A 144,179-nucleotide genomic window follows, 5' to 3' on the forward strand; every position below is an offset into this window, starting at 1 on the left:
CCTTTTACAGTTTATCACTACTAGTAGGATCAAGTTTATGGTTAAAATCTCCCAATATTAATATAGGGAGTTCTGCTTTGCTGGTGCAAATCGCTTCCAGATCTTCCTTTAATAGCCCCCATTGAACATCATAATCTAATGCCATCCCTGGCTGAGTATATACTTTAATTATAAACCCGCCAATGGTATTGTATAGGTCAATATGTCCCGCCAGAATCCAATAACATTTTGTTTTTACTTCTAGAAATCTATTGGCTATTCTATTTGAGGTCAGGGTAATTAGGTCCCCTGAGGGGCAGCCTTGGCCCTGGCAGGTAGCTCCATCGGCTTTTTTTCATTGTGAATGATGGCATTTTCTGATTATATGTGTGCATTCACCTGACAATGAGTTTTCTTCAGTATAAGCAGTTGTTTGCCAGTCTTTTAGTTTTTACTTGTTCCTTTTCTAGCTTCCATTTCACTTCTTTGTTTCCCATCTGTTTATTTTCATATTTCTTAAGAAGATACAACAGCTCCCAAGGCAATGCTAGTAGATTATGTGATTGCCACTCATTTAATCTTCAATGAGCAGTATTCCATGTGGCCACTTCGTCCAAGCCACCAGATCATTATGGAATGCTGTGGTCTATAGAGTATCAATGTTTTACCATTCCAAGATGGCCAACACTTTGGTGAACTGGCACCCATGCTTGAACTTAAACAATGATGGACTATTTACAATACCTTTAAAAGCCAGACAACATCTACTGTGTTGAGTTTTGTTATTGCAAACATATGCCTGCTGTGTTTAGAAAGCAGCATGTTTTCTTTTTACTACTTGTTTTCTTTTACTGTATCTTGCATATGTTGTTGAGTTTGTGCTATTGTGTCAGAAGGTGAATGGAAGGATGATTCTGTGGATTGATGAAGGGAGGCATGCATGCAAAGGTGAGTGACAGTGTGTGTGTGTGTTAGATGACATACTTATCCTTTACACCCATCTGTATCACAAAAGGCACTTTTATTCACATGTCAGACCTATTTTCATTCTCAATGTCTTTTACTGTTGATTTCCCTCATAGAGAAACAAACATTGCCTGCAAAAAAGTTCAAACCCATGCAATTTTCCAAAGTTTTCAAAACACTTATTTGGGTTGTCTTTAAAAGTTCAAAAATGCCTTAAATTACAAAATGGGCTCTATTTTAGTGTTCCAATTCACTAACGGTTCAACTTTTATTTTATTGCCTGGGACTATTTTATATCTTACTCTGGCCCTTTATAGAATATAACACAGTGTATTTTCTATTGCAGGAATACTATTTGATTACCCACGTGTATTGTTGTTTTCTTGATTCTTATACTAATCATCTGTTGCATTATGGGCTGAAACTAGTTCTGCAAAACAATATGGGTGTTCAAACCGTGTCACATAGAACCAAAACTCAAGTGTATAGTTTGAAAAGCAGTCCCTCCTTTTTCACTTCATTTTTTTTTTCTTTTTTTATGGTCCTCACATCTCAAAAGGTGCTCCCAGCACCCTTGTGTATGGCACATACCACCCAGGCTTTCAGGAGGATTTCAAATCCCAGATGTCACTTCACCTGCAACACAACTGATATTCTTATGCTGCCCAGATTGTCACATGATAGGGACGAGATGAAGTCATTGGACCTTGTTAGCTGTTTCTCCTCCATGTAACCAGTTCTCAAACACTGTCCAGATCTCAAAAGACAGACGTATGCTCACAGCCTTTTCCCTCATTTTGTTTTGAGCTACTGATCTGAGCCAGTCCTCCACTACTGGGGGTTCCACTTGTAACCACCTTTTGTATATTTCCCTCCTGGCCAATAGCTCCATGTTAAAAACCGCTTACACCAACCAACCTTTCTGGCAAAGTCTTTGCTTTCACTAGATTCCACACCAAAAAAGACCAAAGATGGGTTTATTTGAATATCAAGCCCCAACTCTGCTGATAATTCATTACCCACTTCTTGCCAAAAGGGACCCAATGCAGGGCAATTCCAGAAAATATGTATGCCATTGGCATCCTGCAGTCCATGCCTTTTACAGCTGATATTTTCATTTCTTGTGATACTCGCCATATTTGAAGGGGTCCAATAACGCAGATATAGAGTGAAGAAGTGATGTTGTTTAAGAACAGCAGATTTAACTGTGGTATATAGCAAGTTTAAGTATACTTGCCATAATTTCTCGATCTGTCTGTGTGACAAAACTACTGCCCAAGAGGTATATGGCGGCTTAACGTCTTGATTCAATGCTTTAACCATGTAGATACTGCCTTCATTCTAGGGCCAAGGTTCTAGAAGTCCTTTTCCACACAGTTGGACACCGCATTCTGCCCCTCCCGCTGCCTTAACCATGAGGTGCAAGCACTTGAAGATGAGATTGAGCCCTCTGTTCGTTCCTCCCAAAGTCCCCAAGTTATTAGTCTACCATCACTCCACAAATCCCCCCTCTCATGACTCATTCCTTCTTAATGGATTTACATTGCACATTTTAAAAACATACTGGGAACCCTGGAGTTTCCCAGATTAGCGTCCACATACTGAAGTACGGGACCTTTAGCACCTTCCTTATCTCAAACTGTATCTTGGATGCGACTTGTAGAATTTTCAATCTAACTTTTTTTTAAAACCTATGTGACCCAAACGTATACAAAAAAACCAATGACTTTACCATACATTGCTGTGGTTTCCCAGTTGTACTAGAATCTGGTGTCCATAACATCCTGCAGTTTGTTTTGATGGAATGCTCAACGGTAAAGTTTGATATCTGGTAAGCCCAGGCCTCCCTTAGACAAACTCCTCCTAAGCTTCTTCCATGGCCTCTTGATTCTTCTTGAGGCCCAGATAAAACTGCTTATATCCCCTTGTATCATCCCTGGGACATTTCTATCAATTGTCAAATGTATATCATCAAATAAGAACATTTAGAAAGTTAACTTTGGCATAACTGCCATCTTGACAAAATATACACTCTCAAAGGAAAATTAGCCCATTTTCTAAAAAGCATTTTGATCTCTATCACTACCCTGTTTTGAACTCCCCTATAGGATCCTCTGCAGATTCTCAACTACTGATACCCCTAAGTATTTAGTAACCTTCTTTCTCTCTACCCTTTCCCAAACATGATTACATGACAATATTTTCATGTTATCTTTGTTAACATGATGCCCAGAGTATTCACCAAATAAGGTTAAAATCTCCTGCTGCTGGTGGAGCAAGGTTTTACGTACATCTGCAGTGTAGATGATAAGGTCATCTGCATAGATGGCTTACTTCCTCCAAAAGCTCTTGCATACACATGGTACTATCAATCAATTCAAGTTGAGGCTTTGTGCAAAGGGTTCCATATACAATTCAAATAGCAGGGGAGAGAGAAGGCAACCTTGTGTTGCCTCCCTTCTTATTCTAACCTGTCCTGTAAGATTATCATTCACCAGAATTCTTACAGTTGGGGCTTGTTAGACATTGGGTTTCTGGTTGACAGAGATATGTACCCTGATCAAGCAGGAACCAACATCCTATTCAGGGTAAGTAAAAAACACACTCTAAATTAACCTGTCCTCACCCTCTGATAGTAACTGCAAAAAGAAGAGATGATGGACAGAATGCAGAACAAATCAATTCAATCACAGATCTAGGTTTAATCCATCTTTTTCTTTGCTTGCCATGACATTCCACTTTGGACCCAGCCCTATGCATATCAGTCTTGACCCTTCTTCCCTTGGAAACAGGATTAAACCCAGATCTTGGGTGAATGTTTAATTTGTTCTGCATTCTCGCCGGACTTACAAGGCCCTAGTGCCTCCTTGTGCCACATAAGTATAATTTTTTTCAATGCTAATGTGAATCAACAAGACAAAATTGCATGCCCATATTTACAAAGTGGTGCACTGTATGCCTTGCGCCACTTTCCAAACCATTGTGCCACAATATGCCTGCGCTAGGCAGGATGTAAGCAAGGGGGGTCTTCTGGCATTAGGAGGACTGCCAAAATGGTGAAATGAAATCTACAAGATTTCATTGCACGATTTTTGGCTTCATTTTTAAAGCCAGCTCAAAGCGGCATTTAAAGGACGCATTCATTTAAATCAATGGGTCTCCCTGCACTTTGCTCCACTAGTGCCAATTTTCTTTTTTTACGCTAGCAAAGCGGCACAATAGCATCAAAGGTTTTGACACTATTGGCCTAACGTGCACTCCTAGTGTCTTTAGGTGCTGGCGGGGGGGCGTGCAAGAAATGTGGCGCATCAGTACTGATGCCGCCGATTCTTGTAAATCTAGGCCTCCGTCCATCATCTTTTCTTTGCTTTTATCACCCTAAGTGGAAAGGGTATGCCCAGACGTTCAGATTCAGTGCTCACTATGCTACTGGATTCCAGCTAGCCTGGCTGATGAAGGGTGAACCCTTGAAACTGGTCCCAAGATGCTTGTTTCCAGTCCAAGAAGGACCTGACCTGGCAGTGCGCGCTAAACTGTTCTAATGGGGAACAGTGTCAAGACTGATTTTCATATGGTTGAGTCCAAACTGGGGTAACATGGTGAGCAAAAAAACACCAAAATGGATTAAACCCAGATCTGTGACTGATGGTGAATGTTGGATTTATTCCACATTCCGTCCATCATCTTTTTTTTGTTGCTTTTGTCACCCTAAGTGGAAAGGGTATGCCCAGATGTGGGCTCTCTGCTGAATGTGCCACTGGATTCCAGCTAGCATGGCTGATGAGGGGTGATACGACAAAACTGGTCCTAGAATGCTTTTTTCTGGTCCAGGGAGGACATGGCCTGGCAGTTCGGGTTGGACTGTTTCCATAAGGAACAGGGACAAGACTGATTTTCATATGGCTGGGTCCAAACTGGGGTTGCATGGTGAGCATAAGAACAATGGATTAAACCCAGATCTGTGACGGGGGTGAGTGTTTGAAAAGTTTCAGCACTCCATCTAGCATCCTTTTGTGTTGCTAAAGTTGCCGTAAGTTGGAAGGGTATGCTCAGATGTGAGTCCTGTGCTGACTGTGCCATTGGATTCAGGCTGGCCTGGCTGATGAAGGGTGATACCCTGAAACCGGTCCCAGTATGCTTGTTTCTCTTCCAGTGAGGATCTGGCCTGGTAGTTCGAGCTGGACTGTTCCCATGAGGCGCAGGGTCAAGGCTGATTTGCATATGGTTAGGTCCAAACTGGGGTAGCAGGTGAGCAAATAAATGATAGATTAAACCCAGATCTGTGACTGGGAATGAATGTTTGATTTGTTCCTCATTCCATCTATCATTTTATATTTTTACCCTCTGATAGCGTGGCACATAGCAGTCAGGCTTATCTCATGAGGCAATGTTTAAAATATTTTTGCAACACTTCAAACAGTGGAAACACCACACAAAAATGTATACAACTGGTTAGAAGCATAGAACTTATTAATAAATTAAACAAGAGCAAAACAACAAAAATCCTATCAGTAAACCTTGAGTTATGAATTTTTAAATATGAAACTGTAAAATAGTGCTTGGAAGCAATAAGCACCAATCAGGGATATCTGGCCATGCTGGACCTAGACAAAATCAAAAGTTCAGGATGACCGCTATGGACTGCGGGCTGTATACAGGGACCCAGTGAGAACCCCTAAACAAAAGTATCTTAATCCTGGTTGTGTTGATGTCAAAGATGCGGGATGCAGCAGAAGCGATGCACCGGTGTCGATGCCCACAACAGAGGAGATGGGTATATTTTCCCCATGCAGTAGAGGAGATGCATCAATGTTCTCCACACAGCATCAGTGATGCGTTTGTTCAGATATGCAGCAGGACCAGAAGTGATGCACTTGGTTTGTTACTGCAACAGGGGTGATGCAGAAGTACTGATCCACGAAACAGGACCAATGCACCAGTTCTGATCCCTGCAGTGGCAGTGATGTATTGGGGTGACAGCAGATGTGTTGATTTTGCTAGGAGCAAGTACCATAGGCCTCACTTCCAAGGGTTCAGGACTGGGCTGGTACCACTTGGCGGGGCAGATTCACAGATGGCAGCGTCCAGGTGCAGAAGAAAGTTAGTTGGAAGTCTTTTATGTCTCTGAGACTTCAGATCAGGGGGCTAGCTGACTAGCCCTTGGAGTCACTCTGGCTGCTGGGTTGGAGAGATGCAGGTCCAGTCCTTCCCACTCCCATGCGAGAGAGCAGCAGGCACAGGTCAGCTCAGGAAAGCAGGAGTCCAGGAAACAGCAATCCAGCAGAGTGGCAGGCCTTCAGCAGCACAGGAGTCCTTCTTACTGGCAGAGTATCCACAGGTCCAGAAGTGTACTGAGGTGGTGGTGTTAGAGGTTCAGTACTTATACCCAGTTGTGCCTTTGAAGTGGGAGAGATTTCAAAGACACACATTTGAAGTGCACAAACTCCCTGCCCTTCCTGCCCTGGCTCCAGACTCACTATAGGGGGTAATGCAGCCCTTTGTGTATGGACAGGACACAGACTATTCAGGTAGAAGTGAGGCTGTGCCCAGTTCTTCCCTCCCATCCTGCCCAGGATGGCCCACCAAGGCCCATCAGGTCACACCTCAGCTCCCATTGTGAGTGGCTGACTTTCTGGGGGAAATACACAAATCCTAGATGTCACCCCATCCAAGACATGTGGTCAGAGAGAGGCAGCAGGCACCAAATGTCTAAAGTAAGAAAATGCCAACTTCCTAAAAGTGTCAAATTTTAAAGCCAACTTCACCATAAGTTGTGGTTTTAAATTGTGATTCCAAAGACACCAAATTCAAAAAACTAATCTCTTCCAGATTGTGAATTACACTTATAAAATGTAATAACCTAATCTCAAGGTTAGCCTATGGGAGAGAGAGGCCATGCAGAAGTGAAAATGACTTTGGGATTTTTTCACTAAGGCATTTAAAACTTGAAAGTACACTGCACCCTGCACTTGAGGATGTCTAGACCCTATTTTAGGGGTGACATATGCATTAAAAGGAAGGTTTGGGCCTGGCAAAAGGTTGATTTTGCCAGGTCCACATGGCAGTTTAAAGCTGCAGACATGGGGTCTGCAATAGCGCCCTGAGACATGTTTAAACGGCTCCTTGAGAGCATGGTACAATGAGTGCTGCAGGCCCACTAGTAGCAATTATTTTACTGGCCCTGGGCACATGTAGTGCACATTGCTAGGGACTTATAAGTTAATTAAATATGCCAATTGGATGTAAGCCAATGTTACCACATTTTAGGTGAAAGAGCACAAGCAATTTAGCACTGGTTAGCAGCTGTTACGTACACAGAATCCCAAGGCCAGCAAAAACAAGGTCAGCAAAAACAGGTCTGAAAGCAAAACGTTAAGGAAAACTACGCCAAGGATACCAGGTCGAACAGGGCTGCATATACCACGTTAATGGCATCACAAAAAAACTGTGCCTAGCTCCATATACTCCAATACCTCCCCAAGTTATCCCCTGCCCATGGAGCAGACTAAGTAGTGACCAAGTTGGTATTTGGACAAAATATTGAGTTTGAAATTTTGAGATACAGAAATATTGGAAAAATTATAATGAAAGTAAAATATAATGATGCAGAAATATTGTTGAAAAGAATATCACTATTTTTGGTAATTAGTATTGTTTTCAAGAAAATCTGTTTTCTTTATATAATTTTCAATAATATAGTTATAAAAAATATTGTTTTTGAATTATCTTTATGTGTTTTAGCTCATATATTAATTTTATATTTTAAATAGTCTTTGTATACTTATTGACAATACTTTTAAATATTGTTTGTAATTTATTGTGATTTATCATTTTTAATGTAATTTCTAATAGTAATTCATAGCATGGTAGCGGTTTGTGAGCTTTGTAGGATACAGGATGGAAAGATAAGTAAAATTAATTAACAATTAATTTATTTTTAGTTTAATGTCTTTATTGATTATTAAGTATGTAAACTGTGTAGTTACATTTTAGTTATATAGTAGGTGCAGGTTGCTGGGTTTGTAGGGGTATAGGGTGGGAAGCTAACTAATCATGAATTGATAATTATTATTTATTTGATTATACATTTTTTGTATTGTGTAATATTTGTATCTTTTAAGTTATATTAGGTGTGGGTTGTTGGGGTTGTAGCAGTATAGGGTGAGAAGATAACTAATTCACAATTGTTTATTAATTTATTGTTAATTATTTAATTGATTATTACATAGGTTAATTGTGTTTTATATTTTAGTTGTATTTTAAGTGTGGGCAGCTAGGTGTGTGAAAGTAGTGTCAGAACCTAAACTCAATAATAATTTAAAATGTTTAATTCAGAATTATTGCATTTTTAATAATTCTGTAAATGGTTTAATCGATTTATATATATGTATGATTGTCCTAATAAGAGTTTCATATTTCTGGTCAACTATATGGGTATATAAATATAAATATATATATATATATATATATATATATATATATATATAGAGATAGATATATATATATATATATATATATATATATATATATATATATATATATATATATATATAGTGTGTGTGTGTGTGTGTGTGTATATATATATATATATATATATATATAATATTCCGGAGCGAATTATAGTTCCCTTAGGCCATGAGATAAAGTTACTTGAAATAATTATAAAATATTAATTTCTATGGTTATGTACATGTATAATCGGAAACTAACTATGACATCCCTGTAACCTTTTGCTTTTAAGTAAGATGTGCACTGCAATGCATGGCGGGGGGGCTATACGTAGGGCCTCATTAGATTACTGTAAGCTGAGGATCACCAGGGAGGTTATTGGCAGTCTGCTGCTGGTGTTGAAAGTGCATTCATCAGTCTGCATATAAGAATGTTTTAATGAAATAGAAGAGAAAGAAATTAGAAAACTGACTTAAAACGTGCTAATTTTTCTTTCTACAGCACCAACCACAATTTCTATGACAAAATGTACTCCCTTATTCTGTTCTTTTCTACATCAAATGTTTTCCGCTTCACCCTTTTTACCAATCTGATTCAATCAAGATGGCTTCAGGTGTGCCAAACTTTTGTCATAAATAGGACTGGTACCGCTCTAGTTGTTTTTTAGAACACTCTTGGAGGCTGCAGTAGAACTCAAAGAAATCATCTGACAGGTTGCTCCTGTTGGAAGTAGAACACAGAAATATTTTAGACGTCTCTTTTGTATCCTATTTCTCTTTCTACAGCACTAACCATAATTTCCATAACAAAATGAACCCCCTTATTTTGTTCCTTTCTAAATTAAATGTTTTAAGTTTTGCCATTTTGCTTCAATCAAGATGGCTTCAGGTGTGCCACACTTTTGCCATAAGTAAAACTTTTAACTCCCTAGTTGTTATTTAAAACACACTGGGAAGATGCACTTGAACACAGGGGGTCAACTAACAGGCTATTCCTGGTGCAAGTACATGTTTTGCTGAGAATGACAGACTTCATTCTCATAAGGCTGAGAAAGACAGTGTGAATTTACAGAAAATATACTCTCATTTTGGGTTCTGGAGCACCTTCCATCACTTCTATGGGAAAATCATGAGAAAACAGTTCCCTATCACACATCATTCACGAAATCCCAGCAAGGTAAAATCACCTTAGAACAAACCATAATTCCTAAAATTAGCATGGTAGCATCAATAAATGATTTTTATTGTAACTAAAATGTGTTGCCGCCCTTTCTTTGTTCCCCTTTTTGTGATCCTCAAAACCTGTCATTCACTACAATTCATTTCAAAGGGGTGCTATCATGTATTTTGGTCCCAAGATGACTGTCACCACTTGCTGGTTGAAGTGCTGACAGCTAATCACATCTCACCATGAGATCTGTACTTAAGCTCCGCTCAGATATACATATTTCTTTACCCTTCAATATCTGAAAAACTACTGAACAAATTTACACCATATAATGAAAAGCGCAATCTGTGGACCACACTCTAGCTTTCTGACAAATTTGTTGCAATTCCATCCAGCAGTTTGAGCTGTAGTCGTGGTTAAAGCTGCTATGGGAATTACCATGACAAACACACTTTTTTATACCCCCTTCATCTCAGCCCCCGCTTGACAGTTAACTGTGAAACTTTCCATGGGCAACAGGAATACCTGGCACACTTTTTTGGGAGAATTCTGTGAAGTTTCTTCAAATTATACCAAAGACAAAGGCAAGTCAAAAATGTTTTTCCTATGGCTAGCTACTGGCGACCCCCAGTAAGTAATATATATATATATACACATATATATGTACATATATATATATATATATAAATATATATATATATATTTGTTGTTTGTTTAATTTTATACTATTTGTTTATATAGATATTTGTAACATTTTTCAATTGTACACTTTTTTATATTTGATGTATTTGGTCATTTATTTATTTATTTGCATGTTTTATATATATATATATATATATATATATATGCCAATTGCGCTGTCCTCGATTGGCGTGCTCCGGCGCACTTGCATTCCTCGGTGGTGCTGGTTTTACGGTCGGACACCCATTATTTCATCTTACTGTTTCTTTTCGATTCTCGAAAGAAAAAAACACACTCCAAATTTGTTAATCCGTTTCCATGCTTTAATGCAGAACTCAATACAGTCCACAACAAGTATCACACCCAACCCGTTTCGGTCTTTCTGACCTTGCTCACAGGTACTTCCTGTCATGCCCTTCTTAGTGTTTATATGCATGAGAGAAACCACCTTGGACACCTGAACATACTACACATCCCACTATTACCATACAAGTACTCTTTAATCTTTCATATCTAAACAAAAAATCATTCTATTGAATCTATTTAAATTGCATTTCGCAACTTTAGCTATTTCACATTTCAAATGGATTATGAGTACTGTAGTCTCATATGTTGCCCGATTCCAAGCACTTATAAGGACGCTTTTGTTTTTTGGATCTTTCCAATATATTTGTTTGTTACAATCTCTTTAAATAAACTAAGCAGCTATTATGTCGCTCCTTATTAGGTTATACCCATTATTTGCAAGGTTTCAAAAACACGATTATACACACACTATCCCTGATGTTAACATCGTAATCACATAGTGCACCATTTACCTTCAAAATTGCAACTCCAAAATCCTTTAATGATAGTTGCATTTCGTGCCGTACATGATCTCACTCCTATCAATTACTCATTATATATGATCTATTGTTGGGTTTTCATTATTCCCCTTTGTTTATGCGACTACTAAAACCTTCTATGCTGCTCTTTACTATACAAACAAGACTAAAATATGTGGTTTCTCCCCGCTACATCTACATTAAGTTCATAGTTATGCACCTAAATGTGTTACAAATCATCAAATCATACCAACACCGAAGGGCATTAATAAGATTTTACAAAAAACGAATTTTAAAAATAAAACATGCTTGTGTATGTCCATACCCATGCACCCACTTGCTACTTCAGGAAGTGGGGGTCTTTGTGACATTTCAAACAATTTGCACTATACTCCCAAAATGTGTGCACATAAAAACGATATCTAAGAAAGCTAGACCTAGCCTTGCATTTGACATGTCCCACATTATGTTCAATACACTGGGTCAAATGTCATGGAACATCATTTCACAACACACTGTTTGCAGAAGTTCTATGTCCAATAAACCAGGAGCATGCACACTATACATGAGAGCTGGATTAAAGAGCCAACAGGCCAGTGTGATCATGGGACCTATCAAGGTAACTCAAATGGTCAAAGTTCTCATGAGCACATATGTCACAGCTCTCCATCATGTCCCCAATGCCATAACAATGGTAAACACTGGGCATAGGCTGAAGTCAAGTAACCCCTGCAGTGAGGCATGATTTTTAACCATCACAGGCTGTATGTGGATACAAGGTGTGGCTACAGCCTCACGCTTGCAGTGCTAAAGCTATACAATAGCAGTCTAGATGGCAATATTTTCAGAGCGTGGCAATGGAAAGACTTCTTGCTCTGCAGGCAGAGTACACTAATCAACACAAACTACCATGTCCCAAAAGGTTAGAATCATCAGAATTCGTCATGTATCCCACAGCCAATCTGTAAGGGCTGTCATTGAGCAGAGCTTAGGACATAGAGTGTTATTAATTGGCTTCAGAACAACACTACAACAATGCCAGATGTGGCCACAGATGTATGTGCAGATACACCAAGGGCACAAGCATAGTGAGAAACCACCAAACAACATGCATCAACACCTCGTGCTGTCATGGTAACACATATGTCTACACATCAAGCACATCTGATAATGGGATTTTCCTGGTGATGGCTGGCATCACACCTCAGCTACCCATGTGCAACAGTCACAAGTTGGGTCAGGGAACACTCATTGCACACTCTCCACAATGTCTCAGACTCTATACCTGTCACTTCACATAGGTACATACCCACAAACTCAATCATGTAAGCACACTGATAGCACCTACAGGGGTTTAAGGACTCATTCTGACATATTGCCCATCAGCCTAGACTAAACAAAGCAAAGCTTAGTCGACTTATAGAAACACATGTGAACATGGTAGACTTACCTGCTTCTCCGGTGCACCATATAGCTGTTCATACAGGGGTAGGGCCTCCTCCACAAGCTTCCCTAGCTCTTCTGGTGAGAAGACAGGGGCCCTATCACCTATAGGATGTGGCATGATTGCTCCCAGAGGCTGTACACAGCAGCTCAGGTTGAAGAGGTCTTACTGGCAGCAGTGTCAGGAGTCAAGTAAGAGATTCATGGCATCTGCCACATGCAGGACCATCACCGCCTGTGTACACTGCCATTGGGCGAAGACAACCACAGGCAGCAATGTGTCCCAACAGCAATGTCCAGCACGGTAGCATCCGCCTACCGCCATGACGACTTCGGGCGGCATTCGCAGTCGTTTCCTATTGTCCAGGGGACTAGGTCAGGCATTTACTATTTTAAAGACTTTCGATAGTCAGAAAAGTTAAATGTATGATGTGTCACAATGTGGAAAACATTTCTAATGCATAATGTTCTGACTTGGCATTTTCCCAAAATGTGTATATTGTCCAGATTGAAGGAACATGTTGTCATCTTGTCCTGATAAGTTTCAGAAATCATTGGTGGCACAGTCACTACCCTCTCGGCCATGGGCATTAATGTAATTTGGGATTTTAATTACAGGCATTGTTTGACGTCAGTATCAAATAGCCATGCAGACGCATCCATTTATCTATGCATATCTTCACTGAGGCAAGGGGAGGGCAGGTCAATAATGTGCCACTCTTACCATTTGTATGTGCTGTGCATCATGTTTTCACTCTATCAAATGGCTTGTCACATTTTTTGTGTGAGAAACATAGTGTCAGTTACAAGGGACACAATGAGTGATGGACAAACCTTCTCTTTTTCTTTCACATACTTGACCTGGAATGAGAAGGGTCAGACAACCTCCTGCACACCATCCACTAGGAGACTTGCCGACCATGGAGAATAGACGTGTCATTCAGATCTACCGCCTGGATAGGCAGACAATCATGGATCTCTGTTGTCAGTTGGAGCCAGATCTGATGCCTGCCATTCGTCATCCAGAAAGCATACCACTAATTGAACAAGTCATGTCAGTACTGCACTTCCTGGCCACATACTCCTTCCAAAATACAGTGGCACTAACTGCAGGGATGTCCCAGCCTAAGTTCAGTTTTTTCTTTGAGGATGTACTGTCTGCATTGTTGAAGCACCCGGACAGCTGTAGTCGATTTGCAAAATGTGAGTATTTTGCCCATGTGAAGGCAGAGCTCTATGGTTTGGCACACATCCCACATGTAGTGTGAGGCATTGATGGTACCCAGGTAGCCTTGAGTCCCCCCCACATGGCAATGAACAGGTCTATCGGAACAACTTCCTCTCCATAAATGTCTAAGTTGTCTGTTTGGCGGATCACTATATTTCCAAGGATGTGTGTGGTACCCAGATTCAGTCCATGATGCGGAACAACGCTATCCCACAGTTGCTGATATGACAGTACCCAGAGAGGGCCTGGCTGATTGGTACGTTACATATGTCACGTGTGTTTGTATTTTATGTCTGCTGCCAAATGTGATGATGCCCTGGATTCATGTGTGCACACATGTCACGATTTTGTACCAGTGACTTTGCCTACCCAAACTGCCCCTGGTTGTTGACACCAGTGGGGAATCCAACCATGCCAGAGGACGTTTGCTTCAATGAGGCCCATGGAAGGACACGCTGTGTGGTGGAGCGGCCTTTTGTGCTCCTGAAGGCAAGATTCTGCAGCATCGATAAGTCTGTTGGAGCCCTACTCTACTCCCCCACTAAAGGTTGTCAGATCATTGTGGCCTGCTGCATGCTCTACAACCTTGCCCTGAGGTGACACATCCCATACATCCCAGATGAGAGAGAGCTAGCAGTTCCACCGGATGAGAATGCAGAAATGCCAAGTGAGGATGGCAGGTTTGAGGATGAAGGTGGAGAAATGCGGATAGATCTAAGCAATCATACTTAACCTGAGTGTAAGTATGTGATGGTCTGTAATTTCACAGACTGTGTGGGGTAGTTGGGGGTCAGGATTGTTTGAGAAGGGTCTCTGTGTGACCAGAAGATAGGCCATTTGATGATTTGAAGTACACAGCTCAGGTTTTCAGGCAAGTATAGGATTAGAGTTGTGACTCTCGTGAGGAACTCCTTTGTTTGGGGCAGTTACAATGCACAATCTAAAGAACTACAATAGTTTCTACAGATTTTTCTAGGTTATGTAAAGCTTAACATGCCTACATTCCTTGCTTACCACTTTCTCCTTGCGGGTCTCTTGACAATGCCATCCTCATGTGGACATGTCTGAGTTGGGTCAATGGCAGGTGGCTTTAGCTGTCCTCACATGTGAAGCAGAAATGGATTGATACAGGTACTGTGTTAAATATTTTTGCTGTGTGTGACAGACCTGTTTGACATGGCATGTGGGTACAATGGTGTCATGTGTGTGATCATGTGCCTTTGACACAAGGCATCCTGTGCAATCCATTCACTCAACTGTCACATTTTATTGACAATGTTTCTGTTTGACATGTATGTAGCTGTCATTGTGTTTCTTCATTGCAGGCCACTGTGCATGTGTGTCAACCCTGACATAGGTGAATAGCATGCCCACAGATGGTGGAGCATTGTAAGTGGAATGCTCTTAGCAGGTGTTAAAAGTGCATAAAAAGGGGCGCAAGAAAATCTCTTAGATTTTCTTGTGCCATTCTTTTGTCCCCCCTAACAGGGGAACGCCCTCTTTGCATACATTATGCCTGGTGCAGGCATAATGTAGCTCAAAGAGTTACAAAGTGGTGCAATGCGTGCAAATATGACACGAGGATGTTGGCCTTGTTGGGCCACACAGCATCAAAATAAACTACGCTATTGTGGTGCAAGGTGGCACTAGGGGCTTATAAATGTGCCCCATAGTTGGTTATTTGTATTGTCTCATTCACGTTAAGTTCCCTACAATGATAATAAATGCTGGCCTTGAGAAATGGTTGTTTGTAGAATGGCGACGAAAGATAATGTAGCTCACATCATTATTTAGCAGGAAACAAGCAGTCAATGAAAATGCCATGACGTTCACCTTTTCAATATGTTCTCAACTTTTAGAATCTTGCCCTGACTTTAGCAATCATATAAAAGTTTTAAAAACAGATCCAATGTCTTCTTTCATTGAAACTAAATTATACAAATTGAGGCAAAAACTACAACAATTATGTTCTATGAAGAACATTTTAGAAAGGGTCTCTCATATTTTTTCTTTGTACTTTTTTTAAAGGTTCAGGGTACCAACTATCTGTCCAGGCTCCCTTGTTATAAGTAAGTAATAAGCATAGGGCTCACCCTTGTACCTAGTGCTAATATAAACCAAAAAAACTCAGGGGCAAATTTGAGAGCTCCTAGCGCCACATTAGCATCATTTTTTTAATGTTAATGTGGCCCAACAAAGCCAAAATCGCTGCGCCACATCTACAAAGTGGAGCAATTCAGGAGCGTTCCCCGGTTAGGAGGACAAAAAATGGCAAAAAGAAATCTAAGAGATTTCTTTGTGTCATTTTTTTCAGTTTAACACCTGCTCAGAGCAGATGTTAAAAAGAGACTCCCTTTGGTTTCAATGGGCCTCTGGGTGCTTAGCAGGATAGTGTCAGACTTTTTTACACTAATCCTGTGAAGTACAGAACTAGCCTCAGAAATTCTGATGCTAGTTCCCTAACTACTGCCATGTTACTCTGTATATTAAATATGGAGCACAAATGGTGGCGCTAGGGTGGCACTATGGGGTGCGAGAAAAGTGGTGCTGCACTAAGTGCAGCACCGCTTTTCATAAATCTGCCACTCAATATTGCATATTGTGCCTTCAGTGATTGCTGTGGCATCTATTCTTTACTAGATACTCAATTATTGTTTGTGGTGTTAGTAGTGCTTAATTTGTCCTGGTGTTTGCAGGTGGTGGGCACAGACGCTCATGTTTGAAGTTTGGGAATATTTTTTGCTTATTAGACTTTGACCTAGAGCAAGATGGTAGAAGATGGAAAAGGGAGAAAGAAGAAGGAAGAGAGAAGAGAGAAGGAGGAAAACAGTGACAAAAGAAGAAAGTGGAGCTGAAAAGGAACCTGCAACAGAGAGATATAGACATAGGAATTTAGGTAAATGGAAAAAGAGGCATGTATTGAAATCAAAACGAAATAGCCTTACATTTAGGCAACAGCAGTTTTCAGCAGGAGCCGCAGTGGGTTCCTCAAGAAAAACTTTGGGTCACTGCACGTATGTTTTTTACCAGTTAGGACCGAGGCTTTGGACACATGTAGGCTGTCGACCAATCATAATGAGCAAAATGGGGACGCACACCAATGGTAAATCTGTGCAAAATTGGTGAGCGAACAGCAGATGTGCAGCCTACCCCGTCACACAGGCGCATGTTTTTTAGGTATCTGAACAGCATGAATTCGCAACAGTCTGATGCAGAATCCGATTCTCACAATTGGTGTATATTGAGCGGAACTGTATCCAAAACACACTTACTTGTAGAACAGCAGCTACAAAATAAACGATCATTGAATTGCACAGACAGCTACATGGATGTGTGGAGTCAGACCAAGTGGTCGGAGATCCTGCATAGGTCAAGGAGGCTGCGAATGGAAGAAAGTACATTGTGATGTCTTAAAATGATGAATTTATAGGCAAAAGTGGGGCCATATGAATAGACTGGCCAGCTTGGAAGCCTGTTTGCTGAAAGGATAAGTCGTATTTGAGTTTATGAAGATGAAACATACGAGGTACTGTGAGAAGAAGAGTAGTGGGGCTACAGTACAGTAGTTGAAAGTAGGCAAAATCAGTACCTCAGTGCATCTAATGTAGTAGATACACCCCTCCCCCAATGACTAGAAAAAATGTGAATAAGTGGGGCACTGAACTGAGGATGCTAAATGGAGCGAGCTAGAGTTTTGATAATTTTAACACAGCAGAAGTAAAATAGGACAAAGAGAGATTAGTCGATTTCAGAATGGAAAGGCGATGTTTAGGGGAAGCTAGGATGGAAGCCCTAGAGGAAGCAAATTTAAATGTCTAAGCAGGGAGAAAAAGGAATTTTGTGAGCATGCAGTGCAGAGAGGAGGATGTGAGATTGTGAGTGGTTGTTAAGTGAACTAAGAGACCTAAAGAAGTAATAATGACACAATTTTGGCGAGCAGAAATTTCAGGGCAAAAGAGTGACACTTTCAGCCTGCCTGAAGGGAGGAGACTAGGACAGTGATGAGGGTATATAATGAAAGCCTGTATGCTTCCAGGTGCTCTAAGGTCCAGAGTAGATTGGGATTTCATACTGCTTTTCAGGGAATAGATCGCAAAAGAAATATCAAAGTCTCTATATGGAATACCGCTGGAGGATGGGTAGTGGTCATAATTTATGTGTGATGTGTGGAAGTGCATGGTCAGAGGGAGGCTAAGGCCGATGTTTATACTTTTTTAGCACCATATTTACATCATTTTTAGGCGTAAAAGCAGCCCACACTTAAAAATACAATTATATTTTGTAGGTGTGCGCCACTTTTGAGTCAAAAAATTACGCAAATGCGGTGCTAAAAAAGTATAACTGTGGGCATAAGTGAGGATGAGCTGAGACACACTGATAATGTTGGGAACTAATAGAGTTTAATTGGTTTGCTATGCGTGTGGATGACAGATGTGTTAGTATTGTTGAGTGAACAACCCAGAAGGATCAGAGAATGTGCTGAATGTGCTTCTTTAGACTTAAATACAAGCCTCCAATACTAATGAATGGGGCAGAACTGGACAGTTGATCGAAGGATGGTATCAAAGTTTTTACAAAAAATTAGTTGGTAGTTCCAAGCGGATGGTAGATGGCAGAGAATAGTGTTTGGCTTGGATCACTGATTTTAACCACATGGCATTTCATTGATAGTGAGGTAATGTCATGAAGTGTGATGGGGTTTGATGTTCACACTTGTGTGAAGAGCAGGTTTGATGGACCAAGGTGGAATGCCTGGTGTAAAGGGGTAAAGTAATTGCAGACTCCAAGTTGTCAATCCATGTTTCAAAGATTGTGAAGTGAAGGTTTGTGAATGTCAGCGAGTCTTCACATATATTTTAACACAGACCGATATTTTATTGACAGAGAAAACTCATTCTTAGTGGGAAGCTTGTAGTGTTTTTGTGTTTGTGCAATGTTGGAACTGTGGGCATTTGAGAGTATGTAGACGAGTTTTGTTGAGACATTCATGAAGAGGAAGTGGTGCTTGAGAAATGAAGGATATGCTCTCGTTGGAAAGGGATGTTGGGAAGAGGAGAGTCACATAAGGACAATATCCATGTGCAGACAGGGAAGCAAAGAAGGAGAAACAAGAGGAACTGGTGAAAACACTTCTGGGTAATATGCGTTGTAGGTGCGCATGGTTGTGTCACCAATTATTCAATGTGAACATCAGAATGAAAGACCAGATATGGCGTACAAGGGAGAGGGATATTTTGATTGGGTAGTACAACAAAGTTGAAAACATGGGATTAGAAAGACTGATAATTCAGTGGGGATACACAATGCAATACTAAAAGTAGTTTTCACAGGAACTAAGCATGCGAAGCAAGGCAACACAATAAAATGAAAAATAGAAGATTCATTATTCCCAGTGCGGGTAATGATGGTTATCTACATGTAAGAGTTATCACGAAAGTCCTTGGAAAAGAGAACCAGAGTGGGCCTGTGGTCACCCTACTAAATGGCCCTAGGCAATACATTTTTCAGGGTTCAAACGGCGCCGTGAACATGCACATTACATCACAAGGCAGTGTGCTGAAGCTCACCTGCCTCTGCAGGGCTGATTCTAGAAGGTCTTTGTTTGCAGCCACAATGGATTTATATGACAGAAGAGACTGATTGGTAATGGTTGAGGAGTGACTATGCCAAACGCAAGACGTTCGCATTCTAAATTTCTTTTCCATTTTTATTATACATCTGAAAACATTCGAAATCAGCTGGGGTAATAGCTTGTCTTCGTTGATTATCCTCTCCTGGCAATATGATACACGTTTGATGACTATTAATACTTAAGAGACTCTGATTCCAATCATCGATGCTTCTGATAGAAATTAAAAAAACGTATTAAAAGTTACTCAGCTACTAAAAATGGTAGATGCCCATCTAGTGACTGCCCATGTGGACAAAGATTCCCCCGGATTAAAGTCAACGGCAGAATGAATTGCTTTAATACTTTTGCATAGAAAACGTATGTTAACGTAAGGTATGTTGTCCCCCCAAAACATTAAACGGATCCGTAACAAATGTTTTCCTGAAGGAGAATGTTAACATTGCGTTGAAGCAATAATCGTATCATTTGGTCTGTTTTTTTCCATTTCTTTTGTCAGTTGATTTTTCAGTCTCTGGTATTGTGGGCTGGGTCGATCCACTGCTTACTGCAAATTTGCTGTAAATCCAAGACTTTGGCAGGATTCGTTGATGGTTCAATAATACATAAAAAGTGTAATATGTGGCTAGTGTATATATCGCATTTTAATCATCTATATATTCTCCCACACTACAAAAAAATAAACAATGTTTTGAGTGGTATTGATTTTTCTATTCACATCTGCAGATAAAAAATGAAAAATATATCATAAAGCATTTGAATGACATTGACTTTGATTTTCTGATCTGCTGTTTTCGGTAACCTTTGTTCTTTTCATTTCACGATAGCATTATAGATAATTGCATCTAAGTTGTAATTTTGTCTGAAAAAAAGCTGGTTATCTGGCTTGTCTTTCAAGAAGACATTTAATTTAGATCATTCCTGGTGAGGCAGGGAATCCCTATGGGGATCAGTGCTGGCGCGTGCAGTGCACGCTATTTGTTATCTGGATCCTCTCAGCTTCTCTCAGCTGATGATGAATGTTATTTATGTAGAAAGTTTTGCTGTTCCTGCTGTCCAAGAGCTAGATAAGGCTCGCAAAACATAGGCTATTGCTAAGCATTTATTACGATTTCATTTCCTTCCAGTGACCTTAATACTTTTATAATCTGGATTGCAACGTCTAACAAAACAAAATTATTGATCGACAAATAGGCATATGAATTGGCTGCTTTAAAGAAAACTAAATATTAACTTTAATCTTTGCCCGAATCCGTTTTCACCAGAAGAGAAGGGCAGAGGGCTTAACTAACTAATACTGTACAAAATGTGCGGGATGCAATAAACTGCTATTAACATTCTTTAAAGGAAATGCCCGCCTATTTCCTTCAACGTCGACATAACTGTCCAAAAGAGCAATCAGAGAGGTGTGCAGATTTTTTAAAACCATTAAGTAAATTAATTCCAACATCATCTAAGAGGGGGTAAAACTCTACCTGTTGTTTCTCCAGCCTCGGACTTCAGCTGATATGCAGTTCTATTATCACGAGTCATTATACAGGCTGACGAATTATGCGAGCGAAACGTATAACAGCTTTATTAAACGTGCATGCAAACCCACATGAATCTATTAACCCAGGCGTGACGCCAAAATGTAGTGATTCTCACACCAATGGAGAGGAATTGAAAGAGTCCTTTAACAGTCTTCAAAATGAAGAAGCAAGCCACTCTTTAGTGACCAGATTTGGTAACAAATTGTGTCAGGGTTATGTTGCTTTTTTAATAAAGCCTCAATCCAAAATATATTTCTGGAATTACTAAACCAAAGAGAGCCAAATTTGTGTGGCATTGCATGGTTTAAGAAAAAAAGTAATGCAAGGCAGTGCATAACTCTGCCGTGTTACTTTGTGTCAGCGTGGCATTCCATGGGCAGAGCTTGGACATTCACAAGCATCCACCCATGGACTTTAAGACAAATCCAAATTTACTAAAGGCAGTAAACCTGGGTTAGCACCAAAATGTTGTGCCAAACCGAGGCCTGCATAACAAGGAAAAATGTCTTCATTTCTCCTCATAACTTCCTCTTTCTGGATGTGCTGCATTCTGCATTTGTCTCTAAGGATTGTTTTTGTGCCAGATGTATCCCTTCTTGCAAAAACACAATTCTGCCAATAACACAGGCACCCTTGTACTATACCTACATTTGCACCTGGCTGCCACAATTTTGCCAGCACTGTAAGGGAGTTGAAGTGCACCGTATCATAGTAAGTATGCCACACTACTGTTCATTCCCTTTTACACAAGCAGAGTAGTAAGTTGCTTTGCTGTGTTGTACTGTGTGAAAGGATAGTAAATCTGGCCCTAGGTGTCCTGACCTTCACACAGGGTTTGATGTAACCACCAAGTTCCTGAGTTCAGAACGTCTCAGACCATTAAACTCAGCTGGACCCTGTACTGTCTGCATAACATTGATACGCATACATGCCTGAATGCATACAATCCTAATGTCATCTGGATCAGGTGCCTCAGTGGATTGATGAATACAGTTCAGTGGCTGTGTTTGTCCTCGTAGTCACATGTTCAAGACTCAGCAGTTCTATTCAGCCTATCATTCTTCTGCAGCCTTAAGAACAAGTACTATTGAGCTGGTAGTAATAAACATAATTTATATATCACCAAGATGTGCCCAGGGAGGAACTTGTACTTCACATATAGACATTAGGCCACTGAACTCTTTTCAGGGTGCCAGTGATGAAGCAGAAAATGAAGGTTTTGATTTATTTACGCTTAAACGTAGTGTGCAATAATCATGTGTGACTTTAACCGAACTAATAAAGATTGTACGGGGCCAAAATGTGCCCTTAGAGTAGTTTGCCAACATTTATAAGCGTGCTTTATATAACGTGGTGTACTAGAATTGCACTAATCCGACATAATCTTAAACGTGTGCTACGATTTGCTTGTTTGAAATGTTTTAGCTTAGCATGACTTTAGCGGAGGCTTTGGTCTAGTTGCCTGGTCTCACGGTTTAGATGCTCGTATTTTTCCACTGTGCTAATAAACGTGTATTTTTGCTTGAAGCTGTACTTTTCCACAGAAACCGTTCACATGCTTATCTTAAGGTTTCGTGCCAGCCTGGCATATTTCTCTTTACTTCAAGGTCGATTTGCAGGTGCGGACAATGGAGGCTCTGAAAGTGAGCTAATTGGTATACAATGTTGCAACTTGCGTACCCATCTCCAAGGATAATGTATGCTTAAGTAAAAGCTTGAGAACTGTTGTTTTTGATTGGACAATTTGAAGCTAAACTATGAACCCTCCAATGGAAGACCCTACTGGATTTGAACTGTTGTCTATAAAACCCAGGTGCACGAGGAGAAAGTAGCCATTATTGGACATCCCGCCATTTTGTAGACTTTGCAGCTATTATGGCCCACTTTGCTGCGACGCCATTTTGAGAGACTTTGATGCTTTCTCTAACCGAGAGAAAGAGACTTTAAATGATTCTGGCCCTAGAGACTTTAACTTTGATTTGATCCCTTTGCATGAAGTAGTAGTTTTACAATTGCCGCCGTGAGGCAATTGCCCCGTCCACCCCTGCCCCTTTGCCCCGTTCCATGCCGATCGAAACGGTACCCATGCTGATCGAGAAACGGTACCTGTGAGACGAAGACTTCCTTGAATGCTGATCGTAATTGGTAAATATGAAAGGAAATTGTAAAATTGCATTGTGTTTCCTTTAGGTAACCAACTGCTGATTTTGATAAGAGCCCTAGTTAGGAGTTTTCTAAATTAATGTTGCTAAATTGTTTTCGCATGAAGTCCCACATGCCGATGCTAATTTGGGTTAGATAAGGATTCCTTTTGTTGCACGATGCAATTTGAGACCTTGTTATGCTGACTAAATGTATGCAATTAGTTAATTACAGATTATAGTTTTAGTGATTTGCATTGCTATTATCGAATGCCTTGTGATTCAAATGCTACATAGATTGCACTTGTTTCGCCGTTATGGACAGCTATTAATGTTCATATATGTTTATCATTTGGTGTTGAGACACATTTATATTGTGCTAGCTTTGTTAATATAGGGAAATAAATTCACTAACTTTGAATAAACTGGTGTGGTTATTCCTGGCTGAAAGGTCAGGGTTCGCCGAAATGTATTCTGGATTAATTGTCAAGTGTTATGTTGATCAAGGTATTGCTTATGTTCGTTATTGATTATTGATTTTAATGAAATTGATTGATTAAGAGTACGGAGAGTTCCCACTTAGTCAAAAGATTCATCGGCCTAAAGAGCGTCCGAATACAGGTAAATTATTAGTACGGACTGCTCTATCAGTAGATGGTAGCAAAGGATGGTTTCGTCTTTTGGGACCCTGTACTCTTAAAGTACATGGTGTTGAATTAACGGTTACGCATTTTGAGACCCCACTCGAGAAGTTGAATTAGATTTTTCTTGGATAAACAGATTGACAGAATGATGATGGGCTAGGTCCACCGCGACTTTCCCGGGATCTCGGAGCTTGCGAATGGAGAGAATGGAGGTGTGGAATCAGCATTGGCGGTACTAGTGATGGTATGAGTGAAGTTAGGGTTTTGCGCTTGCACAGCTTATTGCCGCAGGGTGTGTGAAAAGGTTGCGAGGAATTTTTCTTTTAAAGGATAGCGGAGGTGCGACTCCGAGTGTAGAAGTAGAGAAGTCGTCGAACTTCACAGAAATAGCGGAGGTGCGGCTCCGAGTGTGGGAGTAGGGAAGTCGTCGAACTTCATGTGCGTGTGGCGCTTCGTGCATAAAAAGGTCCACGTGGTTGTTGTTGTTGAGACGGGCCCTGCGAGGTCAAGAGACTCCGGAGTATGTTGATCCATGTTGTGGTCTGGGCGGTTTAGTAGGTTGATCGGGCGTGATCAACGGGTCGGTACGTGTGTTAGGGAGTGAAAGGAACTTCGACTTCGGGCTTTGACAAGATTCTAAGTGCACTAGAATAGATCATTGACAAGTTGAGAGTAGGTCTGCGGGTCAGATTTGCTTGCGAACGTGGGGACCGAGAAAGACGGAATAGCGGCCGAGGCTAGTGAAAGGTCCCTAAGGTCCTGAAGCGACTGTGTTACCCTTCCTGTAGTAAACCGACAGATCTGTTTTAGTTTTTTGGTAGCTCGTGATACATGCAAGAAGTTGTTACGGGAGGAGGTGAGTGAAGGAGGACTAGCCGCGAGGCTTTGTCAGCCGCAGTGTGTGTGAGTGTGACGTCACTAGGAGCCGCGCTGGGATAGGTTGGTTGCAGAGAAGGGTCGCGCACGGATTGGACGCAGTCCGTGGGGCTCGATTGGAAGGGGAAAGGCAAGCGAAGAGTATTCCGGGAATTAAAGTCACCTATTGATTACAAACTTTGTGAAATAAATAAAAGACGAGAAAATGAAATTCTTTAAAGCATTTAGGAGTGCGATGAAGGGGGAGTCTTACATTAAAGCGAGCGTAGGAGAGGAGACGCCGCCCGAGGGTACACCAGCTTACATTGTAATGGAGGAAAAGGGGGTAGCTCCGTGCCTTTGGCTAAAGCAATGGCACAAGTTGACAGAGAAGCATGGGAGCGTAGCATTCCCGATCCATGGGACATTCAATATAAGGATTCTGGAGAATTTGAGATTCACGATGTATGACATGAAGGTGCCTCCAAGGCAAGCCCAGTTTGAGGCTCTAGCGATTTGGGAATTAATGGCTAGACAGCAACAGAAAAATAAGTTTGAAACAAGGATGAGGAAGGTAGAAAAGACACTAGCGGATGCTAGGTGGGATAATGCACAGAAGGTGTGGAGGTCAGATGTATTGCAGGGGATAAAACTGTTTCCCGCAATTACTAAGGAAGAAGAGGAGACAGGTAAGAAAGCTACCTGTAAGACAGACAGGAAGTGTTCCAAGGATAGAGAGGACGAGGAAAAGTTGAGAAGAGAAGAGGAATTAGAGGATGAGGAGTTAATAATGCAATTGCTGAACGACCGTCCACCGCCTTATGCGGAGAATGGACAAGGTCCAAGTACCAGTTCTGCCCCTCCGGCATCGGTACAGAACAGTGAAACTCAGAGTTCAGGAGCATCATCGGGGTCTAAGGACCCGAGTTTATTGTTCACCCCGCAGATACCGCAGGTTAGGAGAATATATCCAGATGTGCCCGTGTTGAAACCACCAGAAAATTATCAGCCGCAGATGCCAGGGTACTACAACAGTGATAACAGTGCAGGAATGATTCTAGATACAACCGTAAGGGGAGTACAGAATGGTCACAACCAGACATTGTCACAAGCCGAATCAACCCAGTTTTTGATGCCTCAAAAGCAGATACAAGGGGGAAACGCACATACTCAGATGACGGGGAGCCAGATGGGCATGCCGGCAATGATGACCCATGGTGTGGGAATGAACATGCCTCAGAACATGGGGAATGGACAGAACCCAGATGCGATATCGCTACCCATTACTGTAGGTCCGCCGGTGCCTCTGTACAGTCAGTCTAATCTGGGTATGAGCGGTCAGGGAACAATGCTGCAGAATGGGACAGAAAGAAGGTGCATAGAAAACACTCCAGGGATAACTCCGATAGCGGCTCAGCCAAATGGATCTGGGACCTTGATGGAGTTTAGTCCCATATGTGCTCAGTCGACACTGGTGAGGTCGAGTCCCCCACTGATAATACCTCTAACATCGAATACTGAAAAGTTGCCACAACCATCAATGGCAGTCGATGTGAACGCTACGCTGATGGGGGTGAATGCGCAACAGCTGACACAGTCTAAATTCCACACAAAGTTCAGCCAGTGGGAAAGGAGAAGACTATATGAATAGGGTCAGGTTGAACATGGAAGCACAAGAATTGGTGGAAGGGACTATGGGTGTGAATAGGTTAGAGTCCTACACGGAAGAAGAGCTGAGGTATCTATGTCCCAGGATTACGAAGGAAGTGAACAAGGTACATAAGAGCTTGCAGGAAGCAGCTGACAGAAACGGGGTTGACATAGACAAGATGAAACACTTGAGCAGAAGCTACAGGTTGGATTTTGGGACCACAGATTTTGAACACATGAGGTCAGCAGGCATGAAGGCACACCTTAGAGAATTGCTGCAGAGTGCCCAAGTGTGGAGGTGTCTAGACAAGTGGGAAAGCAGGTGGGTAAAGAGGAAGGAAAAGAGGAGGGACAGTGCTACAGAGCACAATGAGAAAAGACCGCAGGGTAGTGATACAGTAACTATGTTACCAATGAGGGAGACAGCAGGGGGAAAGTTAATACATGTACCATGGCACAGAAGTGACATTCAGTCTTTTACGGATGATTTTCCCAAACTGAGAGAGAAACCGATTGAATGGTATCAGCAGACTGACAGGTTTGTGAAGCTTGCAAAATGTCTCTGGGAAGACCTGAACACTCTATTTGAGATTGTGGTTCCGGCAGATTTGTGGGAGGATTGCAAAAGAGCTGTAGGTTGGCCGACGAGTGAACCAGAGAGAGACAGGGAGACGGGTGCACCATCGCCTATGGTGATGAGCCTGTACTATAAGGTGATTGAGCATTTGAAGACGAAGGTAGCCGCGAAAAATGTGGATTGGCAGAAGATTGATCGAACGGCCCAAGAGGTTAAAGAGTCGATCCATAGTTACTATGAGAGGTTGTTGAAGGCGTTTAAGAATTACAGTGGCACGGAAACCATCGAGGCGAAGGACATGCTTCATTTTGTGTTCAGATTTGTGGAAGGGCTGAGACCAGAGATAAGTCAGATGATAAAGTCGCATTTGATTTGCTGGCAATCGAAACCGATTGATGAGGTGTTGAATTATGCGAAATACTGTAGTGACGAAATTGAAGTGAAACAGAAAAAGCTGAAAGAGAAGGTGATGATGATGCAGCTTAAAGCAGCTCAGACAGGTTTGCAAGGTTTGCAAGGGATGCAAGGGTTCCAACAGCAGGTACCGCAACAGCAGCCGCAGTTGCAGGGAAACATGGCGTTTCAGCCACAGACGAGAGGCAGAGGTAGAGGAGGTTTTGTGAATAATGGTCCGGATTTGAACACGGTTGTGACTGGTGTGCAGGCAATGAAGAAGGTGATGCCATGTCACGTGTGCGGAATTGTCGGTCATTGGAAACGCGAGTGCCCGATGGTGGTGCAGGAAGGTGCAGGTGCAGGTGTTGGTCAGCAAAACAATGATGTCAATGCATTTCAGACAATGAGGGGACCGAAAATGAGAGGTCCAAGCCCAAATTTTCAGACCGTAAATCAGTTGCAGGGATTACAACCTATGCAGCCGCAGCAGATGCAGATGCCTCGTATGCAGATGACGCAAATGCAGCCAATGCAACAGCAGTTACCTATGGTACCTAATCAGCAAATGCAAATACCCTTGGCACCAATGAGTCAGCAGCAAGTGATGGTTCCTCCACAGGTCTCGGGTCAGGTAATGAGTACAAATGGCACCGTGCAACAGTTCCCACTACACAGTGAGAGTGGAATAAACAATGTATGGGAGAGTGAAAGTTCAGAAGAAGAAGGAGATTGTGTGCTTGCAGCATCCTTGGAAGTTGATCAAAGGGGTCCGTACGTAGAGGGAAGAGTAATGGGTCATCGTGTTTCATTCTTGGTTGATAGAGGAGCCACACGTTCAACTGTTAAGAGCAGTGAAGTGCCAAATTTGCCACTCTCAGGGAGGACAGTTCAAGTGGTGGGAGTAGCAAACAGACACCTGACGAACCCAATAACAGATCCGGTACCAGTCAGTATCGGTAACTATCAAGGGGTACATCAGTTTGTGGTATGTGACTCAAGCCCGATAGCACTGTTAGGGAGAGACTTGTTGTGCAAATTGGGTTGTTCGATCATGTGTTCGAACGAAGGAATAAAAATACAAACGAGCAGTGATGGGGAAGAAGAGGACAGTGTAGAGGGGGATGAGATGGAAACTGTAGATGAAGAGTATCCTCTAATTTGTCTTTTCCCGATGATAACTGAAGAAGATATTCCAGCCGAATTACGGGAAACAGTTGGAAAGGAAGTGTGGGATATGACAGGGAAAGAGGTGGGATTGATGAAAGGAGTGGAACCAGTGAAAGTGACTGTAAAGCCCAATGCAATCTTTCCCCAGACCCCACAATACCACATGGCACAAGACACCCTCATGAAAGTTGCTCAACTTATTGACGAATTTGTAAAGCAGGGAGTACTGAAAGAAGTGTTGAGCAGTCCATGTAATTAACCAATAATGGGACTAATAAAGCCAAGCGGAAAGGTCAGACTTGAGCAGGACTTGAGGAAAATAAATGACATCTTAGTCAAATGCTGCCCAGTAGTACCAAATCCAGCTGTGATAATGTTTCAAGTCCCTTGCGATGCTGAGTGGTTCTCAGTCATCGATTTGTCACAAGCATTCTTCTCGGTGCCTCTCCATGAGGACAGCCAATTCCTCTTTTGTTTCAAATTCCTAGACAGAGTATACAGTTGGTGTCGAATTCCTCAGGGGTTTTCCGAGTCACCGTCAATCTTCAATCAGATTCTAAAGAAAGATTTGGAAGCATTAGAATTGCCATTCGAGTCAACCCTAGTACAGTACATTGATGACTTACTGGTTGCATCAAAGACAGAAAGTGGCTGCACAGCCGATACCATTGCTCTGTTGAACCATTTGGGAAGGAATGGACATAAGGTGTCTCCTTCCAAATTGCAGTTCTGTCAGAAGAAAGTGAAATACTTGGGTCACCAGATAGAGAAAGGGTCACGGAGAATAATGAAGGAAAGAATAACAAGTGTACTTCAAATGAGTCCACCAAAGACAAGGAGGGAGGTGAGGACGTTTTTGGGAATGGTGGGCTACTGTCGCCAGTGGATTCCCAACTTCTCCACTCTAGCAAAGCCTTTACTGAAACTGACCCAGAAGGATGCCTTGGATCAAATTGAACTGAAAGGAGATGAGATGGATGCTTTTGTTGAATTGAAAGAATGCATGTGTAGGGCTCCAGCTTTAGTTATGCCTGACTACACAAAGCCTTTCACATTGTTTTGTCATGAACGTGATGCATGTTCTTTGTCTGTCTTGACCCAAGCCCATGGTGGCGTAAACAGACCAGTAGCGTATTTTTCAGCTACTTTGGATCCGGTCGCAGCAGCACTCCCAGGGTGTTTGCGCGCCGTAGCAGCAGTTGGTATCTGCCTCACTCAGAGTGAAGGAATAGTGATGGGACACCCAGTAACAGTCATGGTCCCTCACTCAGTTGAGATACTTTTGACCCGCTCCCGAACGCAACACATGACTGGAGCAAGACTCACAAGGTATGAAACGATAATTCTGGGCTCACCGAATGTGCAGCTGAAAAGGTGCACTACGTTGAATCCAGCAACATTGCTCCCTGGAGAAAATGCTGAAATTGAGAACGCTGAAGACGTCGAGCATGACTGCCTTCAGGTAACTGAATTTTGCACAAAACCTCGACCGGACATTAAGGATACTAAGCTTGATGAAAATGACCAGATTCTTTTTGTGGATGGTTCATGTCTAAGAGATGGGATGGGAATTTTGAAAGCAAGATATGCTGTATGTACGGTAACAGGTGTCTTGGAAGCGGGATGGCTTCAAGGAGTCTATTCTGCACAAGTAGCAGAACTTGTAGCCCTTACCAGAGCATGTCAACTGTCTGCATTGATGAAAGTTACCATTTACACTGATAGTCAGTACGGGTTTGGGATTGTGCATGACTTTGGACAACTATGGTCACAGAGAGGTTTCCTGACTTCTTCAGGATCCCCAGTGAAGAACGGGGAGAGGATAAGGGAATTGTTACACGCCATTCAAGTGCCAGCCGAAGTTGCAGTGGTAAAGTGTAGTGCTCATACGAAAGGACAGGACTATGTTTCTCTGGGAAATGCATATGCGGATCAAGTCGCAAGATTTTGTGCCTTGAACTGTATATTACTCAGAGATGAATGGAATTCAATAAGTGAGCCAGAACTCAAACCAGCTGAAGCATTTGCCTTGAAGGTCGTAGATACAATAGATGAACTAAAAGCACTACAGAATAATGTCAGGGAGGATGAAAGAGATTCCTGGATTAAATCACAGTGTATAAAGAGACCACATGAATTATGGGTTTCAAATGAAGGAAAATTTGTTTTGCCAAATAGTCTCTTATCACAGCTTGCGCGGTTCTATCATGGGCAAGCTCACCTAGGGAGAGATGCCATGATAAGATTGTTCAAAACTGATTGGTTTAACCCCAGATTTCGTCAAGCTGCAGAAGCAGTTTGCCATCGATGTGTCACTTGCCAGCAGATGAACCCAGGAAAGGGAACGGTTGTGAACGCGAGCCACATTGGTAGGGCAAGCGGGCCTTTTAGTCGAATGCAGATGGACTTCATTGAGATGCCTGTGCATGGAGGTTTGAAATATGTGTTGGTGATTGTATGCATTTTTAGTCACTGGATTGAGGCATACCCCACACGTAGAAATGACAGTCTTACAGTTGCAAAGTTATTGTTGAGAGAGTTGATACCACGTTTCGGATTCCCGATCTCTTTAGAATCAGATAGGGGAAGTCACTTCAATAACGAGGTGATAAAGTTACTTTGTGAAGCGCTGAACATTGAGCAGAAACTGCATTGTAGCTATCGCCCTGAAGCATCAGGACTGGTGGAGCAGATGAATGGTACACTGAAATCGAGAATGGCGAAAATATGTGCCTCGAAAAATTTGAAATGGCCTGACGCATTGCCCTTGGTGCTAATGTCAATGAGAAACACCCCTGATAGAAAGACTGGATTGTCTCCGCACTAAATTCTCATGGGCAGGGCTATGAGACTTCCTGCAGTCCCCGCAAATGCGCTTTTGAATATTACAGATGATATGGTGTTAGACTACTGCAAGGGTCTGGCTGACGTGGTTCGCTCTTTCTCTCACCAGGTGGAAGCGACCACCTTGCCACCGATCCAAGGTCCAGGACACGCACTGAGAGCAGGTGACTGGGTCGTGGTAAAGAAGTACGTGAGGAAGTCGTGTCTGGAACCCCGTTGGAAAGGCCCTTTCCAAGTGATCCTGACGACAACTACCGCTGTGAAGTGTGCGGGGGTTCCCAACTGGATTCACGCCAGTCACACAAAGAAAGTGTTGTGTCCCACAGAGGAGGAAGTTGAAGCGCTGAAACTGCCAGTGTCTGATAAAGCAGTGCTGAGTGCTGAGACAGAGCAAAACCGAACTGAAAGCGAACAGACAGGAACGGAAGAGAGAGAGACATTCTCTGAGGACGAAGAGACCAACTCACTTGGGGGAGACCAAGGAGAAAGTTCAGACAGCGACGAAGCAGCTGAAGGTGACAAAGAACCTGAAGCAGCTGAGGGTAGCAAAGAGCCTGAAGCAGCTGAAGGTGACAAGGAACCTGAAGCAGCTGAAAGTGTTATGTTCGTTATTGATTATTGATTTTAATGAAATTGATTGATTAAGAGTACGGAGAGTTCCCACTTAGTCAAAAGATTCATCGGCCTAAAGAGCGTCCGAATACAGGTAAATTATTAGTACGGACTGCTCTATCACCAGTTAAAGCAGAGAGAAAAAGATTCTAAACACATCAATGAAGCACTAGAGGAGAGTGTTAACAGGGATCTCACTTGACTCTCTATCTCAACATAGGCACAAAAGACACACAGGTTGAGCTCTCAAATGTCTCTGTTTTTGTAAACGTGAAGCAGACCAACCTTGATATCGGACTTGAAGCTCCACTGGCATTCCATGTCAGTAGTGACATTGATTACAGATGACAAATTCATGAGAGTGTAACCCAGAGATACATGTCTTCCTTATTATAACAGTCAATTATTCAACTCTTGATATAAGGGATAAAGGAACACCTGCCATACATTATAAGGATATTGCAAGTCGCCATGGATTTCCATCATCATTTAGAGGAATGAGGAAGGAGGCTCAGTTCCTTTATAGGGTTATGTAACTCCGAGTGCTGTGCTTCATGGGACTATCTCCACTTAAATCTTTAAAATTGTATATCTCTGTTTCTGCTGATTAACTTTTGCTCATTTTGGTGTCGAATAATTTTATAAAACGTATTCTGATTTTCTAAATTGGTGTGCAATTGTTCTTGTGCCATGTTATCACTTTATTATTGTTTGAAATGCTGCATTAATACTTTAAACATTGCCTCTAAGTTAAGCCTGACTGCATTTTGCCACATTATCCGAGGGTTGAACACTGATTTATTAGGAGGTTGCTTATGTTTCACTGACAGAGATTGTGGTTGCCGCTTGAGTAGGGTCTCACCCCCCCAACCAGTAACCCAATTTATAATAATAATAATAACGATAATAATAAGAACACTGCTAAGAATAATAATAACAAAAATATTAGGAAGAAGAAGAAGCATGATGATAAGAATAACAGTAAGAGTACTGAAAGTAATGAGGAATCATTTTCCTGGGTTATATTAGTCATTTACATTTCTTATATGAAGCCTTGAATCTTTGCTTTGTGTATATCAAGATTCACATTTCAGTATGTTTATTCAGAAAATTCCCTTCAACATAGACGCTATGGTTCCTTTATCACAACATCTAACTCCAAATGCATATTAAACCTACATTACCTTATATGCCTCTTCTCTCTCAAAATGTAAGTCCATTAAAAAACATATTTTTAAACATAAGAGCTAACCCATGGTTGATTAATCAATCTTAAATCACTTGAATTGGAAAATACAAACTGTAGGGCATGAATTATCCGATAACTTGATTTCTCTTCCTCCACACTTTTTCAATAAAGTTTTCCCCAAGGTAATAAAACTGGAAGATAGCACATTTCCTAATTTTTTATTGAAAATTCCAGCAGGAGGGGCTTTAAACATTTTTTCTTTTTTTCGTAAATGGGACATGTGAGATAAAATGCAGGTATCTTATACATGAGGCAATTCAAAATTACAAATTACAATAGTTATGCTGGCCCATTTGATAGTAAACATCCTCAAGGATAATTTACCTATGTGATCTTCCTACAGGTCATCTTCTGTTGAAATACACCATGTCAATGTCATTTGCTGGATTTCCCACCTCTATGAGTGACTTTAATGGTGGAAGGAATAATAAAGGTGTTTAGGACTGTGGGCTTCATTTCGTATTCCACCTATTTTCAAGAGGCTCATTGTAAGGAAATGCCTCTTTTTGCATGTTCGACCCCCCCCCCCATTTTTGGAATATATTCTGCTGGTTTTTGGACTGGAATATTACCCATATGCAAACTGCATATCAAATTTGTTAAACCCAATTAGCAAGGTCTGACTTACATGTATGTCCCTAGTATATTGTGCCCAGGGTAAGTAGGACATGTAAGACAGAGTGTCTACTCAGGGCTTCAGCACTGTTTGTGCTACTCTTCATGCGACAAGGTACAAAATGGCTCCCAGCCTGCCACTGCAGACTGGAAGGATAATGTTTACACTGCCAGTTCGACTTAACCATTTAAGCCAATGGAAAAGCCTTATATGTAAGTCTCCCGGAAGGAAGGCCTATAGAGTCCTATGGCAGGAAGCTATATCTTGTTAAGTAAGAAATATTTTTTATTATATACCTTAGAAACAACACTCTCAAATTATAATTTTGCTGTGGTTAAAGTTGGTGGCCCCATTGGCTAATACAGAGTTACTGGGTGGCATTGTCAATCAGCTAACTTTTGACTAGGACTACCAAACCGGGTCATGTAAGGTATCAAATTAATTGTGGTATTAAATGCAATCTGATGCTGAGGTCAAAATTATCATCCAGCAGCTTCACACAGGTATACACACAAAGACAGCTTTCTGACCTTCTTGGGAGATGTGTGAATGACTCCCAGGCCCAGGAACAAAGGCAGTGCCACAGCAGTGAAGTGTCACCTTCTCTGCCAGGATGGCAGCTCGGGGGATTAGCCTAGAGGCATGCTTCAAAGAGGAAGCTGCCTTTGATGGGCTGCCAGTCCCAACATCCCTGAGCAGGATGCCTTGTGTTCCTAGAGACAGCATCATCCCTAGGGCTAGACACAGGAAACTTGCCCCAGAACCAGTTTTACCATGGGCGTGATGCCCTCAGGCAGCCAAACCTCTAGGGTGAGCTACCTTGATCCTGAAGACAGAGGAAGGATTGTGTCATCTTGAAGGAGGTAGGAATGAGGCATTCTGGGATATCCAGATGCCACACATCACAGAAACATCATCACTAGGTAGAAGGGGACCCATTAGCCCATTGTTTAGTGACCGCCTGGTCCCCTCAGGGCACTTTCCTGGAATAAATATTGCACCCCTGGCAGGATGACCCTCAGTACTCAATGGACTTGGAAGAAGGACAAAATATGAGGAGAAGACCACTTTCCACCCGTTGGACTGCACCTGCTGCACTTTGGGCTAGTGGAGTTTGGACCCTGATCTGCATCTCTGGCTTGGTCAAAAAGCTGGTCCCCAATCCGATTCGAAGCAGAGACTCAAAAGGTCAGATGGCTGACCTCCCAGAACGGCACTGTAGAAATTAAAGCTGAAAAATCTCAAGTCGCTTGTCTGGTATTTACCGCAGATGTTTTGCCACTACCGGACCCCAGGCACTCCGAAGAACAATTTGAAGATAGCCAAAAGGTGCACCCATATCTGCTGGACCAGTGGGTGTTGGTTGTGACAGGATTCAGTGACTAAGAGGTACACCACCTTACACCATAGATTTTCACCATGGCTGCTGTGTTGAGGACTTTCTGGGACCTTGAGATTTGTGGACAGAATTGCCCCTACTCACCTGTGGACTGAGGACTTGACCGAACTTCACTCTAGCATCAGGAGCATTCTTGAGCATCTTTGAGCCTGCATTCCTCAGCGTCAGGAATTCTCCATCGTTGTCTATGGCGGTCATCCTGTAAAGTTTGGATCTCAAACACTCTGGTGGCCAGGTAACTGTCCAAAGTATCTTTTGGTGTGTTTAGTTTTAGCCTTAACATAATGAAAATCGATGGGATGATAAACTGTTTAGTACAGTTTTGTCACAGTGAATTACCAAGGAGATTCATTATCCTGAAATACTGAGTCTGGTGACAACATGAGTTTCCACCCAGGCCAGCACTTGACCAAAACTCAGTAAGTATTATAAGCCCTGATCCGATTAGGACAGTGTGACCTTTGGTATCCAAATTGTTCACCTGGTAAATTCTTTTTTTTCATAAGGTCAGTATTTACTGAATGTGCAATTTCTACTTAATTCTTCTTTATGTACCTCAGAAACCTAATTCAGAGGTGCCATAAATAGTGCACAAGCACTATTTGCTAAGGCACTATGTGCCAAGTATAAACTGGCGAAAATCACCCAGGGCAAAAACCCAGATGATGTCAAGTGTAACTTCCAGAGCATTGTTGGAGTACCTTGGCCTTAAAGTAATAGTTTTGACGAATAGTTTCATTATGCCCTTTCATGGAAAAGTCAACTAATGTAGTCTTAGAAACTAGGGCCCATATTTACAAACGACCTGTGCCACAGTTGCATCACTTTTGTGATGCACCGGTGGTGCCAGATGCACACCCATATTTACAAGACCATGCAAAGCCACTTTGCATGGCTTTACAAGGCCTTGTAGATGCGGAGTAAGGGAACGCAGCGCAAGTCACGGCATTGCCTTACTTTGCAGCAGAGATGCATTCCCATGGGTGTCGCATGGGTTTTCCCACACAACACCCACAGATTTTGATGCATTCCCAGATTTACAAGGTTTTGTAAACATGGGAATGCACCAAAAGCCTGCACCTTCCCAGGGACGGCATAAAAGTGATGCAACAGGCAGAAATATCTTTATTTCTCCCCATTTTTTCCTCTTTCTATGTGTGCTGCATTCCGCAGCACACAGAGAAGGAGGAAATCGCCTCCATTGATTGTTTTTGTGCCAGAAGGTGTCCCTTGCTGCACAAAACAATCATCCCTACTACGCAGAAACCTTTGCACCACCGTGCAAGGGTGCCTGCATTGGCGCATATCATAAATTTATGCACCAGCGCAGGGGGAGAAGACAGAAATTCACCATATCTTGTAGGTACTGTGCATTTCTGCCCTTTCCCGGTGGCAAGGGCGGCAGAGCAAGGCACTTGCTGCGCCACCCTGTGCCCTGGGCCTTGTAAATATGGCCCTAGTAATTGTCTTTCCACAAGTGCACTTATAACAATTTCATCTGAGCAATTTTTTGAATGAAACAGAACATCACATAAGATAAAGAATATCACTTTGTAGCTGAAGATATGCTGACATGTTTACTAATGAGGATACTCTGGAAAGATTTTGAAAGGGGTAAGGGTGATTTAGGGCTACAAAAGAGAGATTCATTAATAAAATTAAGGGAAATTATCTTTTAGTAACAAGACATATGGTTATGTATTCTAATGATTGACAAAAAGGTTTATGAAATAATAAACAAGTACAAGAACATGATGCAGTATGATATGGTCATCTGCTTTACATTCTAAAACCATGATTGACTTTTTTCGAGCAAAGAGCCTTAAAACCATATTCAGTGGCAGCTTTTCCGCACCCTCAATTATCAGAATAACATGGCCCAAAAGAAAGGAATTCTGAAAATATGCAGATTGTAATTTTGGTGCTCTCACATTGAATAAATATATTATTTTAATTGAAATTATTGGTAAACTGTGTAGCTTCAAAACATTTATTAATTGCAGAACCATATATGTTGTGTATGCCCTTGCAAATGTTTTACATAGGTATTACAATATGTCAGGTTTTTGAGAATAATAGATCGCTTAAGGCCTGATTTAGAGATTGGTGGAGGGGTTACTCTGGGCTAAACCTGATGAACATCCCAGCCACCATATTACAATCTCCGTAAGCTATTATGGGATTGTAATACAGTGGACGGGATATCTGTTTCAATTGTGATGGGGTAACCCCCTCCGCCAAACTCTAAATTATTCTCTTAGAAGCCATTAGGAAAGGTGACAAATGGTATCAAGTTACTTCACACTTAAAAAATGATCTTAGGAGTAAATAAGAACTTCTCTACAGTCCCTCTTGAACATTGCATTTACACCTTCTGATTATTTCACTTTTTGAGCAACTAAGCATTACAGGGCTTATTTACTACTTTTTGACGCAGGGGAGCAAGTCACTTTTCTGCACTGCCCTGAGTCAAAAGAAAAGGGCAGGACTGCACTTTATCTATGAGATACAGTGCATTCCTGTCCTCTTCCACTGCTATGATGCACTATTGGCTGCCTTGCGCCAATGCAACGCAGTGTCTGTATTGCAGAAATTATTGTTTTTGTGCAGGAAGGGTCAACATCAAGGGGGTGTTTTCCTCTTTCTATGTATGCGGCAGAATGGAAAAAAACAAGAGAAATAACGTTATTCCTCCTTGTTATGCATCCCCTCGGGAGTCGAAGGCTTTTGACACATTCCCAGGTTTACAAATCCTTGTAAATCTGGGAATTAATCAAAATCCTTGGGTGTTGCGTAGGAACAACCACCACAATGCCCATGGAATTCCTCTTTGATGGAAAATAAGGTAACACAGCCACCTGAGCTGTATTGCCTTACTCCATACCTACAAGGGTGATGCCCAATATCACCAGCTGGTGGCCCTAGAAAAGGAGGATAGCAGCCTAACAAGGCAGAAGCCACCTGAACAAGCTCCTCCACCTCCACACCAGCACAATCCATCTGTAAGAAATACAGCTTGCCCCAACCCAATAAAGACTGTACATGTAAGGGAGCAAGTGCTCTGGGGGCCCAAAAATACCGCCTAAACCTCCTGGAGAGGCCGCCGGGTCTGCATACACCGACAACAGGCCTGGGCGGAAAGGCCGTGCATGCCGAACAGCCCACCTATATAACCTAGGGTGAGGCCGGAACCCACCAAGGACTAAGAAAATATCACACTGCCTACGGAGATTTCTTATGATGGCGCAGCAATGAGCTGAGCTAAACCGGAACCCACCAGGGACCAGGAAATTACCAGGCTGCCTGTCAAGATTTCTTCAAGTAACACACAAGAAAGATGGAAGGAGTGTTGACATTTTTCAAACACTCCCCACAGTCACAGATCTGGGTTTAATCCATCACTTTTTAGCTCACCATGTCACCCCAGTTTGGACCCAGCCATATGCAAATCAGTCTTGACCCTGTTCCAGCCGAAACTGCCAGGCCAGGTCATCCCTGGACTGAAAACAAGCACTCTGGGACCGGTTTCATGGTATCACTCTTCATCAGCCAGGCTAGCCTGAATCCAGTGGCACAGTGAGCAAGGGACCCATGTCTGGGCATACCCTTTCCACTTAGGGCAAATTTAGCAACACAAAAGGATGATGGACAGGGTGTTGACATTTTTCAAACACTCCCCCCCCCCCACACAGATCTAATCCATCATTCTTTTGCTCACCGTGCCACCCCAGTTTGGACCCAGCCATTTGCAAATCAGTCTTGACCCTGTTCCCCATGGGAACAGTCCAGCCCAAACTGCCAAGCCAGGTACTCCCTGGACTAGAAACAAGCATCCTAGGACCAGTCTCAGGGTATCACCCTTCATCAGCCAGGCTGGCTTGAATCCAGTGGCACAGTGAGCAAGGGACCCACATCTGGGCATACCCTTTCCACTTGGCACAGCAGCGAATTACCCAAAGCTTTGGTGCAGCGAGCGGGCCCTACAAACAGAACCAACACTGGGGCCTGCAGGCCACAACACCACTTGATATCGTTTGGCAGGCCTGGGCTTCCTGAGAGTGAACTCCATGGCAGAGCATTATAGAAGTGGTCCGGGGGGGTTAACCACCTCATGACAAAGCCACAACAGCATGAGGGGGTACGGGAGAGCATTGATGAACTGCCGACCCCTAGCAGCAGCATTAAACAGAGACTGCACGGACCCCTTTTGCCAAACTGAAAGCACGCACCAGACACGAAGCTACAGATACCAGAGGAATGGACAATTTGCCTTTGGTGACTGCAGGAGGGGATGAAAAGAGAGGAAATGATCCCCCAGCCTGTATTAGCCTAACACCTACAGACCCCAAGAGAAGATACCTACCGGGTACGAATCACTCCACTCCTCACCATCTAAACATCACCCGTGGGGGTCTGAGGTCTGAGAAGTGACTGACTGACACTTACAATGACCAGGGCGCTTCACTGTGTTCCAGGGCCCTAACAACACATACCAGCTTCTCCAGTCCAGACTAGAAGCTGGGGGCCCTTAGTTAAAATTCCCCATCCTGGAGTAAAAATACCTGGCTCAACAGTCATCAGTGAGCTGCCTGGTGAGAGCCACACGAACGAGAAAGAGGAGGACTGCCATGCCCCTTCTGCGCAACACAACAGCCTTACACATCTGAGTCATATCAGGGAAAATATGGCACTTCCTCACTCCAGAGGAGGTTTGGGAGTGGCTGGAAGGTTGGCACCCGGCCTCCCGTAAGAACAGATACCAAAAGACTTGAGTTACTGACAACCACATCTAAGGACCATTTCTACAAGCCAATAGGAACCCTGAAGAAGCCAGCAACGAGGAGTAGAGCAATACTAAGTGACACACACTACAACATCTAAAGAGATGTAAGATTTCAAAGTTTGGTAGGGAGCTAGCAACTACTACTCTGTACATAATGGGCTGCATATCTAGGGGTGCAGTAGAATAATGTTAACCTCTCCCCAGTTGATAGTTACAGCAAATTGGTTATGGGGCAACAGGTGCTCTGCAAGTTGGTAGAGAGTGGCCAGTTCATAGGCCACTGTGCAGGGTGCTAGGGAGGGGAAATTTTGTTATAAGGGGCAGCTTGCATGGACTTTCTGCAGTTACCTTGACCATGGCTAGCATCTGGGAACGTAGTTTACACTCTACACTGACTATTTACATCACCACACATTATGGCTGATGTGCACTCACCAGCTGGTACACCACGCACCATTAAGGTGATGTTTTGGAAAGTCAACAGCCTGTGCCATAAGTTAAAGTGAGGCATAGTTATGCAATACCTCAAGAGTATAACTCTGATATAACATTACTACAGGAGTCACAGCTTTTAGGAAGCACCTGCGAAGCATGGTTCCATAACAGATACACACTCACAGCTCATGCGGCCTATACCTCCGATTCACGAGGAGTGCGCTTCCTAGTTAAAAACACGACACCATTTATTCCACCTTCAATGTGGAGAGACCCTCAAATGACATATGTGGCATCAGTCGGGCATGCGCGACTGGACAGCCATCAATGTGTGTTCAATTTACATCCCTCCTCACCATCAACAGCTTACCTTCCCTATTTATTATTGCAATGACCCACTGGGGGAGATTACAATGCAGTCACGTCCAAGACCCTTGACGGTGTCCCCTAAGCCACAAAGACCCAAGACACCATTAACACTTGTGACATTGGTAGAGGCCAAAGACCTTGTACGTACATGGAGCCTCCGACACTTGGTGGAGAAGCAATGCACATTCCTCTCCAGAGCACACAATAGGGCCTTGGGCTTACATGTTATCTTTTCCTACCAAATGCCTATAACCAGAATAGTGCATTGCAGCATCTTGTCTGAGGCATATTTGATCATTCACCAATATGGATTGAGCTGAGATGAGAAAATCATGAAAGCTCTATGGAAGAAAACAGACAACTACTTTAGGGGTAATGTGGGATCTGTGGACTCAACAGCTAGTTTGTGGGAGGCATATAAAGCAGTACTGAGAGGCCAGGCCTACTCCCTAAATGCAGGGAAAAGGAAGGAAGCGCGGGCCAAGATAGACACCTAAGAAAAAGACATACTAACTTTAGAACAAGATCAATCCAAAACAACTACCCATAATCGACTTAAAGAACATGAATATAGAGACCTAGCCAAAGATGCAGCATGTGATCTTCACATTGTGAAGCAAATGGTGACACTATGAGGTGAGAGACAAAGCCAGGAAATCACTGGCATGGCATGAGAAAAGAGATCAGAGCTGGGTCTTCCAACTGGCGACAGACAGGGTGAGCTCAGAAAGGGGGTGGGAGAAATAGCAGAGGAATTTGCTTCTTAATAATGTAAACTCTACAAAGCTAGGAGCACTCCACCCCAAGACAACATACAAGAATTCCTTAGAGATGTTAAAAACCCCACTTTCTCAACAGAACATGCCCAAATGTTAGAGAGTGACTACACATCCATTGAAATAGAACAAGCAATAAGCTCCATCTCATCGGGGAAGGCGATGGGAGCAAACGGCCTATCCATCGAGCTCTACAAAGGCCTAGCCAAGAAAATAACATCTCACCTGCTTAAAATGTGCACTGAGGCCAAAGCCACAGGAACTATCCCTAAGGACCAGTGGCAGGCCACAATTGTAGTAATCCACAAAGTAGATAAACAGCTAGATCAGTGTATATTGTCTAGATCCATCTCCCTTTTAAATCTGGAAATCAGAGTATTGCCAAACTTCTTTCAAATAGACTCAGGCAAGTAGTAACCACTTTAATACACCCTAATCAATGAGGCTTTATGCCTAATAGAAGCACTAGATTGAACCGCCAATGCTTATTTGGCATGCTGGCTGGTTTGCGAGACACCAACATATTCACGCTGATACACTCTACAGACGCAACTAAAGCCTTTGACACCCTAGAATGGGAATATATTATGCTGTGTTCGAGCTCCTCTGCTTTGGCCCCTCCTTTCTGAGGAGGATCCACCTTCTACATCAAGAACCAGAGGCCTGGGTGAGAGTCAATTGGGCAACACTGTGCTCCTTCACACTATACCAGGGAACGAGACAGGGGTGTCCGCTCTTCCCCTTGTTGTGCACCCTAGCGTTAGAACCTTTGGCAGTGTGAATTAGGGGTGACCCACTCGTTCACAGGATCATCTGGGATGAGCCTTGGGGGGAGGCTATATCCTTATATGCAGATGATATTCTGCTGTATGTTGCAGACCCAATATTTACTATCCCACAACTAATGCAGATCATCTGCATCTTTGGTTCCTTCTTGGGATGTACCATTAACTGGCAAAGACCCTTATATATCTAGTGATGGACCCCTCACTAACCCTTTAAGGGGTCCTACAGATGCCCTTAGGAATTCAAATACTTAGGAGTCTATGGCCCTCATTACGACCCTGGCGGTATAGAACCGCCAGGGCAGCGGCACGCGGGAGCACCGCCGACAGGCCGGCGGTGCCCCGCGGGGCATTCTGACCGCGGCGGCTTAGCCGCGGTCAGTAAAGGGAAACCGGCGGTCTCCCGCCGGTTTCCCGCTGCCCCCAGGAATCCTCCAAGCCGGCACAGCTTGCTGCGCCGGCTTGGGGATTCGGACTCACCCTCCCGCCATCCAGTTCCTGGCGGTTCTCCCGCCGGGAACCGGATGGCGGGAGGGGGAGTCGCGGGTCCCCTGGGGGCCCCTGCATTGCCCATGCCAATGGCATGGGCACTGCAGGGGCCCCCGTAAGAGGGCCCCTACAAGTATTTCACTGTCTGCTTGGCAGACAGTGAAATACGCGACGGGTGCAACAGCACCCGTCGCACCTTCCCACTCCGCCGGCTCGATTACGAGCCGGCATCCTCGTGGGAAGGGAGTTTTTCCCTGGGCTGCGGGCGGTCTTTTGGAGACCGCCCGCCAGCCCAGGGAAAAACTCATAATACCCTCCGCGGTCTTTTGACCGCAGAGCGGTATTATGGAGGGCTGAATTCTGGCGGGCGGCCTCCGCCGCCCGCCAGAATCAGAAGGAGGGGCTATGTTACCTAAAACACACTAGCGTTTTACCAATGCACTTGATGCTGATTTTAGAACGATTGGAGGATGGTGTAAGCATTGGAACACTTGCCCCTCTTTCTTTTGGGACAATGTTCAAGTTGATAATGCTGCCTCAGATAATCTACACTTTACAAAACCCCAATACCCAGTGACCAAAGGATTTTTTCATAAGACAGAGGCCGGTCTATGGCTATTGCTCTGGGAGTCATTCAGAAACTGACCCGGGGAGTCTATGACTATGGCATAAGACTTCCTGACATACAAAAGTACTATTGGGCTTCAAAAATGACAGTGATCAATGACTAGGTGTTGAACCACCTGTGACAATCAATAGATTTGCATGGGTCAAAGAGGGCTTCAAGGGAGAAATCCATAAAGCCAAGCTAGCTCAGACACTTCCCACACACCAAAATGGTAGTATGTATATGGAGGAAGGCACTCGCCTTCCTCAGTTGGAAAAAGCAACTGTCCGAAATGACTCCCCTCTGGTCCTGAGATCTGCTATCAGAGTTGGGCAGCCTACAGGGCTTCAAAAAATGGAAACTGATAGATAGCACTAAATTAGGAGATGTGTGACAGAGGGATGCCCCTAGGAATATGTCTGACATGACTGACCACATTCAACTCATGAACATGCAAAGCTACAAACATCTTCAACTCACACATCCCCTCGCACCCCATATACCAAAAGGCACGGTTAGGAGGAATTTTCCCCATTGGAAAATGTATCCCATCCTTCAAAGACTCAGTACCAATGCTGTCACTCATCTATACAAAAAATTGATCAACAATACCCCTGACACCGTGCCAAAGCTCAGGGCTAAATGGTAGACCGATATTGAGAATTTGAAGAGGGGGAATGGGAAGAGGCACTGGGAGCTCCCCGAGAAATCGCCATAAAATCTGGTTCCAGACTGGTCCAATTACACCAGCTACATTGCTCTTATTACTCCCGCACAGCTCTACATGCTACGGGAGGATGCACTGGTCCTGACTGCTTAAGAGGGTGTGGGGAAGAAGGCATGTTTTTTCTTGTGATCTGGAGCTGTCCCCACATACAAAACTACTGGAAAACCGTTTTGGCCACCATGAAAGAGGTAACGGTATACACCATGCCAGTAACAGCCAAATGTTGCATGATAAGCGTTTGGAGTGAAGAACCGCCAACATGATACTGTAAAATATGGTACGCCCTGGGCCTAGCAGCGGCAAAGAGAAACATAGCCGATAGCTAGGGGTGTCTGGACCACAATAAAACAACCACCACTTGGTGGGGTGGGTGTGGTGAAAGCTACACCAACTCATTGCAAGATCTTTTTACCTGAACAATACACTAGGCCATACACGCCCCACTTACACCCCCTGGAGCCCTTCTCCGGATATGCGATGCAGGAATCCTCGGTCGAGATTTTTACCTTCGGACTTAGTCACCGGGGTAAACCTGGATCTTGATCCGACGTTCCTGGAGCCCTCCTCGGATACGCTGGCTGGGAGGTCCCGGTCAACTTTTTACCTTCAGACTTAGTCTCTTTTTCTGAGATTTTCTTTACCGGGACGAACCAGCAAATAAGGCCGGGTCGCGGCTGAGGCAAGCCGGCTAGAGTTGCCGCGGCGGGTCGGTCCCTCTATGGAGCTTTTTTTCAAAAGTTCTCCAAACGTCTGGGGCTTCTCCCAGATGTCCTTTTATGGTTCTTTTGAGGTCCATAGCTCACCCCAAGGGTCCAGAAGGTCTGAGATGGTCCTTGGGGGGTGCAGACTACAACTCCCAGAATGCACCTGGTGCAAACTCCTTTTTGGCCACTGGACAGCGGTCAGCTGGTCGCTTTCTTCAGGAGTTGGTGCAGGGGACTCTGGTTAGCAATTTTTCATCTGTAGCCAACAGGGAGTCCCTGCTTGAACCAGTTGAAGCCAGGCAAAGTCCTTCTTGTGTTGAAGCCCAAGTGTGCAGCTGGTGCAGTCCTTCTGAGTGCAGGTTCCAGGTGCAGGCCAGGGGTCCAGCAGGGCAGTCCTTCTTCTTCTGTAGTTCTTCCTTGTTGGATGTGGTAGGGAACTGTGGTGTGGGTGCAGGCCTGCCAGTTTTATCCTTGCTCCTGGGTTAAAAGCAGGGGGTCCTGGTTCTCCAATCAGGTGCAGGGTCCTTCCCCCTGTGATGACCACTTCCTGGGAAGTGTGGCAAAAATCAATCCCAGGAGGCAACATTCTCCAAAAGTCCATCATGGCTGAATCTGATTTTTGGAGCTTACATATGGCTGAACCCACCCACTGGTGTGGCTAAAAATAATAAACACATCCCTCTCCTAATCTAATCAAGGGGGCACCTAGTTGTTTGGGGTTGCAGGATGTGGGGGTGTTGCTGGTTGCCCCAAATGTCCTTCTCTGCCTTTGAAGACCAATTTGGCAGCCCTCCCCCTTCCTGCCTCACCATCTGCTGAGGGGAGATTCCCACCCACAGCCACATTCCTTTGTGTGAAGCCAGGCCACTTCACACCTCATCAAGGCAGCCTGGCCAGGCTGCTAGAGGCTGGCCAATCAGAGCACAGCAGCAAAAACAATGCAAGGCTGAAATTGGCAACTTTTCAGGTAAAGTTTAAAACTCTTTACCTGAACAAGTTATGTTAAATCCCACAACTGGGAGTTGTGGGATTTATTATAACAATTAATTTGATACCAAACTCTTGGCATCCATCATTTAAGGGGACTTTAAAAATTAAAATAAAGGGGGTCATTTTGACCCTGGCGGTACGAGACCGCCAGGGCTAAAATGACGGAAGCACCACCAACAGGCTTGCCGGGCTTCCTGGCCCATTACAACCGCGGCGGAAGCGCCGCGGTCGCACCGCCGGGGCCGGCGGTATTCCGCCAGATTTGCCCCGGCGGTGATAATCCGCCTGGGCAGCGCCGCTAGTAGCGCTGCCCAGGGGATTACGAGTCCCACGGCTGCAACACCGCTGGCTCCATTTGGAGCCGGCTCCCATGTTGGTGAAACTTGGTTTCCGCCCACCGGCCCAGCGGGGATGTCCAAATGGGCACCGCAGGAGTGGGGCTGCATTGGCGGCCGCCCGGCGGTTAATGTCTCCCCATTCTAACCTATGAAGGCCATTTACTACAATGAGGGAAAAACAAATTTGGCTGTTTTTACCTCACCAGGGCTTATAAAACTATTTTTATAAGGTCCCTGCTTATAGTTACATGGCACCCAGCCCTAGGGGCACATAGGGCACACCTTAGGGGTGACTTATATGTAAAAATAAGGTAGTTTAAGACTTTGGAACTACTTTTAATTCCAAAGTCGAATTTGCATATAACTTTAATTTAAAAGCAGCCAGCAAGGCAGGTCTGCCTTTAAAATGACACTGGGCACCTCAGCAGTGCACTACCTATGCTGTGGTCCCTAAACCTACATGCCCTACCATATACTAGGGACTTATAGGTAGGTTAACTTAGACAATTTTAATTAGCCTAATTTGCATATTGATTTTACACAGAGCACAGGCCCTGGGACTGGTTAGCAGTACCCAGGGCACCATCAGAGTCAGGAAAACACCAGCAAAAAGTGAAAAATGGGGGCAAAAATTTAGGGTGCCTCTGCAATCAGCCCTGTTTTCTCACAGTTGGGTTCTGAAGAACCAGAAAAAAAGTAGAGAAAGGAATGGTCCCTACAAGTTAATCTAGCTAAGTGTGGAAGGGACAATCACATTCAGGCAGAATCACCAATCAGGCCCCAAACACTGCCAATCATCAAAATCATGTTTGCAAATTAGATGAACACCCTCCCTCACTGTCTGCCACCACATGAGTCATCAATCATCACTCAAAAATATATCACTCATTAGTGCAATAGTTACCTGTTCCAATCCAAGCATAGTGGCACATGTTTGTATCGCCTCTTATGATGGAAGCAATACATCGGCAATTTGGCAGTCTGATAAATTATATGATTATTAATTGGGCAGCCCTGCAGGGGAAGGTAAACAAAAAGAAGGATAGGTATGGATTTGAGGCCTCCAATATGCTTGAAGGGAATGGTGAGAATTCTTGATTGCACACTGGTCCAACTCCAATCCGGCCATACATGTGCCTAAAATGGTGGGGCTGCACAAGTTGGACACTAACCAAATAAATAATGTTCCTCTAGCTATATCAATTTTTGTGGCAAAGCATTTCAATGATAATCAAATGATTATTTGGTGGCCTACTCAGTATTCAGTAGGGGAAGTAGAGTTGGTCCTCAAAATCAGGTTGTTCACCAAGACATTTGTCAGCTAACACACTTGAGTCTGTCTAATTGCCCTCATCCTCCTCCTCTTGTGGTGTTTCAGGAATAGTGTAATTTTGTGGCATAAGGTTTTAGTTAATTTCAATCATGGTCAATCTCTCCATGATTTGGGGCAAGAGAATGGGCCCTCTGTGACAACTGTGCCAGCTGCACTGAAAACACGCTCAGGAACACTGGCTACTAGACAAGCCAGATACTTTATTGCCAGCCTACTGAGCTCTGGCCATTGGTGCATCTTCCCACACTAATAGACCAATGGGTTTTGTTCACTGTTGACTCTTTTGGGTCATCCAGGTAGCCCCAGAACATCCTCTGAATGGTCATTGGTCCTGCCACTTTCTCAACCTCTTTTGCCATAGCCACTGCACTTGACATATGCCATGGCACTTGAAACCAAGCCTTGCACAGGTTTAGTCTTTTTGTTCTGTTGCTGTCATTGCCAGTGTTCTTGCTGCTGGTGTTGGCTGCTGTGAGACAATAGCACTGCATTTTCTGGAAGTTGAAGGCTGCAGACCAGAATCTCTGTGCAGGACTCGTAAGTTTAGCTTTTCCTCTTCCAGGTCTCTTGCTTGCTCAAGAATCCATGTCTTTATAGTGAAACATCCAATTCTGAAAAAAGAATGAAAGTGGCCAGTAGTTTTTGTACTGTCGATTAAGTATTGTAGCACAGATGTACTCTTTGGATAACATGATGTCTGTTTGCCGCCTTGGATTAACAGCCAAATGAAGGATTAGGCTATCAGCCAACTCATGCATTTCTCTGTTGCCATTCACATCGGTGAACCTTTTAGACACCCTTTTAACCGGTCTTGGAGCAGATCTAGAAACTTGATAACTGGGTGCTGTCCTCCTTGCTGACTTCCCCTATCAAAATCTTAAAAGGAAGGTACACCTATGTCAGTCATTTATCGAAGCCCCATTTGTCCACCTCCATGGTCATGCTTTTCCCAACTGCATCACCTCCTCTTTGCATGGCTTTGGCATTGATCATTGTACTTCTCATACAGGCATTGCAACATGTAATAGGTCGAGTTACAATGTGTTGGCAGCTCCTATATGAAGACTTTAAAAGGTACTCTATTAGCACAATGAATGATTGTCTACTGCTTCCTGGCTTTAAAAAGTGGATGAAATGAGTGAAGATTCTTCTGCAGATAGTCAGTATGTTGCTTAACATGTTTTCTTTTTTAGAAAGTCCTGCACAATCAGGTTGATGTAATACACCAAACACAGGACCCTGCCATCATCTGTAATGGCCCTAACTATGTTGCTGCCATTTTCAGTTGTCATTGTCAGTCCACATGTCTGTCCTCAGGTAGATATTTTGAATAGCATTCTTCTGCAAACCTTGTCTAACTAATTACAGCACATCATGATGGAGTGCTGGTACAGCAACTCTGGCAAAATAGGTCTGGCTAGGAGCTTTCTATTTTGGGCTGATGGCTGCCACAAAATTCTAAAAATCCCTCTCCTTCCACAAATGAAATAGGGAGCAGGTCCAGCGCTAACATTTTAACCAGATTCCCTTTGTACAAACATGCAGCTGGGTGGTTGTATTCATAAAGCCCTTCCCACCTAAAACATGCCAGTAATGGTACAGTGGATTTTTTTTCTTTTCTGGTGCCACTAATGCAGATGACTTCCATAGAGAATTAGGGGGTGGTAGAATCAATGAGCATCTTGGGGGCAGTCAGTATATGCTGTGGTGTCTCCATCTGACTCTTGTGCCATTTTGAGGTTGGTGAGGAGGAGTTGGTGCTCTGCTGGGAGCAGGGTTGCTTAATGTAAAGCTGTCACCTTTTTCTATCTCATCATCTTCATCTCCAACTGTGATCAGATCTGATTTTCCTTTCTCATTACCTCCACCATCTGAAGTATTTTTTAAGGTGCTTCTCCAACTGGATTGCGTGATGTTTTTTTCATATGGGTCATTAGGCCTCCAGTACAACAGTGTGACCCAGGCTTACCTCGACAAACACTTGCATGGGAAATGGAGCATACTGGAATGTTATCCTCCTGCCTGCTAATCATAAAGAAGTCCCAAACTGGGGAGAACTTGTTTTAGTGGGCCACTGGTGCCCCTGCTAATGCCCAAAGAACTGGAGGTATGAGGGTATGTCAACGATTGCCTCTCTCTAGTAGGTAGTTCGAATGAGGTCGAGGTGGATGCAGGTCTCATAAGGGGCCTTACAAATATGGAAACTGAATGTGGTGGTAGTGGTGGTACCAGTGCCACATGCTTGGTGCAGGTTGAATCTGAGGGGTAATGTCGGTGTCCTCTGATCCGGATTCCATGACAGTGACTGGCTAGTTCCCCTCCTCCCCTACCATAATTCTAAGGCTTTCAGGAACTGTTCTTTTCCCTTGTCTCTCGTGGCGGGTCTCTGACTCATCAAGGGTCCAATCCATGCCGAGATCATCAGAGGGGCATTGAAGAAGAAGCTGAAATACCCTTTCTTTTTCATGCTGAAGATCGGGTAGCCAATGTTTCAAGAAGAGGTACATCTTGCTCAGCTGGAAGTGCAACCTCCTATTCTGCTCCTACTTCCGGAAGAACTCTGACTGTGGCTCCCATTGTCCACTTTGCTCAGTTTTCTGTGATGATTGGTTACTAGATTGCGGCTGAGACAACTCAAGCAAACTCACTGCTCATTAACATGATTACAGTGGCTGCCTCACAAATGGGAAAGTGCTGTTGATGCAGGAGTGCTGTTACCAGCTTGCTGCCTGGAGGGCCTTCCTGAGAAAGATTTGGGGTAGACCAGTAGTAGAAATCTATGGTGGAGATCTGCTTCTTCTCCTCCTCACTGGCCACTTTCTTGGCAGCATTTTTTTTATGGGGCCATCTTCAAGCTCTGTCACTTGGCAGTGGCACTTAGCTGCAAAACCAGAATAGGCTGGAGGACTCACATGTTGTGGTCATGTCACGTTGTGCCTGCCTTCTGTCTTGCAGTACTCTGTGGGTGATGTCTCTTGTACACCTAAAAGCAAACAAGGAAGACAAACATTTAGTGATGCATTCAATGTTTGCAGTTTGAATTATTAATATTGCAGGTAATATAATTTACTGTGGTTGCTTATCATCCTAAATAATTAACGACAATAGTGTATCCATTCCAAAGTCAAACCACACCACCATAACATAATATTTCATGTTCAATCAGGATAACAACATACAGATGTTTAAGAAGAAAAGATTTCACTTTATTCCACTATATCGTCTCAGAAAAACAGATCCCTTGTATCAGTAAGGCAGAAGTGAGTTTGATGTCAAAGAGCCAAATATATTCGGAAAGCAACAGCCGACACGTGTTTCGTCAAACCTCACTTTTTCATGGCTGTGAACATATACAGATGGAGTATATGAATTACAAATATTCCTAATGTCAAAAAAATATATATACGAAGTTACCAAGTGTGATCTAAAGTAGAGACAAGGATTAGTGAAGAAAGAGAGAGACCCAGCATCTTGTTTGTGCTACCAATTAGAGTAGAGCCCTTCTGTGACCCCTGTGAAGTTAGAAACATACCTATAGCTGGTAAGTGGATAGATATGCCTAAAGAAATGCCGTTGGCAAAGTAAGAAATGTGCATTAGCAGATGGTAAGACAATGAAGTATTCAAGAAACCAAATGTAGGAAGAGAAACAAGAAAAAGGGAACCCATAAGTACCCCAGAGTTCATTCCTTACGTTCTAAGTTTTATTCAAAATCCATGTACAATTGACATAATAAGAAGAAAAAGAGAAAAATTGTATCTAAAGGGATGTGAAGAGAAGGGACATAGATACATGCAAAGGAAAGAGGCAGACATACCTCCAACTTTTCAAGATGTCAGATTGCGTAGTAAATATCCGAAGTCAATGAAGTTTGCAAGATAGCATAACATGAGCTAAATAGCTTGGCCGAGGACCATGATAAGTCTAAACTGCAAACAGGAAAGAAAAGCATGTGAAGAAAAGGAAGAAATTGGAGGGAAATAGAAGCAAACATATAATAATGGCCCAGCTCTAAAAGTAAGGATCACAGGTTTAAGCATGATTAAATGGCCTCAAAAATTTGTTATCAAAGTAGTAACGTGATTCGATTAGAGGAAAGGGGATAAAACTCCCATTTCCTATTTAAAGGTATAGTGACTCTTCAAATTTTTGGCCACAAATCCATAATGTGAACGGAATTGAATGTGTATCCAATAGTTGATCTCTCATTTCTTAAAGACAGACCTATATATGTAATGTCCGTAAGGGCGGCTGTTATGGTACCCAAAAATTGCTTCATTATGCAGTGCTGGTATAAAAAAAACTAAATTTAGCACACGGCTGCTAACTGGCACGTGTGTCATGACAGTGCACCCTGAGAGACCGCTGTATTAATACTGCGTGTCTCCCGGATAGTTAACTTTGCACAGTCTGAGAAAAGCAACTTCGGTGGGCGGCAGTACAGAAAGGGACAAACACTCATATTATGATAAAAATGAGAGCCAGGGCACACGGTCGCAAATAAGCATCTGTGCCGTATGCACAACAGCTGAGCGAGATCGTTGCATTGGTGCAGCGTGTCTTTAGACGTTTGAAAAAAGGAAAAGAGGGATAGAATTATCTTACCTCGGTTGCGAATAAATTTGATGTTAGCGTGCTGCTGACGTGTCGCTTCTGAAGACAGGCGCACCGTTATGCAGCCACTATTTATGTTGTGTTTGAGGTAGTCATAGAAAGGGGATTAGAGGTCGGCCGATTATAGTGTCGGCCATTTTGGAAAGGAAACTTTGATTGTAAAAGTGTAAAAGAGACATAGTTGCTGTATTAACAAGTAAAGAGACAGTGTGTTTCAGTTAGATGTTCATACTAGAATCCCATCTTGTTGCCACAAATGTGTGTGTGCCCATATATGAATATACAACATTTTCATGAACTATTTTGAAGGAAAGACAAAAACAGTGACTTATATTAAATAGGACATATTTGACAACAATATTAGTATTGAGTAAGACATCAAAACAACATTATTAGAAGGTCACATAAACACAAAGTACAATATACCAAATTGAGGCAAAGCAAGACTTTGTATAAATGATGAAGAAAAAGTTTATTACAGTAATGGTGACAATTTTGAGTGGATTAATGTACCTACAGAAAGACGTGCAGGTCTTTGTCTGAATTAAGACCTTCCTCAACTGCGCGTAATTTGTTAATCCATCTACTTTCAAGTTGCCTGAGCAGGAGAGTCTTGTTACCCCCCCCCCCCTTTGCACAGCTGACCACAGTGGCAATACCATGTGTGTGTATGTCTAGTCTTTCTTGTAGTTGATGTTCCAAGTTGTAGTGTACTGCAAAGGGATAGTCAGTGTTGTTGTTTCTAATTGCCCTGATGTGCTCCTGTATTCTTTCTTTTAAAGGTCTGATTGTACTACCAACATATATTTTATTACAGGTACATATGATGCAATATACTATAAACTTAGTGTTACAGTTCATGAAATGTTTGATAGTATGCGCAAAGTCAAAACATAGGAAGCAGAGGCAAAAAAGAAAGGGGAGACTACATCAAGTGTGCAAGGTCTAACAGCAGGCGAAATCTAAAAATTCATATATTATTAAACACAGTTCTTTGATATACTACAATGATCCTCAAGCATATTAACATTAAACTGATATCAGATAAAATGTTAAAAAATGAACAACAACAAAAGGCATTGCCCTCGCCTGTCAATCTCCCTTTAAAAACTGGAAAAAATTATTTACACACTGACTGTCTACACAAAATGGACACCAGCCACATGGTCATCCAACAACAACAAGCAAGGAGGCATCGACAACAAAGAACACATGCAGGCCTATGTAAAAAGCACACTGGCTGGCTACACAAAATGGCCACTGGCCACCTGGTCAAACAACAATCAAAAGGAATGGACAACAAAGAAGAACACATCCAAGTCTGTTGCAAAAGCACATTGGCTGGCTGCATAAAATGGCTGCCAGTCACATGGATGAGAGAGATCAAATTTTATTAATAATTTAGTGGCATAGAAGTTAGCATATGGCGATGAATTAACCTGCACTTAAAAACCTAACAGAGAAAATAACAGGAGTTACAAAATGTGCATGTTTAAATTATGGTGAGCAATGTGGCCACCATTCATATTGTGCACCACTTTTATCATGAGGGTTTTGCATTTTTTTCAAATGAAGGCATGAAACTGAGCTAACGTTAACATTTTTTATTAAAATGTTGATTAATAATTGAAGTATTAAATGAATATGAATTAAACGCACTTATAGTGAATTAAATGGAATTCATTAAGGCAAATTACATGTATGCAAAAAATAAATGCACATTTGAATTTAGCTTTAACATGTTATAAATGATAGTTGCAATTAAATAATAGGTTTATTACTGTGTTAATTTTATTAATTTGAATTTAGACTTAGTTTGTCTAGGCCTAGAGGATCCATTTTGCTGTATTAATGGAAACTCACTTGTTTATTCTGTCCCCTCTGACCTGAATTATTTTCCTAGGCTGCTAATGGGAATGTTGAATGTCCTATTGTATTGTAGGCATGAGACATGTTTTAAAAGCAACAATGGTATAATATTTGTTCTAGTTGTCGAACTGGACAGGAAATCTGATTTGTACTTCTCATGTGAAGTTAATTAGCTTAATTTGTTGTGAGCATTGAGAAACGATCTCAATTAACAAATAACTAGAGAATATAATATTTGTGAGTCACGTGTCATATCACCTGATGACAACTCACTTTTGCTGAGAAGATTCTCGATTTTAAAAAAATGGTGGTGCCATCTGCAGTGATTGGATGCTGAATCTGATGTCCAAATTGTGCCCTCCTGAAGGAGCAATCGAAAGGATTGTGGTTATTTTAATTAGTGAGAAACTTTAAGTCTTCATGGAGATTCCCTCATCCCTCAAAACTGTCCGGAACTCAGTCCTCGTTGGTCTTAAGTCTGCTGTCACATTCTCTTCTCTGAGTCTCCAGTGAGTTTCCTCATCATAGTCTTAATTGCACTATTTGTTATGCGGATCAGTACTAACATGGCCAACTAATTTTGAACTTCTGATCTGTTTCATGAGTAGCACGTGTTCTGCAATGTCCTGATGATGCTGTCAACTGATGCTGGAAGAAGGTGATTGTCCTACCTGATTAACTTCTCCTGTCTGCTGCCTCATGAGGAGAGGTATAACTAAATGTGGTTTCTTGTTTCTTTAGTTAGTGATTTACACCAGCTTGATTTTATAGTGAGTTGCCCTAGTTAGATGTTTTTACAAATTATTTCTCTCTTTCTTTTATATTGTTTTTATTATGTTTTTGCCCACATATGGTTTTTTTCTAGGGCTGTGATTGGTGGATAGGGCTGAGATTCTGATTGGCTGTTGGTTTTAGGGCTGTGATTGGTGGATAGGGCTGAGATTCTGATTGGCTGTTGGTTATAGGGCTGTGATTGGTGGATAGGGCTGAGATTCTGATTGGCTGTTGGTTCTAGGGCTGTGATTGGTGGATAGAGCTGAGAATCTGATTGGCTGTTGGTTTTAGGGCTGTGATTGGTGGATAGGGCTGAGATTCTGATTGGCTGTTGGTTCTAGGGCTGGGGCTGTGATTGGTAGTCGGGATTAGGGGTATGAATGGTGATTAGAGCTGGGTCTCCCATTAGTTGTTTGAATCAGGGTTAGAAATCGGATTGGTTAGGGGTTAGGACCAGGTTCCTATTGGCCAGTAGGGCTATTTAAGCCTAGGACTCAGGGCGTATCGGCCCGGGTGTTGAGGCCAAGGGCGGACAGGACAAGGGCGGAGAGGACAAGGGCAGTTGCCTGTTTGGGCCTGTTCGGGACAGGTAGGGACTAGGGACAGAAATGCTGCCCAAATCACAAAGGACCAGGAATGATTACAGTCCCTACACATCCGTCAACATGCAAACACATTATATGCAAAGACATCCAACTCATGCATCCCAAACTGACCGCAGACAGATTGCAATGTCCCATCACCAAACACAATACCCATTATACAACACATATACACATATCCTCCACAACTACAACAGTCAAACACCTGCATTCTCACAACAAACACTACTCTGTCCACTCCCACTAAAACAACCTGCCATCACCCACACAACACAAAACCACACTATACATTTCTCTCAGTCTCAGCCTTCCAGATACACACTCCCTGCTCATACTAACCAACTATGCTCTGTTTGCTCCACACAGACCACCTTTCATCATAACAATGCCCAAACCCAGCCTTCCAACACACCATCTACAAACACCTTTCCCCTCTCTTCACCAATTACACACAACCATACAATCCCCACACTTCACTCCATCACACATATTACCTCTTCCAGTCATCACAACTAACTCCCCTGACACACATCCATCGCCTCTTACACACCTTGGACATTCATCTCCAAAACACATCAACACCCCATCTAACACTCTAATTCCACTCACCAGCATTGTCTCACATTCAAATCTCTCACCAAAAACAACAACATCAATATCCCCTCTAACTATCCCACAAAACAATACAGACCACACACATCAGCACATCATATCAACACAAACTTTCATTCTACTTATCGTCACACCCACTCCCACCCTCATGACTACACGAAGAATACTAGTCCCGTCCTATCTTCACCCCTACTTCCCTACTCTTCACAAACACTTACCACAAGCACCCCAGCCCAGCAACTTTCATTCACTCGCCTCTCCTCCATTGCACAATTTAGAGCCTTACATAATCATCCACATGCTCCTCCACCACCCCAACCCATACTCCATCCACACTAAACAGACGCAAACAAAATAAACATGCCACTCTGAACAACCTTGCATCCTCTTGTCTATTACATAATAAGACTACCCTACAAAAAACAGTACACTCTTCATGTCTCTCTCAGCCACCAAGTCCACCTCTCACACACACAGACCCAACAAAATGCCTCCTTAACCAGCTGGAAGAGGAACACTGTTTTGAAAAGCACGACTATTGTGAGTCTCACACAGTTATCACAACTAACAACACTCCTGCTTCAAGCTCATATTATACTACTTACTCTTCTCCTAAACAAAACAACACTACCACTAACACACCTTTTCTAAACTGCCAGCTCATAAATGCTCAATCACTCTCAAAAAACAAACATCACATCTATCACCTGCTCACAGACACACAACCTGACTTACTATTCATAACTGAATCCTGGGTGGGAGATGACATGGCCCCAGTGTTGCACGAAGCCCTTCCTCCGGGCTATCAAACAATCACACAAAACCTTATAGGCAAGAGAGGAGGTGGACTAGCTATTATATTTAAAAAGGCAATAAACCTCAGTAAAAACAGACAACATTTCCATACAAGGTTGTGAAGCCCTCCTTACCAGATGCCACCCTACTCCAATTTCCTCCTGTAACTTTCTCCTCCTTTACAGACCTCCACCTAACAACTCCACATTCCCAGATGCTTTTCTAGATACATGCCCAAACCTTATTACACTATACTCCAACCTATGCATTCTTGGGGATCTAAACATTTGGCTTGACAAACCCAATATGCCCCATCTAAAAGCTATTACCACTGGCCTAGTCACAATGAACCTACATCAGATTGTACACAATCCCACACACATCACTGGACACATCCTAGATGTCATTTTTGCTAAGCCTGAACTAGTTACCGTTCATAGCATCACGCCAATCACTTGGTCAGACCACCATCTGATAACTGTCCAACATAAAACTCCACAAACAAACACACAGCACAACTACTTACATACATGCACCTATCGACCATGGAGCAAACTGAATTTTGATGACTTAGAAACACAACTAACAGCCAACACAGATCTAGATATAATTAATTCTGTGCCAAAACTTTATGAGTGGCTACAGGAAGCTTTTGATATCCTAATACGACTCAGAAAAACTAAACACAACAAAAGAAAACCAACACCTTGGAGAAACACAGAACTTAAAAAGAAAAAGCAACAAATCAGAACGTTGCAGCGAACCTGGATCAAAACAAACAACAGTCAAGACAAACTGCAGCTACACACATTTAACAGAATATACAAATCATCAATCAAAAATGCTAAAAAAAGGTACTGCTCAGACAAAATTCAAAATGCTAACTCTACAACCAAGGAATTTTATAAACTTCTCAATGAATTTCGAAAACCTACATGCATGGAATGAAGTCATCCCACTACTCAAGATTTCACAAACAAATTGGCAACTCACTACACAACTAAGGTAGACACATTGGACTCCTATTTAAAACAGAAGAAAACCATCAGCACCAACCCCCTTTCCTAAAATACCCTCTAAGAATAAACCAACCCATCCTCTACAGTCCTTCCAACAAATATCCCAAGGTGAATTTATGGATTTGGTCAAAGCAAGCAGGCCTTCTGGTTGCCCTTCTGACCCTTGTCCGCCACAAATCTTCAAGAACATTCTTTTATCTACTTCTGCTGCCACACCTGTAAGAAGAATCATCAACAACTCTTTAACTACAGGAACTTTTCCTATAGACCGGAAAAAGGCATACATACGACCGTTATTAAAGAAAACAAACCTAGACCCGCAAGACCCCAACTACAGACCAATCACAAATGGACCTTTCCTGGGCAAATTGAGAGAAAGAGCATCATTCACCCAGATGTCACAGTTCACTGAAGACAATTCTGTACTTTCAGACTTCCAAACTGAATTCCGCCCAGGAACAGGCACTGAATCGACACTCATAGCAATCTGGGATGATGTTAAAAACACATTCGACCGCAATGGAGTTGCTGCACTACTTCTCTTGGACCTCTCGGCTGCCTTTGATATGGTTGACCATGACACCCTAATTCAAAGACTCCACTAAGCCGGCATACAAGGGACTGTTCTTGACTGGATTACTTCCTATCTTCAAAAAAGATCTAATATCATCTACTCACCCCCCTTCTCGTCCAAACCCTACCTCACAAAAGCAGGGGTCCCCCAAGGATCAATCATCTCACCTTTGCTTTTCAACATCTACATGATATCATTACCAGAACTGATAAATGATTTTCATCCCACATGCTACAACTATGCAGTTGACACACATACTTCTTAAATTAGAATGCCCCAAAAACACTGAAATCACAATGGATTCCAGATTAACTATGAATGCCCAAGTGGACAAATTAGCATAAACAAGCTTCATCACCTTGAAGACTCTACGACGCATCTTCCCCCACCTCCGATTTCCACACAAGGTGCAAGCTACTATCTCGCTTGTACTATCCAAACTGGATTATGCCAATGGCCTCTACCAAGGATCATCTCTATCTATTATGAAAAAACAACAATGTATTCAGAACTCCGCAGCCAGGCTACTATTACATGTAAAGACGCAATCCCACATCTCCCCTGCCTTGAGAGCACTACACTGGTTACCCGTTGCCAGAAGATGCACTTTCAAGCTGCTTTGTATCACCCACAAAGCTATACATGGAACAGGACCGCTTTTTATCAGAAACAAAATAACCAAATACATCCAAAAAAGAAACCTCCGCTCAAGATTCGCACCCCACCTTAGAACACCACCATACAAGAAAAAGACTATAGGTGGTACATTCTTCTCCGTTCAAGCAGCCAAACTATGGAATTCATTACCCCCAACTATAAGAGCCACAGATAACTTTCTTGTCTTCAGAAAACTACTCAAGAGTTGTCTCTTTCCTTCATAACCACCATATTCAAACAAATATGGACTGCATATGCCTATGTTGATAAATATGTTATCTGATTATGTGTATATTTTTAGTTATTTATAGTTCTTTAGAAAATATGTATCACTACTATGTCATAACAATAAAATACACACACACTCTTGAAACCTGTTTGACTGTGTATATTTACCCATGGTTCTAATTATGTATTCTATGTACATATATGTGTGCATATGTGAGTGTATTCATGTGTGTATGTGTATACCTATATATATATATATACATAAATACATATATAAATATATATAGATATATATGTGTGTGTGTATGTTGTTCTGTGCTTGGCATGTTCGTGGGTCATTGCATGGCTCCTGGGTGTGTTGTTACACTAGATATCTATGAATCCCTGCTCTCATCTAATCACACTTATCTACCCATCATCATATGTCATCTCTCTATCAATCTATCCTCCAATCCCACTCTGACTCATCCCAAATCCATTCTACTACTTTCATCTCCTAAATAAATCTGCCTAAGCTCTTCCCTCCGCTTCCACATCTAACTCACCAAACCTCACTCTACTACCATGACCTCCCAAACAACCCTACTAAATTCACCCTCATTTATCTCACCCTGCTACTATGATCTCCCTAACCCTTCCACAGACTCTTCCCTCCTCCATCTCAAGCCTTTGGGATGAGTAAATGAGGGTTCCGGAGTAGCGTGCTACTCGCCGAAAAGCGCTTCGACGTCACGTCAGGGGTAGTAAGCACGATATAAATACTATTACAATTACAATATGTTAGCCCATTCCCACACATGCAAGTCCCAATTTGTGTTAGTGAGAAGGATGGCCGAGCTCTGAAACTGATTGTTAGTACTGTATTTTGATAATTTACTGATGTCACCGTCATCTGCTTTGAATTCTACCAATAATGCACATATTGTATTGTTGCTAATCTATATTATTATTTTGGAGTGTCTAGAAGTATTGATGTTTAGTAGGCTAAAACTTTCCAGAAGTTTTGGTCAGCCTATGCTTTTCATGTATGCTTATAACTTAGTTTTGCGCATCATTTATGTGACGTTGATTTTGTGATTGGAATAAAGCTTTGAAACTTTGGGGCATATTTATACTCCGTTTGCGCCGAATTAGTGTCGTTTTTTTCGATGCAAATTCGGCGCAAAACTAACGCCATATTTATACTTTGGCATTAGACGCGTCTAGCGCCAAAGTATGAGGAAAGAGGGTCATTTTTTTGCGTGAACGTCTTCCTTGCGTTAATGAGATGCAAGGAAGGCGTTCCCGTCCAAAAAACTGACTGCGACACAAATGCGTCGTATTTATACTCCCGGGCAAAAATCACGCCCGGGAGTAGGCGGGGCAAAAAACCCCGCATTTGCGCCTCTTTTTAACGCCTGGTCAGGGCAGGCGTTAGGGACCTGTGGGCTCAAAATGAGCCCACAGCTGCCCTCCCATGCCCCCAGGGACCCCCCCTGCCACCCTTGCCCACCCCAGGAGGACACCCAAGGATGGAGGGACCCATCCCAGGGACATTCAGGTAAGTTCAGGTAATTATAATTTTTTTTTTTTTTTTATATTTGTTTTTGGGATAGGGGGGCCTGATTTGTGCCCCCCTACATGCCTCAATGCCCAATGACCATGCCCAGGGGACATAAGTCCCCTGGGCATGGCCATTGGCAAGGGGGCATGACTCCTGTCTTTACTAAGACAGGAGTCATGTAAATGGCATCTGGGCGTCGTTAAAAGTGGCGCAAATCGGGTGGAGGTGATTTTTTAGCGTCAACCTGACTTGCACCATTTTTAAGACGCCCTAACGCCATTTTCCCCAATGACGGCGCTGCCTGGTGTACGTGGTTTTTTTCCACGCACACCAGGCAGCGCCGGTCTGCTAGCGCCGGCTAACGCCATTCAATAAATACGGCGCCCGCATGGCGCTTCAGAATGGCGTTAGCCGGCGCTAAACTTTTTGACGCTAAACTGCGTTAGCGCAGTTTAGCGTCAAAAAGTATAAATACGGGCCTTTATTTGGTTTGGAGTTTGATTTAGTCTAAAATTGTTTATAGTTTAATGTCATTGATTTGTGATTGAATGATTCTGACTACTACACACTTCACCAAGTCCAAAGATTCAGTCTACCCCAGTAGGTCAGATTGGTGATGGTGATGGTGTTTCACTTGTTTCACTTATGCAACAGTGGTTGTTGAACCGGATCCAGGGGGAATGATTCTGACTACTACACTCTTCACCAAGTCCAAAGATTTAGTCTACCTCAGTAGGTCAGATTGGTGATGGTGTCTCACTTGTCTCACTTGTGCAACAGTGGTTGTTGAACTAAATCCAGGAAGTAAATTTGTCTGGGACCATTCCGCACAAACATGGTCAAACAACAACAAAAGTAAGCAAGAAAGGCATTGTAGAACAGAGAACACATGCAGACGTATGGCAGAAGCACACTGACTGCCTACACCAAATGGCTATCAGACACATAGTGAAACAACAACAGCAAGCAAAGAGCCATTGGAGAACAAAGAACACATGCAGGCCTGTGGCAGAAGCACACTGACTGCCTACACAAAATGACCGCCAGCCACATGGTCAACCAACAACAACAAGCAAGGAGGCCAGCCTATGCTTTTCATGTATGCTTATAACTCAGTTTTGCGCATCATTTATGTGACATTGATTTTGGGATTGGAATAAAGCTTTGAAACTTTACGACAAACATGGACAACAAAGAACACGTGCAAGCCTATTAAAGCACATTGGCTGTCTACATAATATGGCTAATGGCCACATGGTCAAACAACAACAACATCAAGCACGGAGGAATTGGAAAACAAGGAACACATGTAGGCCTATGGCAAAATCACACTGGCTGGCTACACAAAATGGTCGGTGTCCACATGGTCAAATAACAAGCAAGGAGGGAAGGACAATAAAGAACACATGCAACCACATTAACACTCACTAGACAAAATAGCTCCTGGCCAAATGACATGAAGAACGAAGAAAAATGGTGGCCTATTGTAAACAGACACACGCACATTCACTGGCCAGACAAAGGAGGCATGGTAACAATGAAGAAAATGCTACAATTAATTCAGCAATTCTAAAAATTAAAATGAAATGAGCTTGAAACACACATTCTCCCAAGACATCAAATATTAGTCTGCCAAAATACACTTTTTGCAGGAAAAAGATGTTAAATACAAAAAAACACATTTTAAATCAATCCAATGCTATCCCTGGCCTAAATGATGATTTAAAGCAACATAATTCACAGAAACAGCTGTTTCATGTACCCATGACTAGTAATGGATGGATGGCCCATGGTCAGACTAGGCCACATAGTGAAATAAATGAGTAGTGCAATGTAATAAACATGGAGAAAATGTACTGAACAGTGTTACCTTTTCCCCTTACCAAAGATTCCAAAATAAATGCAAAATAATACCTAGGCCCTACTGATACACCAGGCCACCTACCACAGTCCAAAACAAATAAAAGAACAAATAAATACTGGTGCATGCCCTCTAGCAAACAACCAACACCCTTTTACATTTTTTTTCCATCTTGCCCTATGGGTACAATGGGTGTGTGCCTGCTTTTTGTACTCCTCAGACACTTTGATATTACATTGGGAGACGCAGCCCCTTATGTAATACTGATAGCATTGGTGCACATGTAGCACCAGCAATATCTCAGAGGGTGGTGCCTCATCTGCATGGAGGTGTGGCCTCATGCAAATGAGGTAATTACTTTGGCTCAGCACCCAAATCATATCATGAACATGGGTGCAAAGGCAAACAGGTGCTTAGGAAGTGCATTGACAGTGCTCCACAAGAAGATGAATCACTCTCAGTGTGCCTCTTAAGCCAGCTTTATGAAGGGGGCAAAGGGAGTCAGATGAATGTTCCAGACATCCCCCTGCATGCAGGTGCAGTAATTCACTGCACATGCCTGCAAAGGCTCTCTCTTCCTTCATTACAGTGCCTGTGACATGTACTGTGAAACACAGAGAGGTTTGTAAATGGATGCTCCATAATTTACTGGCAGGCCCAGATTGGCGGCTGCTGTGTGGCACTGTATTAATTGCCATAGGGCACACTGTCCCTTTTTCCACCCCGTGCTCACAAATGAATGGTGTGACAGGTAATTTTATTTGTATTAGTTTTGTAGTAGGGTGTAAGCAATTGAGTTACTTATTGAGGGGGGTGAACCCCTTCTCAAGCAACAACTGTAATTCTTTGCAGGGTGAAGTCACTAGCAAACCCTACATTAACCTGTACTCTCCCCTCGGGTAGCTTGGCACAGAACAGTCAGGCTTAGCTCAGAGGCAATGTGTAAAGTTTGTGTGCAACACTTCAAACAGTAACACAGTGTAAGCACACTAGCAAAGGCATCCACAATAGGATTGGAAAAATAGAGTGATTTTTAATCAATAAAAAAAGATTAAAATGTAGAAACTCAATTACAAGTGCAGACGTTGAATTTTAAAGCTTTTTAGAGAAATAGCACCAAAATGTGTAAAGCACCAAATGTGGAAATCTGGTCACACCTGATCAGGACAAAGTCACAAGTTCAGGCTGACCACGATGGAGCATGGACTTGCTACAGGGACCCAATTAGACCCACTGAACAGAGTACCTTAAATCCTAGTTTGCTGGCACTGCATGAATCCGTGTTGAAATGCGTTGCGCAGCCAAGGCAATGCTTCAGTTCTGGGATGCGGCTTGAGGTCCTGTTGCATCCACCTCAAGGATCCTACTGATGTGGCTTGCAATGCAAAGTCTGGTGTCAAGGATGCTGCACACAGTTGGGGCGATGCATTGGTTTTGAAGAGCTGTGAGGCTGCGATGTAGAGTCGAGGGTCACCATTGAAGCTGCTGTCGATGAGAATGCAGGGCCTGTGCCAAGGATGTTTCTTGCAGTGGCCGCTCCTAAGGTGATGGGGTTTGTAGCAGTGATATAAGTCTTTTTTGCGATGGGCCCAATTCATGCAGCAGTGAAGATGCACCTGTTGTTTTCAGGGCTGCGCTGTGCAGCAGAGGAGAAGGTGTCCAGGTGCAGATGCAAGGTTGTTGGAAGCCTGTTATGTCCCTAGGGCTTAAAATCAGGAGGACAGTCTACTAGTCCTTGGAGTCACTCCTGGTTCTAGGTTCAAGAGATGGAGGCCCAGTCCTTCTTACCCAGGCAAGATTGTACCAGGCAGCAGGTCAGCACAGCAAAGCAAGAGTCCATCAGAGTACAGTCCAGCAGAGTGCTAGTCCTTTAGCAGCACAGCAGTCCTTCTGCCTGGCAGGGTATGCCCAGGTTCAGAAATGTACTGAAGAGTTGGTGTCTGAGGTCCTTCTTCTGCCCTGGTTCTGGAAACTGTGAGAAGCCTCTGGACAGTGGCTTTGAAGTGCATGGAATTTCCAGCCTCACCTTCCCAACCTCCAAACTGGCTGAGCTGATAATACAGGATTGTTAGTCCCTTTGTGTGAAGGCAGAGCACTGGCTATTCAGGTGTAAATAGGGCTGTGCTTAGTTTTACCCCCCTTCATGCCACAGATGGACCACTCAGGCACACGTAATTCCTCTATTGCGTGACTGTCTGGGAGGAATTTAAAAAGTCTAACTGTCAGTGGAACCCAGTCATGTCACCTAGGCCAGGCAATAGGCACTACAGGTCTAAGGGCAGAAAAATGCTAGTTTTCTATAAGTGTAATTTTTTAAATTGTGATCAAAATGATATTTCATCACTAAATAGGGCTTTTATCCCCAATTCCAAATACACAAAACAAGAAGTAACTAGAATTACACTTAGAAAAAGTAATAAGGCAACTTCAATGTTATATAATAGGAGAGATAGGCATTGCAATGTTGAAAAACAAATTTAACCGTTTTTCACTGCCAGGACATGTAAAACGTATAAGTACATGTCCTACTTTTTAAGTACAATGGGCCTGGCAAAAGATAGACTTTGCCAGGTCAATATGGCAGTTTAAAACTGCACAGACACAGGCTGCAATGGCAAGCCTGAGACTTATTTAAAAGACTGAAGGACTACTTAAATCAGTGGCACAATCAGTGCTGCAGACCAACTAATAGCATTTAATTTACAGGTTTTGGGCACATGTAGTGCCTCTTTACTAGGGACGTATAGGTAAATTAAACATCACTGGTTATGACTTGTGGTACTATACAATTCTCATGATTTTAGAGGGATCTGTATCAATGACCTGGGGTGCTGTACCCTTTCAGATGACTTCATAGAGACATTTGGTAATGACCGGTAGTAAGGTACCCTTGTGCCTCTGGCAGTGTAAGTTGGAAGAAGTAGATAATTAAATCACTCTTAAAAAAAGACTTGAGAGAGTGTAGAGTGTAGTGTCATCGACATTTATACTATGTCATTTACATCAAAAAATGACATTGTAATATGAGCAAATTTGGCATGTTGTTAATATACTTGTAATTGGAATGTGGCAGTATTATAATGTGATGGTACAAATATAGGTAAGTAGTGAGGAGTTGTGAGAGATTATGACAATTTCAATATGTCCTAAGATTAATCAGTGATACAAATTTGCTCAGGCAATCAAGTTTTCTAAATAATGCTACAAATCGACATGTGATTCAGGATTTAAATGAAAAGTTTGCCAGGCATCCAAAATGAATGAGTAGTGGTAACAATTTGAGCATTCATTTAGGATTAGCTGTGAGACACGCATATGCTAATGAGTACTACGTAACGGGACAAATATAAACATCCTGTCTGAAATTGCATTAAAGATTACTGAGCAATGGGCAAATGCTTTTGGTGATAATCATAATTCCTCATATACGGTGGACACTCTTTGCAAACCAGTGCCCTCTCCTCCATAATGATTGCACTGGCATAATTCTTAATTCCTGATAAATAGCAGGCACTCTTGGAACAATGGTGCCCAACGTTGGTGTAATGCCTATGAAGGTAAGCATATTAGTGATTCATCCCTTAATATAAAACTATTGCTGTCTAAGGGGCCAGACTTTCAGAGTGACATACATCTCTCTGTACGTGCTCCTTATACCATTCAGGCACCCATTAATTCATCCATCCATCTATCAATGTACTCACATATTTAATCAATTGTCTATTTATGACCTCACTCACCCTCTACTATATCCATTCACTAAGTCATGTATTGACTCATCCATTCACCAACTCATCTATCTGACTGTTGCCTCATTATTACATTCAACCACTCCCCCATCTATACAAACACTCAAAGTTGTCAATCAATTAATAATCACTTCACCTATAAAATAACCAGACCTAGTTGCTGTGCCAGTGCTTGTATAAATTAGACATTGAGGCTTGAAGACCATTTACATTGTTATTGAACCAGGAATATGATTTGCAGTTAATCAAAAAATATGTTTGTGTTAGAAATTGGGTTGCTGGTTGGACGAGGTATGCGCTCTGTCCAAGCAGGAACCTTCAATCCTAGCAAGGGTAAGTCACAAACACATCCTAAATTAACCTGTGCCCACTCCCTGGTAGCTTGGCACAGAGCAGTCAGGCTTAACATAAGAGGCAATGTATTAAGTATTTGTGCAACACTTCAAATAGCAAAACAGTGAAAACACCACATAAAATGGCACCACAACATAAAACATGCGGTGCACTTGATCCTTTCAGCTGCTGTGATGTGTCAGTGTTGATGGAGGTGCACCGCTTCTGACTAGCGCTGTGACGTTGATCCATGGATTCTTGCTGGAGCAGTATTTAGAAACATTTCCAAGGACCCAGGACTGGATTGACGCCACTTGACAGGGTAGCGCTCACAGATGGCAGAGTCCAGGAGCTGCAGCAGGTGAGTTGGAAATCTTTTATGTCTCTGATACTTCAGAAAATAGGAGACCAGTCAGCTGGCCCTTTACGTCTCCCTGGGTGTTGGGTTAAAGTGATGTGGATGAAGTCCTTCTCACCCATGGAAGGAAGGCAGCAGGCAACAGGTCAGCACCACAAGAAAGCATTTCTTCCAGAGCAGCAGTCCAGCAGAGTGACAGTCCTGTAGAAGCATGCCAGTCCTTCATCCTGGCAGAGTATCCACAGGTCCATAAGTGCACTGAAGTGGTAGGGTCAGAGGTCCAGTTCTTATAACCAGTGTTGCCTTTAAAATGGGGGAGACTTCAAAGAGGGGCTTTGAAGTGCACAGAGGTCCTCCCTTCCCGCTCTGGCTCCAGGCTTACTACAAGGGGTTAAACAGTCCTTTGTGTCGGGACAGGGCACATTCTAATCAGGTGTAAGTGAGAAGCCGTGCCCAGTTCCTATGTCCCAGCCTGCCCAGGATGGCCCATCAGGAAGAGGATGGCTTAAGAGTCATACCTAAGCTCCCTTTGTGTGTGGCAGCACAGAGGAAATGCACAAAGCTCAGCATTCGCCCACCCCAGGTGTGAATTGGAAACAGGCTGCAGGCATAGAGGGCTAAGATCAAGAAAATGACAACATTTTAAAAGTTGCTTTTTCAAAGTTATAGCAATAACTCTGACTTTACTATTAAAGGAGATTAGAATTCCATAGTTACTAAATATGGCATGTTGACACCTTCTCATTGAGGAATTACAGTTTGTTACATATTGTTCACTACCAGAACATGTAAGACTTAAAAGTATATGCCTTCTACTTACACATCATCCTGACCTATACGCTGCCTAGTGCCTAGCTTAGTGGTGGCTTATATGTAACGAAAGGGAGTTTAAGGCTTGTCAAGGGGTTTTAAATGCTAATTCTACATGGCAATGCAACATTGCATTCAGGCTTTAATGGCAGGCCTGGGACATCTTTTAAAGTGCTACTTAAGTGGGAGGCACAAGCAGTGCTGCAGGCCCATTAGTAGCATTTAATTTACAGGCCCTGGGAACATGTAGGCACTTTACTAGGCATTTATTAGTAAATTAAATATTCCAATTAGGTATACATCAATCAAACTGTGTTGTAGGGATGGAGCACAAGCACTTTAGCCTTGGTTAGCAGTGGTAAAGTACACAGTGTACTAAGGCCAACACAAATGACTTCAGCAAAATTGGAGGCAAGCAGGCAACAAAGTTGGGGAAAGACCACCCTAAGAGGCTTACAGGTCTAATAGTTTGGCTCTATACAGATTTTATGTGAGCCTGTAAATAATACAGTAAGATAATGCATGTTTGGCTTACTCTTGTAAATGTAGGAGTTTGTTATTAATGCACCAGTTTACGACTGTTTAATATTAGAATATGGTACACATTTGTGTATCTTTGATAATCTATTCGTATGTTATGTATGTCGTAATGTTTGCAGGGCTGCCGATGTAAAAGTGTTCAGCTGTTGTTCTAAAAGCAAAGAGATTGCTTGATTTATTTATAGGGAGAAGAAGCTGGAATGGATTACTACTCCTTCAGGCAATGAACTGCTTGGCAATCTGCTGCTGAGCCCGTCTTCACTGACCTTTTTCAGTGAAAAAGACCACTACAGTTTTGGAGGACTTTAAATGTCTGGTAAAGGGCTTGCCTGGGCCTAAATGCCCTGCCAGGGGAATGACATGAGCCAGGCCCAATAGGAAGGCCCAGTAACATTGGGGGACCACCAGCAAATGTACTGCCCAGCCTCTGGTACCTTAGGCTCACTGTAAAGGAGATCATTCTTCCAATACATCAGGTGATCACCAGAGGCTTCACCTGCTGCTTGGGCCTGTTGCCTCAAACCCTCAAGTTGGGCACTTTTTCTGAACCTTGCAGAATTCTTCACTGGATGACCCACCCTCAACTTGCCATGCCACCAAGCACAGGTAGGCCATCCATGGACTTTGTTGTCATGCAGACACACCCAACATTTCCAAGTGAGACCTTAGCTCTACCTCCTTCCAGGTAGTGTGCTCAAGATAATTGCCTAACAGACAATCTACAGGCATAGCAGGACTCACAGCTATTTGCAGAGTACCAGAGACCCCCCACACTCAAAGGGAACAAGAGCTACCAGTAGGTGGCTCTCATGATTGTCAGTGATTATGACTTTGTGAAATGTGTTCGGTATGACCTGCTCTGCTGACACCAGCTGACCCTTGACAGTAGTCATGCCGGCTCCTGTGTCATGCAGAGCCTCCAAATGTTGCTCATTAAAAGTGACCGACTGCCTATACTTGGAATTATTAGCAGGCATGTGGGCTTTTGGCACCATTTCTGCACCCCCCAAGAACACTAAAGTTACCTCTATCTGTTCCCCAAGACTAACTGGGACTACCTCTTCCTTGAGTGCTACACTAGCCAACTCAGGTGTCTGCAATCCAGTGGGGGGCTGTGTCCTCGTGGGACACTTGGAGTCGCCTTTGTAGTGACCATGCTTATTGTGCTCTATGCATTAGGGTACAAATCTTCCTGTCTTACTGTCAAATGACCCTTTCTTTTTAGACTGGGACTGGTTATCACTATTCCCTTCGAAACTATTTTGTGGGCCTTTAGAGAACTCCTTATTTTAAATTTTTCTCCCCCATCTTTCTTCTGGTGGGAATCCCGTACACCTTTCTGGGTGTCCCCCCAGATACCTTTTTGGACACTGTGATGCTTGCCCAGAGGTCCACTTCCTCAGCTAGCTTCCTGGGATCAGTCTACTTACTGTCAATCAAGTGCTGGCTCAACTATGTAAAGCAAATACTGAGTATATGCTCTCTTAGGATCAAATTATATAAACCCATATAATCATTTATTTTACAGCCGCGAACCCATCCTTTCAGTGCCTTACTAGAAGAATCATAAAAGTCTACCCAAGTTTGATTGGAAAGTTTGGTACTGTCCCTGAATTTCTGGTGATACTTTTCAGGGATTAGTCCAAATTTGGCATTTAAAATAGCTGTCATGAGCATGTGCGTGTTATGGTTCTTAACTTTCTAATGTGAGAAGTGTGTCCCTCCCAAGTATTGGCACGTGTTTCCACAAGCCCACCCCCCATTGCTCTTCTGGAACCCAATGAGCCCTTAGTGCAACTTCATAAGCAGCAAACCACTTGTCAATGTCATGTCCCACCATATAACGTGGCATCACATCTTTGGGTATACAAAATTGTTTTGGTTTGTATACCCAAAGCTGTGTCCTGTATGTATGCTGCCCCCATCACTGCTGGACTCAGACTGCCTAGACTTGAGCTCCAGCTCTTTTCGACTCAATTCATGAGCCAGAATTAGTTTCTTTTCAGCCAAGACCCTTTCAACATCAGCTTGTTTGGCTTCTCTCTGAGCTTTCTTCTTCTCTGCCTCCGTGTTTAATCTGGCAAACTGCAGTTGAAACTCTCTCCCTTCCCTCCTTTCCTCTGTGGTCAGGCCATGACTTAAGACACTGCTCCCAGGTTTAGCAGGGGGCTCAGATCCAAGGGTGTCGTTCCCCACTGCTATTGGCAAACCCTCTGGAGAGCCATCTTCTTGCTCTCCCAACTCAACATGCTCTTGTGAACGGTATTCTGCCCGGGCCCTCAGCACCTTTTAGTACTTCTCCTTCTTGGAGGCTCCCCGGGTAGGTACTCCCATCCCCTTGCAGAACCCTTTCAGCTGGCTGACGGTGTATGCCTCTAGCTTGGCTAGGTCAAACTCTCCAGCTCCTCATTAAGACCCAGCCAGAGACATGTTATATAGGATTAGATTAAAATGTCAAGCAAGAAAATTTCAGCAAAAAGAAGAAAAATAAATTGATGTCTAACTGTGGGTAGGTAGTGTACACATAGCTATTGTATGTCACTGTACAAACACAAGCCCTATCTTCACTGCTGATCACCAATGTTAGAAATGGGGTCTCTCGTATATACCTTTGTCCAAGTAGGGACCACAATCCTAGTGAGGGTAAATCACACACAGTCCAAATGATCCTGTGCCCACCTTCTGGTAGCTTGGCACTGAGCAGTCAGGCTTAACTTAGAAAGCAATGTGTAAAGTATTTGTGCAATAAATCATAGAGTAACAGTGAAAACACTACAAGAATACACCACACAGGTTAAGAAAAATAGATAACACATGGGTACAAAGTAAATGTGGAAATGATGCCTGGCTGTCCAATCATATTTTCACCAACAAAGGCCCAAACTCAAGGATGCATCCAGGCTTGCTTGCTTTTCACACTTTACAAAGCGGAAATGCAAGCATCATCAGCCCAGGTTGGGACCATGGATGTCAATTCACCGAAATGCCAGGGGTAGTGGAAGTGACATCACACACATTGACGTCCACTTTCACTCACATACACATACTTATACATGCACACAAATTCACACGTACATACACTCTTTCTCACATAAACACACACTCACCCACAAGCATGCACACAGTATACATTTAAAAGCATTTATCACTTACCTCAACTGCCATGAAAGGGCACATTCCGGCTAATTGTACTCCATTTTCATTACCCTTATAGTGAATAATATATCGTTATTCACTATTAGTGCAGTAAAAAATTGACAGAAAACAAAAGAGAGTGGAGCCTAAACTGACGTCCATAAGGACGTGCTGTACCTGTGTTCCTGGCACTGAATATGCCACCTCTGAGGCCAGGGATGGCAAAGGCATTGCCATGAGTAGCAAAGGGCAAGCCAAGGGTCGCAGCTGTTCCCCCCTGGCGTCCCCTAAATGACGTCCATGGCTGGGACGTTTTACGGAGAGATCTTTTGTGCCCTCGAAATCACCTAACAAAGTTAACGGAAAAAATCATCTTCACTGATTTGTGCAGAGCCAAATTCCTGCCGTCTCTTGCTTATCGACTCTCAATAGCTGATGTGCTATCTCCTTCTAGCACCACACAGCTCAGCAATTTTTTTTGCTGTACTGTTTTGGCTATAAATGAATACATCTCCCCATAATTGGATGCAAAAACGCATAATTTTTCTTTTCTGTTTTTGTCCATGGGAGAAATGTGTTTTTTTCCTCAAGGAGAACGCCCTTCCAGTACTTCCTAGCCAAATAATAGGGGTTTTCTGTACTCATTATCACCCTGAAAGAGGAGATAATCCTCCACCCTTTCGCAGAAGTAAAACTTCAACCATTTCAGCGAGCGATCAGCATTTGTAAATGTCCACAAGCTCATACGTTTGTGGGCGTTCATAAATTTACAAGGCAACCTATGCCTTGTTCCACCCAAACCACACCTCTTGTGAGGGTTTATCACTGTGTAATTTTATGAACTAGTGGCAGAAAATGAAACGGGATTAGATTTTTACTCCTTTCAGAAAACCTTTGAATTTCTGAGAAATTAAAGTAAGGATATTTCCAGCCGAAATGTACATTGTTGGCTGAAATGTTTTTGTGAATTGCTTACTGTGGATTTCTTATATTTTTCTTTTGACGCTTAGGTATTTGGCTTTAAATTGTGCATGCCATCGCCACGTTTGGAGTGCTCAAGATAGTCACTTTGCAGAGGTTGTCCGTATCAATTACATTAAATATACCGCCTCTCGTTGTGCTTTGGTTTCCTAATAGATGGGAAAATCCTTTTAAAATGAGACTTGAACACCCGCATATTCCCTATTTGCTCACTTCACAAAATGCTCATCTCATCAAAGCCCTAGGCAAGGTTTTCCACTGAAGCATAATGTGGGTATGTAAAGTCTGTTTCTGCATCTCGGTGCAGTCTCGCCTAGTTAAAGAAAAGACAGAACACTCAAATGGAACAATTTTCTGACACTTGAGGTGAACAACTACATATCAAAATGTGAATTCTCGTTTATTACTTCTCGCTTACAAGACTGGCCACCAAAATTGAGAAGAGACTGTTTTCATAAAACAATTCATTACCTCTTTTGCATGCTAACTGCAATTATTTTATCCCACACCTGACATTTAAGTTCAGCAATGTGTAAAACCAAGAAGTAATGCGTGTGCAGTCTGTCAAATGCACAGTCTGTTACCGCTAAAAGTTAGCCTCAGGCATTCTCTTTCAAACTGAGAATGTGAAATGTTCTCAGTGAGGTTTTATTTCGGTAATTGAAAAATATTCCATGACCTACCGTAGCCCAATAGTATATCATATACTATATTATTGCCGCTTAACAGTTCCCCCGTTTTGCTTCACCTAAAAACAGACAAAAAAATGCAGGCTGTCCATGAGTCAAAGAAGGACGTCTGGTGGCAGGGTCAATCCAAGGTCATTAGTTAGTACAGGTTACGTACAATTTTTTCCATATAACATATTCACTGTCAAAGTTGTGGATTTCACTCCTTGCAACGTGTGATATGGTTCCCTCCGCTGTTTTGCCCCTCTGCAGGTGTCTAGAACAAGTCCTACTTGTCTGTAAACTTGGCCACCGGTTATTAGCAGTCTTGACGCCGAATATGACTGAGTTCTTATGCTATCCAACTAAATTCAGAAAGACAAAAAAATTCAGTAAGGTAAGAGTATCGTAGCCAGCCTGAACTTCAGGACTTTTCACATCAGCTGCAGTGGCACCCAACAATTGGCACATGTCTCCACATCCTTGCCAAAGACACACATGGTGACTATGAGTCTGGTAAATGCTCAAAAGCTTCCTCTGGCTCTGGAAATGCTCCGCAGTCGATCACCCAAGCACTCAAGAGGCCTTTCTTGGAAGCAGGTCTGAGGGACGAAATAAAGCCATATAGCAGAACAGATTTTAAAATGTTCATCTAGCACACATCAGGAAATCTTCTTGCAAAGTACTACTCTAGACTGGGGAATCTATTTTTTGATTTTCCAGAAAAGCTCAGTTCTAAAATCTCAATTCAGTGTTTAAAAGGAAATACACCAACAGTTTGCTATTGAAGCATCATTAGTCCAATCCCTCTATGTCAGGAATTGTGTCTCTAGTTGGCAGAGATATGCACCCTGTCCAAGTAGGGACCACAATTCTAGTCAGGGTAAGTCACAACACATCTTAAATTATCCTGTGCTCACCTCCCGTTAGGTTGGCACAAAGCAGGTGGGCTTAACTTAGAAGGCAATGTGTAAAGTATTTGTGCAATAACCCACTCAGTAACACAGTGAAAACACCACAAAAAGAACCCCACACCAGTTTAGGAAAATAGATAGGATTTATCTGAATAAAATAAGCCCAAAACACGACAAATCCAATGCGCACAAGTTAAGATATCACTTTTTAAAGGGTTAAATGAGTCTCAATCCTTTAGAAACAGTTGTTGTATCCTTTTAACACACAGTATCTGGAATACGTAAAAAATGATGACGCAAAGGGGCCACAGAGAAGGGGGGTGCGTTGAAAACTAAGGCGATGCCGCAGATTTTCCGGTGCAGCAAAGACGATGCATCATTTCTATCCAGGCTGCAAAGCAATACGTCGATTTTTGGTTCCTCACTGCAATGCAGGGATATTTTTGAAGCCCATGGATGATGCATTGAAATTCCGGAACGCATGTAGGAAGAAGCAGGTGCTGTGTCAATTTGGTAGGCGATGCAGTGATTTTCCAGCTGTGAGGCAGGCACTGTATCAATTTCTGCAGTTAGAAACTTTGTGATTTTCCTCTCTTTGGTGAAGATTGTTTTGGCCCCAAGACTTCAGAACAAGAGGCAGGCTCAATCCAAGCCCTTGGAGAACACTTTTGGAGGAAGGCAGAGACCTTCCAGCAGGGTCAGGGGCCACCAGACAGCAGGGCAACAAGCAGGAGAGCAGTCTTTTCAGTAAAGCAGTCAAGAAGAGTCCTTTGGGCAGACGGGTAGTCCCTCCGACAGAGTCCATTTGCAGGTCCATAAGCGTCTGATTTGGTGGTTTCACAGACCCAGTATAAATACCCCAAAGTGCCTTTGAAGTGAAGGATACATCAAAGAGTAGTTTTGAAGTGCACAAGTTCCCCCTTTCAACCCAGCCCTGTCTGCCAGGAGCCCCGTGAAGGGTTAGAAGTTTTTTTGTGTGAGGACAGGGCACTGGAGTTGGAAGTGTAAGAGAAAGCCCCTCCGCGCTCCCTGTCCAGGGAAACCCATCTGTATGGAGATGAATGCCAATGCAGATGAGTGTCCTGTGTTTATGTTTGTCTGGGTGGAATGCACAAGGGTGGCTGTCCTCCAGCACAGACCAGATATGGAGACAGGCACAGATGGTAGTAAGTGCAGGGAAATGCCCACTTTCTAAAAAAAAGCATTTCTGAAAAAGTAATGTAAAATCCAACTTCACAAGTAAGTAGGATTTCCTACTACCATTCCAACCATACCACATAAGACATGTCTATTCCTCTCAGACCAGATAAAAAAACACCACTTAAAAACATATAAGAAATCTCTAATGCTGGTATATGAGAGGAACAGGCTTCACAGTAGTGAAAAATTACTTCAAATGTTTTTCATCACCACGAAATGTAAAACGTATAAGTAAATGTCCTGCCTTTTACTTATATGGAACCCTGCCTTATGGGTTACCTAGGGCCTACCTTAGGGGTGACGTTTGTAAGAAAAGGGAAATGTAAGGCTTGGCAAGTACCTTTAAATGCCAAGTCTAAGTGGCAGTGTAACCGCACACCCAGGCATAGCAATGGCAGACCTTTGACATATTGTTAGGGGGCTACTTTTGTGGGTGGTACAATCAGTGTTGTAGGCCCACTAGTAGCATTTAAATTACAGGCACCAGGCACATCTAGTGCACTTCACTAGGGATGTATATGTAAATTAAATATTCCAGTTGGGTATGAGCCAACATTATCATGTGAAGGGGGGGCACAAGCACTTCAGCACCTATCTAACTGCAGAGAGCGTGGAATACAAAACAGGTAACTGTGTAATTAGGTCTAATATGGACATCCATGGGTATAAGGTTGACATTAGAAGTCTTGAGACTAAAGACCAAATAGTTTGTAAATGTGGCCAGAACCAAAAGGTGGCAATATAGGTTTATATTATCTAGTATGAAGTTGTTACACTACATGTTTATTTTGATGTAGTTAGCTCTAAAACACAGTTGTCTTTAACTGCAGATACCAATGGACACCTTCCTGCACAAAAACAATCCTGAGAGGCATACTTCTCTATCTATGTGTGTGTAAAACAATGAACAATGATTAGGGCCAGTGGAATTATGCAATTATGTAGCTACAGTTTTTAAAGAATAATTATTTACAATTCAGTTACAAGGTGGGGGTCCACACAAATCTCCAACGAGCAGGACTTCAAGGTCCACAGCCATCTGCCCCAGGAGGTGCTTACACGGCTTCCAGGGTACTGGGCCTAAACTGCACACCACGTTAAAGCTTGCACCGGCACTCCAGCAGTACTGGACAGTCCAGTTACAAGGAGGGGGCTGCACAAACCTTCAAACAGCAGGACTTCAAGTCCCACAGCCAGGGGGTGCTTCCACAGCATCCAGGAGGCAGGGGCTAAACTGCACATCATGCTAAAGCATAAATCAGCCTTCCCACATTGCGGGACACAGTTCATTTACAAGGAGGGTGGCCACTGAAACCTCCAACCAGAAGGACTTCAAGCCCCACAGACATCCGTGACAGGAGGCGCTTCCGGGGGGGGTCCTAAAATGCACATTGTGCCAAAGAATGCATCAGCACTCCTGTGGCATGGTACACACTCCATTCACAAGGGGGGCGCCTCCATGAGGTGGGGCCTAAGCTGCACATTGTGCTAAAGCACACATTGGCACTCCAGTGGTGCAGGACGTAGGCTGGATAAAAACAGGGCAAAGCCTGGGCCAAGAGTGGGCCCGTTTGTGCCAATTCTCAGCCAGACAAGGCTAGGCCGGGCCACCCCCTTAACTTAGTTGGATGCAGGGTGAGTGAATTAAATATCCTGGAGCTGTTTGAAGGAGCCTCTTCACCATTTGTTGTTCATCCTGCTCAGATACGCAGTACTGGTCCAAGTGAAGTATAGGAAATATGGGTAAGTGGAAGCACCCAGGAGGGTTTAAGGCCCCTATCCTGCCTTCCAAACTCACGCCAATTGATCAAATGTTCCAAAAAGTGCTAGGGGTCTTTTCCAACAAAATAGAAATAATGGAGAGTAGGCTGTCGCTGGATGCATGGGTGGCTCGGCATCAGGATTGGCCAGCCAGCCCCTTGGACACAGCTACCACCAATGAGACACTTGAGGTTGCATCAAGTGCATTAATCGGGGACCTGAATACAAGTGCAAATGCGGCTCATTAAGTTATATCCTTAGAGGAATGTGTCTGAGGGGGGGAACAAGTAAAGAAAAGGCAAAAGAAAACTCAGGTGACATAAAGGAGTAACTCTAAGAACTGTGCTAATGCTCCTAACCAAGTCGCGCCGCCAGCTAATGTGCAACTTCTCAACTCTGTCAGCAAAAGACCTGGCCTCGGCTTAGACAGGTTGGCCACCCTAATAAACAAGGTGGCAGACAGGGCTAAAAGGATTCTTAAGGTGGAACTCACTCCCTGGAACGCCTTACCAAGGTTGAACAAATACCTAATACCATTGCTGACTTGCATCCTCCGCCCCAGCAGGTGGTGAGTGGCATTGACATATCTGATCAGTGAGCTGGTTCTAGCTCCACATTGTTTCCACAGAGCATTATGCCCCAATCTAGAGGCCCCACTCGATTGCCCCTTTGACATCATCCCCCCGTAAGCCACTCATTCCAGTGGAAGGGGGTTCTGGTAGGGACTATACTTCTGGGAGAGGGGTTGGTGGAAGAAAGGGGAAGTATGGTGGTAATACACAAACCCCTATTCCCCCGGTCATTAACCTACCTTTAGCCTTGTGTCCTTACATGGTTATTCTGGCTGGAGCCTTGAAGCTGAGTGATGGTCAGAGTGAATCACATGAGGAACTAGTTAACAAGTGTTTGCCCTAGCCTGGCAAGAATAAGAAATTCCCAATTAGACTGGGCTAGAAAATAATGTTCATGAGAACAGGATGGAGTGCCCAGGTAAGGTTAACCACCCGGGGACTACATAATTGATCATTTTAAAGATCCAGGGATTGCACGCCAGCTATTGAGTTATGACAGGCAATGCCAGGAGGAGGGATCAGATATTGGGCTTTTGCCACTTGGTTACTTCTACAAACGAGGTAGGCCAGCTTTTCCTGCTGTGCATGATGGGACTGGTGCAAATGTTTTCAATATTTCATCACAAGCAAGTGAAGGCAGGAGGGCAAAGAGTGTACCTTATGGCTCACCCACTATAAGGGAGGGGATGGAAGGTGAGTCAATTGCACTTGATGTGGATTGTATGAATGTCTATTCTCCAGCAATTGCCCAGGCACACTCCAACGTAAATAATGTGACCCTGCCTTTTGGAATTTTGCTGGTTTCAAGGAACGTGGCTGGGTTGTATTTAAAGTTGCTGCTACCAGAGTTCAATGATTTCATTAGCAGCTTTAACTTTTGTTTATTTCAGGAGACATGGTCTACCGGACCCAAGTATCAGGTCAGTTATCTGACCTTTTTAATTCCTGTCAATCCTAGCCAGGGAGGCCATCAGGTGAAATGCTGATTTGGGCTAAAATTTCACTCAGTTGCACTATCAGACTGCTTCTGGTGGCCCGCCAAGATGTTCTAGGCATCCGAGTTAAAGATGGAGGAAAATGCTGGAGAGGACATCTATAATCTCAATGTTAGAGGGGTGGCTCCCAGTCTCCCACTTTGCAGTCTGTAGGGCAAGTTTAGATGAGACGCTGCCTTCGTATCATTTAATTATAAGCGGCAACTTCAATACTACTTTGAGCCCTTATTTAGGGACAATGTCAATCTCATGATAGAGAAAGATGATTTATGGTCCATCCCCAAGCCTACTTCAGATCGGTAAAAAAAAGGCCAATGAAGGCCCTTACATTAGAATTCCAGTTGAGAGCCATGAATGGTAGAACTGGGAGTGATAAGGTTGGTACCCCACATTCCAGGGCCATAAGGGCTCTAGCCATATTGATTATGTGTTGGTGGACCTTAGGTTGGGGGTCTGCGTAATTGATATGGAAGTGAGGGAGACCCCTGGAGTAATCATAACCCACTATGCCTGACAAAGATGCCTATATTTGGGTTTCATATAGGTGACTCATGCCCCCCTAGAAGTACTCAGGAGCTTCTTACCACAAACAATCAGCATCACCTCAAGTGGCAGCTGGTAGCCCTTAAAAATGATTTACTGGAAGAACTCTCCACTGCTCTATAAATCGCCACATCTGAGATGGGTGCACTGTCATCTAGTGATGCGAATTAGGTGGAGGTTGCCGATATCTATTTAGCCCTTTTTGAGTGTGTTAGACTACAATAGACAAATGTGCAATCATGCCACCTGGTGTGATAAGAGGTGTAGGAATGCCAGGACTGAATTGATCAAAGAGATTAAATCAAATGATGGGAGTAGTGTAAGTAGACTGAGGGTAACCTACTAGCAGGTCCAGATACATGACAGAAGATCGAGGAAGGAAAAAAGGTGGCGGGACCTAAAAGCTGCCTATGAAGCACATGATTTTTCTAAATTCTGGGGCTTAGTGAGCAGAGGGGGTCACGAGGATATCCCTTATTGGGACAATGCGATCCCTCCAGCGCTGTGGGTAGACCAATTTAAGTCCTTCTATTTAGATGACTCCTAGATAGAGTACTACACTCCAAATCTACTAACCATTTGATGTGGTTATAGGGCTCTGTTTTCACTGGATGAGATTAACACGTCAATGGACACCATTATGGGCAGCAAAGCACTGAGCCCAGACGTGATTCCTGGGGACCTATTTAAGCATGATAAGGATAATTGAGCAAAATATATTCTGGTGTTGGCTAACCACATTGCCAAGGATGCACCGATTCCTTCCTCCAGGAAATGTGCACAAATAGTACCAATTCACAAGAAAGGGACAAGGGATTTCCCCAGTGCAGGCCTATTAGTCTTATTGATGTGGTGCAGAAAGTTTTTAGTTGAACATTGTTGGCTATGGTTCCAGGGTGGATCGAGCATCAAAATATCTTGATGCCCTACCAGGCAGGATTTAGGGCCAAGGCGTCCACTATAGATCAAGTCTTTAAGTTCATGCTTCTACATTGGAAAACTTATGTAGGTAGGTAGTGGCAGTCTATATGTGGCGATTATTGGTCTAAAGTCTGCTTTTGATATGGTTCCACGCCCAAACTGTGGTCTGTATTATCAGACATGGGTATGCTGAGTGACAACCTCTCCTTAATTAGTAGTCACCTGCATGAAGACATTCAGGCTGTTATTCTCTGGGTGGATCAAGGCCAAAGAACTTTATTCTATTATTATTGACAAAGGTGTTAGACAGGAATGTGTGCTTGTCCCCACTTTATTTTCATTGTTTTTAAATGAAGTTGTTACATTTCTGTCTATCCATTTGGAAGAAGCTCCATCAATTATTAAGCACAAGATATCAATGCTTTTATTTGCGGACAACACTTTATCAGTAGCCAAGACACCCACTGGCCTGCAACTTCTATTGAATAGATTTGAAGAATTTTGTAATTTAAGGGGACTTGCTATTAATACTAGCATGACCAAATTTATGGCTAGCAGTCCACAAAGGTCTTTTAGAGGGAGACTGATACTGGGCGGAGATGTTTTGGAGAGAGTTAATACTATTGATTACTTTGGCAACAGGCTGTCAAATGTCATGTCATGGAAACCCCACACTAATAAAATGGGAACCGAAAAGAGGCAAAGAGTTGATGCTCTGCTGTGAAAGCACAGAGGTCCGGTGTTAAACCAGTAGCAGTTGGCAAACAGATGTATGAAGCGAAGGTGATAGGGTCGACACCATACGGGGTGGTGCTTTAGTGGTTCTTGGGCATTAATGAACTAACAAGGCTGGAGCATAAGTGTATGAGAAACCTATTTCAATTGCCCATTAGTGCTCCACTTTTTTACTTGAAACTTGACATGGGCTGGAAACCTATTCAAGAAAAGGCCAGGTTCTGGCCTTTGTTCCATTGGAGAAGGCTATTGACTACATGCAAGCTACACTCGTATGCCAAAGCACTCAGGGAAGTAGCTAGAAGCAAATTGAAGCATAAGGTATTATGGTTTTCTAACATTACGAAGTTGCTCAATGCATTGGGCCTACAGGCTGCATGGGATTCCAATCAGCACAAAGCTATTCCGTCAAAGGCCTTATTGAAGAAGTTCTATTGGTCTTGGGTTTTCAAAACAATCTAGCCTTACCTGCTAGAAGGTCCCTGTCTTGCTCGTTTTTAGATTTTAAGTCAGTCAGTGCATTGGAACACTGTCTAGGTTTTGCGAAGAATTAGGAAGCTGTACATCCAGTTTAGATATGGAGCGCTTCCTTTGAGGACCTTTACAAGCAGTTGGGCATCAAATTCTGATGTATCATCTTTATGTCTTGGCTCTAAGTCTGGCAGGGAATCTGTTTGTCATATTTTTTTTGTTTGCCATACATATGAAGGTACTCATGTGAAGTGGATTAAGCTGGTTGGTAGGGCTTTAAGAACAGGTAATAGTATACATGTTTTGAGAATTTTGCGAATGGATCCTAGTCCTCTGTATGCTTGTGCAGTCGCAAAATTTATCGGCCACATGTGGACTATCAGGGACAAGGCGATTATGGAATGGGAATGGAATGTATGACAGTATTGTCCTACTGATTGTGAGTTTGGGAGAAGCAGCATATTTTGGCCAAAATTCCCTGTGCTGGTTGATATAAATTAGGTGTTATGTTGTACAATTCTGTAATTAACTATTTTATTTATTATGTAATGTACTTGCTGCTATACCTTTTAGCATTGTATTTTGTATCTTTGTGTTTGAATTACTCTGTTGTACTGCACATATGTTTTCCATTTATTCCATTTCATGGTGCCTTTATGATGATGTTGTAGACTATTATGTATGGCACATGAGCTCTTGTGCGTAGGCATTTGGATTAAGGATCTTGATGCCACCAAGAACTCTATCTTATGGATGTCATCAGAGTTTTAGTTTTTATTTGTAAGTAGCTGATTGGGTGTCTGTATTTATTTTGTGTATGCGTTGTGGTTTTTGGCACATGACGGCGAAATAAAGCTAATTTGGAATGATTTATATATTTACTGTATTTTCTACAACTATTAGACATAATTTGCATAAATCTACAACATTTGTTTCTTGAGTGCAAATGGATGAACACAATATTGCCAGTCAATGAGCCACATAACATCCTTTTTGACACATAATTTAGATAACATGGCTGCATTATTTGGTCCTCCATGTGGCATAATCCTAGTACACCAAAAAAGGAAAATTTGGTTCTGATTCAATGTCACTACTGCTTTACTCAGAAGATACAAATATACCCCATTGCACTAGACAAGCTGTGGCAAAACAAAAGTATGTGTTTTCCAAAAATACAGACACAACATTTATATGCTCTACCTTTTTGATGGGGGAAATGTTTGGTAATAATAGAGTGGTTTTTGGTCTGTTGCCTCCAAGCTGTCCTCGAAAGAAAATTCCATAATGATACAACATCTTGGTCTGCAACAAAATGGAATCGGAACATATTAATAGATTAAGCTGTATCCTCAAAGAAAAGTTATGAAAAGGAGTGAGAAAATACATTTTGTGTTGTGCATTTAAAAGGCATACTCATCAAAATATTACATATTAGATACTTTGGTAAAAAAACATTTATTTTGTTACATATTTAATAAAGTCAATGCATGCACACATTTAACTTTTGTTTCCAATAAAAAACATAGTAAGTCCAACAACATATTTCCATGACAGTAAAGTCAAACAAATGAACATGTGAGGATGATTAGTGAATAGCATTGTGTGTTTGGGATTCAAAGTTCTATTTCCAGATTCAAGGACATTCAAATTTGTGGCTCTATTGCAGGATTTGTGGATCCTAAAATTTGAAGCACTACTGCAGTAATCAAGGATTCCTTAGCCAATGAAAACCACACCGAGCATAGCATGGCCTGGACAGATCACTGACACAACATAGATTACATAAATATTGTGACGAACAAATATTGTGTCAAAAATATTTATGAAATGGGGGTGTGGTTTGGACAGTGCAAATTATGACTGATTGATTCTGCTGCTCCTGCTGCCGTGGATTAATGGAGTAGCCCATTGCCTTCCTGGAAAAATGGATCCCACAAATGACTGGATTAGATTTAACAAAAGACTTTGAGCTGTAAAGGGCACGTTTTGTACCTGCATTCAGACCTACAAACAAAACATATCCCTCACTAGATTGTCAGCCTTTACGCTATCAACATGTGGAGCTCATCCTTCAGCATATGCACAAAACTAAACATATCAAGTGAAAAAAACTGAAAAGTTTCATCTTTCAGGATTACTCCAAGCCAACTGTGGAAAATAGAAAGGGCTTCTTTTAACTCAGGCCCAGACTGAAAAGCTCTATTCTTCAATACTCCTTCATTGGCCCAGCAAAATGTAAAGTCGTAATAGATGGGAAACATCACATCTTCAACGACTTCAGTGACTTACATTCTTTCCTTGATGAAAGAGATGGTGTTCTAATGCCACTCACCAGGCATCCTCTTTTAATTAATTTGTGATCCTCAGTGTATATTATCTTCGCTATGCCAGATTTGCCATTAAGATGCCTTTGCTCCTAATTACTTTGTTAAGCAATTTGATGTATCCTACACCACTGACCTTTCTAGTGACACTAGCTTCCATAATTCAGGTTTTCCTTTTGTTATTTAACTGATGTAAGAACCTAGCTGAAGCAGCTTACTGTTTACCTACAAGCTGTTACTGTCTTTTGTTACACAACTCAATTCGAATTTTCAGTAGCCTAATAAGTAAGTAAGGAAAGAAATGTTACCTTCTATTTTGGGGCTCCAACACTGTATGATACCTATTCAAAAGTAGTTATTTTTTTCTGTCTTATACTTGTGTACTCACAATTTCTGGTGCACTACACTTGTTTAAGTGTAATCCATCAGACATTGTGAGAACACACGTGAACAATATGTGCTGCATATTTTAAGGCCTTAATACACATTTCAATCCTAAACATTACCTCATAAACTGATATCCTATGGTTCATACCTTCCAAGGTTTCCCTTTTTGCAGACCATGATATATCCATTGCTGATTTACATTTGAATCCCACAGCAGTTGGGTCTCTCTCCGCTGTTGTCTCCCTCACAATCATGGTTTCAGGCAGAATGAGTGGGTGCGTGGGTTGGGTGAGGGGATAGGTTTCTTCTTATTTTACTTATTTGTGATTTGTTTCTGTATTTTGTGGTTTTCTATTCTGTTTCTGAAGTTATTGATATTGAAAATTGGTATGGCTTGACTTTACAAAATGTAATGACATATACACCTAGGAAACAAGTCTTCTTCACACATGTTCGAAAAGAGGTGATTTTGGATTGACTTTGCCTTAAGTGCTGGATGCTATGACCCTCTCAGTTACTCTGGGTAACCCTTATACTAACACCACTTTTAATCCTTCAATTACACAATCCTCAAATACATAATTAGTCGTGTAAAGTGTCTAACAATCCCTTAGATGTAAACTTCAAGATGGTATTCCTAAACGTTAAAGGTTTTAGCCATCCAGTTAAGAGTAAGAACATAGAAAATTACCTCTACAAACTCAAAGCAGACATAATCTTACTACAGGAGACCAAGGTTACCCACAAATAAATGTCATTGTTTGGTGTGAACAGGGTTAGAAAGGTCTTGTGTTCTCCAGCCATTAATAAGAAAAGGGGGATAATAATGCTCATCATAAAGAGCTCAGGGTTATCCATCGACTCACACATCACAGACAATGACGGTAGATGGAGTTTAACAAACCTTTTAAAAAATGCATGCTGCTTTCATGTTCTAAATGTATATGGCCCGAAATGTAAATGACCAGAACTTCTGGGACTCCCTAACAACACCTCTAAAACAAGTTTGTACTGAGGAACTAATCATCATGGAGGAAGACTTCAATCTCCCTATGGACATATTCATTGATCTGCAATATAACACCTCATTCTTTCCCCCTAAATCGCACAATTCACTTCTTAATTTATGCTCTAGATTTACCTTGCTTTGCTCCTTGAGACTACAACATCCTGTTACCAGGGATTATACTTTCTTTTCCAATCCCCACAACTCATATTCCAGAATGAATTACCTACACTGATTTTGAAGACAACTACCCACCTAACTGAACATACAGACATCTTACAAAGGTCAGACTCAAATCATTCTGCTGCTTTCCCTTTCTCTACTAGGTACAAACATGAAACCCTAAGGTAAAAATTGGAGGTTTAACAATGAATTAATCAGAGATGATTTCTTGAGAGAAATAATTGAAGAAACCACATTAAACTTTGTGAAAGAATATATGCCCTCTGATAAGTCTCCCTACTGCCATTGGGACACACGTAATGCCACTTTTAGAGGCTCTCTAATTGATATCCAATCTAAATTAAATAAAACTCACAACAAGAACATTATAGATCTAGGGACGGAGATTAAAACCTTGGAAGCTTCTCATATTAACAACTTAAATGCCCACACTCTCTCACTCCTTGCTGCAAACAAATATGAATACAACCGAATACTCATCAAAAGAGTGGGTGTCTAGATTGATAAATAAAAAAGTATTCAGCTGTGCAAATCTAACCAAAATGGTAAAATTTTAGCATCTTACTTAAAGTACAAACAAAATAATAAGAGGATTAACACTCTCAAAGATAAAAAGAATATAATACATATGAAACCCCGAAATATTTTAGAAACTTTTAGTGATTTCTACCAATTCCTTTTTTAATGAGGATGACACAAACAAACTCCGGAGAAAAGCATGGAATTCCTCAAAAACGTGCAATGACTTTCCATCTATGACCTCGAACAGGAAACACTCAGTTCACCAATAACTCTAGCAGAAATAAATATGGCTATCAAATCTCTCAAGTCTCATAAAGCACCTGGGCCTGATGGCGTCAGTGCCAACTTTTACCAAACATTTCCCTCTGCTCTTTGCCCCACACTTCTTATTAACCTTTTCCATCATTTCTCAAACTCTGGCCTCATAGCTGACACAGCCAGCAAGGCAACACTCATGTGATCTCTAAAGATGGGAAAGACCCAACGCTGGCATAAAGCTACAGGCCAATATTATTAATTAATGTACATGTAAAAATCTATGCAAAATCCTTTGTAAATGACTTAAACCACTTTTACTACACCTGATCGGTCACACGCAAGTAGTATTCGTGAGAAATCAGCTTTCGAACGATAATACAAGACACCTTTGTCATGTTATTGAGAGAGCGAAATCATTAAACTGATACAGTTGTGATAACCTTAGACATGAAGAAAGTGTTCAACAGGGTCTCATGGTCGTTCCTACGTGAAACGCTCTTTACATTTAATCTAGGTACTACCTTCACTAGCATGACCCCTCTGCCAAAATCATAGCTAGTGAATTATTATCCTCCTCCCTCAAATTAGAGAGCGGTAGTAGACAGAGATGCTCCACATCCCCCTCTTACTTTATCCTGACAGTAGAAAACATTACTACCTAGTATTTGAACAAACAACCTCATTTCAGGTGTCTCTTTCAATAACACCATAGTTAAAGTGACAGCCTAAGTTGACAACATTCTGATCATGACCAGAAATGTCAGTCAAACTACTTGTCCCTTACTTCAAACGATTGATGAATATTATCTAGCTTCAAGCTATGAACTCAACAGAGATAAATCAGAAGTTAAAGACCTAAACAATCTTTGTATCAGACTATTATGCTTCTCTGGATTAGCATGGCAGCCTCATTTAATTAAATATTTGGGTCTAGAATTTGGCTCTAACTTGATAGAAATGCTTCTGTACAACAAAAACGTAACACTAAAGAACATCCAGAATCTTCTTGATGGCTGGAACCCCAAATTCCTTTAGTGGTTAGGTCGAGTAGAGACTATTAAGATGATAGTCAACCCGTTAGTTAACTCTCTCATAAATATGCTTCCCTTAATACTATCTGATGAATTTCATCAAAAACTAGACAAATTATTAACAACAGTTATCCATTAAGAAACTACGAATCCCTACAAATTTAGGATGCCTTAATCTTCCTGATTTCAGAAGTTAGCAAACTGTATTTCTAGCACACCAAGGTTCCTTTTGGCTCTCTCCCTCATTGAACTACACTCCCACTTGGCTATTAATTGAAAAAGGTATACTTTCTAATTACACCCTATAGTTCTCCTTTACACCAAAACAAAGCCCTCTTTACCAGCCAAATATATATTTATTAACACAAAAAGAGCACTGTTAAGAATTGACAGATTGCTAGAAACCCTCATTGCCCACTCTAATATGATCTCACTTAGGAACAACTAGAAAATCAGGATTCATGGTACACCTATATTTTGGAGGTCTTGGGCCTCAAAGGGCATTTAATTCCCACATCAGTTAGAGTCACAACACGCCCCTCTCTCTTTAGGAGAAATTCAACAACAATATAACCTTTTAGATACAGACTTTTATGATTTCTCAAAAGTCAAGGTCTGTCGCTTTAAAAAAACATTTAACAATCCTCCTCAAATGCATAACTTCCTTTAATAAAACAGGTAACCAACCCTCCAAATTGTTTAGCCTCTTAAAGCTAAAATCAACTCTATTGAACTCAAAATTGCTAGCAAAATGGAGAATCAAGAGATCTATCTCCCCGAAGGTTTGGAGACTAATTTGGAAATCTGTTATTTCTCACAACATTCACCCCTCTCTATTCCAAACAAAATTCTAGCTCCTACATAGGACATTCTGGACCTCACCCAGTTTATATAAGTTGTCCCTTATAGACAAACCAAGTTGTTGGAACTACGATAAAGCAATTGGACACCTTCCACATATTCTGATCTATTGTAATGTTGTCTCCCCTTTTAGGGACTCTATATTTGACTTTATATGCAACCTAGTTAGAATAGACTTGCAACAAGACTTTCTTTCACTCTTCCAGGGATTCCTTGACCCGCAAATAAAATAAAATCTGAACAGTTTCCTAGTTGATATACTACTGACAGCAGCCTGTAAAACTGTTTTGAGCAACTGGAAAAATAGCACAGCCACTTCTTTTTTATCCTGGCTGAACTTGTCCTCATACCTAAGAGGGGCTGGCAATATAACTATTCAGAATTCACCCTGGAGACCACAGATCAGATCTGTTTACAAATCATTTGACAATTACTTTGCCACTAGCAAACTGCAAGGAGCTACCTAACATATTCTTACCCTGTAAACCTCAAGAACCTCTCCTTGCTAGTAGACATGCTTTGTCTCCCTGAATCCTAGATCAGTCACTCCTATAATTGTAATCCGGCTGACTTGTATTGTATTATAATGCTCTGAGGTATTTGACTTTTTATTATTCAGTATAATTTCTTGATTATGTTTCTCTTATGTTTTTAGGCCCTACACTAAATATCCTTGTACTAGAGATTGTATATTATACCAGTCGTTCTCACTATGTATGAAGTGTATTACTTTTGATGTTTTTTTTTCGTTATTATTTATGTGCAAATTCAATAAAAGTCTTTGAACTCAAAACAATATTGATGACACAAATTTTCCTTCTCTATACTTATAATCGTAAGTGCAAAAATATTAAAAAAAATGTTTCACACTAACATTGTTAAAAATATCATTTTTCAATAAATACATGAGGGCATATTTATGAGCCCTTAGTGCCACCAGAGTGTTACCTTTCATGACGCTCCGGTGGGTGCTATGCCCTGCGGCATATTTACAAGGTGGTGTTAAGCCACTTTTTCTAGCTTAACACCACCTTGTAAATATGACCCCTTCACATGCAGCCCTTTGTGTGGAAGGGGCGTGCAATGGGTGATGCAACACCCATTTCATTTTGACACAGCCTCAGATTTACGAGTTTTTGTAAACATGAGGCTGCACCAAAATCTAATGCCACCCCAGTGGTGGTATTAGCAAGGCTCAAAGAGGAGGAATACTCCTCGTTTTTTGCTTTTTCTATGTGTGCTGCATTCTGCAGCATGCATAGAAAGAGCAAAATGCCAGAAATTGTTTATGTGCGGGAACGTGTCCCATCCTGCACATAAAACAATCATATGAAAATGATGCTTTGCCACTTCTGTGTGTGCAGCTTTCTACAGCACACACAGAAGTGCCAAATCGCCATTAGTGGGCACCTTCGTGCACACAAACAATCACACCCCTCAATGCAGACATACTTGCACAATGGTGCAAGGATGCCTGCATTGGCAGCTAAGTTTAGCAGTACAGGGGACAACACAGGGGTGTGCTTAAATTCGGCGCATCCCTGCTTTGTGGAAATTACCGAGCGTGGTGCTGCAATTTTAGAACAGTGTCACGCTCCGTCACTTTCCTATATAATATGGGCCATAGTTTAAAATACTTAGGGCTTGACTACAAGCTTGGCAGTTGGTGGACCGCCATGACGGTGGCGGCAGTCCAACCGCCATCAGGTTGGCAGTCAGACCACCGTATTATGATTAACGTGATCCCATAGAGGAAAGACCAATACGGTCATGCCAACACCACCAGGCAGCGCAGACAGCTGCGGTGGTGAAACAGATCACTCAGGCCATCGGAGCCAGTGTTTCCACTGGACACATTATGATGTTACCTATCTCCAAAATGACCGTGGTAGTCCAGCCACCATGCCTCAGCAGGCAGAAATAGAAAGTAGAAAGGAAGCAACTCACGTGGAGGCAGTGTCGCACATCCTGTGGTGTCCATCACACACGTCCTGCCACTGCTGCTTGTGGATGGAGCCCAAAATCCACACAACCGTGGACGCAACCAACTGTAAGAACACACAACTACCTATGTCATGAAGCTCAACAACTGATCATCGCACCGTGGGGCTCACGCTACGGGCATCAATTACACATCTTATTGTGTCCGGGTCGCAGTCATTCACAAAGAATGACAGATTCACAGCTATTAAACGCCCCCTTTGGGCAGGTCACTGACACTGCACTGCCACACTCCACAATAACATACATCTGCTCATCTTAGGCACAAGGACAGTGAAGTGTACAGAACATTACATCACACAACAGCAGCACCACATTGCTCACATTCCATGGACTGTCATAAGATTGAAGACACAGATGTATGGATGTATGAAGGAATACAAATAACCCTCCCATGACACATCCCTGCAGTGGACAATAGAAGGTCAATGGGATGCACAATATTTTGTGAGACAAATATCCAAAGCTCACAATGCAAACAATACCTGCACAGTAGGGAAGGGGGCAACAGGAGCACTCCTTGAATAATATTTGCAGAGGATCTGGCCTTTCATGTATTTTAGGGACAAACAATATTTGAGCCAAGTGGCATGCCTATCTGAATAATTTGTAAGAGCAAGTCCAGAAAGCAAATATATCAGCAACAGCATCTTCATACATCTAGATGAAGTAGCTGCAAGGTACACACATCAAAATGAACACATAGACAGTCAAATGCAAAGGAAGGTAGCACAATTGAACACCGTCCATGTGTGTAGCAACAAAAGTCTATCTTCCACACATGAGAGGAATGTACAATTAATATCCTGGGGGCAATTCTAACAACATATATGCTGGCATTGGTCAACATAAGATGTGATACTTACCCTAGCAAACAGACCACTAAGCAATGACACCCAAATTGTATTGACAAACACATATCTATACAGCACCTATCCTAGGTGACACCAGCACTGCCCACAAAGTTAGATTTTGCAACAGCAAATGGATCAGCAATTAGGGTGAAAACACATACACCTGTAGGCATACAACGCAAGTTACTCAGAAACAGCAAAAAAGGAAGAAAGGTAATGGCAGGACAAATATCTACTCAACAAAACAACAACTTGGGTTTATTAACACTTAATGATGTAGGTCAAAGACCATTGGCCAGTCCCTATGAGTCCCTGCACAGTACTGTGCCCAACCTTGACTCCAATGACTGCCAGGGATCCTGTGTCCTTCATGGCACTCCCCTCACCCTCCAGTCTCTCTGTGTTGGTGGTGTCATGAATGGAGGTACAATGGCCAAATGCTTCCCCAGTTGGTTCCTCCTTGTCTCCTTCCGTTGCCTGGGATGATGCTGCAATTACAAAGAGAAAAAGAGTCACCACATGTTCCTGATCACACTTTAACAAGAGCTGTGATTAGCAAACATTACCATGACATCAAGTAGCCCCCAGTAACAAACTACATCAAAGTGGCTCCTACATGTACCACACTGTAGTGTGGTTAGTTTTACGTATCCTTTGCACATTAGCTTCAGGCTTTAGGCCTTTGTGCACTTTGCCCTGAATGTATTTTATTCATTTGCTGACAGCTTAGAGCCTCTGTGCACTTTGCTCTAAATGCTTTTTATTAGGCTTCGTACTGTTATTTTTTAAATAGCCAGTTCTACGGTGTTGTTTTTTATTCATATCACACTGTTTTGCCTACTTCAGCCCTGGAGTTCTCCATAACATATTCACTCTGTGCTTCAGTCAAGGATACAGTCTGGTACATTGCCGATAGACGTGTTAGGAGTTTAAATTTGGCATTCCTGCGTAGGGACATTTTGTGATCACGATGACATGTTAGTTATAAAATCACTTCCTTGTCCCAATACACGCAAGAGGGAGATTCCGACCAGGGAACCACAACTAGACGCTGACTGCTTCGTTGCAGATGCTGAACCAGATCAGAGGCCTTTGCTCAGGTATGAGGGCTGATGTCTCCCCAGTGATTCAGAAAGGCAAGCTAGAAGCTTAACATGCTGTGCTCTAAATAGAACAAGCAGAGGGAGAGTAGAAACTGTTAGGCACTATGATAGCTTTGTTCTTATGTTTTACTCTCCTGGTGACTATTTCAATCCTACTGTGTTGTATTGTTCTGGTTATTGCGGCTATTATTATCTAAAATACAGTCGTTTTATTAAAACATTATATTAAACTTATACTGTCTTTGTCATTTGTATATGAGAACATATTGTAAATGAGAAGAGTTGGTTTGGATCTGAGTGACCACGACTTCCCTGAGAAGTTCCAAAGATGTCATGCGCTCGGCTGCCCAATCATCTCTTCCCCGTGGGAGAAATGAGGCACTGCTAGTTAGCCGGAGCAAACACCGGATTTAGGGTGACAGAGTTCCTTACACGTGGGTCAGACTCAGTCCCCCACACCGTTATCGATCCTGCTGCCTAGAAATCCAGTAGTCTCATTTGGGATAATGAGGGCCCACGCGACATGGCGCCGCCAACGATTGGTCTGGCTCTAATTTTCGGGTCCGGCAGACTCTCTCGGTCTCATATATATATATTGACTCCTTGGTTCCGTATACGGAGACGTCCGTTCCACTAAGGACTTCCGCCACCACAATATAGGTAGATCCTATTAATTGCGTTTGGTTGTTCAAGCTTGAACTTTAAAAGGAAAACCCCGATGTTGGTGTGCCTTCTCTGACCTAGTGCTATTTTTTACAAATGGCAAATCCTAATGTAGTGAATATAGCAATCAATATGCGACAACCGCTCACGTGACATCTGGTGGCACATGGCCTGACGGTCCAGGGGGTTCCGGTCACTTTTGTGGTGGACGCCCATGCAGCCTATAGAAAAGAACTTTTTTATTCTTGGGTCATATTTCCAGCAGTTGATGGGGGTACGAACACTTTTCACGAATACACTGTTGCGAATGTCCCTGGACAATACAGGGCTGATGCATATTTAGAGATACCTTTATCTTATCAAGAACACCATAATTGGCTTGATGGCGCCCTCCCACACACAGTAGCACAAGTTAGGTGAGGTCCACTAAGTAATGATGGTCCTACCTGGCCTTTATTGGCTACATATACACCTCATCCTGCGGCTGCTCAGTTGCCAGTGGTTGAAGTTCGTCGTTTATATACAGACTTAACGGCTACATATAGACGATTAGTTCAGTTTGTAATGCAGACCTTAAATACTAATGCAGCGCGTGCTGCTCCGGCGCACCCACAAGCAGTGGTTCCGGATATTAATCCAGCCACTGTACACTCAGTTATGGGTAAAGTACCGGCTAAAAGTGAGGAGACTCCATTTTGGCTGGCGCAGAAAATTAATACGCTGGAAGCAGTATTTCCCCATACAGGACATCAGGATAAACATAGAATATTGACGATGTGTTTGCCATATGGGATGGTTCCTCCGGTGGACCTTTGTAATACCTGGGGCACGGTGTTTACCGCGCTCTACACTACGGCACATGGTACACCGACATTAGCAAATTTACCGGAAGTGCTTAAACAAATTCAAGATGAATATGGGGCTGCCCCTGCCTTAGATTTGGGCATGCAGTTAATGGGCAATTTTGCCACAGTTTCTTCTATTATTTTGAGTAATCTCAAGCGAGAGGCAGTAGCACTGGCAGTGCGAATGCGTCTTCGGGAAGTTCCGCAGATTGATCAAGAGCGGGAACTCCTGAGAATAATAGCGGAAACATATTCCAGTATTGGTTGCGATAGCCTAGGGGCTAGACCACAAAAACCCCAATTGCAGGGTAAAAATAATAAAGATAATGCTAAACAACAGCAACCTGAGGGTACTAAAAAGCACTGGGAAAAGAAACAGCAAACACCTAAGAAAGATGGGGGACAGTCTCCGCAACCGGAGACCCCACAGAATAGGTATAATCTCAGGAATAGGGATAATTTGAAGACGCCTGAAAGATATCAATATACTGATACACGCCAATCTCGTTCCTTTCAGGACTCCTCAGAGAAGAGAAGTGAGAGAGGTGGGCGATCAGAGCGGAGAACTGAGTACGTGAAACCGAGACAGGAATCACAACGCTCAACGGAGGTTTCTGTTAAACAGGAAGAGAAACCGCTCCAACAAAAGCAACAATTTAAAAAGAAGAAAGTGGCAGCAGTCTCAGTTAGACATGCCGCTCAAGAAGAGAGTTCTCTTGATGAACAAGACATGGGCGTTGGCACTGTTAGACAGCGCGGCAGAGGTCACAATAGTTCGCCGGAGTCTTCTAGACCATCTGGAGGTGAAAGCAACTAATGACTTCATACAAGTCGAAACGGCGGATATGCGAGTCTCTGATCCTGATAGAGTATATCAGGTGACTCTGCAATTAGAAGGGGACATTGACCGCATAGTACACGCCATCTTTTGGGACCATGTGGTAAAATCATATGATGTTCTGCTGGCCGAACAGGATTGGCCACCTGACTTTGTTCGCGATTGTCCAGTGGGGGAAGAGGTTATTGCACCTTCCTTCTCACCACTTGTTCCGAGAGAACTTGTGGAGTCCTATAGTAAATTATGGGCTCTTACACAGGCCCCCGCTCTATATAGAAATAATGTGGGGTGGGATAAACAATGACCTTATCATGTAATTCCAATAAAGGGCGAACCTCAGCCGCAGCCGCAGTATCCTATCAAATTTGAAGCAAGGGCATCGGTTAGGAAAATTCTTATGCAATTGGAGTACCAGGGTGTAGTTGAGCCCTGTGTCTCACCGATGAATAATCCCTTGTTTCCGGTTGCCAAACCGGACCATTCCTATAGGATAGTGGTGGATTACAGACATTTGAATAGTCATACACGCACATATGCAATACAGAATTCACATAGCGCAGCGCTTATGAATAATATAGTGCGTAAAAAATACAAAACAACGTTGGATATCTCGAATGGATTTTTCTGCCAAAATATAGCGCCGAAAGTAGGGACTATACCAGTTTCAGTGCGTTTGGCTCTCAGAAAAAGTTTTGTCGTTTGCCTCAGGGGTATAAGAATAGTCCAGGACTGTTTTCGGCTCGTGTAACTGAAATTCTGCACGAGTTGGACCCTGAAGCGTTGTCATACATTGATGATATATATCTGACAGACGATGAGATACTGCAACATCTAAGGCGTGTATCGCGCATTGTTGTGGGGTTTGCTGAAATTGGCTATAAGTTTAATTTTAAGAAATCGAAGATTGCCTTCCTCAGCGTCATTTTTCTGGGATATGAATTGTCGAGTGAGGGCAAAAGCTTAGCGCCTAATTTTTTGGAGAAATGTGCTTTATTGCAGCCTCCTAATACGGTTCGGAAGCTCCAGTCATTGTTGGGGTTTCAGAATTTTGGCAGAACTTACATTCCTGATTATGCTACGCGTATAAAACCCTTATACGAACTGATTCGCCTGAATTTTTCAAGTAGATTTTGGACGATTGAGCATACACACTTACTACGAGAGTTACAGACTGATCTCTTAGCAATTAAACACTTACACACACGGGACAATAAGACACATTTAGTCATCAGGGTGTTACCTGGGGCTGTTGGGTTTACGTATGTCACCTTTAATGAGGGTGAGACAGTCCCGATTGCATACAAGTCTCACTTGTATTCTGCTGCAGAACAAAGATTTGCACAGACTGAGAAAATACTCACTGCAGTACAGATGGCTGTGATTAAAGAAAGACCGCTTGCCTAGGGCCAACGCATCATTGTTGTTTCCCCGATTCCGGCCTTGGAGGCTGTTACAAAAGCGAGTGTTCCAAATTCGAAAGCTTTACACCCGCGATGAATACAATGGGCTACGTCTTTGACGGCCACTGATGTATATTACATATTTGACCCTAAACTGCAGACTAAAGAATTTCTTCAATATGAAATGGAGTACCCAGTCCCTGCTGGCACATTGCCTATTGACCAATATCAGGTGGTCATGTATACCGATGGCTCTGCGCAACCAGCGGTTGGGACTAAACAACAGTATTCTGCTGCATGTGCGGTGGTGAGCGGCACTATGGAGGGGGAAGTGTTCTGCCCCCGACATACTTATACAAAAACCTTGGGAGATTGCACGGCACAGCTGGCTGAGCTCAAAGCTCTATTGTTAGCGTTGGAGCACGCGGATCCGGCGATTTTGACCTTACTGGTCTGTGACTCCTACTACTGTGTTCAGTCTTTCAATGAATATCTGCACTATTGGAAGTTGAATGGGTTCAGAGATTCTAAAGGCAACACCATTAAACATAAATTGTTGTGGGGTAAGGTTGCGGATCTGAAAGAAACGCTTCCTAAGGTCCATGTTGTGCATACACTTGGACACCAGCGCGTTGGAATACATGTTGCTGGGAATACTTTGGCTGATGAAGCCGCAAAGTCAGCAGTGGCTGTCGCCACTGTGGCCGCTGTGACTCGTTCGAGTTCCAAACCAGACACAGAGATTTCGGCTGCCATGAAAGCTACGGCTGATGGCACGTCATTTCCTAAAGGATTTCCTTTTAAATATGGTTACTGCTTGAGTAATGCGCTAAATGCTGTTGTTAATATTCCAGGCATTGGTGTACGTGAACTACCCAATAAAATTGAGAGACCTCGATTAATTTCTGCAGCTCATGAGGGGCTGGCATCTGCACATGCTGGTGTGGCTGCCACAATTTCACTTTTACAGGCTCGTTACTGTTGGCCTGGTCTCTATAAAGAGACAAAGCAGTATGTCCTTTGTTGTGACGTTTGTCAACAAATTAAAGCTTTGTCGGCTAGACGCCTGCAGCAGACGCCCCTTCTGATTTCAAATAAACCTTTACAGTGTGTGTACTTGGATCATTGTGGTCCGCTGACACCAGATAGTGCATACAAATATATATTGGTTGCTCTAGATTCGTGCTCCAGGTTTTTGTGGGTATGGCCACAACGCTCGGCTGACGCTCGAACTGTTATTAAAGATTTGCACATCTTTGTCGATACATTTGCAGTTGCAGCTTTTCATTCGGACCAGGGCCCTGCTTTTGCCTCTAAGGCATTCAGGGACACCATGGCTTCGTTGGGGGTCCAACTCCAATTCTCGTCTCCATTTCATCCAGAGGGAAATTCTGTAGTGGAGCGTTTAAATCGTGATTTAAAGCAATCCTTAACGGCCATAGTTATAGGTACGGGTCGTGGTTGGCTAGCCCACCTATATGGAGTACAGAGAGCACTTAATAACTTGCCTAGAAGGTCACTGGGGGGTCGTACTTCATATGAGTGCCTGTTTGGAACACGAATGTATGTTCCTGATCTAGATGGTCCTGGTGTGGAGGCGGCGGATATGCCCTTTGACATAAATGATCGTGTCACTGTTTTGCAGGATTTACAACAATTCCGTGAAGATAACTCTTCTGCAAGTGCTGCCTCCTCAGGAATTAAGGATGAGCTAGTAACTCCTACAGGTTGGATACCCAGGATTGGGGATCTAGTGCGTGAAAAGGTCGCAGTAAAGAAAGAATTTGGACTTCTTATCGAGCACCTGTCCCTGTGTTAGGGGTTAGCGGCACGAGAACTGTGATTTTACCGCCGCTGCAAGGGGCCAAAGGAAATTGGTTTGTTTCCATTGATAATGTCAAGTTACAACATGTGGCCGATTCTGCACAGCAGACCAAGAGGGACACCCAGTAGTTCCGGAATCCCTCTCACTACTGGGGAAGAAGTCCCGCTGCAGGTGATTTACACTGATGCTGTTTCCTCTCCGAGCTTGGGGAGGGTGGAAGATGATCTTGCGATTGTTCCACAGACAACGATTAATTTGGAATCTTTTGATCAAGTTGCTGTACGTTCTACTGATGTTTCTGAACATGTGGTTTATAGTGTGCCAAGGCGAGAGCCTCCATCTGCTTCTTTGTTCACAATTGCACCTTTTGCAAGAACTGCCTCTGGCTGCTTCAACGACGCTGATGATGCAGTGTCCCGCTCCTCGTCCTCGATGTCTTCAACCCGAGGTCCACGTAAGCTGCTGAGATGGCTTAAACGCACATATTTTGTTTTTCCTTGGAAATATTTGTGGCTTTTTATGGCTGTAATGACTGTTTTTTAGTGGTTGGGATTTGTGGTTACTTTTTTTCTAGTAATACATGGTCATTTTCTTCCTGATCGGTCTGACATTGAGCACGTGGAGACTGTGTTAAAACCAAATTTTTCGTCTCATATGGTTCGAAGAGACTTGTCCAATGTAAACATTTCTGCAATACCGATTCCGAATGGGATTGTGTGGGATAAAGTAATGTTTGATATATATGGTCCCACTGAATTGATTCAAATACCGTATGTCCTCAAGTTATCAATGAATGATATTGTTATACCAGGCATTGTTTCTGATGATTGGGATGTGAAGACAGTAGATTCTATGCTGACAGATTTGCAATATTATACTGTCTATGACGATGAAGATGCTTACCAATTTAGAGATAATCATGGTGACAGGTTTTGCTACAACTATTATGGACACCACTTTATTCATAAGGCTAGTAGCCCTAAGTCCATATTTAATTATGTGCAATGGGAACATTGCTCGACTCCTCCACAAGGGAGTTCGAAAACGTATTATGATAAATTTGCATATTTTTCTAGGCATGATCAACGAAATGCTAAGTCTTACTATTTTAAAGTTACTCCGTATTCTAATAAGCAAATGTTATTGACCGATACTAAATTACTGTATTCAAATTTGTTTGTATCTAAACTTTCGGTCGAGGGGTATGAATACTGGTTTAAGACTGTTGACATGAAAAGTGTTTGGGGTACGAAAAATTGGCAGATGCGAGGCAGGGACACATTATTTAGAGCATGTATTATCCCTGTGCAGATGATTTTCCTCAATGACACAGTACAACAGACTAGCTGTTTGGGCTTGGCAACAATTAGAGCGTTAAATTTGCCTAGTATACCTGTCCCTTCCAAATTAAACAACTGGCAGCACTATGTGAATGCTACTTTTAGTGAATTTACACATTGGGTCCAGAATGGTACGCTTAACACTTCATCGATACATCCGGGCGGGTGGTTATTATGGCCTGTAGACACTAATAAGTGTCATCAACGTTTTGTCACCTCTTCAGGGGGGTTCAGGACTAGTAGGGCAGACCCTCGTTACATTTCGCCAGAACATGCTGATATTATAACTACATACAGCGTGGGGAAGCTTTGTCAGCAATGGTTGAAGTCATCCACGCTGGATGCAGTTAAGTCACATCTCACGTTACTGTCTAATGATACTGATTACAAGATTTTTTGTCAGGTCCCAAGGTACCACAGAAGAAAAGATTTTTGTACGAAGTTTATAATGAGATTTGGAAGCTTTCACAACAGGAGGCTGCAGCCCGGTTGAGGGAGATTGATCAGGAAAATCTGCTGCAGACTTTGGCGGTCATTCTGACCGCGGCGGGCGGCGGTCGCCGCCCGCCAAGCGGGAACCGCCAGAAGACCGTACCGCGGTCGAAAGACCGCGGCGGTCATTCTGGCTTTCCCACTGGGCTGGCGGGCAACCGCCGAAAGTCCGCCCGCCAGCCCAGCGGGAAACACCCTTCCCACGAGGACGCCGGCTCAGAATGGAGCCGGCGGAGTGGGAAGGTGCGAGCAGACACTGAAATTCTTTGTGGGGCCCTCTTACGGGGGCCCCTGCAGTGCCCATGCCATTTGCATAGGCACTGCAGGGGCACCCAGGGGCCCCACAGCACCCCATACCGCCATCCTGTTCATGGCGGGCGAACCGCCAGGAACAGGATGGCGGTAAGCGGTGTCAGAATCCCCATGGCGGCGCAGCAAGCTGCGCCGCCATGGCGGATTCCCATGGGCAGAGGAAAGTCGGGCGTACACCGCCGGCTTTCCGCTTCTGGCCGCGGCTGTACCGCCGCGGTCAGAATGCCCGGCGGTGCACCGCCAGCCTGTTGGCGGTGCTACCGCCAACCTCTGCCATGGCGGTAATTACCGCCAGGGTCATAATGACCATCTTTGTCTGTTGTTGATAATGGCATGCATACCCTTTCTGACCGTGTTTATACGATTGACAGCATTGTTTCCTCTGCTATTGACATTATTAAATCGGACATGTCTTCTTTATATCATGGGCAGAGTCAGACGCGGTCCATCATGCAGCTGGGTTGGACTCTTCAGACCTTGAAGGCAGGTCGCGTTCCATGGCAGCACATTCGTGCCAGAGAGATCTTGTCTCCTTTAATTTGACTCGTCAACAACAGCTGATGGCTAAAAAGGAAGCGACATATGTTATGTTGAATATTGAGAAATTGGAGAAACTGCCTTTCACAGTGGCTGAGATTCCGTCAGCTGAGTGGTTGATTCATGGGGTTATTAATTTGCCTATCTCCACTCTGCAATTTACTTCTTGTTTGAAGCACATTCCGGTGGGTAGATATGAACTATTGGGAGAAAGTTACATACACGAGGTGTGGGAGCTTCCCTTTCAATACAGATGTGTTAATGGTCTGAGGGAGGTTTTTCTTAGCGGTAGCGAATGCGAAGCTTCTGTCAGCCATTCCATGGTTTGTAAACAGCTGTCCTTGCACGGAGCGTGTAACGCTTCGATTGCTAACTTAGCTTGTTATCTGAAGGGAGTTCCAGTCCCAGTTATTAAACACACTTTCCAGGTGCTTTCTAACAGCAGTTACATTGTTCTTAACAGCGAACGCTGCTGTGGCATGCGTGCCGGAATAGTTTACGTTGTCGTTGTCAACAAGGCTGTTACGTGCTGCGGGAATGTGTTGTTTCCCCCCACTCAAATTAGGGAGGTAGCGGACATCTGGCCTCATATTGCTACTTCCAAGGTTAATTTCGACAAGTTGAGTCGGCCGAAAGCTTTATTGTTTCAAAAGCATGTGGCCCTTACATCTGCTAGCGAGACCTACGCACTTCAGGTGGCAAGGTCATCGGCGGAGATACAGGGGGTGATTCCCCGCCGCCTGCCAAGCGGGAACCGCCAGAAGACCGTACCGCGGTCAAAAGACCGCGGCGGTCATTCTGGGTTTCCCACTGGGCTGGCGGGCGACCGCCAAAAGGCCGCCCGCTAGCCCAGCGGGAAACACCCTTCCACGAGGAAGCCGGCTCCGAATGGAGCCGGCGGAGTGGAAGGGGTGCGACGGGTGCAGTAGCACCCATCGCAAATTTCAGTGTCTGCTAAGCAGACACTGAAATTCTAAGTGGGGCCCTCTTACGGGGGCCCCTGCAGTGCCCATGCCATTGGCATGGCACTGCAGGGCATGGGCACTGCAGGGGCCCCCAGGGGCCCCACGACAACCGTTCCCGCCAGCCTGGTTCTGGCGGTCAAAACCGCCAAAACCAGGCTGGCGGGAAGGGGGTCAGAATCCCCATGGCGGCGCTGCCTGCAGCGCCGCCATGGAGGATTCTGCAGCCCAGGGGAAAACCGGCGGGAAACCGCTGGTTTCCCTTTTCTGACCGCGGCTTTACCACCGCGGTCAGAATGGGCCTGGATGCACCGCCAGCCTGTTGGCGGTGCATCCGCGGTCCCCTACCCTGGCGGTCTCGGACCGCCAGGGTAGGAATGACCCCCACAGTCCCTTTTGAATACTAACTTTCCAGGTCACTTCGGTGAACTTGTGGGACGTATATTTAATGCATCCAGCACTGCTGGTATTGCTCATTTTTTCAAAGCCGTTGGTGTTGGTTTTGCTCACACCTTCTATTCCATATTCGGTTTGATACCCTCGGCTATACACTCTATTTTCGGAAGCATTTTTGGGGGTTTCCCGATTACTTTGGCTTTGTTGGCTGGAGTCTTGCTATTGTTGCTATTTTTTCGCAATGGCTGTCCCGCCACATCGAGATCCTATATTGCTGCTCCCGTCAGCGCAGCTGTGTCGTGAACGCATGATGCAGCATTTTGGAGCTACACTCCTTGGCCATTTGGAGTGTGACTGGTCTCTGTCATTCAGACCGGTTTTGGATTGTGTGCAACCCGTGTTTCGGTGCCTTTGGTGCTCGTTTGAACATGCACTGGCTTTCTGTCTCTCACTGCAGCGCCCTCCAGTGGTCGATCCTGATCTGTTGATGTTCCCGATTACGGCTCATTCCCAGACTTGTGCACTACGGTTGCGTTTGCTTCGTGATGCGGGTTAAGAGATTCCCTTCCTGGAGGAAGATGGTATTGTCTCTTTCATAGGCCCTGCACGGGGTGCCGCCCTGAATGGTTTTGGGGCTTTGGAACACACCTGTTCCATGGTACTTTGTGGCGTGGATCTTCCGATATTAACATATATCGAAGTGGAGGAGCTCCTACGTTCTATTGCTTCTGTCTGACGATTGGATTTTTTTTCTCTCTCCTGCAAAATTGACACTATATTGAATTTGGCTTTATCGTCACATGTTTCCTAAATTTATGACTTTGTTGTCTTCTGACCTTGTCGAAATATATGGTTTTATATATTGTTTATATTTGGGGCATACTTTTATATTATTGGAACCACTTGCTACCGACAAGGGGAGGGTGTAGTGTGGTTAGTTTTACGTATCCTTTGCGCATTAGCTTCAGGCTTTAGGCCTTTGTGCACTTTGCCCTGAATGTATTTTATTCATTTGCTGACAGCTTAGAGCCTCTGTGCACTTTGCTCTAAATGCTTTTTATTAGGCTTCGTACTGTTATTTTTCAAATAGCCAGTTCTACGGTGTTGTTTTTTATTCATATGACACTGTTTTGCCTACTTCAGCACTGGAGTTCTCCATAACATATTCACTCTGTGCTTCAGTCAAGGATACAGTCTGGTACATTGCCGATAGACGTGGTAGGAGTTTAGATTTGGCATTCCTGCGTAGGGACATTTTGTGATCACGATGACATGTTAGTTATAAAATCACTTCCTTGTCCCAATACACGCAAGAGGGAGATTCCGACCAGGGAACCACAACTAGACGCTGACTGCTTCGTTGCAGATGCTGAACCAGATCACAGGCCTTTGCTCAGGTATGAGGGCTGATGTTTCCCCAGTGATTCAGAAAGGCAAGCTAGAAGCTTAACATGCTGTGCTCTAAATAGAACAAGCAGAGGGAGAGTAGAAACTGTTAGGCACTATGATAGCTTTGTTCTTATGTTTTACTCTCCTGGTGACTATTTCAATCCTACTGTGTTGTATTGTTCTGGTTATTGCGGCTCACGCCTTATTATCTAAAATACAGTCGTTTTATTAAAACATTATATAAAACTTATACTGTCTTTGTCATTTGTCTTTGAAGAGTTGGTTTGGATCTGAGTGACCACGACTTCCCTGAGAAGTTCCAAAGATGTCATGCGCTCGGCTGCCCAATCATCTCTTCTCGTGGGAGAAATGAGGGACTGCTAGTTAGCCGGAGCAAACATCGGATTTAGGGTGACAGAGTTCCTTACACGTGGGTCAGACTCAGTCCCCCACACCGTTATCGATCCTGCTGCCTAGAAATCCAGTAGTCTCATTTAGGATAATGAAAGCCCACGCGACAACACCATACGCATGCATGCCACATGAACTGTCAAAAGTTGCCTACAGGAAAATCCGACACAGACAACTCCAATTGCATGGGTGAAGTTGTGCAACACAGTAACCATTGAACACATAGGAGACCTCATCACCTTCAATGGTTTGCCTCATGGAGCATACCTCAGTTACCTGTTGTCATACAATAGAAGGACAGTGCCAAGTTCATACCAACGAATCCTACACTAGGCATGCATACATCTATTTGTCACATACACAAATCCACAACAATAAGAAATTATGCTCCAAAATCCTGGCATGTTGCTAACAGGAGTAGAGTAGCCTGAAGAAGGTGACATGTAAATACCCATGTCACACTGGAAAAAATCAATAATGCACACGTCACCAGGTGAACATTATCCTAATGGAGTCATATAGTTAGTACTAATGCTGCTCAGATATACTATACATTTGGCCTGTACACTGTCAACTAAATGCAAAAACTGTCAGATAGACATGTCTCTAAAATCCAAAACACAATAAATCAGCTAGCCCCAGGTAAATCACATCTGCTGTGTGGCACCCTTTACAATGACATACTCTGATTGCATCAGTAGAAGCCATTAGTCCTTTGTATGTTAGAAAGGCCCTGGGATTCTCAAATATTACATCACTGTCTCAATTTTGATCCTGCAAACCCAGATGTCCGTGGATGAATGGTTTCACCCAACCACATATGATTCCCGCATAACTGCAAGTCATTCCATGATGCATGCCAACAGCCAGGTAACAAACTTTCCCCATTTCACATGTGCAGAGCTCTTTGCTACATGATGCCACATCAAAGGCATGTAAATGCACATTGTGTGTAAAAACTGTAGTCCTAACTGGCATGTCCCTCATTGCTACTGCAGTCATACATGCCAAATGATATGCAATGACAGAAAAGGGAATATGTGAGCCAACAATTAATGGTAGCACATCCCTGTCGGTGGCACCACATGAAATGTAGCCCTATTACATAGGTTTAATTCCAAACACAGGTTAGTAGGCACGAATCTGTGAGGGAATAATGAAACTATCCCATGAGCACACGTAGACAATGCATGGAACAGCAGTGTACTCATTTTGTCAAAAGTCAAAGGTACACATGCTAATATGCAGGCACATGTAATGTTAGCAACAGTGATATCACACAAATCTTATTAAAGCACATTACCCACTTAGCAAGGGAAAGTATTGATCTGTAGCTGAACCCAAAGAACAGTGCATACTCTGTCATATGTATGATGGCCACCTTCACACAACTGACAGTAGTGAGGCACCAGCACTCATAACACACTGAAGACAAGTGGCCTCTGGGGAGCAGATGCCAATTTACTCACATGACCAGACACATGGCTGAGGACAGTGATCCATCACTTCTTTTTCTTTGGGCTGTGACAATGAAGAGTAGTAGTCTGTTGCATAGAATTTAGGCCCACTACAACAACAAACATTACTTGATTGATCTATGCACACAGCAATATGTTGTCCTTGGAGAGCAATTCTTTGTGACATGTACTTGGTTGCGTTCTAGATCCATGGGCTAGTAGGCAAATCACATCAGTATGCACCAACGTTCAAACCTACACAAACAATTACCCAACCCGTGTTTTACACATGGACCATACCAACTGTCAGCCGAGATGTCAGAACCTAACACATGGCTATGTTACAAGCAGGAATATTCCCTAGACACCCCCTTGTAGCTGCTGGGCTCCCCTTAAGCTCTGGATAGGCCACGCCAAAATGGAGGCAACTAGGTGGGGTCATGATCCAACATGCACTCCGCCTACATTGGGAGGACGGACCCAGCTGGACCTCCACAATCTACCAGACCCAGCATCTCAGGTTCTCCCTCCTTTTGCAAAAGTGGGTGCTCCCCTGGCTATAGACCTCTAGGGCATGCACCTTCTGGGGATGGCTCTCCAAACCCCCTTCTTCTGATGGGCGTTGACCTGTATGGATGCATGAGACAAATCAAACAAATACAAACACAATTTTTGCACACATTGTTGTGTGACACATGTCAGAAACACCAGGAACAAAATGAGCAATTTGTTAACACACCACAAGTGTAAAGCACACATGTCGGTTAGTACAGGGACATGACTACACATTTTTGGAGTCATCTGCAGACTAACCCACTACCCTGCTCATGGCCGACATTGACTAAGCAAGCCTACTGACATAAGGTTGCCCATCCTCCAGCAACAAGTACTGTGATGTGAGCCACAGTGAAACACTGCACACCAATGTGGCTTCTGAGGGGTAAACTACTTAGACCAGAATGGACAAATACATTTACACTCTGCCACATTGACTCAATGCATGCAGTTCCTACAGGCAACTACCATAGTACAGGCTTCACCCTTACACTTGAGTGACAATCAAACGGCTGGCATAATGGGTATAGAACATTTCTTATCTGTGCATATGTAGACATGAGGCCTACCAAATGCTGACTCATGCCACTTCTGGGTGGGTTTCTGTTTTATGTGCCTGTGCCAAAGAACACACCTTTGAAAATATATTTCAAACCCACATTGATGGCATCCAATTTACAAAGGTATGTTTGGTTCAATTTCTGCTATGTATTTAAGCTACTGAGTCACATGTCATGGCCTCTCAGGAATCTACAGACTTTCTGCACTGTGGGTTTGCTATTTGTGCAATATGGCTGTTCAGGACAAATATGACTTTGTTGAAGGTGACAACAGAGCTGTGGGAGTGAGGGACCTGTCAGGACACACAATTATAATGATGCAAAATGTGCATATGGACTAGTTCATGGATTTACCTCACTACCTATTTCTAATCTAGTCAATGGCCTGAGGTATTCAGAACAAGGTTTGCCAGTAGAGCCTCATATTGGTCACATGACTGGATCTACAGTTCTGCAAGCAGTGGACACAGTGTCACAGCTGCATAGCCACAGTGACTCTACCACAGCCTGGAGTATATCCCATACTGGGTGATACATTTGACAGGCCCTGGTTTCTGCAGGATGAGCATACAGAACCTACATAACACATTTCCATCACTTCCATGCATGGCAGTACATTATGTGGCCATCAGCAATGTGGCTTGTGTGGCAACCTGAAGGGCAAAGTGAGTCATGATATGCCTTCCAGACAACAGTTTGGCAAGGCTGGAGGTGGGGTGAAAGATCTGTGCCACAATACACATTGCTTACAAGATCCTCAAATGACTCAGACATGATGCATACACAGATCGCACTGTCATGCACATATATTGTGTCTAACAATTACAACTATCATAAACAAAGAAATGTTATAGTATGGCAGTCAAGTCTCCTTGCCTAGTTCTGTGCATTCAGCACAAGGAGGATCTAACATCGCACAGCACAGTGTGAATGTCCACAGCATATGGAGCCTCATTACAAGTGTGGCGGTTGGAAGACCACCACACTTGGTTGACCATCGGACCACTGCAGCTTTGGCAGTTCGACCACCCAATTACAACCCTGGCCAGCAGACCCACCAAGGGACCTCGGTCCCCCCTAGGAACATGGTTCCCAATGGCATGATAGCTGTCGGGCTTGTAACTAGGCAGGGTGGCACTAAACACAGAAATTGAGAAACTGGGGACATCAGCCACTTCACGGTTTGCCCAGTCTACTTGACAATGTCTGGCAAATCCCTTTTTTCCATGGTCTGGAGGTCTTTACCTATAAATATGTTCTTTTACTAAGAATGAGTGAACCATTTGTGATTTCCAATAGTTCATCCCTATTGACAGCCTATGGGCTGAATACTGTAATAACATTTTTAGCTTGACCAGACATTTGTATCTATGTGTTTATGTGGGGTGATTGTAATCCTGAGCTGGACACTGTGTACATGGGTCATATACCATCTTGAACAAGTACCTTGGATCATCTTTGTATGGTTCTCATGGTATGACATATCTACATGGGTAAATGTCAAATCAAAATTAGTAGACAATGAGTCAGTGATGGGTGATGTTATTGCGAAGCTACGAGTAACAGAAAATATAAGTGAGATGACTCAACAAAAAAAGATATGTAAAGCGGTCAGTTATGGTGAATGAAATCATTGGAGTAGATGGCACACCGTTAGAAGTCCAAAGTCCAGAGTACTAAACCCAACTGAAATGGAATGTGGTTCAGGATCAGTTCACAAAGTGAATATGCGACACACAAAGGAAGACCTTAAGGAAGAGGATCATTGCTGGCAGTGGTGGGTGTCTTCCCATCCTCTCCTCCTGGATTCTTTGCCAGACGTCCCTGCTTGTGAGGTGGGGAGATCAGCTGCAACAGAGGCAGGGATGCCTGTGGCTGGTTGTTCTTCTGGCAGGGCCTCCTGTCCTATGGCTGGCACTGATGTGCATGAGCATGGTGGTGATAAGTCAAAGGAAAGGAAAGATCGTTTTGAAAAGCCCTGCTCTGGGTTGTATGCTTATACTACATACTACACATCACTGGGAGATTGGGACTGAATGAGCTACATGAAGAAAGTCAGAGAGACTGCTAACTCACTGAGACTACTACCACTATATTAGTTACATGACAGAGGAGTCTGCATGACTTCTTAAATGAGTAGCCCAAGCAAGTGCTGAGGAGTATGAATAGGTAGCACTGAGCACTTGGCTAGCTCAAGCTGGATCACATAATATTCATAACGTAAACTTGACATACCTCTGAGTATGAGCAGCATGCTATATGAAAAAAAAATACTTTTTAGAATACAAAAAGTAAATAATTACTCACCAGCCCTGCAACCTAGACACCCAGCAGGTTGAGCAGGTCCTGTTCCCTGTCCAGTAGGTTGTGTCAGAAGTGCTTCAGCTGCTGCATCATGCGCTGATTGCCAGTGTTCTGCACACACACTAATGCACTCTCCCCCACGGCCGTCCACGCTCCCACATGGTGTACCCCCTCCCAGGCCAGCCACTGCTGTCAGCATGGGTGGAGCCGGCGCTGCACATACAAAGTAAGTTCAGCCACCAGTACCTCCCAAAAATGGGATGGGACTGGACCCCTCAGCAGCGCTGGTGACCGCAAGGTGTGTGGTTTGGAACAGCCACAGTGGTGCTGCCACTTGCTGTCTGTTGCTCCTCTGACATGACGCTGGGGTGGAACAAAGTAAGAAGTAGGAAAAAGAAGCAGAAAGGAAAAACTCAAGGAAGTAGAAAGGGAAAAAAGTGCAAAAAGTCACAGAAAAAAACTTAAAAAGACAAAAAAGATACACACTAATTTTAAAAAAAGGTAAATTAAAAACGGATTGAATGAGTGGGATAAGGTGAGTATTAGAAGAGGTTAAAGTAGATTGTAAAAACAGACCCAGCACCGTGCACAGAAAACTGTAAGCAGGTACCAAAAATATGGCTGTGCCCATTTGACTGCCTAGTGCCGTCTGCACTGCTTTTTCAGTACAAAATGCACTACCAGCCTGAAAAAGCACTGCAAACAGCCAGACACCCATTCTTCCACCCATTCATGGAGTTCTGCAGAATCTCGTTGAGTTTTTTGTGACTCGCTAATTTCTGCCCAGGCCTACAAACTAAATTGTCATCACAATCTCCAGTCAAGAATGAGAGTTTTATATGAGTTAAAGGGTGTTATTAATCAAATCTTTTAGTATTTCATCCTTATTACAATTACCATAGAAGTTCATCAGTATCAGTCATTAGTTTTGTTAATGATCAAAACAAGTAATCAATAAATCATAACAAATGCATTAAGCCTTTTCCAAAAAGGAAAAAATCCATATTCTAGAAATGGAATAGAAAAGGTGTCAGTAGATCCCATAAAGGTTTTCTATTAGAGAGAGAGATTATAAGCACAAAGCTCCAGCATAAAAAATGCGAACAATAATTCAATAATCAATCAAAGCAGAACTTCTCATGAAAAGAGGTTCAAGAAACTTAGTAGAGAGTTGGAGCAGTGCGTAAAATGCCGTTGGGGAAAATGTTTGCTAACCTACTCTAGAAACACACATTACTTTAGGAGCCTACTCTAGGAACAGTTTCAGTGTTGTAGCTCAATGTTTCTTCTTTCTTTAGCCAGCCAATCATCGTTCCATACCCTCATGGGAAAAGGATCACTTCTCGTCTTCTCAACAAGAATCCAGTGCACCTAGGCAGCAGTGCCAAATGAAACATTGTAGGAGACTGACAATCTATGAAGTGTGCAACACTAAGCAGACTGTGCAGGGGGTTCAGGCGACCACACATTGGTTTACATGGAAAAAAAACTAGATCACCTAATGCTCTAATTTTTGAGGTAGCTTGTTCGATCAGATAGGCCAATCTTGGAGAAGTACAAAGCATTTGTTGTACTCCCAATATCAATCTTGCAACTCACACACTCAAAGGTATAACTCAAGACCAATTTATAAAAATACTTTAGATGTTGTAAACAATTTTTAAGACCAAGAATATCAAAATTGATTTTGTGCGTAGTTACGCACCTTAAGAAGCAATAGAGGATCACCTTTAAAAATAAATATAAAATTGTTACAGTGGGTTTACCAAGTTCTTCTTTTGCAGGTTGGTCAAGGTTGTTAGTGGGCACACTGTGCCAGCTGGAGAAGTTCAAGTGCTTCCTGGTTCTGGTGGGAGAAGTGGTGAAATTTCTCTGGAGCTGGTGCAGGGCCACTGCAGAGGACCACTTGGAAAAGCACTGCACAGGTAAGATTAAAGATGGTTCCTTGGGGTCACCTTGGAGTGTTGAGATTGCATGGGGTGGGGGACCCTTAGGGCACATCAGGTGCTTCACTGTAGGGCACAGTGTGGCTGGGTGCAGAGTGAATCGGTGAGCCAGGAGCTGTGCAAAAGGATGCACTCTGGAGCAGGAGGTAAGTTACTTCAAGGGTCGTTTGCAGGACAATGTGAGCACTCTGGCAGGAGGTCCATGGTGTTCCTGAAGTTCCTCGACTCGGGCTTCCTCCTGGTCCTTTTACAGCCCCAGGCAAGCTGGTTTCCTTGGTGTCTGACATCAGCTGACAAATACCCAGAGTATTGGTATGGTTTGACCACTGGAGGGTGCAGTGCCACCAAACCTGGAACACTTACCAGGCTTATCTTCATAATTGTTGGTGTTTTGTCTGGTCCATTTGCAACTTCTTGTTCGAGAGTTAGTAGCTGGTCAGTGAAGTGACCTTCCCTGGATTGCTGGTTTCTTGCTGCTGTAGAGTGGTACCTCCACTCTGGAGGGAGTTCTATGGTGATTTTCAAAGCCTAGAGGTCCTCTGTCCTAGAGGCCCTTGTCTTTCCAGTTGTCCAGCAACTCCTCAATGACAAATGTCGGGTCCTGGGTGCAGCTGGCAGGGTTTGGCTCTATTTCCTGCTGCAGGAGTTCCACAGTGCTTGTGCCTTTGATCTTCTTGGTGCTGGTCTTCTTTTGTTCATCAAATCTGATTACCTGGTCTAGGGGTGCCCAACAAATACTGAATTTAGGGTTGTTTTAGGGGGAGCCTGGTAGTGGCCAATGGGATACCTACCTTTGGGTGGCTACACCCACTACAGTGACCACTTCTTGTGGGAAGGGTCACTTACCTATCCCTGATTTGCTATTTCCCTACCATCCAAGATAGACAAAAATAAAATGGAGTGCCCACCTTACAGTCAGCACCTTAGAGGTGGTGCATGCCAGATAGGGTCACTTCTCCTACTCTTTGTGGGTGTGTCCCGCCTTTGCTCCCACCAAAAGTATGGGTTTCAAAGGGGGTGACCTTCTTCAGTTAGCAGCAGGCATGAGGGGTTGAGTTTCAAAGGCAGCAAGCCCTTTGAAGCTCGCCACCAGGGCAGTGCATATTTCTGAGGGAGGGGGTGTTAGCGCATCCACCCAGGATGGGCATTGTTTTACAAACCAGAGAGACAGATCTCTCCCCCAAGATTTGAAGATTGTGTGTCTGGAGGTGGCAGGCTGGATACAACCAGTAAGCAACCATGCCAGACTAGTTAGCTTTTGCAGGGGTTAGCTCTAAGGTGACCCCGGGTACATTTAGGGATACGTCTAATACTGGTAGCAGTTTGGATTTATCATTCTGAGTTATTTGATACCAAACAACCCAGGGTTCAGAGTGGCCATCATATAGCTGGGAAACTCGTGTTGACCAGTGTCCAGCACATGTATTAAAATGGCTGCTCTATTTACTCACTATGTCCCAGGTTTGGCAAGGACACAATGGGGTATATTGTTCGTGCAACTATAACGTCACATATAATATGGTGCACCCTGCCTTAGGACTGGAAGGCCTGCCAGAAGGTTTTTTTTTCCATAGTGTTTGCAGTGTTTGTTGGACAGGGCACACAGGGAGTGTGCAATGCTGAGTTTGTGTTTTAGGTTTGCACCATGACACCTAGCCTGCAGTGCTGGGTGCTTCTGGATGCATAGCCCTAGAGGGTGGCATAATCAGTGCGGCTGCCCTCAGGGGCCTACCCTTAGTACCCCATGCCCTAGGAACCTAAGTACCTTTTACTAGGGACATTTAGTAGTAGCAAAAGGTGTATCCAATTGTGCCAATGCATCACAATAGTTTTAGGGAAAGATCTCTGGCCCAGAGAATCTGGTTAGCTGTGGCCCTGGGCACTACAATTTCTAGGCTACATCACACATCAGGCAAAAAGTGGATGCTAACCATGTCCGAAAGAGGCCTTTTCTCACAATCATTTTGTATCAAATACAATGTTATTTCTCTTGCAGGGTCACATAATTCATTCCTTTTAGAAATGCTACATCTTCATATGTGAACTTCTTGATTACCTCACCACGGGCCACATGTACATAGCTTTTGATTGGTTACAAAAAGGCCGATTTGCAGAATCAGCCCATTTGGGACCAAAACAAAAGTGTTCCACTTTGTACAAATCCCTATTTTGCTACTCACAATTAGGAAGGGGTGTCCCAAAGGTATCCCTTCCTAATTGCAACTTGCAGGGGGATGCATGATTGTTTTGTTATCGTGAATGTGGTTGCAAAACATTTGCAGTTAACACTAATGTCAAATTGGTGTTAACCCAATTGCAAATGGGAAGGGGTCCCCTTTGTGAATGGGGGTGCAAAAAACATTTCAGAGCAGGCAGTGGTCCCACGGACCACTGCCTACTCTGAAAGATGAAACTGAAACATTTCATTTTTCTTTTTGAAATGCGAGCAGTTTTCCTTTTATTTAAAAAGCAGTCACAGGCATGGCTGTCTGCTGACCCCATCAGGCCACCATTCCTGCAAGTGCGGCCATTCCCAAATGGGTCACAAATGCAAGCTTCCTCATTACTAATAATTAGGCAGGTCCCTAACGACCCATATGGCAATCACTAATAGTGTCTCTGACACTGTTGTACATTTTGTTTTGGGACTCACAATTTGTGATTTGCAAGGTAATTGCAAATTGCGAGTCTCAAAACAAATGGTCAGACATCGGGCCCTAAATCTTCATCAATTAGTTAAGAGTAATATTTGTGTATATATAAACAGTTTCACACTTAAATGAAAACATTTAAGCAACTATTAGTCATTATGACAAGCTTATCCATGGAAAGGTCAGGAAATAAATGTTTTGTTTTATGTCAGCAATCCTTAGTCATGTCATCTTCTCCAGGTAATATTACTTCAACTATTCAGGCCTAGATAAAGTAAATATGTCTGCCTGCTACAATATTTGCATTTATTATAGGCATTTATTTTTTAATAAAGCCTACCTGTTAATTCTGCACATTTCTGCATTATTTTTCTCAACATTGCAAAATGCTTCAGCAGCCTCTCTTCTCTAATGGTTATCGAACCATCACACTTTTTTCACAAATTCATCTTTAAAGTTCACCTCACTTTAGTCTTTCCTCTTTCTTTTTAAACTCTCAAATTCCTTCAACCTTTTGTATTCTCAATTGACATGATCATTTAATTCTAATTAACTCCTAATCTGTTGGTTTCTTTCTCTGCTCTTTCTCTTTTCAATGTAATACCTTTGCATAAGGTTAGAAAAAAAACACCAACAATTAATATAAGTACTACTATTGCTTTGAAAATCCCTCCTTCAGCTGTTGTGAACTAATTACCTGTAGCAGAAACTCATTTACCTAAACTTTCTAAAACATTTGTGGTTTTTAATGATTCAAACTCAGGTTTCAGTTAGGAAATGTTCTTTTTACATTCTAAAATTTTCTTTCACTTTTCAGGAATTTAGTTGCAGCAATGCTGCTGGCCTTTTAGCATCTTACAGACTCCATCTTTCTCTGCGAGCAGAGTGTAGAAAGCTAAGCAATTTTGTAAATCCATTGATCTAATAACCACTAATTCTGTGTTGACAGCTAATAATACCAAAAGTACTGGTTGCCAATGTTTCCTCTTCCATTGAGAGTTTTCTAATGTTCTCATCATTTGAAACAATTCCCATAGGCGGGATCATTGCTCCAAACATTTTGTAGGAGGCTGGCCTGGCTTATAGTGGGTACCTTGTGGTACTTACACTTTGTGCCTGGTCCAGTTATCCCTTATTGGTAGATTAGAGGTGTTCTAGCAGCTTAGGCTGATAGAGGTAGCTATGGCAGAGCAGCGTAGGCTGAATTAGGAGACATGCAAAGCTCCTACTATACCACTTATATCACTTAGCACTATATTATAAGAAAACACAATACTCAGAATTACTAAAAATAAAGGTACTTTATTTTAGTGACTATGGGGGTCATTACAACCCTGGCGGACGGTGTTAAAGCGGCAGTAAGACCGCAAACAGGCCGGCGGAAAAAAATGGGAATTATGACTGTGGCGGAAACCGCCAACAAAGACAGCCACTTTAACACTCCGACCGCCACGGCGGTACAGACAAACAGCGCGGCGGTCACCGCCAACAGACAGGCGGAAGACAAAGTACCACCCACAGGATCACAACCTACCAATCCGCCACCTTTTCCGGGGCGGATTCACTGCGGATAAAAACACAGCGGAAACAGCCATTTCAAAGGGAAAACGCTCACCTCTACACACTCCACGAGGAACGACGACACCATGGAACCGGATCTCTAAATACTCCCTGCGATAGTCTTCCTGCTTCTGTACGACCATCATCAACGCCGGTGCCGAAGACAACGGTGAGTACTGCATCTACGACATAGGGGAGGTGGAGGCAAAAGTCAGGGACACCCACACGCAACACCCCCACCCCGACCCTCACCCACTACAACACACACACCAATGCATATCCAAACATCACAGTAACAACCCCCAAACCCCCCGGAAGAATGCAAAGACAAAACAAAATGAGTTCAACCAATGTAATATATCAAAAGACAGTAACCAAATATATACAGATAAATATACATAGTCAACAAAATATACATCACGTTTAGTAGTGCAGGTAATGCATCAGTCAATGTCCGTGGACCACTGGGCCCAAAATGCATGGGCGAGGCCCACATCAGATACCTGATCAAAATGGAGAGAACACTGCTGGGGCATCAGATAGAAATACAACAGGCACCTCAGGGGGAAGGGAAGAGGGGCACCTCAGCCGGATGAGTGCACCACACCAGATCCACGAGGGGGCTTCTTGCCCATTGATGTATCCTGGGGAGTGCAAAGCCACAGTCTCTCAAGTCTCTACAGTGGTTGGTTTGCCCACTGTTCAATCCTGGGGAGTGCAAAGTCACAGTCTCTCAAGTCTATACAGTGGGTGGTTTGCCCACTGTTCAATCCTGGGGAGTGCAAAGCCACAGTCTCTCGAGTCTCTACAGTGGTTGGTTTGCCCAATGTTCAATCCTGGGGAGTGCAAAGCCACAGTCTCTCGAGTCTCTACAGTGGTTGGTTTGCCCACTGTTCAATCCTGGGGAATGCAAAGCCACAGTCTCTCAAGTCTCTACAGTGGTTGGTTTGCCCACTGTTCAATCCTGGGGAGTGCAAAGCCACAGTCTCTCAAGTGGATAACAGTCTCCACTGGTTCTGGAGGGGGACTGGTGCCCATAGTGCTTCATCCTGTTAAGGACAGACGGAGTGAATGCTGTTCTCCACTGGTTCTGGAGGGGGACTGGTGCCCAGAGTGCTTCATCCTGTTAAGGACAGACGGAGTGGATGCTGTTCTCCACTGGTTCTGGAGGGGGACTGGTGCCAACAGTGCTTCATCCTGTTAAGGACAGACAGAGTGGATGCTGTTCTCCACTGGTTCTGGAGGGGGACTGGTGCCCAGAGTGCTTCATCCTGTTAAGGACAGACGGAGTGGATGTTGTTCTCCACTGGTTCTGGAGGGGGACTGGTGCCCACAGTGCATCACTCTCCCCGTGACGCTCCCAGTTCCGTCACTGCCCCTGCCGCACATGGGCTAGCGGTGCTTGACTTTGCAGGATTGACCTGTTCAGCGGTGCTTGCCATGGCGGTCTTTGCCCTGTTCAGCGGTCTTTGCCCTGTTCAGCAGTGCTTGCCCTGTTCAGCGGTGCTTGCCATGGCGATCCTTCATTGCCCAGCTGGGCTGGCGGTCCTTCATTGCCCAGCGGGGCTGTGGCTGCCGGGGCCCTCCTGGGCACTGACTCTGGCGGTGGCCTCCTGGCCAGTGACGATGGGGCTGCCCTCCTGGGCACTGACTCTGGCGGTGGCCTCCTGGCCACTGACGATGGTGCTGCCCTCGTGGGCACTGACTCTGGTGGTGGCCTCCTGGCCAGTGACGATGGGGCTGCCGGTGGTCTCCTGGGCAGCGGGGATGATGGCGGTCTTTTCCGCCATGCTGCTCTTCCCAGACTTTGGCGATTTCTTCTGCCCCTTCCCCACCTTGGGAGGAGTCACAGCTGCGTGGACACTCCCCCCGGGACCCTTGTGAGCGGCTTTGCTGGCTGGAGCCTTCCCCCACTCCCACCGGGCACTTTCCAACTTCTGGTGCTTCACAGGGGGGGACTGGCTGTGCTGTGGCTCTGTGTCACACTGGCTGCCCTGGTGCCCGGTGCACTCCACATACCTCTAACAGGCACCACTGGTACCGGCAATTTTTTGGCTGAGGTGCTAGTACGGGACCTATGAATTGGAGGGGGGGTGGTGGGAAAGAGGTTAAGCTTGCTCAGGAAAGGTTTCTTAGGAACACTGCTACGGGTAGCTGAAGGGGGTCTGGGAGTGGAGGAAGAGGAGGTGGTTGTAGGATGTGTAACTTTTGTGGCTTTGGGTGCAGGTGCATGAGCTGGAGGCTGTCATGAGGTGGATGGCTGTTGGGTGGGTGTGTGCCTGCGTTTGTGTACTTTGGGAGGGGGCGTCACAGACACACTGGGAGAGGACACAGGGGACGTGTAAATGGTAGTGGGGGTGGAAAGTGCAGGTGAGCGGGGTGTGGTGGTGGGTGTGCTGCTGCGGGACCTAGTGGCTGTAGTGGTAGTGCATGCAGGTGAGAGTGTAGACAACACTGGGAGGGAGGAGGGAGACGACGAGTAGGGGGACACAGTGGAGGCAGTGGATGTTGGTATGTCTGTATGTGTGTGATGCTTGCGTGAGTGCCTGTGGGATGTGTGGTGCTTATGTTTGCCTGAGCTTCCCTTGTGTGTTGACGTGTGTGCAGGCTGGTCTGAAGGTGTGCTTGGGATAGGCTGGGTACAGGGGATTGGGTCTGGGTGGAGGAAGTTGGAAGGGGGAGGCTAGACACAGGGACAATGGCTGCCATCAGTGCTGAGGCCAGAGATTGCAGGGTTCGATGAAGGGCAGCCTGACCAGAATGAATGCCCTCCAGGAATGCATTTGTGTGTTGCAATTCCCTTTCTACACCCTGGATGGCATTCAAAATGGTAGACTGCCCAACAGTGAGTGACCTGAGGAGGTCAATGGCCTCCTCACTGAGGGCAGCAGAGGTGACAGGGGCAGGGGCTGAGGTGCCTGGGGCAAATTTGATGCCCACCCTCCTGGGTGAGCGGGCACGGGGCGAAGGCTGAGGGGCTGCTGGGAGGGCGGTGCTGGTAGGGGGGGTGGCGGCTGTACCTGTAGAAGTGGGGGGCACAGATATTGCCGCCACCACAAGGGAGCTCCCATCGGAGGACGAGTCTGAGTCGCTGGTTGCTGATCCTGTGACCGCCGTGGAGCTCTCCTCGCCCTCCGTCCCACTGGTGTATTCAGAGTCTGTGTTGTGGCCCTCCATGGCCATGTGGGATGCAGCTCCCTCGTGCTCCGGTGCCACTGTACCTCCGCCTGATGATACTGATGCACACAAGAACAGGGAAAGCACAAAAAGGGGGGGGGAACGACAGAAGAAAGACAGGTTGAGTGCATGGCTTACCGCTACCGTTGGCGGACAATACAGACACAGCAGCCCCCTGCACTACGCCGCGCTGTTGGCCTCTACAGATGCAGTTCCTGGGATATGGCCTTCATGGCTATGGTGGACATCAGCACACATGGGGGCATGTATACCTGTACTTTGCACTCTACAGAGGTGGGGTGGAGTGCCACATGGCCTCCATTACGGAGGGGCCTAGCCTACGGAACTCGCCCTGGCCTATGGAAACCCACAGCCCTCCTCCCCCACCCAGACACCTTCACTGCACGCAAAGTCCGCACAATGATGTTGTACTCACCCCCTTGTGTCTGCTGTGATGCCCTCAAGTGCCCATCCAACTCAGGGTAGGCCACCGCCAGGATCCGGAACATCAGAGGGGTTATGGTGCGACGGGCACCCCTCCCACGTTGGGAGGCCATCCCCAGCTGAGCGTCCGCCGTCTTCTTGCTCCAGCGCCAAATGTCCTCCCATCTTTTACGGCAGTGGGTGCTCTGTCTCTGGTGGACCCCCAGGGTCCTGACGTCCTTGGCGATGGCACGCCAAATATCCTTCTTCTGGTGGGCTCTGACCTACATGACATGTACAGGGGAAGAAGAGAAGTCATTACCAACTGCACCGTCAAAGTGAGTGGCCCACATCCCTACCCTGGGCATGTGGCACATGCATTCACAGTCCTTCTTGCACGCAGAACTGTGGCCCCTTCCTTCTTACAACCAGCCCTCTCCACACAGGCATAGCCCATAAAACTTGCTCCCTGTGTACTCACCTGTTGGTCTGGAGGACCGTAGAGTAGCGTGTACTGGGGATGACCCCATCCACGAGCTTCTCCAACTCCTGTGCAGTGAAGGCAGGGGCCCTTTCCCCAGCTGCACGAGCCATTGTCTCTTCCAGACCGAGGTCACAGCAGCACTTGCAGTGTAGGTCCCCTCCTGTTGAAGATCAGGTATCGAGTGATCCAACAGATAGAAAATGATGGTCACTTCCGCGGCGGTGAAGTCCGCGGCGGTGCGTATCATCACCGCTTGCGCACTTCGTCATTGGCTCCTGGGACCCATAGGGTCCAATGTTAACCCATGCAGCATTGCGCCGTGGTCTTCGTCCGCCCACCGCGACGGTGTACAACGCCAGCGCAGTTACCTCACATCCCATTGTCCCAGTTTAGAGGTCAGGCAGCCGCCATTTCAGGGGCCCACAAGGCTTCATTTTCAACTGCGTCACACATACCTAGGCCTGGACTCAACACACATACAGACAACTTTTTGGATTAATTTTCGTGTTCTGTGTAGACTGTGGGCACATACCTTTGAGTTGTTTGACTCTGTGGTCGCTGTTGTCCTTCCTAAGCACCGTCAGCTGGGACATGTGAGAAGGTGGCAGAATCCTCCGGTGTACCGACCGCTGGTGGACCTGTTGACAATGGAGGAACGACATTTAATCATCACCTACAGGTTTGACCGTGCCACAATCCAGGAACTGTGAACCCAGTTGGAGCCTGACCTGATGTCAGCTATCCGCCATCCCACAGGGATCCCCCCTCAAGTGCAGGTGCTATCAGTGCTCCATTTCCTTGCAAGTGGGTCTTTTCAAACAACAGTGGCCATGGCATCAGGGATGTCCCAACCTATGTTTTCCAACGTGTTGTCCAGAGTGTTGTCTGCCCTGCTGAAACACATGCGGAGCTACATCGTTTTCCCTCAGGTGGAGGATTTGGCTACAGTGAAAGGTGACTTCTATGCCCTTGAACATATCCCTAACATCATAGGTGCCATTGATGGGACCCATGTAGCTCTGGTCCCCCCCCTACAGGAGTGACAGGTGTACAGGAACCGGAAGAGTTATCATTCGATGAATGTGCAGATGGTATGTTTGGCAGACCAGTACATCTCCCAGGTAAATGCTATGTTACCTGGCTCTGTGCATGACGCCTACATCCTGCGGAATAGCAGCATCCCTTATGTGATGGGTCAACTCCAGAGGCACCGGGTGTGGCTATTAGGGTACCTGTCATGGCTACTGACCCCAGTGAGGAATCCCAGGACCAGGGCAGAGGAACGCTACAATGAGGCCCATGGGCGGACTAGGAGGGCTGATCGAACGCACCTTCGGGCTCCTAAAGGCCAGGTTCAGGTGCCTCCATATGACAGGTGGTTCCCTATTCTACTCACCAAGGAAGGTGTGCCAGATCATCATCGCCTGCTGTATGCTTCACAATCTGGCTTTGCGACGCCAGGTGCCTTTTCCGCAGGAGGATGGTCCTGATGACAGTGTTGTGGGAGCTGTGGAGCCTGTGGACAGTGATGAGGAGGAAGCAGAGGAAGAAGACATTGACAACAGGGACTCAGTTATCCAGAAATATTTCCAATCACACACAGGTGAGAACACCTTCCTGCCTACTATAAGTACTTTCCCACTTATACCTCTATCCTGTCTGTCAATTTCAACCTGTATATGGTAACTGAGTTGTACATTTCCCTTACAGTTTCACAGGTGTGGTTACCAACGTGTGTCCTCTGCTTAGATTCCTCATGGAGTTGAGATGTGTGACATAGGTATGTTGCCATTACATTTGAGAACGGATTTTGTCACTGTCATTGCTAATACACATTTTCAAAATCACAGACTGACTCCAGATTGTTTTGTGCTTCAAGGGTGTTTATTGCAGTGCTAAATATTGGAGGAGGTTGGTAAAATGGTGAGGGGTGATGGTGGAGGAATGTCCATGGCAGAGTCTAGCCTATTAGTCTCACAGGTGCACTGCCCATATGGGCATAGGAAGTGGAGCTGGGGCAGTTCCAATATGGACAGGGTTACAAAGTGGGACAGTGTGATGACAATCAGGGTGGTCTCATTTCTTGGCTGGGGTCTTGCCATCATGCTCTGTCCTGTTCCTGGATCTCAGGGACCGCTTGCGGGGTGGTTCTCCGACTGCAGGGGGTGGGGTGCAGGTGTGGTGGTCCTGTGGCGGGGCGTCCTGTCCACTAGCGCCGGCGGAGGTGGTGGGCAGTTCATCGTCCATGCTAGTATCAGGGGCCCCTTGGAGTGCCACGGTGTCCCTCCTGGTGTTCAGTATCTCCTTCAGCACCCCTACGATGGTGCCCAGGGCAGAGCTGATGGTTTTGAGTTCCTCCCTTAACCCCAAATACTGTTCCTCCTGCAGGCGCTGGGTCTCCTGAAACTTGGCCAGGACCGTAGCCATCGTCTCCTGGGAGTTGTGGTAGGATCCCATGATGGAGGAGAGGGCCTCGTGGAGAGTGGGTTCCCTTGGCCTGTCCGCCCCCTGTCGCACAGCAGCCCTCCCAGTTCCCCTGTGTTCCTGGGCCTCCGTCCCCTGGACCGTGTGCCCACTACCACTGCCCCCAGGTCCCTGTTGTTGTTGGGGTGGTGGGTTATCCAGGGTTCCCTGTAGTGGTGGAAACACAGCTGATAGTCGTGTCCTGGGTACGGAGGTATGGGCCCGCTGGGTGGGTGCTGTGATGGTGTTACCAGAGGGTGGAAGGTCTGTGGTGGCCTGTGACTGGGTGTGGGGAACCGACTGTCCCGAGGCCCACGATGGTCCGGGCTGGTCATCTAGATCCAGTTGGCCAGAGCTGCTGTCATCACTGTGGGCCTCTTCTGTTGGTGGGGTGGAGATGTCTGGACCCTCCTGTCTGGTGACGTTGGGTAGTGGTCCTGCAGGGGTGTAAAAGCATGATTATTGCATCTGTGTGTGTCATGGTGTGCAATGGGTGGGTGACCGTGTACCCCAGTGGTAGCATTCCTATGTGGGGACTTGTGTGATGATGGTTGGGGGGGTGTTATGGGTCTGTGCAGTGGGCATGCTTTAGTGATGAGTGTCCATGCTTTGTTGTGTCATGCAGTGCTTGGTGTTGGGATGGGTGGTTTGCGTTAGTAGTACATATGTGAGGAGTTGGAGTGATAGGGGAGGGGGTGAGGGTGGGGGTCTGTGATTGCATGCAGGTAGGGTGGAGGATATGATAGTTAAGATTTGACTTACCAGAGTCCATTCCTCCACTGACTCCTCCGAGGCCTTCAGGATGCATCATGGTCAAGACCTGCTCCTCCCACGTTGTTAGTTGTGGGGGAGGAGGTGGGGGTCTGCCGCTAGTCCGCTGTACCGCGATGTTGTACCTGGTGACCACGGAACGCACCTTCCCCCGTAGGTCGTTCCCCCTCTTCCTGATGTCATCCCGATTTCTTGGGTGCTGTCCCACTGCGTTGACCCTGTCGACTATTCTTCGCCATAGCTCCATATTCCTAGCTATGGAGGTGTGCTGCACCTGTGATCCAAATAGCTGTGGCTCTACCCGTATGATTTCCTCCACCATGACCCTGTGCTCCTCCTCCGAGAACCTGGGGTGTCTTTGCCGTGCCATGGGGTGGTGTAGGTGATGTGTGGGGTGGTGTGTGTGGTGATAAGTGTGGTGATAAGTAGTGGTGTGTGTTTTTTTGTGCGTGGATGTTGTGTGAGTGATGGTGTTGTGTGCCTCTGTGTGGTGGGGTTGTCTATGCTGTGCTGTCTCTTTAGCCTTCGTCAACATTTTTGGTAGTAGGGGTTTGTGGGTGATGTGGGTGTGTGTTTTATATTGTATTGATTGTGTGCGAGTGGTGTTTGTATGTGTATCAGGTGTGTGTATTTCGAATTGTCCAATGTGGCGGTGTTTTGGAGATGTGTGTGTATTTTGAGCGCGGCGGTGTGTACCGCCAATGGAATACCGTGGTTGAAAGGCTGACGCGTGGATTCGTGGGTCGTGATAGCATGGGCGTGTTTCTGTTGGCGTGACGGTGGAGGTTTTGTTTTCACCAGTTTATCATTGACCTTTGGTGTGGCGGACTTGTGTGGGTGTCTGAATTTCGGCGGATTCCGAGATGTGGGTCATAATAGCTGTGGCATATTTCCCCGGCCGCGGCGGTGTATCAGCAGTCTTCTGCACGGCGGTAAGCGGCTTTTACCGCCAATGTTGAAATGACCCCCAATATGCCAAAAGTATCTCAGAGGATATACTCCCTTAGGAGGTAAGTAAAATACACAAACTATACACACACAAACCAAATCAGGTAAGTAAAACAGTTAGAAAGGTAGTGCAAACACTGTAGAACACAATAGAATACAATAGGGAGAAATAGGCCTAGGGGCCACACAAACCATATAGTCCAAAAGTGGAATGCGAACCACAAATGGACCCAGGCCTAGTGTAGTGTGTAAATGGTCGCTGGGAGTGTAAGAAAACACTAAGGCTGTCCAAGATACCCCACCCCAAGACCATGAAAAGTAGGAATAAAGTTACCCTACTACCCCACAAAGACAGTAAAGTTGAGATAGGGGATTCTGCAAGGACCACAACTGACTGCAAAGCACTGAAGGCGTATTCCTGGACCTGAGGACTTGTAAAGGAAAGGGACCAAGTCCAAGAGTCACGCAAGTGTAAAGGGGGGCAGGAGCCCACTGCATCCCGGATGAAGGTGCAAAGGGGCTGCCTCCAGGTGGAAGAAGCCAAAGATTCTGCAACAACAGAAGGTGCCAGGAACTTCTCCTTCAGTCAGAAGATGTCCCACACCGTTCTGGAGGATGCAGAGTTGTTTCCACGCAGAAAGACCACAAACAAGCCTTGCTAGCTGCAAGAGTCATGGTTGAGGATTTTGGGTGGTGGTGGGCCCAGGAAGGACCAGGAGGTCGCCCCTTGGAGGAGGAGACAGAGGTGCACTCAGTAACACAGAGAACCCACGCAAAAGCAGGCAGCACCCACAGAAGCACCTGAACAGGCACTTAGAATATCTGAGGATGACGGTCAACTCAGAGCAACAAAAGAGGGTTCCACGACGTCAGAGTCCAACTCAGCGAGTTGGGCAATGCAGGACAGAGTGCTGGGGACCTGGGCAAGGCTGTGCACAAAGGAAGTCTTGTAAAAGTGTACAGAAGCCCGATCAGCTGCAGTTCATGCAGTACACAGGATTACTGTCTGGCGTGGGGAGGCAAGGACTTACCTCCACCAAATTTGGACAGAATGGCCACTGGACTGTCAAAGACACTTGGACCCAGCTCCTGTGTTCCAGGGACCACACTCGTCAGGATGAGAGGGGACCCAGAGGACCGGTGATGCAGAAGTTTGGTGCCTGCGTTGGCAGGGGGAAGATTCCGTCGACCCACAGGGGATTTCTTCTTGGCTTTCAGTGCAAGGTGAAGGCAGACAGCCCTCAGAGCATGCACCACCAGGAAACAGTTGAGAAAGCCGGCAGGATGGGGCACTACAATGTTGCTGGTAGTCTTCTTGCTACTTTGTTACGGTTTTGTAGGCATCCTGGAGCAGTCAGTAGTTGATGCTTGGCAGAAGTGGAAGAGGGAAGTACAGAGGAACTCTGATGAGCTCTTGCATTCGTTATCTGGTGAGATACCCACAGGAGAGACCCTAAATAGCCCTCAGAGTAGGATTGGCTACAGAGAAAGGTAAGCACCTTTCAGGAGGGGCCTCTGATGTCACCTGCTGGCACTGGCCACTCAGAACTGTTCATTGTGCCCTCACACCTCTGCATCCAAGATTGCAGAGGTCTGGGACACACTGGAGGAGCTCTGGGTACCTCCCCTGGGTGGTGCTGGTCAGGGGAGTGGTCACTCCCATTTCCTTTGTCCAGTTTCGCGCCAAAGCAGGGCTGGGGGGATCCCTGAACCGGTGTAGACTGGCTTATGCAAGGAGGGCACCATGTGTGCCCTTCAAAGCATTTTCAGAGGCTGGGGGAGGCTACTCCTCCCCAGCCCTTCACACCTATTTCCAAAGGGAGAGGGTGTAACACCCTCTCTCAGCGGAAATCCTTTGTTCTGCCTTCCTGGGACTGGGCAGCCCAGGCCCCAGGGGGGCAGAAACCTATCTGAGGGGTCGGTAGCAGCGGTAGCTGCAGTGGAGATCCCGGAAAGTTAGTTTGGCAGTACCCAGGCTCTATGCTGGAGACCCGGGGATGCATGGAATTGTCCCCCCTATACCAGAATGGTATTGGGGTGACAATTCCATGATCCTAGTCATGTTACATGGCCATGTTCGGAGTTACCACTGTGACGCTACATATAGGTTTTGACCTATATGTAGTGCACGTGTGTAATGGTGTCCCCGCACTCACAAAGTCTTGGGAATTTGCCCTGAACAATGTGGGGGCACCTTGGCTAGTGCCAGGGTGCCCACACACTAAGTAATGTTGCACCTAACCTTCACTAAGTGAGGGTTAGACATATAGGTGACTTATAAGTTACTTAAGTGCAGTGTAAAATGGCTGTGAAATAACGTGGACGTTATTTCACTCAGGCTGCAGTGGCAGTCCTGTGTAAGAATTGTCTGAGCTCCCTATGGGTGACAAAAGAAATGCTGCAGCCCATAGGATCTCCTGGAACCCCAATACCCTGGGTACCTAGGTACCATATACTAGGGAATGATAAGGGTGTTCCAGGCCAAAAGAGGGGGTAGTAAGGCTAGAAAGAGGCTACCTTCCTACACATTTCTTCAACTAATTGTGTTCCATCACGTATACTACATGTGCATCTATGTGATGGTGTCATTGTCAAAGCATCTATACTAACTAGGTGATATACCTTAAGAAACAGCAAAGCTAGTTAGCACATACTCTCCCAATCAGCTGTCAACTGAAAGTAGGTATCCTGTCTATGAACAAAATGAACTCCTGGAATGACTGCTTTTACTCCTAAAACTTGCCATGAATCTTTCAGTATTACAAATGTTTGTTCACAACTGCTAATTCCTACAGTTCTCTTTCTAGGTTGGTTTCTCCTTCCGCAAACACACATTTTTCCATTTTGTGTCCTGTCTTATTTTGCTTTGAGATATATAATATTCTTTCTGTATTTATCTTCCTCCTTTTTCGAAACATTTTTCAAAAATGTCTTCCCCTCAGTTTTTACTATATGAAATGTGTGCTCTCCTTTCTTGCAACATCATTATAAATGTTTTCTCTAATGGTCTACTTAGACACGTTAAATTGTTTTATATGTCTTAACAGTGTCTACAAGTAAGAATGGTATATAATACCACCAAGCTGTATACATTTCTTTTGCCTGTGGGTGTAGATACATGTGTCTTTTTAAAGGAACTTTAGAAAAGGAACTTTTGAAAGAATCATGTCAACCTTGGAATGTTAACTCTCAAAATGTTCCTTCCTATACACTAAACTGAGTAAAACACTACATGTGATTGAATATGACAAATGTATGTGATGGTATGTCACCTCCTGCGCAGCTGATGAAGGTAAGGGTGTGCACATATACAAATCTTTTACATCTAAAACTTGTGGGTATTCTAGAACTAACCTGAATAAACGTTTGCTGTCTAATCTTTTCTCATGCAATCCACAAATTATGCCTTCAACTTTTCCTCATCTATAATGTGTGTGGCTGTTATAGGAGTAAGTGTTGAATTAGTTCTATTCAGTTGCTCACCTATCCCTGGTGCTTTTAGGGGATAACTGCAGTGCTCAGGGAACACTTTAGATATTAGAGAAACATTTAAAATGAAGACACGCTAGATATAGGGATAACTATATAAAGATTGTTGTAAATAAAACTGAAAGAACTAAGGCCCATATTTATACTTTTTGACGCAAAACTGCGCTAACGTAGTTTTGCGTCAAAAAAATTAGCGCCGGCTAACGCCATTCTGAAGCGCCATGCGGGTGCCGTATTTAATCAATGACGTTAGCCGGCGTTAGCCGCCGGCGCTGCCTGGTGTGCGTTAAAAAAAACGACGTACACCAGGCAGCGCCGGCGTAGGGGGAAATGGGGCTTGGGCGTCAAGAAATGGGGCAAGTCAGGTTGAGGCAATTTTTTCGCCTCAACCCGATTTGCGCCATTTTTTTTTCACTCCCAACCCCCATTGAAATGACTCCTGTCTTAGCAAAGACAGGAGTCATGCCCCCTTGCCCAATGGCCATGCCCAGGGGACTTCTGTCCCCTGGGCATGGTCATTGGGCATAGTGGCATGTAGGGGGGCACAAATCAGGCCCCCCTATGCCACAATTTTTTTTTTTTTTAAAACACTTACCTGAACTTACCTTAATGTCCCTGGGATGGGTCCCTCCAGCCTTGGGTGTCCTCCTGGGGTGGCCAAGGGTGACAGGGGGGGTCCCTGGGGGCATGGGAGGGCACCTCTGGGCTCCTTCAGAGCCCACAGGTCCCTTAACGCCTGCCTTTTGCAGGCGCTAAAAAACGGCGCAAAACCGGCCGTACGTAATTTTTTTTGACCCGCCCACTCCTGGGCGTGAATTTTGCCCGGGAGTATAAATCCGACGCACATGCCTCGGAGTCCATTTTTTAGACGGGAACGCCTACCTTGCATATAATTAACGCAAAGTAGGTGTCCACGCTAAAAAATGACGCTAACTCCATGGACTTTGGCGCTAGACGCGTCTAACGCCAAAGTATAAATATGGAGTTAGTTTTGCGTCGAAATTGCGTTAAAAAACGACGCAATTCCGGCGCAAACGGAGTATAAATATGCCCCTTAGTGTTTAGCACATCACAGACATATGTGGACACATCAAAATGATATATTACAAAACTGCCTGTGTTTGGGGGGAGGGGCCACCTATGTTTTTGGTCCTGGGTGCGGCCTTCATCTAGGGAAACCTACCAAACCCAGACATTTTTTAAAACTAGACACCCCAAGGAGTGCAGGGAGATGTGGCTTGCGTGGATCCCCCAACATTTTCTTACACAGATGCCTCTGCAAACCTGCTATTATTGTCCCCATCTTCAAAAAAGGAAACAGACAAGATCCTTCTTGTTACAAACCAATTTCTCTTATCGATTCGACGGCAAAGATTCTAGGTAGCATGATCTTGTCCCGTTTAGAGGATTGGGTGACCGAGGCCCAGATTTTATCTCCTATTCAATTTGGTTTTAGACCCGGTGTAGGCACAGTTGAGCAAGTTTTAAACCTGCAGCTGATACTCACTAAATATGTGACAGTCAAAAAAGAGTCCATTCATATGGCTTTCATTGATCTAACCAGTGCCTTTGATATGGTCAACAGGTCAAAGTTATGGCAAATTTTGGGAGCTTTAGGCTGTGATCCGTCCCTATTGAAGCTTATTAAACACCTACACACAGACTTAATGGTTTCTGTTCAGGTCAGCTCACATGGGCAGAGAACCTCTCCCATTCCGTCAACAAGGGGTGTAAGACAGGGATGAATCTTAGCCCCCTTTCTTTTTTTTTGATATACATAAATGGGCTCTATGATTCACAGGTAAAACATGCAAAGGATGTACCGAAGATGGGCCCGAGACTACTTCCAGTTTTATTATATGCTGATGATGCAGTTTTAATTGCTTGCAACGCAAATGGTTTACTGGGACTATTGGACGCTTTTTATAACTTTATGTTGAACCTTGATTTGAAAGTAAATTACCCCAAGACTTTTGTTATGACCTGTGGCCCACGCAACACAAAGTCTAAACAATTTATTATGGGAGGACATATTTTAAACAAGGTCAATAATTTTGTTATCTAGGCATGTATATGAGTTCTTCTCTGTCCTGGAAGACACACATTAATTTTAAGCTCCAACCGTTGATAAGGAATAATGAAGCGATCTTTCGCTTTTCAAATAAACCAGGCCACAGACCCCCTGCCCAGATGAAAACCCTCTACAACTCTAAGTGCGCTGCAGCAGTCCTTTACGGGGCAGGTGTCTGGGGCTACAATAAAATACCCTCTCTCCAGAGCACTGAAAATAAAATCCTGCGTAGATTACTGTTGGTTCCAAAATGCATCGCAAACATCATCTGCCATGAAGAACTTGGCCAGCGCTTCTTGGAGGATAGGGTTTCTATAGCTCCCCTACTGCTCTGGATTAGACGTTGGTCAAACCCTATGGCAAAACTTGTCCAAGACTGCATTTCCGATTGTCTACAATTAGTAAATTCAAATAGGATTCCCTGGCTTATGTTTCTGCGAAACTCTTTTGAGAACCTAGGGCTTAGGTACATGTTTGACGAATCCTATTTGCTAACTACAAACTCTAGGTCTGTTTTGAAGTCTACCTATTCCGAACATATATCAGAGCTGAGATTTCATAGTTCCCTGAAATTGAAATCTTTCGATCCCTACTCTCGGTTTGTGACTGTTCCATGCCTTGAACCCTATTTGACTTGGTTTTCAAGTTTTAGAATAATTTCTCTTTTAACACTTTTTAGATTTAATCTAATTTGCTTTAAGGTAGCTTTCCCCGAACCATGCTTTTGGAAAAAGGATTTACCATTTTGTCCCTGTGATTCCAAATCAACTCAGAGTACCTCGCATTTTCTTCTTTTTTGCCCTCTATATGCTGCTCCTAGAGTGGCTTTCATTCTACCCATTTTACGTCCTCTTAGATCCATTCACTATAAGGAAGCTCTACTATATCTTCAGAGATTGCCAGATATTCTAATTTGTCATCATGTATTAGATTTTGTTACAGCTTCTTTAAGTATAAGGAAAAGGCCTACTCTATTTTCTTATTTTTTACATGTTTGTACAGTTTATCATTTTAAGCTAATACTTGTATTTTTCTGATTTTGTGATTTTAATCATGTCTAGTATATTTATCTGTTTATGTTTAGGGGTTTCAGATTGGATGCTTATGCGGTGTTTTTAGTATGGTTTTTATGTGTTTTGTGTTTTATATTATTTATAGATCGATAAATGTGTTCTGGTTCGCACTTTTGTGGCAATTGCCGAATAAAGTTATCTGACTGACTGACATAACCTAAGTGCGTTTCTTTTCACAATTTTAGTGTTTAGCACATCACAGACGTATGTGGACACATCAAAATGATATATTACAAAACCTGTGTTTGTGGGGGAGGGGCCACCTATGTTTTTGGTCCTGGGTGCGGCCTTCATCTAGGGAAACCTACCAAACCCAGACATTTTTTAAAACTAGACACCCCAAGGAGTGCAGGGAGATGTGGCTTGCGTGGATCCCCCAACATTTTCTTACCCAGATGCCTCTGCAAACCTCAAAATTTGCTTAAAAAAGCATATTTTCCTAACTTATGTTTGTACGATCACCACTCAAGCACAAAATTCCTACTCCCCAGCGTTCCCCTCAGTCTCCCAAGTAAAATGACACCTCACTTGTGTGGGTCCCCAAAGCAGAGTCAGCCTAAAGATGTATAAAAGAAGACTGTGTCAACTCTCTGTGCTATCCCCTCTATCTCTACAAGTTTTTGGCCTAATTCTGTTGCAGGCACCTGGCCCACCCACACAAGTGAGGTATCATTTTTATCGGGAGACTTGGGGGAACGCTGGGTGGAAGGAAATTTGTGGCTCCTCTCAGATTCCAGAACTTTCAGTCACCAAAATGTGAGGAAAACGTGTTCTTTTAGCCAAATTTTGAGGTTTGAAAAGGATTCTGGGTAACAGAACCTGGTCAGAGCCCCGCAAGTCACCCCATCTTGGATTCCCCTAGGTCTCTAGTTTTCATAAATGCACAGGTTTGGTAGGTTTCCCTAGGTGCCGGCTGAGCTAGAGGCCAAAATCTACAGGTAGGCACTTTGCAAAAAACACCTCTGTTTTCTTTCAAAAAATGAGATGTGTCCACGTTGCGTTTTGGGGCATTTCCTGTCACGGGCGCTAGGCCTACCTACACAAGTGAGGTATAATTTTTATCGGGAGGCTTGGGGGAACGATGGATTGAAGGGAATTTGTGGCTCCTCTCAGATTCCAGAACTTTCTGTCACCAAAATGTGAGGAAAACATGTTTGTTTAGCCGAATTTTGAGGTTTGCAAAGGATTCTGGGTAACAGAACCTGGTCAGAGCCAAACAAGTCACCCCATCTTGGATTCCCCTAGGTCTCTAGTTTTAAAAAATGCACAGGTTTGGTAGGTTTCCCTAGGTGCCGGCTGAGCTAGAGGCCAAAATCTACAGGTAGGCACTTTGCAAAAAACACCTCTGTTTTCTTTCAAAAAATGTGATGTGTCCACATTGCGTTTTGGGGCATTTCCTGTCGCGGGCGCTAGGCCTACCTACACAAGTGAGGTATCATTTTTATCGGGAGACTTGGGGGAACATAGATTAGCAAAACAAGTGTTATTGCCCCTTGTCTTTCTCTACATTTTCTCCTTCCAAATATAAGAGAGTGTGTGAAAAAGAAGTCCATTTGAGAAATGCCCTGTAATTCACATGCTAGTATGGTCACCCCGGAATTCAGAGATGTGCAAATAACCACTGCTCCTCAACACCTTATCTTGTGCCCATTTTGGAAATACAAAGGTTTTCTTGATAGCTATTTTTCACTCTTTATATTTCAGCAAATTAATTGCTGTATACCCGGTATGGAATGAAAACGCACTGCAGGGTGCAGCTCATTTATTGGTTCTAGGTACCTAGGGTTCTTGTTGAACCTACAAGCCCTATATATCCTCGCAACCAGAAGAGTCCAGCAGACGCAACGGTATATTGCTTTCAAAATCTGACATTGCAGGAAAAAGTTACAAAGTAAAACGTAGAGAAAAATTGCTGTTTTTTTCACCTGAATTTCAATATTTTTCTTTTTCAGTTGTTATTTTCTGTAGGAACCCCTTGTAGGATCTACACAAATGACCTCTTGATGAATTCTGAATTTTGTCTACTTTTCAGAAATGTTTAGGTTTCTGGGATCCAGCATTGGTTTCACACCCATTTCTGTCACTGACTGGAAGGAGGCTGAAAGCACAAAAAATCGTAAAAATGGGGTATGTCCCAGTAAAATGCCAAATTGGTGTTGAAAAATTGGGTTTTCTGATTCAAATCTGCCTGTTCCTGAAACTGGGAAGCTGGTGATTTTAGCACCGCAAACCCTTTGTTGATGCCGTTTCAAGAAAAAAAACACAAGCCTTCTTCTGCAGCCACTTTTTCCCATTTTTTTGAAAAAAACTAAATTTTCACTGTATTTTGGCTAATTTCTTGGCCTCCTTCAAGGGAACCCGCAAAGTCTGGGTACCCCTAGAATCCCTAGGATGTTAGAAAAAAAGGAGGTAAATTTGGCTTGGCTAGCTTATGTGGACAAAATGTTACGAGGGCCTAAGCGCGAACTGCCCCAAATAGCCAAAAAAAGTCCTGGCACAGGAGGGGGAAAAGGCCTGGCAGCGAAGGGGTTAAACAGATTTCCCATCTGGAAAAAAAGTATTACCACAAATAGTGGATGGCTTTGATGTCTGGCGAGCCTCTTGTTCTGCATTTCCCCATCAATCGACCCAAAAAGTACAGTTGGAAGGCTTACCTCAACTTCTGGGCTCATTAATTCCTTAAGCAGCACCTTATCAACAGCATTGCAGAAATGTTCAAGCTTGGGGCACTGCCAAAACATGTGGAGATCATTCCCCCCCTCTTCATCGCAACGAGGGCAATTTTTCTTTTGCCCTCCCAAATCAGTTAGCTTCCCTGATGACCAATACACCCTATGTAATGTAAACAAATGTTTTTTCTTCAGAGAAGCAAATTTGACTCTGAACCAGAGTGTAGACATTAACACTTGCCAAAGTTTAATGACGTTCAGAGTTGGAAAAACCTTTCTCCACTTCTCAGAAAGAGGTGATGTCTCTTCCCCTGCCTCTATTAGCATCCATTACCATAAAGCAACCTCTTTAAAGTAATTTCTTCTCCCAGATACTCTTCCCTGTCCCTTCTTTCTGCAGAGTGTTGGCCCAACTTGCCAGGTGATAGTACTTGAATTTGGAGATCCCTCTGTGAGTGTAGACCAGGGTATCAGGGTGTAATCCTCTATAATTTGACCCCACTTTGCCACACCATTTATCCGTAAGGGGACTTATAGTTTATCTTGCAGACATTCAGGGGTGCCTGGTGAATCCCAGATGGGGGCCATGCTACTATAATATCGTATCGCTAAGGAACACCGGACTTGAAACAATATCCTGCAGGCGGCTTCCAGAGTCTTTAGTCAAATTTTTTTGAAGTACTTCGGGTGGCTAAATTTATCTTAAAAAATGGTCTCCCGCTCTCGGAAAATATTGAGTCATTGCCCTCATAAGAGGGGAATGATTAGATCTATCATTTAATAGAGCCCTCACATTTTTTAGTTGGAAGGCAAGACAGTATTTATTAAAGTCTGGTGCTGCAATCCCCCAATGCTCTTTCGTTTTGCAAAGCTTTTTCCATGCAATACAAATTCCCTTAGATGCCCATACAAACGAGGTCAAATCCCCCTGTAATTTTTTAAACCATCCCAACTTGAACTCTAAAGGGATTGTATTAAATAACAAAGTACACATTGGGAAAATAATAATTCTTAAAATATTTGACCTACTGTGAGCAAGTAGCCTTTTTCTAGCCTTGTTACCCCCACTTTTGGCCTGTTTGTGAGTATATGTCAGGGTGTTTTCACTGTCTCACTGGGATCCTGCTAGCCAGGGTCCAGTGCTCATAGTGAAAACCCTATGTTTTCAGTATGTTTGTTATGTGTCACTGGGACCCTGCTAGCCAGTACCCCAGTGCTCATAAGTTTGTGACCTATATGTATGTGTTCCCTGTGTGATGCCTAACTGTCTCACTGAGGCTCTGCTAACCAGAACCTCAGTGGTTATGCTCTCTCTTTACAAATTGTCACTAACAGGCTAGTGACCAATTCCACCAATTCACATTGGCATACTGGAACACCTTTATAATTCCCTAGTATATGGTACTGAGGTACCCAGGGTATTGGGGTTCCAGGAGATCCCTATGGGCTGCAGCATTTCTTTTGCCACCCATAGGGAGCTCTGACAATTCTTACACAGGCCTGCCACTGCAGCCTGAGTGAAATAACGTCCACGTTATTTCACAGCCATTTACCACTGCACTTAAGTAACTTATAAGTCACCTATATGTCTAACCTTTACCTGGTAAAGGTTGGGTGCTAAGTTACTTAGTGTGTGGGCACCCTGGCACTAGCCAAGGTGCCCCCACATCGCTCAGTGCAAATTCTCCGGACTTTGTGAGTGCGGGGACACCATTACACGTGTGCACTATACATAGGTCACTACCTGTGTATAGCGTCACAATGGTAACTCTGAACATGGCCATGTAACATGTCTAAGATCATGGAATTGCCACCCCAATGACATCCTGGCATTGGGGAGACAATTCCATGATCCCCAGAGTCTCTAGCACAGACCCAGGTACTGCCAAACTGCCTTTCCCGGGGTTTCACTGCAGCTGCTGCTGCTGCCAACCCCTCAGACAGGTTTCTGCCCTCCTGGGGTCCAGCCAGGCTTGGCCCAGGAAGGCAGAACAAATGACTTCCTCAGGGAGGGGGTGTTACACCCTCTTCCTTTGGAAAAAGGTGTCAGGTCTGGGGAGGAGTAGCCTCCCCCAGCCTCTGGAAATGCTTTGATGGGCACAGATGGTGCCCATCTCTGCATAAGCCAGTCTACACCGGTTCAGGGATCCCCCAGCCCTGTTCTGGCGTGAAACTGGACAAAGGAAAGGGGAGTGACCACTCCCCTGACCTGCACCTCCCAGGGGAGGTGCCCAGAGCTCCTCCAGTGTGCTCCAGACCTCTTCCATCTTGGAAACATAGGTGCTGCTAGCACACTGGACTGCTCTGAGTGGCCAGTGCCAGCAGGTGACGTCAGAGACTCCTCCTGATAGGCTCTTACCTGTGTTGCTAGCCTATCCTCCTTCCTAGGTAGCCAAACCTCCTTTTCTGGCTATTTAGGGTCTCTGCTTTGGGGAATTCCTTAGATAACGAATGCAAGAGCTCATCAGAGTTCCTCTGCATCTCTCTCTTCACCTTCTGCCAAAGGATCGACCGCTGACTGCTCAGGACGCCTGCAAAACCGCAACAAAGTAGCAAAGACGACTACTGCAACCTTGTATCGCTGATCCTGCCGCCTTCTCGACTGTTTTCCTGGTAGTGCATGCTGTGGGGGTAGTCTGCCTCCTCTCTGCACTAGGAGCTCTGAAGAAATCTCCCGTGGGACGACAGAATCCTCCCCCTGCAACCGCAGGCACCAAAAGAACTGCATCACCGGTACTCTGGGTCCCCTCTCAGCATGACGAGCGTGGTCCCTGGAACTCAGCAACTCCGTCCAAGTGACTCCCACAGTCCAGTGACTCTTCAGTCCAAGTTTGGTGGAGGTAAGTCCTTGCCTCCCCACGCTAGACTGCATTGCCTGGTACCGCGTGATTTGCAGCTGCTCCAGCTCCTGTGCACTTTTCCAGGATTTCCTTTGTGCATAGCCAAGCCTTGGACCCTGACACTCTAACCTGCAGTGCACAACCTCCTGAGTTGTCCTCCGGCGTCGTGGGACCTCCTTTTGTGACTTCGGGTGAGCTCCGGTTCACTCTTCTTTGTAGTGCCTGTTCCGGCACTTCTGCGGGTGCTGTCTGCTTCTGTGAGGGCTCCCTGTCTTGCTGGGCGCCCCCTCTGTCTCCTCACGCAAGTGGCGACATCCTGGTCCCTCCTGGGCCACAGCAGCATCCAAAAACCCTAACCGCGACCCTTGCAGTTAGCAAGGCTTGTTTGAAGTTCCTAGTACTCTTCGTTCTTGCAGAATCCACAGCGTCTACCATCCGGTGGCAGCTTCTTTGCACCCTCAGCTGGCATTTCCTTGGCATCTGCCCACTCTCGACATTGTTGCGACTCTTGGACTTGGTCCCCTTGTTCCACAGGTACTCTCATCCGGAAATCCACTTTGGTTGCATTGCTGGTGCTGGTCTTCCTTCCAGAATTCCCCTATCACGACTTCTGTGCTCTCTGGGGAATATAGGTGCACTTTACACCTACTTTTCAGGGTCTTGGGGTGGGCTATTTTTCTAACCCTCACTGCTTTCTTACAGTCCCAGCGACCCTCTACAAGCTCACATAGGTTTGGGGTCCATTCTTGGTTCGCATTCAACTTCTAGAGTATATGGTTTGTGTTGCCCCTATACCTATGTGCTCCTATTGCAATCTACTGTAATTCTACATTGCTTGCATTACTTCCTTTTGCTATTACTGCATATTTTTGGTATTGTGTACATATCTTGTGTATATTTGGCATTCTCATACTGAGGGTACTCACTGAGATACTTTTTGCATATTGTCATAAAAATAAAGTACCTTTATTTTTAGTATATCTGTGTATTGTGTTTTCTTATGATATTGTGCATATGACACCAGTGGTATAGTAGGAGCTTTGCATGTCTCCTAGTTCAGCCTAAGCTGCTCTGCTATAGCTACCTTCTACCAGCCTAAGCTGCTAGAAACACCTCTTCTACACTAATAAGGGATAACTGGACCTGGTACAGAGTGTAAGTACCCCTTGGTACCCACTACAAGCCAGGCCAGCCTCCTACACCTACCTATTAGGGATAAAGGGAGGCTAGCCCATGTCTTTAGAAGCTTCCTTGTTTCCGCCCATACTTTACTAAAGTTGATCGTAGCATCCTCTTCCAGGTTAGCTGTTACCTGTATCCTCAAATATTTAGGCGGTCATTCTGACCCTGGCGGTCAAAGACCGCCAGGGCGGAGGACCGCGGGAGCACCGCCGACAGGCCGGCGGTGCTCCAATGGGGATTCCGACCGCGGCGGTAAAGCCGCGGTCGGACCGGCAACACTGGCGGGCTCCCGCCAGTGTACCGCCGCCCCATTGAATCCTCCAAGGCGGCGCAGCTTGCTGCGCCGCCGAGGGGATTCCGACCCCCCCTCCCGCCATCCAGATCCCGGCGGTCCGACCGCCGGGATCCGGATGGCGGTAGGGGGGGTCGCGGGGCCCCTGGTGGCCCCTGCAGTGCCCATGCCACTGGCATGGGCATTGCAGGGGCCCCAGTAAAAGGGCCCCTAAATGTATTTCACTGTCTGCTGCGCAGACAGTGAAATACGCGACGGGTGCAACTGCACCCGTTGCACAGCTTTCACTCCGCCGGCTCGATTCCGAGCCGGCTTCATCGTGGAAGCCTCTTTCCCGCTGGGCTGGCGGGCGGCCTGAAGGCGACCGCCCGCCAGCCCAGCGGGAAAGTCAGAATTACCGCCGCGGTCTTTCGACCACGGAACGGTAACCTGACGGCGGGACTTTGGCGGGCGGCCTCCGCCGCCCGCCAAGGTCAGAATGAGGGCCTTAATCTCTTGTTTAACTAACTGGCTTTTGTAAATGACATTCCAACACATTATTTCAGGTTTTTCCTGACTTGCAGAGTGACCAGACCCCCTACCAAATTCCTCTAGGGTAGGAAGTGTACTAGGAAGGGATCCAGCCACGTCCCTGGTATATATCATTAAAACATCAGCATGTAGTGCCACTTTCTTTTCCCATCCTCTGCTTTGGTATGGAAGAATATTACTGTTCTGTCTAATTATTATGACCAGGGTTTCGATATACAAATTAAAGAGAAGAGGGGAAAGCGGGCAGTCCTGATGGGTCCCTCGCCCGATCCTAAACTCTTTTGACCAATTATCATTAATCAATATTCTGGCTGTTGGGTTTTTGTAAAAAGCTCTTGCTGCCCTGGAAAAGACCTTCCCAAACCTATCGGCTTTCATAGACATCTGTAAAAAGGGCCAGCTGACCCGATCAAAAGCTTTAGCCGTATTAAAGGTCAGAACTGCTAAGGGAGCACCCTCCTGGAGTGTCAGGTCTATCGCACCCAGTAAGTCGTGTGCAAGTTCATGAATTTGTCTCCCCTTAATAAAGCCTTTCTGATCTTCATGCACCAAGGTACCAACCACCCTCTCAAGCCTCTTGGATAAAATGTTTGTGTAGAGTTTATAGTCTGACTTCAATGCTGAAATGGGCCTATATGACTCACATTGCGCAGGGTCTTTCCTGGACTTTAGTATCAAGCTAATTGTGGTTTATTCCCATGATTGTGAGGCTTTTGTACCCTCACAGAAAACTTGATTAAATAGCTCTGAGCTAATTGGAGCCAGCTCATCTCTGAGAAGTCCATATAATTAATTTGGTAGGTTACCAGGACCAGGTGCTTTTCCCTCCTCTAGGCTCTTTATCATTTCAAGCACCTCTTCTACCTCTAGCTCCTATTGCAATGTTTCATCCAACTCAGGGAGTTGAACACTACTAAAAAAAAAACTAATCTGATCCTCTGATACATCCGTATCCTCTGTGTCGATCTTTGGAAAAACGACGTGAAGGCATCCTCTCTCTCTGAGTCCCCTTTGCAGTGACACCCTGTTACCTAATTTCTAATAGATGCTATATGGTGCCTTGTTCGGTCTGTTTTGGTTTTCCATGCTAGAAGCATGCTACACCGGTACCCATATTCACAATGTGCATAACGGCTACTTTCCCATCTTTTTCTGTTTTTGATTTCTAGAAAAGCCTCTAGCTCAATTCTAGCCTTCGTCAGTTGGGCGTCTAAACTAATTATTGTTTGTCCAGTGAAAGCTGCGCTTTATATTGTAATTCTTGTAGGCCAGATATAGCAAATTCCAGGTTTCTTATCTGTTTCTTTTCTTTGCTGTGCCTATGTGCGGCAAGATTGATTAACCTCCCACTTATATATGCGTTATATGCATCCCACACTGCCTGTAAGGTAGCAGAGCCATAATTTATGGCAAGAAATTCTTTAGTATCGAGCTTTAGACCCTCAACGATCAGTGCATCCAAAAACAAAACCTGGTTTACCGTCCACCTATGATTAGTGGTCAATGTATCGAAGTCAAGATATAACTTCACTGCCGAGTGATCAGAAAGATGTTCCGGGGCATGCCCCACATAATTAACCTTCCCTCACAAACTTATGTGGATCCAGGAACAATGATCATATTTTCTTATTGTAGGAAGTGAATCTAGAACCTGATCCACCCTTCCATTTCCAGATGTCAACTAAGGCAAGATCTTCCATTGCCTGCTTCACCCAAAATCTTGTTTTGGGGGAGTTTACGGTTCCTCTAGGGGTAGACATATCCGCAACTGGATCCAACAGTACATTAAAATCACCCCCTAGTATGACCGGGTATTTCGATATCAATAAATAATTACATAAAGTCTAGAAGGGTGCCGGATCATCTACATTGGGGCCATAGTACCTTGCTATTGTGAACCAGGACCCATAAAACCTGACTTCCACAATCAACCATCTCCCTTTGGATTCCGCTATCACGCTGCCCACTGTTGCTTCTATAGATTTTTTTCAAGAATCTATAGAAGCCTTTAACTGTACAGGATTGATTTGTACTTGCAAAATAGCAAACCCATTCAGTATATTTGAGAATGTCTTACCACTCCTCCTGCAATAAATGAGTCTCCTGAAGGATGATCACCTCTTCATCTGTTATTTAAAAAAATTCCAAAATCTTCCTTCTTCTCCCCCTGACCCTAAGACCGTTTACATTCCAAGATAGGACCTTCAACCAGCGTACTTATCTCTAGACATTCGATAATAAACAGAGAGCCCTCTGAGCCCCTGACCTGAGTATAATATAATTGCCAATGGAAAAGACCATGAGGACAGTTTCATTATTTTTTCCTATTTTCTCCTGTATGCTCTCACACCCTGTGTAAATAAGAAACAGTGAGACGTCCGAAGCCCACCCGCCCCTCCCTGGGGAACCCTCCATTCTTTTATTGGGAGAAACATAAAGTTGCCCCCATTGACCTCTCTTCTGGGCAGCCCAAGCGCATAACCTAGCTTGATGCCTTCATCTGTTCTACAAAGTGTGAGTATCATTTGGATCCCTGATGTTATACATCTTGTTATTCCACATAATTCTTAAAGTAGCTGGGAATCTCATCTGAACTGTGGACCCCAGATACCTAGGCTCCTGCATATATTTCCCCAACTCACACTGCCTATCCAGCATAGCCTTGGACACATCAGAACGCATGTGGAAAGCCCAGTCCCCCTTCAAAAAACTACTAGTTTTGAGAGCTTCAGGGGGGATCCTCTCTTTGATAGAGTATGTTCCAAAGTTGATTAATATTTTCCTGGGGGGTTTCCTAGAGATGTTTTTCTTGAAGGGATTGCAATAAACTCTTTGGATATCTTCCTCCAGATTGAGATGCCCCAGGTTAGGTATGGATTCTCTGATTAAGGATATTACATACCCCTTAATGTCCTCCCCTTCTAACCCCTGAGACTTTCAACAATCTGATGTGGTCTCTCCTCATATTATTTTCCAGAGTTTCTAACTTATCCTGTTTAGCTTTCTCTTCAGCTTTGAGGTTAGAGATGTCATGAATGTTTGAGAGTACCCGTCTGTCTTGTTCCTCAACAGCCACTTCTAATCTACTCATCCTCTCCATTAACATATTTATCTTGCTCTCCATAGCTTCACACACTTCCTGGATCTTTCCTTGATTGCGCTCTGAGACCTCAAATTTCTCTCCCATTTCCTTTGTCAACGAGAACAAAAGGTATTGAACAACCAGGCTATGCAACCATAGAGATTCTTTATGGGGTGCAGGTTCTGGGGCTCCAGTGGGGGAGAATCACGGTGAGATCTCCATATGTTCACTAAGGGATTCAGTTGCCATTCGAGGGGGAACAACTTCCTCATTTATTTTTTCCAATTCCCACTCCTCTGTACCTGAACCCTCCAAAGAAGAGAGAGAAGCGCCTTCTATTAATGTCTCTGCCCCCCAACCCCCTTTAGGAAAAGACTTAAAAAACAATAGTAACAGTGTAACACTCTTGCTATTAACTAGTGTGTCTTTAGGGGGACCCACCCCTTTCTTTCTAATTGGAATAAGAGCGCTTTTTTTTCCTGCTTCTTTTTCTGACTGATATTACCCTGCTGTCTTTCCAAGTGGTCACTATCATTTGAAGTACTTTTAACTGACCCACTCCTCAACCCCCTCCCCCCCTCTTAGTTCTCTGCAAGTGGCCCCCTGACTCTGATGTCCTGATTGGGAAGCCTTTGCCTTAAAAATCAGAGAGAAGGTTTTCTAGACCCACCTTACCTTGGTATGGGCTTTGTGCTCGTAGGGCTGGAGCAAAAATGGGCTCCTTGGCACGTGTACAAACCCGATGGCGAGCCAGCGTCATGGAACTCAAATCCTGTGAGCTCCCGGCTTGCAGTTGCGAATCTTTGGCCATCTCTGGAGAATGCCAATCGCGCATCCCGGCCCCAGGGGATTGCAGCCAGATGAGAAGCGTCTCCCCATCGTACACTCCAGGCAGCCTCCGCCCATATGCCAGCTCCAGAGAGGTTCACCTGCCTTGCGGCCAGGTCTCCACCCAGCTCTACCTCCCCCGATATCCGCATAAACACTCAAAGCTGCTCCAGGTAATCCTCATTAAGTTAAAGAGCTCAACATTTTTTGTAAACTTCCACAGGGCCGCCCAGAATCAGAGGAGCTCACGGCTGTGCTTCTTTAGCCGGCCGCCATGTTCCCCTCACTCCCTTGTCCTTCACCCAGGCAATGTTGTTACAGAAATGACTAGGAGTGTTGCAATATCTACACCAGAATTTGGATAGACCAGGACTCCTCAGCCTCTACCGTGTGAAACAACCATACCTTTTTGAACGTCCTGAATACCAGCTAGGACCCAACACATTGCTTTCACCCAGATTCCCTGCTAATAACAGATTCTGAAATTATTTCTGTGCCAATTTCATTTGTGCAAGATAAACTTCTCTCTAATTTACATTTGCTTCATTTCTTAATCATCACTGCAATATTTTGCTTATCCAGGATCTCATCTAACGGTTGTGTTTGCCAGGAAATTACACCCCATTGGATGTGCATACTGATCTCTAGCCTTTACCCAAGAACAAACTGTGAAACAATGAACCCAATATCACTCTTATAAGGATGTTCCTTTCCACCATGTTGTGTAAACACTTGCAACAATTGCTCACTATAGAAATGTGCCGATTCTTTTGGCTCTTGTGTTGTTCTTTTTATTTTCACCCAATTAATATCTTTGCAGGAAATTTGCCTTTCAGAAAGGTGATCACCTCATTATATTTGTTAATTACTACAGGGATGGTATATTAGTACGCGAAGCTCTTGGTGCATGCCTATTGTACAGCAATTTTAGACTTGGCCTACACATCACTTGGCACTACAATATCAAAGAATGTATTTAAATAATTCCACAACACCTTTATCATTTGTGCAAATATGTCTACTTGTGTGTATCACTGGACAGGATTCTCTCTCAGTTTTGGAAAATCATATGTAAATGCTGCAATATAGTCTCTACTCCAAGGAATATGAACCTGGTATTTTTCTCATCGGAAAAGCAGAGGCTTCTCTGTCATCTGGAGGACCTGTCAGTGGCTTAATATTTGATTCAGCCACTTCCAATTGTTTCTTTTTCTTTTCTTGTTTCGTTGCCCATTTGTTCTCTAATGTCTCAAAATGTCTCCATTTTTAATACATTTTAACAATTCATAAATGTTTAATCATATTCCAGAAGAATTCATTGTCTTAGTAGCTTCATCATCCAATTGTGCCCTGAACCTTTTCTGCACTGAGAGACTTTTGGAAAGATCAACTTCATATTTTCAGACCAATTCACTTAATTTGTCAAGAGTAGCTGCTACACACATAGCAATCTCTTTGCTCAAGTAAATCAGCTTTTTTCCTTGGTATTGATCCACATGTTCAATATCTAAATATCCTCTAATTATTTCTTCACCCTCTAATCTTAATGTCGGGACAATTAAAGGTCTTCCATTTTCTGTCTCCTATGTAATACTCACCTGATTTTTGTTTTCTCCTGTCCTTTTATTTTCTGCAGTTTCTTCAAACCATGTGGAAAAATCCAATCTCCTAATAAATTGGTCTTACCTTGAACTATTGGTGCGGTCATGAAAATCCTTCTCCCTTCCCTCAATGACTGACAGTCTGTTGTGGTGTCCAAGTGTTAGAAATGGGGTCTTTGGTTGGCAGTCAGGTTGCCCCCTGTCCAAACAAGGACCCTCACTCTAGTCAGGGTAGGTCACACACAATTTAAACTATCCTGTGCCCACCCTCTGGTAGCTTGGCACTGAGCAGTTAGGCTTAACTCAGAAGGCAATGTGTAAAGTATTTGTGCAATAAATCATACAATAACACCATATAGCACCACAAAAATACACCACACAGTGTTTAGAAAAATATATATTTATCTGATAAGATGCAGGTCAAAATGATTAAAACGCAATAAGTAAATGTTGAGATATCACTGAAAAGTGATTTAAAGGGGGTCATTCCAACCATGGCGGTCGGTGTTAAAGCAGCGGCTAACCCGCCAACAGGCTGGCGGTGTAAAAAATGGAATTCTGACCCTGGCGGAAACCGCCAACAGAGACCGCCACTTTAACACTCCGACCGCCACGGCGGGACAAACAAACAGCGCGGCGGTCACCGCCAACAGACAGGCGGGAGACAATGTACCACCCACCCTATCACAACCCACAAATCCGCCACCTTTTCCGGGGCGGTAGCCCCGCCGATAAAAACACGGCGGAAACAGACATTTCAAATGGAAAACGCTCACCTCCATACACCCCACAAGGAATCTGGACAGCATGGAACCCGAACTACACATCCTACCAGCCATTGTCTTCCTGCTCCTCTACCAGGAGCACGAATGCCGGCGCAGAAGACTACGGTGAGTACTGCACCTACGACACAGGGGAGGAGAAAATATTACGGCCACACATACGCTACACACCCACCACCACCCTCACCCACTACAACACACACATCAATGCATAGCAATACATCACTGTTACAACCCCCAAACCCCCCGGAAGAATGCAAAGACAAAATGAAATGATCATAAACAGTCGAATATATTGTATTATCGGCATATAAAAATATCACACATTTAAAACTAATATATACATAAATATTAAAAGTCCGATAATTTTAGCTGTCATTGTCCGTGGACCACTGGGCCCAAATCACATGGGCAAGGCCCACACAGGATACCTGACACCAACGGAGAGAACACTGCAGGGGCATCAGATAGAAAAACTACAGGCACCTCAGGGGGAAGGGATGGGGCGGCACCTCAGCCACATGAGTACACGACGCCAGATCCACGAGGGGCCTCCTTGGCCACTGTCCCATCCTGGGGAGTGCAAAGCCACAGTCTCTCAAGTCCATACAGTGGGTGGCTTGCCCACTGTACCATCCTGGGGAGTGCAAAGCCACAGTCTCTCAAGTCCATACAGTGGGTGGCTTGCCCACTGTACCATCCTGGGGAGTGCAAAGCCACAGTCTCTCAAGTCCATACAGTGGGTGGTTTGCCCACTGTACCATCCTGGGCCCACTGTACCATCCTGGGGAGTGCAAAGCCACAGTCTCTCAAGTCCATACAGTGGGTGGCTTGCCCACTGTACCAACCTGGGGAGTGCAAAGCCACAGTCTCTCAAGTCTCTACAGTGGGTGGTTTGCCCACTGTACCATCCTGGGGAGTGCAAAGCCACAGTCTCTCAAGTCCATACAGTGGGTGGTTTGCCCACTGTACCATCCTGGGGAGTGCAAAGCCACAGTCTCTCAAGTCCATACAGTGGGTGGTTTGCCCACTGTACCATCCTGGGGAGTGCAAAGCCACAGTCTCTCAAGTCCATACAGTGGGTGGCTTGCCCACTGTACCATCCTGGGGAGTGCAAAGCCACAGTCTCTCAAGTGGATGACAGTGTCCACTGGTTCTGGAGGGGGACTGGTGCCCCGAGTGCTTCGTGCAGCCCTGCCTGACACAGATGCGGCACTGCCCCTTCCGCCAATGGGCCAGCGGTGCTTGAGATGAAGGGCCCAGTGCAGCGGTGCTTGAG

Source organism: Pleurodeles waltl, chromosome 3_1 (assembly GCF_031143425.1).
Source record: "Pleurodeles waltl isolate 20211129_DDA chromosome 3_1, aPleWal1.hap1.20221129, whole genome shotgun sequence".
Classification (NCBI taxonomy): domain Eukaryota; kingdom Metazoa; phylum Chordata; class Amphibia; order Caudata; family Salamandridae; genus Pleurodeles; species Pleurodeles waltl.